The sequence below is a fragment of the Athene noctua genome, chromosome 1, assembly GCF_965140245.1.
Source record: "Athene noctua chromosome 1, bAthNoc1.hap1.1, whole genome shotgun sequence".
In the NCBI taxonomy this organism is placed as follows: Eukaryota; Metazoa; Chordata; class Aves; order Strigiformes; family Strigidae; genus Athene; species Athene noctua.
The window spans coordinates 51,302,340-51,445,962 of NC_134037.1; the positions used below are offsets into that span (position 1 = coordinate 51,302,340).

Here is a 143,623-nt window from a genome sequence, read left to right on the forward strand (position 1 = left end):
GATACCATTTCAGAATGGAGTAGTAGGGGAGTGTCTTCTGACAGCGAGTGGTCAGCAGATTGGAGCAGCAGCAGTGAAACCATTAAAAACTCTGTCTTTGAGAGTAGCTTGAATGTGGAAACCCTGGAAGTGGAGAAGGAGTCCATCACAGATATAAATAATTCCACAACTCCAGATTTCATAAAAAGCTTGAGAAATTTGTCTAGTGAAGACTTAGAAAAGAGTATCTTAAGCCACAAGCAGCTTGTGAACACGTGGGTGTCTGAGGAGCCTGGGCATGCAAAACCAAAGGATTTGCCATACGAGTTGGAATCTGCGGTGAGTGAACACACACATTCTGCTAGAGTGTTAACAGTTGATATCTATCTAAGAAAAACAGACGAACTCCTTAATGAACCCGTGACTGTTACATCAGAAGAAGATTGTAGTTACTTGGACACAATGGATAAAAAATCGGCTAATAAAAGATCTGGAAAAAGGAGAAAATCTCAGTCATCTAATGACATTCCAAATGGAGAGAGAAACCAGACTGAAACTACTGCAAGAGAAGAATCTGTTTTTGAGGATGATGTCCCTTCTGAGGTGTTTTCAGACAAGATAATAAACTCAGAAAGAAAAGCGAAGTCTCCTCAACAGACTCCTGAAAGGAATTCCTCTTCCCCAGGTAATAATCAGGACTTGAAAGTTGGATCAGCTCACAAAGGGGCTTCTAAAACTGAGGCTGACAAAGGCAAGCAGCAGATCTCAAACGCAACCCCTGCAAGGAGAAGATCATATAAAAAGAATCAGTCGGACAGTGTCCCCATCTCTCCTACGGGTTTGAAGGGCCAGGTAAAAGATTACTCCTCAAAAAGGCAACCTGTACCATCATCAGAGAGTAACCCAATGACTAAAAGAACTTCAGTGGAAAAGGGAAGTATACCTGTGGCTTTTGGGGAAGACAGCTTGGAATCTCCCAAAGTTTCTTTGGCTGATAAGACAGAAGACACTGCCTTGGTGTTTGCTGAAGGCAGAAATGAGATCAAGGCAGTAAAGCATGGTAATGGCTCAGATGGAAAAGCTTTCTTGCGTTCTGATGGGATTAAAAATGGAGACCTGTGTATGTCAGCTGAGAGACAGACAAATTCTGATGTAGACATCTCAAAGCTGAAGAGTTTGGATGCTTCCAGAACAGTCATGACAAAGATTAGCCTGTAAGTAACATAAACTAGTGTACCTTATCCCTGTACCTTTTGCCTGTAACTGTGTTTAGGATTCCATAGGAACACTAGCTATGTTTCTGTTATCTATCTAGATAGTTTTCAATTAAGAAGTGCCTTTTTTTTTTAATTTATCATACTTACAGTTACCACTTAACAAGCACTGTAGTTTACATGTGTTAGAATTCTTTTTTCCATTTTTCTTGTGGATAGGGAATTTCTTTGTATGTCAATTCCATTATATGAAATAATATACGTAAAAGCTGCTCTGTTCTCATTGTCAGTGCCCTCATTGTTGCTCAGATTTGGCTGTCATTAACCTTAATGTAGTTTTGCCATCTTGAACCAACTGAGGATGCGATTGAAGATCTATGTGAAAATCTTTGAGTAAGGAATGTATTCAAGTTGTTCTTTGAAACAACTCAGTTTCTGCTGTTATTTTATGAAGAAATGTGGGATGCAATGTAGAACTTGATCCTTCAAATTATATGATAAATCGCACTCCAGAAGTTTGAATATGTATAGTTGCTTTCCTAAGTATGTGTAGGATGAATCATGTACATTTTTATGCATGTGAATAACATCAGGTATTTGCAGAATTATGCATATATTATTGTGCAGGGTTTGGTTTTACACTCAATGTAATTGTCATCTGTCACCAGAGGTGATCAGTGCTTTCCTTAGGATTGTAAAGAAGTGGATGTATTTCTAACTTTCACTGTAATCACTAATTTGAGTCCAGCAATTGATTTCCTGCATTCTCTTATGTTCTCTTCTACAGTGAATCATTTTATTGCATCCATCATTTCTGTTGTTTGATTGTCACAGCTATGTGCTATTGCTTTCCTCATTGTGGTACATTCGTTTATAGGTGTCAGAGTACACTGAATTCTGCAGGTCCACCCGAGGTACACTGAGCGCTCAGAATTGTTCAGTTGTGTTAGAGGGATGTGAAGGTTCAACATTATGGTTTAAGAAACACGTATGTTTCCAATTATGCTTCCCACACCTGAGAAGCATGGGAGCAATTGGAACCATTTCCTTTGCATGATTTGTAATCCCCTACATCTGATTTGTAACTGAATTAAAAACACCTACCACTGAAAGTTAAATTGTAGTATTTTTGTACATGGTGATGCTTTGTCATCTGGCAGTATAGATCACAGATTTTAAACTGAAGTTTTGTATTTTCACAACTTCAGAGGAAAGGTAGCTCTCATATTTTTCTCTTTGTGTCGCTGTCATTAGTGATGATGAAGTTATAAATGCTTGCATAGCTGGATTTCATTTTCCTGGGTATCTCCTTGACTTGTTGTATAGTGAATTATCTTCTGCTGTAGTCATAAAGTAATAGACAAGTATTCTTTCTGACAGATTTAATTTTAATCACTAAACAGCCGGTTCTATTTAACCTGATTTTGTGGGGTGTGTGACACTGTGTCTTGGCCTTATCTGCTGCTGTAGGAACTTTAGTCCTGGGTGGGGACTGCCATGTTGCATGCAAGGTTCCTGATGCATCAGATAGCTGTTATTGCATAGTACCACACAGCTTCTCTAGCCAGGCAGATTGGAATGCTATTGCCTGCTATAGTTTGTAGTCATTCCTTAGAACACATGAACTATAAACTGGATGTGCTGCTGTAAAATGGGAAAGGAGAAGATCATGCTATTACTAGAAACAGGTGTGGGTTTGTTCTCTTGTTATGGCTTTGAACTACAGAATAGATTACTTTTACATTTTCAAAGGTTAAAAAATTACGGTTAGATACTTCACATGAATCCCTTTCACATTGATAAATACTAATCTACAGACTCATTTGCCTCCTATAAGATGGATTTTGTATAACTGAAGTAGTTTTCACTTAAAAATTTGTAATGTCTCTTACTAATGACATTGTGCCAATTCTAGGAATCATGTCTCTTTAGAAACAATTTTAAAAGAATCTTTAAAATGTTTTGCTGGTTCCCTGCAAGTAATGATAACATTTTCTGTCGTCTTTTACGTCTGTGTACTGGGCAATTTGGAAGTCACGGGATAGTTTTTTGAAAGGGAAACCTATCAGATTTGAGACTAAACCGAGGTTGATGGTACATCTTTAATCATCAAATAAAGCCTTAGGCAGCAGTTATGTTGATGGTGCTTAGCAGAAAACTTGGCTTCAGTTGTCATATTTGATGTTCAGACATGGTTTTGTAGTTGCCTTTGCATTTATGCCGCTCGTTGAATTATTCTGCTCTGTTAACATGCCGTTTTTCTTTGCTCACCTCAATCCGATGTTTTGGCATCCGTGATTTTTGGCATCAGATACATGCTTGACATGGTCGCTTGGACAGTGTGCTTCAACTATGTGACTCACCTTCCGTTTATGACTATATTGGGAGAGGTTTAACTGCTTGCTCCCACAGGTTAGCTGCAAGGTGTAGCTGAAGAGAAGGACATCAGTATTTTTCTTGTGCCTGCTTGTTTCTGGTATTGCAAATCAGCAACGGGTAGTAGGGATTAGCCACACTGGGCTGTTGGTAAGAAAGCACTTGCACTGTGAAGTGAATCCATCTTCCAGTGCTCTTCCCCCTTACTAGAGGAGAAGCTTAAAGGATACTCAGACAACATCTCCTTCATTTAAACAAGCTTAGAAACTCAGTTCTTGCAATAAGGCCCATCTTTTGGCTGTATTTAAAACCAGTATTTCTTAATGTGGAAAAAGGTGTAAGGAAAAGATGAGTTGGAGGAGGCCAGTGTTGTGGTTTAACCCTAGACAGCAATTAAGCACCACGCAGCTGCTTGCTCACTCCTCCCCCAGCTCAGTGGGATGGGGAGGAGAATGGGAAAAAAAGTCAAACTCATGGGTTGAGATAAGAAGAGTTTTAAGAACTAAGATAAAATGTGTTAGTAACAATGATATTAAAATATATTAAAAGATATTAAAATAGTAATGAAAAGGAATATAACAAAAAGAGAGAGAAATAAAACCCAAGAAAAGACAAGTGATGCATAATGCACTTTCTTGCCACCCGCTGACTGATGCCCAAGCAGCAATGTGCCCCTCCTGGCCAGGTTCCCCCAGTTTATATACTGAGCATGACATTCTGTGGTACGGAATATCCCTTTGGCTAATTTGGGTCGGGTGTCCTGGACACGCGCCCTCCCAGCTTCTTGTGCGCCTGCTTTCTGGCAGAGCATGGGAAACTTAACTTTGGGTAAGTGCTACTTAACACACTGATGTTTTAGTTGTTGCTATCAACATTATTCTCACACTGAATCCAAAACACAGCACTCTACCAGCTACTAGGAAGAAAATTAACTCTATCCCAGCCGAAAGCAGGACAACCAGATGTAATGGATGGCGCTCCAGGGCTGAGCTTTATATTGCTCTTCAGTCTCAGCTGTTTTGCTCCTGCTGCTACTATACAGAAATACTGCAGAATGTAAAATACAAAGTGCTGAAGTAGTTGTTTCTGTGTAAATTTGCAAAGCTTGAAACTATACATTTGAGGTGTTACCTGTTCATTTAAAACAGGTTTTGGGCATGGCTGATAACTATCAGTGTTAACCATTAAACTTGCTTGTGTCAAGGCATACAAGGAGAGACGGATTTTATTAGGAAGTTACATGTTGTTATGCTGAAATGCGCTTAGTAGTGCAAGTGACAGGCTGACAGCATGGTATGGAAATGAGTCTGTTAAGATAACTGAGCTCTTAGTGATACCTCTTGAAAATACGGGTAGAAGGAGAGATTAAGTACATTTTTCTAATCAGAAAAGGACGTGAAGGGTCCTGGTGAACAGCAAATTCAGCACGTGTCAATAGCACATCCTTGTAGCAGTTGAAGGCTAAGTCTGTACTGGGCTACATTGGCAGGAATGTAGCCAGCAGGTCAAAGGAGAAGATATTTGGTGCTCATGCGGCTGCATTTGTGGCGTTATATCGAGTTGTACCCCTCCCTCCTCTTCCAGCTCTCTTCTCCTGGTACAAGAGAGATCTTCACAAGTTGGAGTGAATCCAGTGGTGAGCCATTAAGAAGGTGATGACACTGGAGCATACTATAAATGACGAGAAGCTGAAGAGCTTGATTTGCTCAACTGAAAGAAGAGAAGGATTGGGGTAGACGTGAGTCATCTCACTACCTAGAGAGACAGTATAGAGAAGGCAGAGCTAAATTCATCTTTGAGGTGTGCAGCAAAGAGACAATGGCCATCATTGCAATTTGCAACAGTGATGTTTCAGTGGGATATAAGGCAAAAATGATTCCCAGTGACAGTGGCTGATCTGCTGTAATGCTCCCCTAGTAAGGCTGTGAAATCTCAACCCTTGGAGATACTCAGAACTTGATCAAAGCCTTCAGCAATTTGATCTAACTTTGAAGCTGTTCCTGTTTTGGGCAGAAAGTTGGACTAGCTGGCCTTTAGAGGTCCCTTGCAACTTACATTCTTCTTCCAAAAAGAAAAATCATAGAATAATTTAACTTTGAAAAGCTTAGGGAAAACAGTCATACTGCAAATCAGGAGGAGTGACTAAATAGATTTAATTTTATGCTGTGTGATAGTTCCCTCCCTGCCTTCCCTCTTTCAGGAATAATTTTTTTCTGTTTCTAGACTTAAATTTTCCAAGTGTGTTTTATTAACACCTATCTGAAGTATGGCCAGTCATTTTTAAGTTTAATATTTTTAAGTTTAATATTTTCTTTTTTATTGATCGTAAGAACCTTCCAGTTGTGAACCAATGTGAGCAGGCTCGTAGTTACAGTGAGCACTGTTGAGAAGTCTTCTCCAAAAAGATATGGTGATTTTTAACAGTTGCTTTCTGTATAGATTCTTAGGCAGCTGATTTTGGGTTCCTTCTGTTATTTCAGTAAGTTTTTTCCCTAATCCTTTTCCCAAGAAAAGAAGCTTGTACAATGGCAAGTCTTCCTTTAGGAGGGTTTACTTCCCTGCTTGGGATGGATTTCTTGAGGAAGAGGAGAAAGGAGTGATCTTAGTTTTTGGGTTGTTCATGTTAACTCACTTGTACCTCATGCTTCTTTCTTGGGCTAAAGAGCTGTCCGAGAGCTCGTCAAACACAGTTTGTGTAGGTAAAAAAGAAGAAAGCACTTAAATACCAAAATTATCCGTTGACTGATGGAGCATTTGAGGCCCCAGAGATTGTTGCTTCAAGCCAGTTTGTTTTGTCTCCCACCATTGTTGGTTTTCATGTAGTGCCTGTTCTCCCACCACTATCTCCAGATTCCCGCCTTTGAGAGGATGGCGGGCTCCTTGACACTCCTTACATCTGACTGATAAATTCTGGAGACATGTGCCCTGCATCTTCACAGCTGTTCATACTATTCCTGCAGTCGCAAGTGACATGCACAAATAATTTCTGCTGGATGTAGGTATTGAGAGGAGGGAGGCTTAAAACCCTCAGCTGCATGTTGTCAGCCTTCTGCTGTAGTATCAGTACTGTTGTGGTATGCACTTGTACATGCTTCTCTATCCACCCTGGAGAAGTTTCTATGTTTCCTAATTCAATTCTTGTAAAATCACCATGGTTAGTTTACACAATTAAAATTGTTAGCTAACTAATGGGAGAGTCCTCACATGTGGTGTTTGCTTAGCCAAGTGGTGATGCAGTGATTAGGGAGAGTTACCTTTTCCACTGGCAGTAATGAGGCCAGAAGAGGTCTTTCACTCGCTTTAAGGTTGCTTCTGCAGTGTAAGGGCTGCAAAGAACCTGGGCAGATGTCTTCAAAACTTGCTGGAGAGGTATATTCAAATGTCAACCAACTCATTATCACCTTAATGAATTGGGATTTGTTTCCTAAACTCTGTAGGGGATTGCATGCCTGTAATTTATTCTGCCTATTCGCTATTAAATTTTCATGTCTGTCAGTCATAAGTAGTTAAATTTTCTGCCTCAATTGCAGATGCTGTAGGCTGCTGTGTTTTTTGTTTTACTGAGCATTAAGGAACTATGTGCATGTTTAAAATGCATTCTTAGTGTCTAATTTTTTTTGTTGTTTGTATAGTTACTGCTGTTTTAGTTAATTCCTTCTGAGATACCAAAATTTAAACTGAATATGACTACGGAAAATTTCATTATAATGCTACATTTTATTGTTTTGAAAATTGTTACAAGTCTTTTCAAGATTAATAGATGTAACTCTGTATCACTTTGCCTCCTGTAGTCCAGCCAAACCGAAGAATGTAGAGCTGAATTTTAAAGCACCTACGAATCAAGACAGTTTGGAAAGCGAGCAGGATACTCTTGAAAAACCAGTTAATAAAACTAACAGCAACATTGCCAACAAAATTTCCTTGTTTGAAAATAAATGCGCTAACCAGAGCCAGAGGCCTACTGACATCCCTTCTTCAAAAAATAGTACTGTACCAAGCACATTTGTTGGCAGAGCAAAGCTGAAATTTGGAAAACTACCTAAGGAAAGCGAACAGCCTGATAAAACGTTAAATAAGCAAAGCAGTCGCCAGAAGTTATTTGAGAATGGCATACCAGAGAAAGAAAGCACTGCAGAATTGAAAGGCAAAAATGAAGAAGGCTCTGCCTCTTATGAGGATATTGGGAAGACAACAGAACTTAAAGTAAAAGCTGCAATATCTCTTTTTAACCAAAGCAGCAAAATTGATGCTAGTGGTAACTCTCTGAAGCAACCCGATCCAGAATTAACCACAGCTAAAAAAGAAAGTTCACCTTTTAAACTGTCCTTGCACTCACCCAGTAAAAGTGAAAATGTTCAAGATACTTCCTACCAGAGAAATAACACAAGCTCAGAATTCCACAGAAATGAAGAAGAGATGCTGCCAAACACTGAGGTTTTATCACCTTGCAATGATGATAAATATCTTCTGCCATCTCATCAGTTTCCTAGATCAGAATTGAAGAATACAGAAAATGGAGATAAAAAGGCAAAAACAGGAGATTTGAGCTTTGCAACACTGCAGTATGATGACAGCAGTCAAGATAGTATACTGATACCAGAGCACAGCATCGATACACTAAAGAGCCCAGGCAAAACCTGTAATGGATCTGCTGAAGATGATAGCATTTTTGATTCCCCATCAGACATGAAGAAGTTTGCTGAAACAATAAAAAACTTGGACAGCTTGGTTTGTTTACCCCAGAAAAAGAAGAGGTCAAAGCTTCCCAAGTCCCCAGCACCCCATTTTGCAATGCCTCCTATTCATGAAGATAACTTAGAGAAGGTATTTGATCCTACTGTATTTACTTTTGGTTTGGGACTGAGGAGAGAAAAAACACAAGATCTGTTACCAGCCCAACAAATTAAAATGCAGAGCCTGGAAACGATAGCAAGAGTCAGGCCTAAGCGTGCATCGACAGAGCAAAGTATCATATTCAAAGCCCTGCAGTCATGTAATAGAGAGGAACCTGCCTTTACTCAGGAAATAAATGGAAAAGAAAACATTGATGGTACAGATGGTGAGGTTAAGAGATCCCGACTTGAAAAAAGTTCCCTCTTCTCAAGCTTGCTGTCTTCTACATCTAAAGAAAAGTTTTTTAATCCTTCTGTTACCTCAGTAAATAACACCACAACTTTTACAACTGACTCCTCAGGGATGCCTCCTTTACAACAGGATGCTTCTGAGCCATTTGGCACGCATCAAAAATCTGAGGTAATAAAGATGGTTCGTGAAATACAATCATGTAAAATTTTGTCTACCTGCTGAATGAGTGTTGATTTTGAATTTGCAATTCAGTCTCTTTCAGATATGAAGTTTCCAAGTTTTGTGGAGAAGTACATGCAAGCAGATAGTGCAAAAAAAGAACTAAGTTTACAAATGCCCCACTATGGGAATCCTGAGAAAAGTTTTTCCAGCTGGTTAGGAACCAGCAGATATGAATCAAATGTCCCCACTGGTTTATTAGATGTGGATGTAAGTATTGTGGAGTTTAAAATCTGCCTGAAAAGTTGTCCAGCCTTTATATTTTCTATACGTAATGTGCATACATTGTTTTGTTTTGTTTTCCCTCCTAGGGACATACATAGATTACAAATACAGAGAGGTGAACATAGATATGGTACAAGTTTCATCTGATGTTTGCTTTGCATGAAAATGAGATAGCATCTATTAATATGATTATATTTCTTCATGGTACTCTTATTTTGAGATTCTTCACAAATATGAATTGAAAGTATATGTTTGAATGTCTTCATTCTTGATTTTGTATTATTTTGAAACAAATCTCATGCTAACTTTATTTTTTTGTTGTAAATTAGTAAATGTTTTCTGTGAACTTCAGAAAACTTGTGTGTGCTTCTTCTGTTGACAGTAATCTCTCTCCTCTTCCACCAAGACATTCAGCCATTGCACTGTTAAATGAGTAACATGGCAAACTTTTTTCCGCCCTCTGTTTTTGTTCCCAGTATTCCCATGCATTTGACAGAAAATATATATTCTTTAAGAACGCTTTAAGAACTGGATAGTAGTGATTATTTAAAGTGCTGCTATAGTGGAGGGCTCTCCATTTGATTATGACCATCTATTCATCATTAGTGAAGGCAGACCTAGGTTTTCCCTTTGAGACAACTTTACCCTAATGTGGGAGAACTTCGTAATTTCTGTTTTCAAAATGCTGAACCAATGTCCTATAGTATATGCTATTTCTGTTTATGTGGGCTCTTACTCAAGAGGAAAATTATAATCAGGAGATCTTAGAATCGTGGAAGAAGTAGGTTCTACAGAGTTTAATAGCTGCATTAATGTGACCTGTGGAATTGAAGCAGCATGTAAGAAGTTTGAGAAGTACTGTTTCAAAGCTACTAGTTATTTGCTGTTACAGTTCTACTAAAAGGAGTAGGGGAGTAGTAGAAATAACTTCTTTCTTCTTCACCTTGCAGAAGGAAATCATCCATGGTACCTCTCAATTTTGGGGATGTAGATTTTTCCCATATGGGAAGTTTTTTAACTACTGCAAGGATGAAAATTAGGGGGGTTATTTGCAGTGATGTAGACTTATGCCGCCAGTTAAAAAGTCTGTTTTACTCTGGATGGCCCTGCTTGTATTTCAAAACCTGGGTTGAAAGCAAAATGACTAGTACTGATTTTCTTTGCTAGTTAAACTGTTGGTTTTGAGTGGGTTTCAATTTTTCAGTAGAGCGTGGGAGGCCTGATATGGCAAGGAGGTATGTATGTGCATAAAACTGCTCTTGAAAGAAGCCTGTTTAGGCTCCAAAGGGTTCCAGGACTTCTGCAGCACTATTTCGGACTCTGAATTCTCTTGCTCAAGTTAGGAACCGAAAATGTTTCTATGATATGTACCTACTGTGCGTCTTCCACTGACTAAGAAAATGGTGATGCAATGGCTAATGGGTAATGTGAAGGAAAAGAGTAAGGGCAGCCCAAAATGATGACTCTGGCATTCCTTAAATGCAGAGCAAGTACTAACTGGAATTGAAGCACTGGCTAAAAAAACCAGTCATGCTTCAACGTGTCTTGATGATGCCTACAAAAATCCGATGGTGGTTAGGAACTCTGTCCGAGACCACTGCTTTCCCTGCATGATGACTAATACGTTCTCATTAGTTCCTTGCACGTGTTGCTGGTTATCTTACGCTGCAGCCTATTTAGGGGTAGGATCTGTTTGGGTTTTTTTGTTTGTATGAGTAGTTCCTAGAGAATGAGACCCTGTCCCAGAAGGAGCGCTCCTTTCCTTACTAGGAAACCAGACACATAATTTCAACACTTCCTTTATTTGTTTTAAGATGACATGATGCAACCACAACTTTCCCATATATTCTATATCATATAGTTTGCCACTGAGTTCAGTATTGTTTGGACTTTTGTATACCTCAGTGTGTTTTGTTTGTTTTCAGCATTTTTACTCTATTGCTTACGCACAGAGTCTCAAGATTTTTGACGAAACCTATCTTGTTATAAGGTGTTCATCACAAAATTTGTTATGTTAGCTAGTTCATACGTGCATATGCCATCATGCCTCCTCAGTCTCTTCCTATATTCCTTCAAAATTATTTAATGCTTTATTGTTACCAGACATTTAAACTTTCATTAATATCTTTAGCATTGTAGAGCATGTACTTTATTAATGCCAAATTTTAAAGTATGAAACTACTGGAATATATAGGAAGCTGATCAGAAAGATTTTAAAGTATTTCAAGACTGGTTGATGTTAGTTGGCTTCAGTGAGATGATAATTCAGAGTTTTTATAAATTAAAAAAAGGGTGTGTAAATTTGTACATTTGTGGCAAGATACTGCTCTTCAGGAGGAAGAAGGAATTGAAGCAGTAAGTAGGTGTAGTTGAAGCGTTCTCACCTTTTTACTATTCAGACTGATTTTTATGAGCTTAATGAATACATTTCTGGCTTGGAGGTTTTTTTGGTGACTTTTCTCTCCTCAATGTCTATTAGGCACTCTCAAGAAATGGACAAAGTAAAATCAATCCCAGACCTGGCAAGGTAAGATCAGTTTTACTATCTTTACTGTTCCTCTCTATATTTAAAGCATAGCAAGATTAAATTATATGTTGTTGGTATTTGTGGGATGTTTTGTTTTGTTTTTAACACAGCTGGTGATACACTGTGAATCAGACTATCAAAAAAATGGTATTGAAGTTTTCCATGATGTTCTGGATTGCAGTTCTTGGGTTCTGTCACCAACAATTTTAGTTAAAGTCATCAGAGGATGGTAAGAGATTAACTTTTACTCTTTATCATTGGTTGATCCAAAAATCTTTTGAAACAGAACCAGCATGTAATTCATAGTAAGTCTGCCTTGCAAATGGCAATGTAACGTAGACACCCGTGAGCAAGAAACATGGCATTTTATCTTAGCAATAGGAAATTCTGGGTTGGAAAACTTACTCTGCTGACAGACTGAGTGTTACCATCAGCTGGGGGACAACATTTCACCAGGCATAGGCATGGGATGAAATGACAGATTCTGTCCAGCTATGCTGCCCTTTGACTTCTCTCCACTTCATAGGTTCTTACATAGTATTTGAATTGGGCTAAAAGACTAACAAATTATTTTAAAGCCAGGTCTGACATGGGTTTTGATGCAGAAGATGTTTCCTGTCCACATCCCATGTCCAAATGTATTAAGGTAATGCTGTAGAGGTAACTGACTGTTAATCCAACAAGTCCAGAGGGAATTTTTCTATAAAAGCTAGATTGCCTAAGAGTAATACAAAACAAGTTCACCTCCTACATTCTTTGTAGCATTAACAGAACAGCCATTATTAGTGTGGATGGCATGGCAAGTTAAGTTGTGGCCAGGCTATAATATAGTCAAATAGCAGGTTCTCAAAAGCGATGATATGATACAAGCGTCAGAAACAAGGGCTAACTTCAGTAGGAGGTACTGAGAAGCACACTGATTGCTCTTTAGCTTCAGAAAACTGGAATTAAAATCTTTTGATCTGTGTGAACCAGGTCTTCTTTGCCAGCATGGTCTAGGGGACTGAGGTGTTTCTTCCACCTTCAACTAAGAGCTCCAGGGAAGGGTTTTGTATTTGCAGATGGATATAGTTTTTATCTAGTTATATATTAAAACCTGCCATTAAAAATGAAGTTGTGCTTGTCTTCTGAACAGTCTTATCATACTTTGGCATATCTAGACCAGTCCTTGTGGATCCAGGCTGCTTTTCACAGGATCCAAGTAGCTTCTCTGTTTATACATGATGCAGCAGTCTGCAGCATCAGCATTTCTGACCTACAAATTGTTTCTGCTTAGTATCTCATGCAAAAGTCTTGTATTCATAGACAGTAGTCTTGCTCCCCCAAATCATCAATTTTTAAAAAGGTGGAGGTGTTCTTGATGAAATTAAAGAGACAGTAGTAGGTATCTTTGTTTTTATCATTGGTTTTAAAAGTATCACAGAGACCAGAAATGGCTTCCATCAGCAGTGTTGGTTGAATAAGCTCTATTGGGGTGGTGGCAAGGGTCTTGAAATAATAACTTCTTATGAAAGACTTTGTTAAATGAGAGCATGATTTTTGCAAATCACACTTGATAAGGCACCATTAAAAATGAGAAATTTTTATTTTAAGCTGGATACTCTATGAGAAACCAAATTTTGAAGGGCCGTCTATTCCCCTGGAAGAAGGAGAGCTGGAACTCCCAGATATTTGGGGTACAAGTACTTCAGAAGACCAAAACGAATGTAAATCTCTAAAGCCTGCAGTGATTGGTTCAATAAGACATGTTGTTAAGGCAAGTAATATAAGTAAAGAAAATTTTATATAGATCATAATGTTTGGTGATGTTTGATACAAAGTGTGATTAGTGTATTAGCACACAAGCGTAACATGAGTTGTAAATGTATGAAACAGTCTTCCATGTTGAATTTCTTGTTTAATCACAAAATAAACATGGGGGCTTTTGCACACTGGGAATTATAGTAACATCCACTGGAACGATAGGGCAGGAAGAAAACTTCGTGGTTTTTATTAGAATAGCCTCCAAAATGCTACGTACAGCATATGCTTTTTAGTCTGGTCAGACTCTCAGGAAAAAAACATCTCAAAAAACCATCAGTATTTCCACAGACTCATAAATACCAAAGATGTATGTGCCTTTTTCTTCTTTTTTTAAATATAAACCAAATTTACGCTCAACACAAACTTCAGTGTCTCAAACACCAAACCTTGTTTGATACTCACAAAATAGCCCTGTATGCACAGACTTACCAGGGAGTTTCACACGTGGTGGAACAGCCTTCCTCCATGCACTTTTAACCTACCATTAAGTAGTTACCTGTGCAGGTTGCCAAAACAAGCATGAGCTATAAAGTTATTTGACTAGGAATGGAAAAAGGAGGAATATATATTGCTTGTAACTACAATTCTTGTTTAAATTCCAGGTCTCTTCAAGAATGGCTTGCTTGGTGTTGTTTAAGGATTTAATTTGCTAGAGGAGATGTTAACTGATGAAAGAAAATGTGTTCCTGCCTAGATGGCAGAAAGTAAACAATGTAAATGCTGCTTAGAGATTGACTGACTGTCTTGGTCCAGACAGACAGGCAAACTGGCCTAGTTATACTTTTATTATAGGCATCTAATAACAGTAGTAATTGACAAGTGGGGAAACAATTTAAAATAAAGAGGTGTTTCCAAACTAATTTAGTTATCCATATTAATTACAGAACTCACAGCACAGATTAAGTTATTATGACAATCTTCGTTTTTTAGGATTACAGGGTTTGCCGAATTGATTTGTATACAGAACCTGAAGGGTTAGGAATCGTGACTTCCTTTTTTGACGACACTGAAGAAACAGGGGTGTTCGGCACTACTCAGAAGACTTGTTCTATCAAAGTACACTGGGGCATGTAAGTGCGTAGTTCTGTATGAACATGTACTGCTATGAAAGGAATTTGTTTTAAACTATTGGTTACATGTATCAGACATGCAAGCAGACTGTTCTGGTCCTATATTTTGGTACTATTTGTTGGCAGTGGCATTAGTACATCATTGTAATGCTTCACCCTTGGAGGGGCTGTCCTCTTCAAATGTGTTGTTAGAGCAAGTTTTTCTTCTTACGTGTAGTAACGACAGAGTAACCCTTGTGTATTTGTAGCAATGGAATGAGTTTGCCTCTCCTGTTCTTTCTCATTCAGGCAAACATCGTGAGAGTGGGGGGATGAACTGTTATGTTAAGGCCACATTTCCTATTTGCTTTCCTCTAAACTTGAAATCATTGTACTAAAAGAAAAAAATTTTCAATCCCTGGTGTTACAGAACAAGACAGTGTCATGTGTAGACTCTGGAAAGTGTTGTATTTCACAGTGCATTTTAATCAGTGGTTTTATGGTAGTGTTTAGGACATGTATGCTATGTCACCTGAAAATATCTAGCCGTGTAGATGTAATCTAGGTGTAAAGTATGTCATAAACTAAGCAAGCTTTTATGAGAAAGGAGACCTCTAAGGAACAATCTAGGATACTGTACCAATGGCAGTTTTAATGATTTAATAAACAAACCTGTAAATCAGCAATGAAAATGTGCCTCAAAGTGGTACTGGGAAAAGGATACAGAAGGAGTCTGCTTTCAGACAAAGTGAGAGAGTGGAACCGTTTTCAGTGATGTTGGGTCCTGCATATCATTTTCTAGGATGCACAGACCTTGGTTGGAACTTGTTGGCCATGTTGTATTTGGGCACTGATAGCATTTGCCTTGCTGGAAATGGTCTATTTAACTATGAAAAACTGTCCAACAAAAGAGAAGTGTTGTATACCATTGAAAAGATGTATTCAAATATGTAACATGATACATGGGGCATTTTAGTTATTACATAAAGGGTATTTTATATGATTAAAATTTTACACCTTGATTTGGGGAAAAAATGAAGCACTTGGACATGTTAACATTTCCCTATATACCCAAGTAGTAGGTTCTCTGACAGGAAGCTATTTCTGTTGAACTGTAAGCTTAATCCAAATTACATGTCTGCCAAGAGCAATTAAATCAGGTATGTTATTTGGAGGTTGATTAATAACTGACTTCATCTACCCTCTCCACTTTATTTCTGTCTCTCACTTAAAAGCTTTCTGTGAATAGTGAAATTACTAAATTTTTGGAAGGGAAGCAGAGACTGTGCACATCTCTCAGACTGGCCCTTATTTTGCATCTGTGTGACAGTGGGTTTGCGCTAAATCTTAATTTCTCTCTGTTGCATTTGAATCCCTTGAGAGAAGGCAGACTAATGTTTGCACCTGGAAGTGGAATAGACAATCTTTCTCAGATGTCAGTTCATTAGTTCAGTGTAAAAAGAAGTTGCTTCTGCCAATTGCTTGTATGAGAAATACAGTAAATTGTTGCTGCTTTTTTGCATGTTGCAAGGTTTTTGCTTTCCTTTAGTTTACAGGTATGGCATAGTTCACTGTACTGGTGGTGGAGAGAGGCTCTGATTCTGAGTCACCTTGCCGTGTGGGTGTGGTTGTATCTTCTTAAAGTTTCCCGGTGTTTGCGCTTAATTGTTGTTTACTAAAAGCTGCCAAAAAAAATGAGTCAATGCCCCTTTTATCTTCTGATTGTATCCCCTCCTTGGTCTTCCATATGTTTAAATTCTTGCAGTGAAGTTAGAATCATAGAATCGTAAAATAGTTTAGGTTGGAAAGACCTTTAAGATCGAGTCCAACCGTTAACTTAACACTGCCAAGTTCACCACTAAACCATGTCCCTAAGCACCACATCTCCACATCTTTTAAATACCTCTGGGGATGGTGACTCAATCTCTTCCCTGGGCAGCCTGTTCCAATGCTTGACAACCCTTTTGGTGAAGAAATTTTTCCTAATACCCAACCTAAACCTCCCCCAGCACAACCCGAGGACATTTCCTCTTGTCCTATCACTCGTTACTTGAGAGACAACCGACACCCACCTCACTACAACCTTCTTTCAGATAGTTGTAGAGAGCAATAAGGTCTCTCCCTTCAGGCTCCTTTTCTCCAGACTAAACAGCCCCAGTTCCCCTCAGTCACTCCTCATAAGTCTTGTGCTCTAAACCCTTCACCAGTTTCATTGTCCATCTTTGGATGTGCTCCAGCACCTTAATGGTACTTTCTTGTGGTGAGGGGCCCAAAACCAAACACGGTATTCCAGGTGCGGCCTCACCAGTGCTGAGTACAGGAGGATGATCGCTCCCCTGTCCCTGCTGGCCATGCTATTTCTGACACAAGCCAGGATACCACTGGCCTTCTTGGCCACCTGGGCACACTGCTGGCTCCTGTTCAGCTGGCTGTTGACCAACACCCCCAGGTCCTTTTCTGCCAGGCAGCTGTTCTGACCCAGGTACAGGACCCAGCACTGAGCCTTACTGAAACTCATACAATGGGCCTCGGCCCATCAGTCCAGCTTGTCCAGATCCCTCTGTAGACCCTCCCTACCATTAAGCAGATGAACACTCCCGCCCAAGTTAGTGTCTTCTGCAAACTTACTGAGGATGCACTCGATCCCCTCATCCATATTGTTGATAAAGATATTAAACAGAACTGGCCCCAGTACTGAGCCTTGGGGAACACCGCTTGTGACTGGCTATAAATTGAGGGCTTACTGGGTGGTGTGACTACAGGACACAGAATATCTAACATTTGGCTAGAGACAGCCATAAAGCTAAAGCTCCTTGTTTGTTTCTTGGAACCATATGTCTGCAGTGAAACTATACCAACTTGTGCCAGTTTACATCAGCTTGAAATCTGCCTTTTAAGCACGATACAGTGATGGATTATTTTAATATCTTTCTGATGTCATGAGATTTATAGATTATGATCCTTACATGATTAAATAGTTGGCTGCATAAAATATTCCTGTTTAATGTGTTTTATACTGCTCCATGCTGTACTTCTGAGGATCAGTAAATTTAACTGAAGGAAATAAATTGCCATCCTTATGCAGAAATCAACAGTATGTTTCCTTGTTTCCAGTAAGTGATTACTACCTAAGATTTTCTTGAAAAATAACTTTGAAAAACTATTGTTGCTGTCCCAATCAGGAATTTTGAAAGTCTTTCAAAGCAGATTTATTAGCAGATAGAAGCCATGAGAAAGTAGACTTCTAAGGAGTTACCTGTTTTTTTCTGTGTATTAGTAAATAACATGTTTAGAATTTTCTGTTGAACAGATTTTGCAACAAATCCAAGTCTAGGTTAGTAGAGATCTTTCAACTTCTTGAAAATTGGTTCGGTATATTTTAAAACTATTCTGAAAATAATAGAGTAAGCTTAAGTCTTGGAACTTTAGTCTAAAACTTGGGTTGCCTTAGGTAAGACAGTCAAATTCTTAACTGTCTGTTCATTGTACTGATGGTTTTTTTTAGTCTGTTCAAACAAAACACATGCATTATTGGTGGTTTCTGCACAGGTACAGAAGTTTCCCAGCATGCCATCTTGTAGCTGGCAATTTTGATGGTAAAGAAACAAAGTTTTATTAAGGGTACAGTGATGTAATTTCTAAAGTAAGTGTATTGTCTCATTCTTTACTGTTCAGAAACATTCTGGGTTTTTTCTCTTTTGCGTTCTTCCCCCCGCCCTCCCACTTTTAGATGGCTAATTTATGAAGAACCTGGTTTCCAGGGAGTCCCTTTAATGTTGGAGCCTGGTGAATATCCTAATTTAGCATTCTGGGAGAAGAAGGAAGCCTATATTAGGTCCATGAGGCCCTTGAAAATGGTAAAGTACTGTTATTACTTGCAAGTTACATGACTTATGTTTATGCATTAGAAATAATGTGTTCAGGTGGCTAGATTTTTCAAAACTCACAAAATGTAACTGTTTAAAATCCGAAATTTTTAGTCTATAAAATTCTTGAACATTCAACTTTTCATTACATCCATTTCTGCCTTTAATCTGCCTTCTTATTTTCACTTGTGTTCTTCAAGTAAGGTTTCATCTTAAATTTTCTGTCTCTTTGTGAAGAGTTGATGACTTATAGTTGCCCATATGTTGTCTAAGTAAGTATAGATAACTTTTTTTTTTTTTTTTGACAGGGTGGTCGCAAAGTTGAATTCAGTGGAGAGCCAAAGGTAAAATTCAATATTTATTTGATTGTCTAGAGGTATTTTAGAACACGTGAACTACACGTGGGTAGATAAACATATCTTGGTTGTGTACCAACTAATGATGGTTTAGTGGCTGGTCCAACTGCATGTGAGCACACCACGAAAATGGAATTTCTGTTACATTTATGCATCCATCACATACATATATGACAGTATTAACAGCTATGTGGATAATGCAGATGGGTAATGAACATGCAAGCCATCACGTTGCATCTCTGAGGGAAAGACCTCTTGAAGAGAATAAAGAAATCCACTAATAGTTTCATAGTCTTGCCTCCCCTTCTATGTATCAATGCAAAAGAAACTGTCAGAATTTGTCATGCTCTCTGAAACTTTTCTTTTTCTTAATTTCTGCTACAGGTAATCATTTATGAGAAGCCTTTCTTTGAAGGGAGACATGTGGAAATGGAGTCAGAGGTCTTTATGCTTGATGACAAGGAATCGGAAGACAAGACAAGACTTCCGCTTCCATCAGTGGGATCCATGAAAGTACTGGGAGGACTGTAAGTGTGGGAATACACCAAACAATATTTCCTCTTCAGCTGAAGCATAACTTTATAGGCTGGAAATTGCGGTGGACAAATTCAGTACCTGTTTATTTTCTCTGTTTTCACAGTTTTTCGGGTTTAGATATGTGCCTGCATTAAATTTGTAAATATTGACAGCAGAAGAACAAATTTCATAATCTGTATCTGCTCCATAACAACATGGAGTGGCAGTTGTCCATTTTCACATGCCAACTGTTTTGTTCTTGTTGTTCAGTTGGGTTGCTTATGAGAAGCCTGGGTTTGAAGGCCATCAGTACTTGCTGGAAGAAGGAGCGTATCGGGATTGGACAGACTGGGGTGGCTATGATGAAGAGTTGCAATCGTTGCGACCGATTGTTGGCGTAAGTTCCAAGAACATGTAGTGGGCATCTCCTGAGTGCACTGACATGTCATGTTGCATTTTCCTTATGATGCTTCTCTTTGCTTTAACAGGACTTCACGAGCTCCCATATGATAATGTACAGTGAAAAAGACTTTGGATCAAAGGGTTCCAATATTAATGTGTTAGGAATTATTGCCAATTTGAAAGACACTGGATATGGGCTGAGGACACAGTCTATAAATGTGCTAAGTGGAGTGTAAGTGATATTTTTAATAACTGTTTAATTTTAAATGTGCTATTCTTTTTAGAATTTTATAGTATTTGCAGATGTTTTTCAGCACTCTGACTTCTAATGTCTATGTGAAGTCTTCAAGTAAAATTTTCTGCCCTTGACAGCAGAATGTGAAAGGGAAAGTTTTTGTGCATCTGTACAGTAAATTGATTTTCTTCTCATAATAAGATTGGGTGCTCCCAGGAAATGTTGACTTACTGATACACAAAGTATGTAAGTATGACATTTCATCAGAGAGGTTAGAAATAGCTTGTGCTCGTGACTGTATTTTTTTAAAAAAGCGTTTCAACAGCAAAATGTTATGGAACTTATTTCCAGTTGTCTTGTGTTTCACCAGAGGCAAATTCCTTGCTCTTTTCTCTCAACTGTGTGTAAAATGGAGATAACTCTTGCCATGCTTACTAATGCATTCTGATATTAAGGAGACTTTAACTAAAAAGTAACATGGCTTTTGCAGTGAATCCTACAGATTAATAGTGTTTTGGTACTGTGGTCGTGGTTTCTATTGAGTTTTTTTCCTAACACAGTGGTTCCCAAAACTTTGCATTGGCATGGCCGTTATACAACTCTTACTGTTTGTGCCACAGGTGTTGTCATATGCAGTTGATAGTTTGATAGACTTTGCTGTTTGATTTGTTCAGTACATCGATTGCAGACTGAGTTTCACAGCCTTGCAGACTGCATCACAGTCTTTTGGAAATACAGACAAGTATGAGCAATCATGTCTCCAAATACACAAAATTGCTTAAAGTAGTAGAAGCGAAAGGGTGTGAGACATGCAGTCTCTCTCATTGCCTGGTATGGAGGTGACTTGCTGAAAGCTCTGCCTTACCCAGCCACACCCTAAATCTTTCTGTGTGTTATCTGTGCGATATCTCTGCAAGTTTGTCTGGATAAAGATTGCAGAATCAAGCTCAGTGCGTTCCAGAGGAATGCTTTTAATTTGTACATGAATATGGTGTGACAGCAGAGTTTTTTCTGCCTGATGACCTTTGAAGCCACTGTGCCCTTCTGTCTTCTGTAATATGCAACAGAGATTCATGGGAAGGAGTCACCTCTGAAGCTTTGAAACAAATTGTGGGTTACCTATCATGCCTTTTGTGTAGTTGTTTTAGTAAATGTCTGTTACAGCTGAGATAAGAATCATACTTGAGTTTGAGTATTCTGGTAATTAAGAGTTACTCTAATACTGTGGTGGTAAAGGCAGCTAGAAGTCCTTACAAACAAAACTCTTGTCCCACAGACTCTGCTATGGTTCCTATAATCTCACCTTGTAGTCTCTTAGGAGGTAATTTGTAGCAATAAGCTTTTTAAAAGTTTACGTGCATTGTTTATAACAGGTGACTATCACCCAATTCTTAACAGTCTTGTATGACCCTTTCGTTTCTGAAGAGGTTGTGAGTGTTTGGGGATTGGTGGTGGTGTTCTTGCTAAGTGTTGATAATAGTAATAGAATATGTGTCAGAAAGGTTGAATAGTTCACTTTGAATGCTTGGTAATAAAATGCTTTATTTTAAAGTGTTAAATAACTATCCAGGTAGAAAATTTTTAAAACTTTCCTTCTAAGAAATCAGTCATAGAACAGTGAATAATCTGTTGAGCAATTTCCTGAGCTGTTCAGACTGTAATATAGATAATGTCATAGTGAACTGTGGGAGATTCAGTAAGGCTTGTCATAATATTTCAAAATAACTTTCCTGGTAACATGTTGAAAATAATTTATTGTAAAAAAAAAAGTAAAAAATGTAAGAAGCCCTGAGACTTTCATAGCAATTTTTTAACTACAGGTGTCTGGGGTAAGCAGTTACAGTAGTAGCAGATAACAAATGATCTGTATTTCCCAGATAATTAATTTGATTGCCCTGTAATTTAAAGGGTATATCAAAGAAAAGAAAGCCTTACGCTGCAGTGCACAGATACTACTGAACAAGTTCTAAGCTAAACTGCATCTCTAAACTGTATGCTGAGGACAGCCTAGCTCTGCATTTGGGGAGTGAATATTACATTTTGGGGTAACTGAGTGCTATCTGCACTAAGATTTACAGCTATTGTGTTTCTGAAGAAGCTTTCCAAGCAATATTTTAACTTCTTTTCTAAATCCATTATAAAGACATCCCTCCAAAAATATCCTAAGGTGATGAGGATTGACTTCTTCAAAAATGAAATGGTCTTGAGCATTCTTTAGAGACTGGCCAAGCATAAAATCCAGGATATTTTATTCTTTTGCCATTAGAGTGGGAGAAAGCAATCCAGAGTACCTGAAAATAGGAGAGGCCTTTCTTTTTTTAAGTAGGGTTTGATCTTTACTTCCAAACTGGCAAAATTTTAAGTGATGGAAAATGGAAGTATTTACTAGCAACAGGTAACACCCTTTACAAGTTTAAGCAAGTACTAAAATCAACTGTTGTACACTTTTTACTTCCTCTCTGCTTAAAAATTCTTCAAGCTTATATTTAGTAATGATCGAAATCACAGGAATTGCATGTTTGAAATGTGCCTTTTCTTTATCCATAAACACATCAAAATTTTGCCAAAAATACTGAAAAAGCCCCTGTCTCCTAGTTGATCCGTTTTGAACCTGGTGGAAGAACTTTTCCATATTAGTTTTTTTATGTAAGTGTTTGTTTTACTGTGATCATGTAATCAGCCTGGTTTTCCCCTAATTTTCAACTAATTAGTTCACAGTGCAGACTTGGCTGCTTCTAGTGTACATATGGATAGTGATGTTAAGGAAATCATTAGGTGATGAGTAGTTCATATATAGGAGCCAGACTGTAGTAGATTTAATCTAGATGCACTCAGGAAGTTAACATGGGTAAAACTAAAGAGACAACAAGGTACAACAATGATCCTCCACTGGAGACTGAAAAGGGCAAGAGCCCTTGGGTACCTTGTGGGAGAACATTTCAAACAAAGCTTCTACATCCCTCCATCTCTGAACAGAGCTGAACTGACAAAAAAACCCTTTCAAGGAGTTACGAAATTTAAATTTGCAGGTCCCTGGGATACTGGGAATCACAATCATGAAGGGGTATGATAAAGAACCTGTTCTCTTTCTTTCCTATAAACGGAATTTTATTACCTCATCTTCTCTGTTAATCATGCTATGAATCTGCAAGTGCCAGTTAACTTCCGGGCCCCTCATGAGGTCTAGCTGATTAGCATGTATAGGCCAATTTAAATCCATTGTCTCCATGTAGTATTTAAGCTTTAAAGATTGTGAATTCTATTTCAGTCCTGAAGGAGTGCTTCTGTGCCTGAAAGAAGGTCCTTCCAGGATTTAGGTAATCTGTCCTATCCTAAAATGAGTCTGAGCAATGCGGAAAGGGGGATTACTCCTCTCTGCTCATATTAGAGCACAGGTGATGAGAAATCGCCAATGTTTTAAAAGATAAAGTGAGGTAAGATGAATCCTGGGCTGACTATGGGCAAAACCAATTTCTGGCAAGTTATCTGTGTCTCGGTTCTTTTCTTGGCTGTTCTTCCAGACTGTTTGGAGCTGTGCTTATTAGACATCATATATAGAAGGCTCTGGGGAAAGATACTGTGTGTGTAATAGTACTATAACATTATAGAAATGACACGTTTCCCTATGTCTCCGGTTCTAGGGGCATGGATGGTGCAGGGGAGTGAAGGTCTCCAGCACCACACCACCAGCAACTTGGGATGAGGCTGTTGCTCAGCCTAACTAAGGCAGTTTGTAGGGCTGGGGGTTACAAAAACTGTTCTGTTAGGAGAACTCGCTCCCTGTGGGGCAGGGTTGTTGTTACCATGCTGCAGAGCAGTTCTTCAGTTTTTATGGTGCCCGGCAGCTGGGATGTGACTCTCTTCCTCAGATATGGAGGCAATGTCTTGCTCTCCAGGCCTTTCTGTGAAGTCAGAAGTTGGATTAAGGCAGTGCTCCTTCCTAGGGATAGTCTTGAGGTCTGACAGGTTTAGCTGGTACTGAATTCAGTTGCCTGTCCTTGATGTTGTTATTACTACTCTCAGCAGCTTGTATGGGCTTCTGAATGATGTGGAAAAGCGCAAGTATTTCACCAGTAAGCCCTGGCTCTGAAAACTCTGTAACCGCATGGGCTGACTTGCATGGGAGCATGGCACTTAGTTAAATTGTATTGATTTCAACATAAACACGTGTAAGTGAGATACATTGGTTACTTCTGTATTCAGGCTTCTTTTTAGATGGGGGAAATGAAATAACTGCTTTTGAGAGATTCTTAGGAGGCATCTGTCATGTTTTATCATTCATTTAATATCAGAAGCACTTGTTTGTGTAGATGTCTATCAAGTTAAACTGTCGTGCACTGTAGTTGTACTTTGGCATTTCTGCATAGAAAAATCTAATGAACGTCTGCAGAAGAAACTGGTTAAGGGAACCTCATTTTCACAGCTTTTGGTATATGTGGCATACGAGTATAGACACACCTGAGACATTTGAACTGCCTGCTCAATTTCTTGTACATACCGATGTCTCTTTGATTACTTGCTGTGAGGTGATTTTAAAATATGCCTTGAAATATGCCTTAAGTAATTAGTGCATAACGAGTTAGAATAATTGATTATATCTGAGGCAAACCGAGAGATGTAAATAGTGATAAATGTGAATCACTGTATGAGGGTTTGCCATGGACAGATACTACCAAGTTCATACTTAGCACATACATGTTGATGCAGCTTTATTTCAGTTTGAAGTTATCCTAGTTCTCGTATCTGTACAGACTCTAACATTTGTTCTTGGAATAAAATTGCAGCTTAAATAGAACCCAGTTGCCCGACACACCTAGATCACTTTATGGAGAATTTAGATGGTGAGAGTTAGCCTCCACTGCAAATCATAAGTTCCATATCATTTTACTGATTTATGATGTGAAATTTTTTGGTTAGTGTTGAAACTGTAAGAAGACTGCACTGAAAGTGGGTTTTGGCATAGCCTAGCATACACTTGTTATGCAATGCGTTGGCTAAAATTAAAAGCTGGTTGACTTGTGAGTAGAAGATGATCTTGTAGAACTAGGAACCAGCCAGATGTCCTGATCTCTGCATAAATATAATGAATGAAGCTCAGCTGTTACTGTGGCCAGTTCTATCACTGACAGTCAGAAAACCAGAAACTAAAAAAAAGAGATGAGTTTAACAAAGAACCAGAATGTAATTATGGGGAAGTTCATCAGTTAAAGGCAACAGAATTTATGCAGGTTATCACAAAACCAAAGGTAGTGCTGATGTGTGAATGCTTTATCTGGGCTTTCAGTATGGAGCCAGGGTTAGGAGAATACTGTAATTGAATGTTTACTGAATGTAGTAGATTATGCATAGCAAGACGAGTTGATAGCAGATACTTAAGACTAGAAATAAAGCGCTGCAGGGGTAATTGAACGTTGGAGAGATATATGTAGGGGTTTTGTTGCTTTTCCAAGTGTGTATCTCAAAAGTTCGATGTCTGTCAAGATGTATTCTGACTGAGACAGAAATTACGGGCTTGATGAAGAAATCTGAGTTTGTGGCCTGTGTCAGGCATGAGATCTGACTATTTATAATAATAGCTTTTAATTTAAAAATACTAATCTGGTCAAACGTGTGATGGTGTTAATGCTTAACTTCCAAGGATGTTCTTCCTGCTGATGTCTGTGATTCCTAGCAGGGAACAGCCTTCTCTCATTAGCATATATGCCTGTGGTTGCAACTCAGCTTTCTGTTGGGGTGTGTGTTTGCTTAAACACAAGTGAACTGTAGATACAGGCAACATTAAAGATTGTTATTCCTATCTTTACTGCCCAGATGACTCTGAAAGTTAGATACGTCCAAACAGTTGTATTCTGATATCTGTCTGGTTTTCTAGAGAAGAATTGGATCTCAATAAAATAATAGAATTGGAACATCTTGAAATATTCTTACTGGAGTCAGCTTTTAGGATATCTAGCAGATGATGCATTTGAACTTGTGTTCTGCTTTAGCTAACTCAGTCTGACTCATATCGACATAGGGTGAACGAAAGTGAAATTTGCATGGGTTTTGGAGTATCAGATAAATGAATTTGTTTAGCATTTTAACAGCATCACAGTTTGGCACTTGAGGGGAGAAACTTTTTAATTTGTTCTTACCTTATGACAGTAATGAATATGTGCATCTCTCTTTTGGAAAAGTAGTGTGACTTCTACCTATCACCACCTTCTTCTGTCTCCCTTAGGTGGGTGGCTTATGAGAATCCTGAGTTTACAGGGGAGCAGTATATACTAGCTAAAGGGCTATATCCCAGCATCGAGGCATGGGGGGGAAAGAATTGCAAAATATCTTCAGTTCAACCCATCATTATGGTAAGGAGTTCATTCTATACTTGTTTTGCAAGTTTTTCTGAAGTATTTGGAACTATACTTTTTCAATCAAATTGAGTTTGTTTATATTCTTTTAAAAATAATTAATAGTAAACTTTTGTATGTTTAAAATATATTTTGTCCTTTTTTTTTCTCCTCCCAAACTTTTCTAGGATATTGTTGGAAGCGAAAGGGCGAAAGTCAAGGTAAGATACTTCTCTAAATGCATGAAACTGTAGTGTCTGCAACATATATAAAGAAAGAAATGGCTTTTTGTCTAGTGTAGCACCCAGGTATTTGCATAGATGGTTTGCTAGTCAGACAAAGAGCGAGAACTGCAGGTGGAGGAAGGTTGCTTTCCAGACCTCTTAAGTAAGTCACATTAAGGCCCAAGGAAGGTGGGATTGAATACACAGCTGCCATCAGAACTTCACAGGGCACAGGCAATGTTTTGATTCAGCAAGTTTGCTGTTCTGGGCTATCAGTGATTGTTCTGAGGAGCTGGAACCTGCAGCCCTCTATGCAGAGGTGCAGGAACCTGGATTCTGTTGCTGAGGTGAGGGCTCTACAAATTAAATTTTGTTGTTCATGGTACAGTTGTGGCTTAATTCCTTTTGAACGTAGTTCTTTGGTTAACAGTTCTGCTAATGGTGGTTGCACTTTAAGGAAATCTCGTTCACTCACAAATACTGCTGAGTTGTGCTTAAAAGTTAATGCCATCTTTGTCAATAACTAAGAGAAGGAAATGACAGGGAGAACTTGTCTGTTCAGTGAGCTAACATATTTTTAGGTTGGACTGTCTCTTACGTGCAAGTACTAATACGTAGTTTTGACAGCGAGACTAATGGGCAGCTTTTTTCATCCTTTCATAATTCTGAACCTTTTCATGTTTCTCCCTGTACAAAGTTACTTTTATTTTCATTTCAGTCAAACTGATGAGTATGTCATGGAACTAAAAACTAGGGAAAAAAGTCTGACTTGTCTTGTTTTGCATTCTTGATTGGTAGGTAGCATGCCTCGCTAGAATCTCCTGCATAGGGATAATGTATAAACTATGGGGAATAAAAATCACAAGACTGCTTATTTTCAGCTATGTGCATGAAAAATTATTTGCATCTGTATATTATGTGCCTTTTAAGACCTTATCCTAAGGAAACAAAGAAGTAATAGCTTGTAGTCAACAGACTGCATCCCTCGTCAGCATGTTCCTCTTTGGAGAATGCTGTACATGCCCACACTCGTATCTCTGTTAAGAGTGAATAAAGCTGGTAGGCATGTGATAATGTGAATGACTTCTGTGTGATCAGGGTTAATTATCCTCTAACCAAATTAGCAGGTTTGCTGCTTAGAATTTTTTTTCTTTTTAACGAGGACAAAAGACTCTGGGTGACGTATCTCCTCCAGTGCTCCAAGCAGAGAAAGAAGAACTGACATGACTAACTAGAGCTGTAACAGGCACATAAAGCCCATCTACCCTGGGAATACATACCATGCCTGTTGGTATGCTGGGTACTTTGCCAAGATTAGGCACCATTTATGTTCTAAGAAACAGATAGTTTTCACTTAGTGGGAAGAATATGTATTTTGGAGGTGAAATGGATTAATAACTTAAACCAAAACTGTTTACAGCGCTTTGCTAAAGATATGCCTAATCTAGCAATTCTGTGGGAATTTCAAAATCCTCTCCAGCAGATAGTCCAAGGAGCTATCTTTGTTAGTGTTATTTTAATTATTTTGTATGTTACTGAGTGATCTACAGCTAGAAGTAATTTTTTATATTGTTACCTTGCTGTCTCCAACAAGGATTGCAACACTGAAGAGGTAACAAAAAACTATGTAACTGAGGAGGTCTGGGTGTTTTAAGTTTGTTTTAATCTAATTATAGAAGTAATGGTAGAGACATGTTGCTGAAGGTTGAATAATTAATTGGTTTTAAATATGTTTATAATTTTTTTTAAGGTCCAGTTATTTTCAGAGCCTGAATTCAAGGGTAAATGCCAAATATTTGAAAAAAACACAAGATGTATTGATTCATTTGCTGTGAAGTCTTCAAAAATTTTAGATGGCAGGTAAGTTATATTGAATGAATATTGCAAAATCACTAAAATGGTAACAATTTTTAAAAAACCGAGCTTTCTAACACCTGAAGTGGTGTCACATATGAGGACTTAGAGAACAATGCTCTGCAGTTTTCACATCAATCTTTAGCTTGTCAGGACAAAACATTGTAAATAATGTTTCTGTCATTAGCTCTTGTTAAAGACTGAGAAACGTGAGCGTGAGCATCGTTTTACTTGCACAGAATTCTTAAGAGGCAATTTCTTCCCCTTCTTCCTACAGCTGCATAGTGTATGACCAGGAAGAATTCACCGGTAACCAGTATGTGTTAGAAGAAGGAATCTATCCTGATCTGACGGCAATGGGTTGTTCACCGCAAGCAGTTCTGAAATCTTTACAGATTATAAATACTGTAAGTAAATCTATTAGAAATATTGTAGAGTAAATATAAGTACACTGATGACTCTGACCTCCCCATTTTTTGCAATAGTAAAAATGCTAGGGATGCACAAACAACAGAGGAGTATTTACTTTTTATTTTCTATGCAGTAGCAGTTAAATGTTCAAGCTACAGTTGGAGTTTTTTGACCTTTGTGCTGTTTTTGCAAAGGAGAGGACACCACAGAAGCAGTTGCCTGGAATTGCTGTTCTTAGTAACAGCTTATAAAAGAACTTCCGTAAAAAGAGTCAAGGATAAACTCGTTATTTCCCAGTAGTAAAGAGCACTTAGAGTGAGTTGAGAAATGTCAGTAGGACAGTGTGAAGAAATGCCTGTACTGCAGACCTTGTTTTTTATGCATATTAAAAAAGCAGACTTAACGAAGCAACTTTACATGAAATACATGTAATTATAAAACACTATTGCTATCATCAGGGAAATGCAATTTGAGTTAATCACGAAATAATGCACCCTTCTAGATAAAGTAAAGCAACACCCAGTGCCATCTGGCTAAATCAGACGGTGTTATGTGTGGTGGATACAAACTAAACAACATTTACATATTTTGTAATTCTTCAGTGGCAAGGAACAAGTTTGCTCAAGCCTATAATCAATCATTATGATGGATCACTTAAGGAATCTGCAAGTATCTCTTAAAGTAATTACTAGCAAAATGTGGTCAAGAATCCAGGAACTTATGGCAATATGAAGAGATGGTACTAATTTTAAAAAAGGAGGAGTACGCTATTGACTCTCTTCTTTGAATTTGGCAACTTTATTGCACTCCACTGTAATTTTGGTGACCCATCAGTGATGTAGCAGGAGAACTAAAATGTGTCATCCTCTTTCATGTCTCTGGAGCATTTTGATGTACAGTGTAAACAAACATCTGCAGCAAGTACGTCTGCCTTCTGAACTCTTTGGCTGTCCAGTAGACAGATCCTATGAAAAACAATAGAAGTGTTTTAAGCCAAGCTTTGTGGGTGATCACCATGAATTAAAATAGGCTCTTTCGTACATGTCAGTATCAAGTTTTTGGGTTTAAAACAAGGGTTTCAAGCTGGAAGGATCAGCTTGCTTTTGGAACGTTTGCTATTTGTTACAGACACTGTTGTGTTAAAACGGCCAAATGCCAGTTCTGTGCCTCCTTACATTATGTAACTTCTGAAACTTGTTCTAGCTCTACCATTTATCACACTTAAGCATGAAGCTGCATCTGTGGACAAGTCGTGCTGTTGCTTCCTTCTTCAGAGGCTTCCTAGCTGCAGAGGAGAGTGGATTGCTTTGCTCAGTAGTTTATTAGCAAACCAAAATACAGAGAATAAGGAGTTAGATGGAAATGATCATATTTTATTGTTCATTTCTCATGAACCGTATTCTAGATAACTGCTTTCACCTGTCACGTTTATTTTGGGACTGTTTTTTCGGCAGTGCTAATCTTAATTCCTCCCCACCATCTGCTGTTCCCATAACTTTCCTCATGATTTTTCTGTGACATTTCTATAGAAGAAACACCTTTGCTATTTTAATATGTCACGTTCCTATACTTACCTAGTTTAACTCCCCTTTGCAGGGAACCATTTCTAAGGGACCATAAAAAAAGAAAATGAAAGAGATATTTGATAAACTTGGAAGTGAAAGTTAAAAGGGCTTTTGTTCATAAACTCAAGGTTTTTGCTTTTTTTAATACCACTGTATCTTTGCTTGATTGTGCTTGCTTTGCGTGCTCCACATGGTTGTGCTACAGATTTTTCCTTCTTGAATTTGCTACATTTTTTGTTCTTGAACATACTGTAAAATATGTGGTTTATGTTTGAAGTCATGCTGAAAATACTTTTTAATCAGCAACTCTGAAATAACTAAATGTAGATACACAGGAGCATACCTTTGTACAGTGCAGTACATGGGAAGTACTGAAAGAAAACTTTTGAGCTGACCTTGTGCTTCTCTCTGTGAAGATCATTTTATATAACAGTGTTGCTGCTGAATCTAAAAAATGCAGAGTGGAAGGTGTGACAGAATCCTGGAGGATTTTTCCTTTTCTGTCAGTGTGGCTTTTTTGTAAGTAGATTATTTCTGAAGCATTACATATGGCTCAAGGGCTGCTGCCTGACCAGTTGCATGTCTCAGAGTGCAGGTCTGTGAAAGGGTGGAGGAGTTGGAGACACCAGGACATCATGTTTGCGTGACTCTTCCTGTTGGGCTCTTTACCCATGATGCCACATGATAATCTAGCTGGTGTTAACTTTTCATGGTGGGGATGAGTATACTCTGATTTTGGAGTAAGCTGAAAGGCCTCTCCCAGCGTTTTCCACAGTGTAGCAGCATTTGTGCAGTCAGAAAGCCCAGCTGCTGTGTGATAGCCCAGACTGCTATGGAGATAATGGTGACACTCATGCAACATTGTCATCTGGGCCCTTAAACATCTAAAAGAAGATTAAAGAGGAATTTAAGCACTGTCTAGAAACTGGTAGACATGATGTCTTGCCTAACAAAGTCACACGGAAGCACAGATATCTACTGCCATGTGTGTACAGAGCCACCTCTGCCTTGGAGGGCCTGTTTCCATGCCTGAGGCCAGATGAGAGTCTCTCGAGACTTTGCATCGTGTTGGGCGTTCCCGATCCAGTTGATGTATTTCAAGCATGCCAAACACATGCCAGCAGGAAGGAGCTCTTCTGGCTATGGCGTTGGTTTTATGCAGTCCTTACTGGAAGACTTGCAAGACAGGGAGTGGCAGGGTCATTTCTGTCTATGAGTGTAAACTGTAACACCAGGACACTTGGGCCTAATTAACTTTGCCTTGAGGGATTTCAAACCCTTACCTCCCAGCTTTCTGGGGAGGGCCTTAATTATGAGAAGTTATTTTCAGTCCACTACAGATACCTTGACACATGGAAAAGAGTCCAAGGTTTGTTACCTAGAAGACATTTAAAATGGATTCAGTGATGCAGGGAGCTTCATGTGGGCAGAATCCCTTTGACATCAGAAGCATTTTGACAGAGAGGGAGAAGAATCATCTCCCCACAGCAGTTTGGAGAATTCAGATGTTAAATATTTTGCTTGAGTCATGAATTTCACCTCAGATATATGAATCTTGGAGCTTTTGTCTAGTCAGAGATTGATGTTGCCATAACCTACTATTAGAGTTAAAAATGAGAGCAATGATAAACAGTGACAAGGCTGTCATCATTTGAAGCTGTAGAAATCAATATTATCTTCTGTGTATTCAGGTCTGAAGATGAAAATTCCTATAATGAGTGGGGTTTAGTGCAATGGAAGAGGGATATGGCATTAATTAAAATGTTTTTTAAAACATACCTAAGGTATTATTCAGGAATCAACCACAGAGGCACTTACGTGTGCTTTAAGATAAGGAAGTTTCATGTTCCGTGCAAGATGATCCCTTGTGTGTTTTGTCTAAGGGGTCTTATTTTTTTTATGTCTTTTAAGTAACCTGTTGCAAGAGTGAAAACATTATTCAGGGTCTTTGATCTTAAACAATCAAAAAGAAACCTGTGAAATAAAAGGGCTGATGTTAACAGTAACCATCTGGAGTTCTAATATCCTATAAAAGTGCTCATCTTCCTTCTGCAGGAGCTGTCTGAGCCATGCATAGCTCTCTTTGAAAAGGTGGGTTTCCAAGGAAAGAAAATCGAATTCAGTACAGAAGTCTTAAATCTCCAGTTCCTGGGATACAGTCCTCAAATAGCTTCAGTTCAAGTCCTTGGTGGCATGTAAGTTTAAAATCACTTTGATTCTTTATAATGATGTACTCAACATAAAAATTACAGGTGCTAGAAACCAAGGACTATAAAATTAGAATATCATAACATGTGCTGTACATTAATGCAGTTTCTTCTTACAGAACCTTTTCACATTCTGTTTCAACAACATGTTATCACTGACTGGTGCCCTGTGCTAGAAGGCAAAATGAATTTGAAAAAGCTCACAAGGAAACTGATGTCTTCGCATGCCATATTATAAAAGCCAGCTTGCATAGCATTCTTGAAACCAACTTCTGTGCTCTTGGTTTAGGTCTCAGTCATAAAAAAAATCATCCAGTTTGTGATCATGTGTCGTAAGATCAAACTGTTTTAGTCAGTCTTCGTGTTCATCCTTTTGCCTGTATGTTACAGACACAGTGGTATGATCAGATCATGATGTTCCCTTTTGACATTGGTAATAATCCCTTGTACTTCATGAATTGGGTCAGGCTCTTGGTTGTAAATCTAGCAGTTAAACTCGTTAGCTGTTTTTAAGCAGCTGTGTTCTCTAAACTTACTTTTGAAAATCATGTAAAAAAATAGTCTGTGATGAAGTTTAAAAACTCTCTGGAAGCATTTTGAAAACTTCTTCCAGTGTTCCAGCAGATCTGTTGAATTTCTCTTTTTGTGTTTTTCCTTTTGTTAACTTCTACTTCCAAGATACTTGACCCAAGTATATGTTAAGGTTTTTTTCTAACTTGAAGAATGTGACTTTTTTAAACGATACATCCATGTTACTGGTGCTTTGCATTTAAACATGTTCTCTCAAAGCCGTATATTTCCAAAGTGTGTGCTAGAGAGATCCCGTTGGATAGCTTAAGACTGCCCTCAAGTGGATAGCTAATACTATATCTGTAGAGCAAGTAATTTTCCCCATCTGGTCCAAGGGTTTCCTTAGCACACCGAACTGAAAATTTGAAACATAAAGGTCATAAGAAAAGGTACATGTTCCGTATTCTTAAGTCTCCTGAGATTTTGGTATCTTCAACCATAACCACAGAAAGTTGATTCTCACTTTCCATAACATGGAATAACATGAAGTCAAACATAAAGTTACTTCTTTGGCAAGAATGTGGTTACCATGATTACAGGTAACGGAGTCATGAATTGAGAATGTTTCCTGTCCAGTGAATATATATGCTTTTTCTGGTTGATCACTAGAAATGTATAGTGTACGATAGGAAAGTTCTAATTTCGTTCTAGCAGTGTCAGCTGCTGAAATGTGTCAAAACACGGGTTTCAGTGTTCTTGCCCCTACTGCCTTCCTTACTGAAGGGTTTTTTGTCTTCTCTTCCTTTGCTAAGAGACATCCGTTTATAATTCTCTTAATTTCAATACCTGGGAATAAGCTGTGAAAAAGCATCAACATTAAGGTGAGTGTGCTACTGGAGAGACATTTACTGAGAAAACTGTCAGAGTAGAGGAGGTAACAGGAAAATGTGCTTATTGAGTGTTCATGTACTTAAAATTTTAACTGTGGCTATTGGACAGTCCCAGGAAATCTGTATGAAAAAACTCAACAAATTGCACTGTTTTGCAGCCTATTTCAAAGTCTAGTTGTAACTCACTGCCTGTGCCAGGAGTAGAAAAGCAGAAGTCAGGTTCTGACAGGTTGCTCTCAGGTGTGATTGTAAGTGTGGTTGGATGTCTGCTAGGGAATGCTAAAGAAAATTCTTCTATATGCTTTCTCTATTTTTTTTTTTTCTCTCCCCCGCCCCCCGGTATTTGAAAAGAAGAAAGGTGTTCTGAAATAAAAACTCTTATCAAAATACCATAGAGAACTTCACCCTGTTGCAGTATTTGCTTGTTGCAATCTGCATCCCTAGTAGTTCTTTCTCATGTAGGTCAGGCCTGTACAAATTAGGCACACGGAAGTACTGGTTGTCCACATGCAGCAATCTAGCATATACAACATATGTAGCATATACATACCTGCTCCTTGAGGAGTCACTGTACCTTCTGAAAACAGATGATATTTAAAAGTGCAGTTCTCCCTTTAAGGCAAGAAAATGCTTTGTTTCATTCAGCTTGTAATTTTTAAATAATATGAATTTAAAATGTGAACTCCAGCATACTCATCTTGATGTGGTTGATCTAAATCAGGACATGATTTTATTATTTTTGAAGACCTGTTAAGAAGAAAGCCATTGGCTTTCCAAAGCTAAACACAACTACTTTGTGGGACAGATTTATGTTAAACCTATTTATTGATTCCAAAGCAGGATTTGGCAGTAAAAGTATTTTTTTTTTTCTTTTCCTTTTTTTTTCCTCATAGATGGATAATTTATGAGCACAGTAATTACAGGGGGCGTCAGATGTTGTTATCACCGACTGAAATTCCAGATTGGTATAAAGTGAGTGGCTACTGTCAGATAGGCTCTCTGAGACCTTTACTGCAGGTGAGAAGGCTCTGACATGAGATTTTCAAGTACTAATTTGTATTTTTTTTTATGTTTATATTTTATAATGGGGTTGGGAGATATTATACATCCAAAAGCAGACAGTCTTGATGCATGTCACAAGCTTCAGCAAAGGCCACTTTGTAAAGAAATCACTCTACAGTTTTGCTGGTAATAAAAGCCATTTGATTATGCTACATGGCTTTGCAGCTCTATTGCTTAAACTGTTCATTAAGTATACTGTAAACCAGAGTATAGAAGACAGCATATAAGGATTGGCCAAATTAATTTAACATATAATGGCCATAACTAATATATAAAAATTTTTTTGTTGTTTTATAATTAGCACCCAAACTGGTCACTGGCGCACTGTCTGTACTACCTGCATTATTTTTGGAACAAGAATATTAGTCAACGAAATCGGATATTTCAATTAGTAGTGATTTTGCATTGATTTAGGGGGAAATGTCCTTCCCTGATTATTACTTAGCAGAATATTGCAAATTTACTGCAAAACTTATTTTTGTGATGTCCTTTTCATTTTGTTCTCTAAATAAGGACTGTGTGATTTGGCCCAATGCTGCAGCAGTTCTGTGAATTTTAACATTTGAGGTTCTTGCTGAGCTATATTTTATTAAGGAGACAACTTTTCTAATCCACAGATTGCTTGTACCTGTAACCAAATACATTTTGCTTGCTGTCATAGCATTGTCTTTATATAGCCTTAAGCAGAATTAGAAATAATGCATTTTGACTGCCCTGGCTGAGAGCTTGTCTAAACAGAAATGTTAATGTGTAACAAGCCACAGCATGAATGTGCAGGGTAATACTTGCTGCCAGTGAAAGAAGCAGCACTGCACAAGTGCACCCCTAATAAAAGCAAAGAGGGTCTATACAGGAAGTTAGCAGAGACAAGTTAGTGTTGCTCTGAATTAATCCTAGCTTTTCACTGTGTGCTGATCTCAGTGCATAGGAAAGCCTAAAACTCTCCATGCAGAATAGCGAGTTCTCAAAGCCTGGCTTGTCCTAGACATTTATGGACTTCGGAATTAAATTCTAAAATAGGTAAGTTAAGCTTTCTGAAAGAAGGAAGGAGGCATGGGGTTCAGCATGCAACAGTAATTGCTCTGAAGTTAACCAGAGCAGGATGTGATCTGCACTGAGACTGTGGTTCTGTTGTTTTCTGCAGAAACGGGTGTACTTCAGGCTTCGAAACAAGGAAACAGGAACATTCATGTCAGCTGATGGAAACTTAGACAATCTGAATCTTCTCAGAATACAGGTTGCAGAAGATGCAGACTCAGATGATCAAATCTGGGTTTATCAGGATGGATTCATAAGGTGCCGGGTGAGGTTCAAGTTCAATGCGAATTTTTGCTTTTCCTCTCCAATAGTGGAGCTTTATGAATTCAATTCCTACTGTATCATCTTAATTTACTTTATAGGCTTATTCCATTTCAGCTGTAATGTAATCTTTTTGTAGGAATTTGGGTTGGCGTTTTTTTTTATTGAACTCTGTGTTTTTTAGATGATACAAACTAGTTGTATGGTACCTTTTCTGATGTAATTGAAATTTTGAGAGATTTTAGTTACGATTTACTTTTCCCCTAAAGCATAGTAGCCTCACAAGTACAGTCAACACCAGATCATTGTCTTGCTCTTCATAAGCTCCTTCCATGTTCATGCTCTCTTTCTCCACAGTGAAAATATTACATAAATATCAAAGCAGAGGAAACCTTTTAAAATGCAGACAGTTCCTGATAATATTTTGAACTATGCATATCTTATGGTAGGTCAATTAGTGTGATGTAGATTATATCCTCTTCTGCACTGAGGCAAGCTTAAGGATAAAATCCTACTCTTTTGGTTTTGGGGGGTTGTTTGTTTGGGTTTTTTTCTGGTTATACCTGTATTTTTCAAATTCATCCCTTTTCCATTCCTCTAAAAAATTTCCAAATACAGTCCAACTTTTCTCACAGTCCATAAAAATAATCATGTGTGAATTGTCATTGAGGTGAGCAGAGGTATGCGCAGTTCATAATGTTTAAGCATGAACAGTCTTAGGTAGGGATGCCAGCCAAAGAAAATTAAGTTACTTTAATACTCTTAAACAGCTTGACTGTAAAGAATCATCTGAACTTTTTCTGTAGGATCATATAACTTCAAAGGAGCCATTTATAACTATGTCATCTATGCTGGAGGGAAGAATCTTACTGTTAATAAGCTAAGGCATTGTTTGGACATGTTTGCAGGACACATGCAGTAGTAAAGGGGATTTATGCAGACAGCAAAATGATGCAAAGTAAGCTAAAAGCTTTAATATCACATACAAAAGACTTCTTTCTTGACAGTGCCTCTCAAACATTTCACTGAAAGTATTCGTATCAAGACAGTGTGGTATTATATGGCTTTGAATAAATGGTCTTGGGTTTTGTCCCCAAGACATGCGTCTCTGTACCTCATAAAGCAGTTTTTCTGTGCACAGAAAATACACAGCTTGTGCTGTGTAGCAAACAGGTAGCTTAGTGCAGACTGCAAGCTGGCAACATTGATCTTAAATGACTGAACCCCTACAGAGCTCTGCCATCTTTCTGTTGAATGGCATTAAATGTGTTTTGCACAAAAAATTGTTTTTCTCCACATTTTAAAACGAAAATTAAGCTCATGGGTGGGTAGGTATATGCATGTAGACAGACATAGGTCACTGGAAGAACTTGTGCCTTTCTTCCTATAAGCTTAGGTCATTTCACTGACTGAGTCACGGTACCTTAAGATATGCCTGAGGTTTTCAAGGGTGAGCTGTTTTCAGTAGGTGGGATAACCAATAAGCAGGATATGAAAGTCATTCTGCTCATTTTGTCAGAAACAGATGTGAATAGGAGATGCTCATGAGTTTCTTGGAGATAGGTGATGTAGTGGCCTAGTGGATCTCGTGTAAGCTTTGAGTCTTCCAAGTCCCACTACAGAACATTTTTAGATACAGATGAGAAGTTCAGAACTGCAGAACTGAATCAACCTACTTCAGTTCTAGGTTATGATAGTAAGAAGTAATACTTTTTCAAAACTATATTTAATTTAGGACATTATATCAACAATGGCAGATGGGTGTTTGTTTAATCTGCCACTGAAGTCTATTCAGAAGTTACAAGGCAGCTTATGGTGATCTACTGAAAATCACTGTTCACACAGAATAATTAACTGTAACTTACTATTAATACAGCCTTATTCTATAAACTTGATTTTTGCCAGGTCTTTTTTTAAACCATAAGGACATTTGCAGAGTTTTGAAATCAAGTAATACAAGTAACTAGGAAAAAAATACAGAACAAAGCAGAAAATATTATTACGATACACTGTGAAATTCATACACTCAACACTGTGTAGTTATGTCCTTTATGTCAAAAGGTTATTGCAGAACTAGAAATTATTAAAGAAAAAAAAAGGATGCACAGAGGAGATGGAGGCCTTCTGTGCAAGGAAGCGATGAAATAGCTAGGACTTTTTAGCCTGCAAAGGGGGCAGTTTGAGAGATGATATGATTGATGTCTCTGCAAACAGTGTGGACAAGACATCCCTTAAAATAAAGGCGGAGAAAGGGGGTGAGGAGAACATAAAATAAAACTAGTAGTTGCCTATCAATCTTTTTTTTTTTACTTTTTTTTTTTTTTTATTACTAGTAGTTAAGATTTGGAACTCCTTGCCCTAGAAGGCTTATGATACAGAAGGTCGTTCATTGGAAGGGTTACATTGATCTCAGTGGGTGGTGACTAACAAATTCATATATGGGACAGGAACGATCTGAGTATTAAAGGTACTAGCTCTGCATGGAAAAGTCTCTGGGCTGGGAATTACTGTAGACTGGGAGAGATTACCAGGAACATACTGCATACGAGAGCAGAGTGAATGTAATCTCCCATGACATGTTATTGGCCCCTGCTAGAACCAGGTGCTAATTGTACTTCTGATCTGATACAGCATGCTTATTTTAATGTTCTTATGTAGTGGAGAGTGTCAGCAGAAACAGGAACAAAAGAAAAATAAGTAGTCTTGACTTTGGGGCAAAAATACATTCCTTTAGGGAAAGTTGTTCCTAGATGCTGTTCTCACCTGCTGACATCTCTCCTATCTGATTAAAAAGCAGGGGATACTAGAAGTAAGGCTGTTCTGAATAATTGCTGTTGCCTTTCTGATGATACAGATGGCAGAGGATTGCTGCTTGACAATTGTTGGAAATCTTATAACTCCTGGCTCTAAACTTGGTCTGTCATTTGAGCGGAATGAAGACAAACAATATTGGCATATTAGTCCCGATGGCAGGATTTATAGCAAGATGAAACCCAAGCTGGTTTTAGATATCAAAGGTAAGCAAATGTGTTATCTCATTACACTGTGTCTTAATTACATGGTATTTACAGTGGGCTAGGCACTAAACGTGCCTATAAATTAAGGATGGTGTTATAGTCATACTTTTAATCTAGAATCAAAAAAGACCCGATTGGCTAGTCTGACCTCATGAATTATACAGGCCCTAGGACTTCATTTCTTTTTTCCTACATGGGGTTTAGTAACTCATAGTACTTGCTTATCTTGTATTCCCAGTGTCCACTCACTGTAGATATCCTCAGCTAATTTTACGTGGCACTGGGTGATGTGAATATAGTTACTTAAAATGCTGAAGGAAGAAAAACCTAGCTTCTTAATAACTTTAATTTGTATAGACAAAATTTTCTTATATAGTAGTTGTAGATGCAGTAGCCAAAGGATATTGGGAAAGCAAAGACAGACTTGTACATTGATGTGATTAGATGCAAAAATATTAAGTTTTTTAATTTGTTCAGTAATGGCTATACCTTTATTGTGAACATGAGGTTCTGCCATAGCAGACTAAAGTCTGTGCACACTTGTGTGTGTTACAGTCACTTTTGTCACAACAATTGGATTCATGAGATACTGTTTCTGAACTTTGCTTTCATAGTTTCATCGAAGGTCTGAAAAAGCAACAAATGGAATAAATAGGAGAATTAACATAATCGGATGTTCTTACATAAGTGTATTTTTGGCTGGGGGGGAGTAATCATTTTCTATAGCTGTTAATTTTGGTTTTGCTGTTTGAAAATCTTGCATTGATGCTGTGACATTAATTACATCAATTACAATAAAATAAAGTATCAGAGTCAACAGTCAGCACTTTAGAACTGAAAAGAACAAGGACCATCAGAACTGTGACAAAAGGGTTATCTAACGTCTGACTGTAATACAACACTGGCAGAAATAATCACAGATTCTCTTTACTACCATAAAAAGCTAGTGATGATTAATTCTAAACTTATTGAAAAGACTCTAGTTCAACAGAGAGTCTTTAGTCACAACTGTACATACCATTTTCTGAAGTCAGCTTTGAGGTGCACCAAACAAGCAGAAACACTATTACGTTGCTTTGTCTTCAGTTAATCATGTTAAAAGCAATTATGTATTCAGCATTTATAATTGAAGAACTTCATAATGGATAGGTCTGGTGATGAAAGTATAGATGCACTCTCAGTTTAAAAAAAAAAAAGTAAATCTGTATGGCGAATATGAAAGAGTAGGTACATTTAGCTGTTATTTGAGAAAGCCTAGTAGGAAGGTTACCTGTTTCTGACAGTTCTGCTGATCCATTCTTGACCACAAATTGAGCATTAAGGACTTCTTCAGCGAATGAATGCAGTGTTGAGCTGTGCAGTTACTAGTGCCACCTTGTGGATATATTGGCATAGCACAGAGCTTTGCTGTATCAAAGTAAAGTGTCTCTTGTTCCACTGAAAAAAACCCCATCTTTTCCCATTATAACATGTTTACACTCTATCAGATACTTCTTACAGAATATTTTTTGCGTTCAGTGAGCTATGTAGCTAATATTTGCTTTTGTAGCTGCTGGTTACAGGTTTTTTTCCTGGGGGAGTATTTGATCTGGAATTCCCTTCTTTTTCCACTCTTTCTGAAGAAGTTTGCAAGTATTTCTGCTGTATGTCTCTACAGCTTTTCAGTAATTGCCTGGTGATGGAAAGGAGAGAAATCATGTTGGTGTTAATCTTCTCAAGAGACCTTTCTGATTTGGGACAGTGGCACCAGAAAGCTGCCTCCTCCCCTCAAATTCCTGAAGTGGAGAACAGCTAAGGTGCTTGAGATGGCATTTCCTTAGTACAGAATAGCTGCTCTTAAATGTGCCTGCCCATGCAGGACTCCAGCTCTCTAGAATATTTCTGAGATCTGCTGGAATCCGTATTTGTTACACTCATGCTCAGCTTGCAGCTGCCAGGCTTGTCTCTTGCTCCTTGGAGGAGGGTGAGGCTATAGGGGCGCAGAATGAAAGACAGCGTCTGTAGGAGTGTCCTTTTGCTCTGTATAAGTGATTAGCTCCTTCCAGTGGGAATACTACCTGCTGTTACAGGTGTGTTGTGCTACGTGGGATGCTCATGTTCTACACTTCTGCAGTATGTACTAGATCTGAAAAAAAAGTCAGTTCTGACTTTCAGCTCTAGTCGAATGTTTCTTTCCGAGTTTCTTAAGTCAAAATACTAATGGTGCGCTTCCATGGGAACATGTTTGGCATTGCATCACATCAGTAAGTTAAGCCCCTCTAAGAAAAGGTGGTATTCTGCATTCAGGTATGTTCAACTGCCAGTGGAAACAGCTGAACATCGGGTAATACTCTGTGTATGGAGACCTGTGATGCAGATGGTCAAAATACAGGATTGTAATGGCAAAGAGTAAATGAGTACCAGACCTTGTCCCTGCTGTGGTCACACTCATATTGTCTGTTAGCAGCAGGACTTATTTCATCTTGTAAACATCATCTTAGAGGGAAGTGACAACTGACAGCTCTTGAGGGGAAACTGAACAGCCAAGTTTGACTTTTGGGAAGTGACAGTCTTAAAGGAGCTACTCCTGACTATTGCGGTGTTTCCTTCCTTTCCCATCTAGGCTGAAAAAGCTGAGGTACTGAATTGCTGAAGGGGTAGAGAGGAGCAGGCAGGCTTCCTTCTTTCAAAATTAATTCTAAAAGCAGGCAGCAATGAAAATTAGTTTGTCTTTTCAGTGCCTTGGGGAGAAGAGAAACTGTTTACACCAGCACTTATTAGAGTTGCCTTGAAACCTAGAGTCCATGTCTCTTGTTTCAAAGATAATCTATACTCTTTGAAATTTTTCTTTACAGGGGGCACACAGTATGATCGTGACCATGTTGTTGTCAACACAGTCAATGAAGAAAAGTTAACACAGTGTTGGGAACCACTAGTTGTATAAACCCAAACAAAGATTACATCTGACTATTCCAGACACTAGAATTGGCATTGCTGTCTCTGAAGGACACAGGATCAACAATTAAGAGTTTTGTCTTTTCTTTGCAGTTTTAAAAAGAATGAGCAACAGAATGATTTCACCTCTCTACTAAGATTATTATCCCTATAAAAGCTTGAGTATGTCTCAACTTTTTTTTTTTTTTTTTTAAATCATCACAACTCAATGTGAGATAGAGAGTGGTAGTATGCCCTGGGCTAGAGTAGAAGAACGAAAGGTGGGAGAGACCCCATGTTATTACAGTTGTGTCAGTGAGTAGTTAATCCAGAATAGTCGAATAAGCTTAATTCTAAATTATTTTAAAATGTGTTCTTTTTTTAACTGAGAGAAGGGCTAAAAAATAATTAAAGCTTATTTTATAATGACAGGAGTGCAGTGTGTATGTGGGTATAGCAACTTGGACCTATGGGCTGTAGTATAGAGAAATATTTACTACTGGAAATTAATATATTTGTGTCATTGGAATAAATTTATATTTACTGAAAGTTTAAAGACTGCTAGCACACAGCATATCCAAAGATTTTTTTTTTAACATGTGGCTTCAAATATAGTTTAGTATGCTAATATAGTAAGTCCTAAATTAAGAAAAAAAATCTAGATTTTCTCATGTAGACATGATGTAAATTAGTAGATGTTTGTTAGAAAAAGAGAAGGCTGGCAAAAGGATGCATCGGAATGTGAAGAACTTGACAATTTTCTAGGCTGCCTAACTTGTTGAATTACAGGTATTTTACTACTTTGCCAAGTCAATATTTATCTTTTAAAACGGTTCCAGTAAGTATAGTCTTCCTGAACTCCCATCATATAGAAAACAAGAATTCTTAGGGAAAGCATCACTAAAGATGACTGCAACAGCACCTAAGGGCTGTGGTTACCAAGTCTGTCAACCACTGTCAACCAACTGCCTGTTGGGCTTACTGTGGAGAATGCGAGACTCCAAAGTATTTCTGTGATGTTGGAGAGCAAGGTCTGTGGTGGGCTGCTGGCTCCCCTCTGCTGCTGGGCAGAAGTGTCAGACTGCCCTAGCAAGGGGCACAGCCAAGCCTGGATACGTGCCCGGTCACAAGGACTGTGCCCATTGAAAGTAAGCGTTACTGATTTGGTAAAGAGCTTGTGACAAGCAATACATGCTAATGACTGCAGGAGGTTCTTCTGTTGCCCTGCTCTTAACCTGATTTTGTTAGTTTTCCTTAATAATGTTGGCAAAAAGGTAAAATACAAACAAAGTCTTGTACTATGCTGCTGTGTTTTGTTCTGGCTTAGACCAGTGTTATTACGAGCTGCTCCCAGGAGCATCCAGGCCTTTGTCTTGCATAGTAAGTCTGTTTAAAATTAACATTTTCATTACTATTGTATTGCCTCAAAGGATACTGGTGCTTTTATTGTTACCACCCTAGAGGAAGTGCCTTACTAATTTTCCTCCTTTTGTACAGATGTACTGAAGTTTTGTTGCTCTGAAACATGCTGCTTTTAGTCCTTCATAGAAAATTTGTTGTTATTGTTTCCAAACAGTGGTACTTTGTCATATTGATGTGCTCTTGCTATATATAATATAGCATTTTACAAATAAATTTAAGTTAGGTAACTTTTTATTGAAATTATTTTTAAAGGTAGAAGGCTGTCTGTCTTCTGCCCTTCTCCGTTCCCAATTCCTCTGTGACAGCTAGCTCCTGGGGAGTGAACATGTGGTGTGGAATAGCTGCAGGCTCTTGGAAATGGATGCTTCTCCTCTACAAGCACGTGTTCAGTGCATTTGTACATGTACAGGGGGCCACAGTTCACATGGCTGCTGCTTCTGTCCCCTGGTGGAAGCACTGCATGATATGGTGTTTTTCATCACCGTAGCTGCACCACAGTAAACGTGCAGCTCTCAATTAAGTGGTTACTACTTTCCTTTGATCTAGCTACATAATTGCAGGGGAAGTTACTCTGTAACCCATCTCTGGCAAAATGGTAAGTTTAAAAACTTACCATTAAGACCAACAGACACATACCCCTCAAGCACTTCACCCCCAGTAGCAGTGACAGAGGGGATATGGCAGGAACAGGGTCTCTTGATTGCTGACAAAATCATGTCTAGCCTACCTGCATAAACACTGTAGTCAGCTGAGTATGTGCCAGGAGTCAGGCAATTAGAATAATTATCAGTTACAGATTGATTTTGTTCCATGCTTCTACTCAGATTAGTTATGCCATGAAGAAATTTGCCATATCTAGATTAAAGTAACAGTTCTGAGACAGCAGTGTGACCACTTAATACAGGAAAAGTTTACAGGTTCTGAGAATGAACTAGATTGAGTAATACATATTAATAAAGGGGAACAGAACTAGAAGAGGGTGAGGAAAAAAGGACAGCACAAGTTTCATATGGACAACTGGATAAAGATCATCAGGACATTGCTAAAACATCTGGAAAATAAAAGCTCTTAAGATCTACAAAATGAAAATGCTGCCAGCTATTCCTCTTATCCCAAGAGTGAGGGGTGTTCTGCAAAAGTCACAACTACATTCTTAACATGGTTTTCATGTAGAAATACCTAAAGGACGTAAGTATTTCTTACCTGCATATTAACAGAGTATGAAGGATCAGAGGCTTTTTTAAAATTACTTTTTTTAAAAATGATGTATCATCTGTGAGCTTTTAAAGAAGAAACAGTTGTTACATACCAATTCATGTTCAAGTTAGAGATACTTTATTTTTTACTAATTACATCAATCACTGTTTTTCCACGGGCGTGTCCTCCTTCCAATTTCAGAAAGGCCTTTGGAACTTCAGAAAAAGGGAAGACTTCATCAATAACTGGTTGAATCTACAGAATAAAGAGAAAATGTCACTATATTAAGAATAAGATAATGTATCACCTTCACACTTCAAAGCTTTATGAAAAAAGGGGGGAGGTTTCTTTGTAGTATTTAGGGCAGAAGTTGCCAAATGATGTAGTCACTAGCTTTTAACTTGCAGGAGAAGGCTTTCTTTTGCTCTTGGCCCGAGTTTTGAAACATCTCCACTAGCACAGTTTGGAGACCTCACCTGAGACTCTTAACAATAAAGAACCCCATGCAAGGCTCTAACTTTTAAGTCCCTTTCAAAGCTGACACTGTGGTTCAGCTTGTCATTGTCCACAGTGATACACTAAGGAAAATGAAGAACATTTTTTTTCTCATACTTATCTACTGTTTTTTCTTGTGAAACCCACGAATTTTAAAAAGATCAGATGCTTTAAAGATATCTGTGAATCTAGTGCCTATCTACATCAGTATATGCCTCAGTCCCCTTAAAAGACTTGGCCACAAATGAAGTCCAAAAAAAAGTCCACAAACATTTATTGCTGAATCGTTTAGATACACAGAGGCTGGGTTTTCAAGCGTATTCCACTAGACATACATCATTAAGCTTTCATCGACTGCTATTTTGGCATAAATTACGTAGAGTGGCCTTCTGGCTTATTTTAGACTCATTTCTAATAATGAAGGTGAAACTAGCCTATTCTCTGTCTCCATTCTTAACTAAGGAGCCCAAAAGCCCTACAAGCATTTTCTTTAGACATCATAGTGTACCAACAGAGGCAGAAGAAATCCCAGCTGCTTCTGAAAAATACCATCACTGCTGTTCCAAGGGAAGAGGCTCTTTCTGTCATCAAGTTCTGAGCTGGCCTTCCAAAGGCCAAAACAAGATCTGTGTACAAAAGTACCAGAGATCCTGTCTACCCTGAGGTCTCTTACCTTGCATCCCCTAACACCAGCCCAATGCATGTTCTTGCATTGAGGAACTGATCCTAATCCTCTTAACCAGCAAGAAACATTAACAGTAGATGAGTCAGCCGCTAGTTTGTGCAGTGATGGAGATTTGAAGTCACAAAGATCCAAACACCCTATCTACTCTGCTAGAAAAAGCCCCTTGTTACTTCGGTCAGTGAAAAAATATATTCAGGCTTTTTCCTCACAGCTACTAGCATGCAGCTATCTTGTTGAATACTCCAGAACTGGTAACTGCCCTCTCCTGGTAGGACATGCATCTTGCTAAAGAGAAACGGAATACAACAGCAATATGGACACAGTCTGGGGCATCAGAACAGTGCCATCTGTCAAAGGGCTTACTTACATTTACCAGAAAGCAAGGGGTGCGTATTCAGACGTGCAACTTAGAATGTGAACATGCAGCGCTACCAAGGAAAGGTTTTCATATGCACAGACCTCCCAAGCGGCAGCACTGACCACCCAGCACCCTCCCCAACTGCACAGCAGATGCAGTCTGGTAGTTGTACTTATGTAGGTCCTTTTCTCAACTCCCTTAATTTTCTCTTTGTTTATACACAGTTCCTTACCTTGAAGTCCATTCCAACCACTAAAATAACTACTGGTTTTGCTTATATGGTAACAGTAATCCAAGACATCAATAATCTGTTACACTGCAGTATCCTAATCTTGTCACTAGATTTTCCTTTTTATTTTGTCAAGGTAAGCTTAGCAGTAGTGTGAAACTTTACATGGCAGAAAAGCAGGAATGAGTGGAACCCCTCCAAACAAAAAGTCAGAATTAGGAGCTAAATCACTATAAGTGCAATTGTGTAAGTAAGTATGTTCACCCAGTGCCTCAAACTTGCCATGCTGCAGGGCACAAAGCTGGGTAATTTCTTCCCTTTATTCGGCCAGGACAATCGCTGTAAACAAACCTCTAGCAAAGTGAGTAGTAACACAGCAGAAGGACCACAAAGATACTGTGTAACACTTTCTGCAGTTCAACTGGGGAAGAAATGTGGGACCTAAATGATCCAATCCAAAATCAAGTTTGGTCAGCATCCAGCATAGAATGGAAATGTCTTGAGCATCAGCAAAGTCAGGGACATGGACCCAGGGCAGCAAAAACACTGAATGACACAATGGCTTTCTGCAGGAGGAACGTGCTGCTGATGATCAATAGCAACTGTTTTGGGGAAGACCTACCCTCGCTTTCATAGCAGAAGCTTGAGAAAAAACAATTCAGGAACCTTGTTGAGCCAAGCACAAGTGCCGCACTTGTACAAGTACTGATTGCTAACGTCAGTTACATACAAAGCTGTGCTTCAGTTAAGAAAAAAAGAAAATACAGCAACTCAGGCTGCTGGAGCGTGGACACAGATGACCCTAGCAGGGCAAGAGGCTGGGAGGAGGGGAAAGGTACTCAGGAAAGAATGAGTGCAGCAGCACAGGGGATGTGAAGCACAGGGGTTTCCAGGGAAAGGCAGAACTTACATTTCAGACATGTGCAGCAACTCAGAAAAAATGAACACAATACTTCAATGTTCTGCTGCCTACAGTCATTTATTATAGGTTGCAGCTCTGCACCCCTGACAGAACGAGGTATGTTACATCCTCAGCCTATTAGGTAAAGTTCAAAGCATCACATTTGAAAAGTGGTGACACAGGGATTCAGAGGAACCCTGAATGCAGCCTCGCAGTTCAAAACACAGTGTGTATTGAGGCCACCACACACTCAAAGCCCATCTGCTACATCGATGTAACCTCTAGCTCCATTTAAACACTGGCTTTAGGCAGTGCTATAGAGAGAGATGAATACTAAATTGATGACACTGACAATCTAGAGCATTAAACATTTTATCTAGCTGGCTGGTCAGTCCCATTGTTTGAATAACCCTGAAAGGGCTGACCGTGTGGCAGCACAGTGATTCACTCAGCCTTTACCATAATCCACTGACTAAGATAAAATTTCTTCCTGTGAACAGACAAACAAGTAGGGGAGCGTCTGCTGTTTGTTGAATGTGTGATAATAAATGGAGATTATCTGGATAATAAAAACACTGCCTATTTACAGCCACGCATCAGTTCCTTGCCAGAGGACACCTATTTGTTCAGGGAAAAGGGATTAAACTAAAGTCTGGGAGAGAAAGGATTACACACACCCGCATTGAAATGTTTATCTGAAAACAGATTGGGCCTGAAAGGTATTTTCTTCCTCTTCATTCTCTCCGATGCAGGACATACTATAGAAATGAATCTCATGTCTCTTGAAATGAACTCATGTGTTTGGAAAAATAAAGAGAGTAATTGCTGATGCTGATTAAGGCTATCCTACATAGAACACAGAAGTGGTATCCCAGCCAATCCAGCGCTGAACGCAGCAGGCAGTGAACAGGCACTGGCAGGAGTTGACTGGTCAGCAGGAACATGCTCCTGCTAATGGCAAAGTCAAGCCCACCCTTGGAGGCCCCATTTCTGTGGTAGCAAGGACACAGCCTGAATTTACCAGGAAGGGACAAGTGAGAAAAGATGAAGAGAATGAAGGCAACTTTGACCTTCCTATTAGCTACAAGTCGCTCCAGTGAGCGTGGAGCTGCTTCCTGCCGCTGGAGGGAGAGCTAGAGCCTTGAAAGGCTCAGGCCCAACCTCGGAGGCCCTCAGAGCAAGGCTAGTTCAAAGCCCAAAAGAAAAAAAGTCCCCTCACTCCAAGGGCAATGACAGTGCATTGGCTCTCCCCCGGGTCTGTAAAGGAGGGCCGTGTCAAAACTGCAGGGCAGCCTTGCTTTGCAGAGTGCCTCCCTCCCAGCTGCTGCCTCCCAGGGCACACGCTCTAGGTACGCCTCGGTGAGTAGCTGTGAGTCTGCTCACAGCTTCTGGACACACTTTGGAAAAGATACTTGCGTATGCACAGAACAAGAGCTGTGATGTGCTCCACCAGACAAAAGCTCTTGACCTGCTTGCCATTCTGACTAGCTGAGTTAGAAGATAACTGCTGTCTTCCTCCAGAAATTAGCACCATACCCAAATGCAGTTTTTGAGCACAAATGCAGAGCTTGATAGCTCGATACTCTTCTTTCACTTCATTGTCAACTTTGTTGAAGAGACTTCAACAGAAATCTTTACAAAGAACACTCCCTGTCTTGTAGCTAAACATTTAGTTATCCATTCAGTAATTTACCGTCATCTCATGGAAAAAATGCTGTTTTGGGACACTGCTGTTTGTGTCATTTCTTCCCTTTAGCTGAACATCTCCTTCTTTGTTGTAATCAAGTTCTGTGTTCTTTGGGTCTTAATCCCACCCCTTTCTTCATCCTTCCTTCCCCTTAAAATGGCATGCAACAATGTATGCTGAGCTTCACATTGCTTGCCAACATTAGGTTCTAGGGTCAACCCTCACTGAAGACAAAGACTGAAGTTCTTACCTTCTGGAACAGCTGGCTCTGGTCACATGTTGTATAGGTAGCTTTGTGACTATGTTTCAGATTAACTTGTATTTCAGAGAATAAGTGCTTTCATCCATTAGCACATTAAAGGACATCAAGTACACGATACTTCTGTCCCAAATGCCAACAGAAGTAAAAATGATCCAGTGATTCAGTCTCATACACCCCTAAGAAGAATGGTGGTGCAGTGGTTAAGAGGAATGGAAGGCATGTGTCCTGGGGGTCTACTCCCACAGTCATCTTGCCGACAACGGTATTACCAGGTTTTGTTTGTTTGTTTTTCAAGCCAAGATACATTTTTCATACCAAGCCACTAACAGCAGCCCACAGGAACTTGAGTATCATCTACAGTTATTAAAATGCTAGAAGATAAATCCCAGTTAAGCAGGCTACCAGGATATTGTTTGGAGTGTAGAAGAGGCTGAAAAAAAACTCTAGTTCATTAATTGGCTCTCACAGAACAGCTTCTACAGAACACTATGAAGAGCAGTAAGAAACTGCAACAGGCTGAGAACTGTAGTGCACCAGCCTAGCCCAAGCTTTAATCAGTTTTAATGAGGAAGATCCTGGGTTAGTTACCTACTGAACCATGCTGACAAACTATTAACCAAAGGAAAGAGCAAGTCTCTCTTCTGGATTACCCCTAGCAGTCACGTTCATGGTAGCTGTCCTGATATTTATGCTTGTAATTAAAGCAATCTTGAGCAATGCTACCATATAATTAAGACAGAACAAAATTTAGTACAGTTTTTTATACATATATGAGTATATATATTTATACATGAAAGCATAATATATATTTTTTATATATATTAGAAGAACAGTCCTGCTGACCTGCATCTCCCCAGGTCTCAGCAAATTAAACTTGCAACAGACAAGAGCTGTCTTGCTGAGCCCACATTTCACTGCTGTGCTGGACATAATTCCCTCTTACACTAGGGGACTAGAGCTCAGAACACGAGGACTGACTTTCAACAGAATATTTACATCATGCTGAGGCAACACACTTGATTAAATACGTGGCATCTGATGAAATTTTTCCAGACCTCATTGTGGTTTATGTGAATTTACATACTCAAGCCCTATCTCTCCAGACTATGCAAAATTTCCATATTTCCATTTGTCGTCTTCACGGACACTTTATGATGTAATCACACAGTACTTTCATGCAAGCTACCATGTCCTGGAAGAAGAGGAGCTGATGTGTTTTAATAAAAATCACAGCGGTTTTTTTGGTGGCCGTGACAAAATGCAGATAGAGGTTTCTTTTGGAAGAGAAAGGACTGAACAGAGCCTTTGGCATCCTCTCCTTGATCAACATCTCTAGGCTCTAGCCAACCAACCTGGCAAGCAAAAGCACTGCAACAAAAAAACGTAAAATAGAAAAAAAAAAAGTAAAAAAAAAAAGTGCAGGCTTTGCTATTTAGCATGGAGAAAGCTGGTTATTGAAATGAGTGTGAGTGGGTAGGAGGATGGATCTCTAGTCAACTTAGACATTTAAGTACAGAATCACTACCCTACTGTCCTTTTTCAGATAGGGAGAGTAAAGCAGGCAACACCCAAGGGCGAGTCACCTCGGGCATCTTAAGATACCTTAGCGCAGCCATAAAGACAAAGACTGGAATTACTGCAGAGAAGGCAACATCTAGAGATGCCAGATTTGGAAAATGTTCAAAGACTCAATATGTTACATTGGGTGTTTTATATTAAGACAGATGAGATAAATATGCAGCAATTGTGAAACAAGAGCCAGAGAAAAAGTTACTTGCAGAACTGTTAACAAGATGAATTGGAAGCAAATCAATATACATGGGTTAGGACACAGAGTCAAGAAGCTGTGATAACCTATGCCAGCAGGAGGAATGTAAACCATCTTAAATCATGGCCATCCAAACAACTCAAAACCCAAGTAATGTCAAAGTGGATGACCATATTAATTTATGTTATTTACCTCCTGAATAGCAAAGACTAGCAATAAAAAACAATTGAATTCCACATTTTAACAGGATAGAGAAAATCACCAAAGGTGGATAAAGGGCATTAGCCCTCATTAGTAGATATGAGAAACTATGGTAGCAAAAGGTTATGTGATCTGTACAGCATTGCACAGGAAGACAGCAGCAGGGCCAAAGAACAGTCAACATCCCGTCCTCCAAACCACAACAACAGGTGCTAAGTCCAGAGCATCCAGTGTCTTCAGCAACATGTATAATCAACACCACACACAAATTACATCAATATAGGCATGCAGTTGTTTTTCTTATGTGTGCCAGTGCCCTAACATTTATCTAGAAAGGCAACAACACAGAGAATGATCTATTCATGATTGGAGACTCTACTTGTCCTTTAGCCTTCCTTCTGCAAAATCAACTTTCACCCAATAGCCCATCTGATGCTAATCTGCTTTGGGAGAAAGAGTATTAAGCCACCAGAAATACTGCACACACACCTGCACTGCATTTAAACGGCACTGAATTAAAACTTAAAATTCCTGTAGGGCTGCTTGTTAACCCACATCCTATCATGGTCCACCAGGAACTTACAACGAACTTAGTGCTCCCCCTTATGACACTAATGAGTCTTTTGAGCCTGCCTTCCTCCATCAGGCTTTATAAAAGGCAAAGTGCTCAATTTTAAGTTAGAGGCTTTCTACAAACTTATGTAGTTATATGAGTTTGCTATATTTTCACCAAGGACTGAATGGCACATCCTTAGAAAGGAGGAAAAAGTTGAGCAAGCAGCAAAAACCAAGACTGTGAATGTTAAATCCACAATGCTGACCACAAGTATGTCAAACTTAATTCCTAACGAGCCTTTCAGTGATGATGCTGGCAGCAGAGACCAGTGACAATGCTTCAGCAAACAGTGTTCCAGCAGATCTGTGTCCTGAACTAAAGGCTCTGTGGATTTCAGTTGTCTTTGGATGAGAACCTTGTAATTCACCAGGAATGTTCTGCCATGGAAAGAGATCCCCAGGCTCTGGCATGTGCTTCATCAACTCATTTGGTGAAGCCCATGTTAAGCCAGTCCTTACTGGCTTGTAATTAACTAGCAGAGTTCAACCCACAACAGGGACTTCTCAGCAGTTTAGAAAGTAGCCAGTATCTCTAAAATTTGACAAGTGAATACTCAATATTCTCTGTGCCCACCACTGTTGCAACAGCCTCCCAGCCCCTCAGTCTCACAATAGTCTCTTTGCAAGATGTCCAGCTGCAAGGCAGAGAAAACAGCTCATAAACTGAAAATGATTTTATAATCCCCAGAACTGTGCAGGTAAATCGCAAAAGGAAAATTATTCTCCTTCCTTGCACTACCAGCTCATCAAATCCTCTCCTTCTCCTTCCCATTAAAAAAGGCTGTTAAAAGAACTCCTCATAGCTCACATTTTGCAAATCTCTATTCCTTGTTGCAAAGATCATCTGTGTGAAAACCAGATAACTTTAAACGAAATGCCCTTTTTGCTTATTCTTCATCCAGTGAAGGATTAAGAATCCTTTTGATTTCACAAAGCAAGATGACAAACTCATCAGAACTTAAAATCTGTGTTGGTGCAAAAGGACTAAAAGAAAAAACACCAACAAATCAGTATGATCTGTAACTGCTTCAGGGGTATGCTCTTCAAAGCTTCGCTTACTGTAACATCACCTCTTTTTAATTTCCTTCATTTAAATCCCCCTCATGATTTATACTTTCCTGAAAAAAACCTCTCGTTTTCAGGAGCTCTCCAATTGCTCTCCTATTCACACTTCACACAATCTCAAAATTAAGATGTCTGTAACAGAAAAGATGATTCACTGAAATTTCAAAATAACTAAATTTGCATTACTCAAAAATATATTCACTCAAAACTAAGAAGTTCAACTACATGAGCTCACATTGCTGGCTTCCCCAAGTCTTCTTGCTACACTTTTATTGCTTTGTGGTTGTTTCTTTTAAATTTTCATTTATTCTCTCCTATTCAAACATAAACTTTTCTTTTCACTTAGTTATGGGAAACTCTGGTACACTTCCTCCAGTAGTTCTCCCCTGCCTTTTTCCAAACACCTACTCTTCTGAATGGATGATCTGTCCATTTAAGAGGACTCTTGTGTCTAGACAATAAAGGTCACAGTCTTAATAACATCTGCCTAAATAGAACATATCTGGGTCTTATAAAATACAGATGATAGCACTGGTGTATACATAATTTGACAAAATAGAGTAAAATGCTGCTAGAATAATGACTATGCGGATAAACAGTCTGACATTACGACCTGTTTTTGCACAGAGAATAAAAGACCAAGCAAACATCTTTGTCCTCATGATCATCTTACAACAAAAAGTACATCAGGACATTCATATATGTATGATGGACATTTTAAATGGCATTACAATTCACCTGTCCAGATTATTAGTCAGAGAACAGCGGTTAAGCCCTATCTCTATTGCATAAACAGGTGTTTCCCGAGAGGCTTTCATGGACATTCTGCATTTGTTTTGCATACAAGGTAGGAGCAGAACACAAAACAATTTGTGACTGGCTGAGAATCAGGACAAATGGTTAAAACAAAGACAAGGGCATTTCTGTTTCTGAGACAATTATCATTTAGTATTGTGATTGGATGCAATCACAGGATGAGGAGCATCTTCTAGGGTTTCTTTCTTGACCATGGGATAATGCCTACAGTACTGGACATTACACAAAGCTGAGTGATGCAAATCTGTAGCCAGGAGCACACTTCACCACATCTTATTTGCTGCTACAGTGTCTGTTTATGAGCAGGTAACTTTTTGGAAACACAGCCTTTCCACTGGTTGTGTCAGCAGCACACTGATCAAGACAGAGGAATAGGAGTGGCTGAATTCGGGAAGATTTTTCAATAGCACTGAGGTGGCAAATAGAAGCAATCAGGCCTTAAGTACGACAGCAATTTATTTACTCTTCTCCAAAGTCTGGGACACAATGCATAGTGAAAAAGGAGATCAACACTCAAACTCTGAGAGATCTAAATTTTACTAATATGCACAAATTCTGAGCACAAGATGGCCTGACAGCTGAAATACAGGAATTACCAGCAGTTATCACAGGCTCTGCTTCCTCTTCTGTTTAGGTACCACATAGAAAGATTAACAGCCGTTGTCCATATTCACTACCCAGAGAATTCTGGTAACATGAAATTATCCAAAAGAGGACATTGCCAGGACCTACAGCACCATGCAATCCAGTAAGCAGGCAATCAACTGCCCACTCTCACACACATTTTGTAACAAGCTCATACACCTGAAAAGATCAGAAAAGCAGAAATCTATCTGCCACTGGACACCTTTCCCTCGAGTCCACTAAGAGATTCCCTAAAAGCTTATGAATCTTACAATATTCCAAGTCCATTGTGCACATAATGTGCACAAACATTATACTCTGAAGCACTGAAATAACAGAAACACAAGATTCTCGTCACCACTCTGCCAATGCAGATTGTCTGTGCCCTGCAATAACCTGAATATTCTAGTTCTGTGCACATTAGGGGCAGGACTCGTGGTCATCCAGGCTAAGCAATTTTTTCATATGCAGATACACACAGTCATGTTAATTCTGACCAACTGAACCAAATGAGGCCTCTTAAAACATAGAATTTTCAACACCAGAATTCATGCTAAATGGCTCTCAGTGGCAAAAATAAACAACCACTAGACGTTCTTTCCTTCCAGAACTTAGTAAGCTTTGTGTTTTTAAGAACAAGTAGCATGGAGAGGGAGATATCAGAACAGTCTTAAGGATTACAAACTCCTAAATTCCATGCAAAGGGCAGAAGTTAGAAACTGGAGAAAGTTAATTCTTAACTAGTTTTCCTCACTGTGACTCTCATAACATTTTATTCCCTAATTGTGAGCTACACCATTTGTGAGTCAAAGCAGCACCTCTTTCAGCACAAATACCCAAATAACCATTACTGACATACCTTTCCAGAATCAACTAGTTCTGCTATTTCATCCAAACTTGGGCCACTTGGCATAAAAAATGCCCACCGATAATGGACTCCTTTAAAGAGATGCTGCAAGAAAATCACAAATATATTAGAAACTCATGAGAGGAAACTAAAAGAGGAACTAAAATTAATGACAGAAGCACTAGAGAGGTAATTTAAGGAAAAGACATGGAAATTATATGCTGGTGTCTGAAAAAAAATGTCACCTAAGCATGTGGATTAAATGTACAGACAGGGATGTTGTATTACCACAATAGGATCAGGGTGAATTTTGTGGCCAAATGCACAAGTCAGCTAGTTGAGAAAAACAACCACCTTGTCTCTGCAGCTAGAAACAGTATTATTTGTTAGGTAAGAGGGAAATGGTGCTATATGTTTACACAGATTCACAATGGGGGTGAAATAAACCCAGCAATGTCATATTTAGAACCTTCCACATCAGTGTCAGTGATTACATTTTCCATCATCACATCTGCCAAAGTCATCACTATCCAGTGACAGATGGCAGTTCACATGAAAAGCACTTTGAGAAGATCTCAAAAGCACAAGTCAAGAGCACCTTCTATGAGTAAGTCATTAGAGGAATAAGAGCCATCATCTGCCAAAGGGAGATGATTTTTAATACACGGTGTACAATGCTCCTCATCATGGAAACATGCACACTGAGAAATAATACTACATTATTTCATCCCAGCCTTTTTATTTTGTTTTTGAACTTTCCTTTTAGAGTATTGGTGCAGGATTTACAATCTCATTCAACCATGCCATCACAGGAATACCATAGCAACTGCTTGAAAAGCATTCGTTTGGAGAGCAAGTACACATGTTGAGAGAAGAAAGAGAAAAGTTCTAAAAAGCCTCACTGATCTGGCCACTGGCAGAATGTTTTAAGATCTACTCATGAAAACCAGAAAAATCAGTATCACCATCCAGACACATGAACATGAAAGAGATGAAAGACTTTCTAGCCACCCTCCACCACTTTTATTACTCTCTGGTGCTGGAATAGGATGAAGAAAATCAGTCATGGAACAATGTTTTGAGAGAAAGCCTGACCAGCCTAAAGCAAATAGCAAAATTACCCTCACTTCAATGAGGCAGGGATTTGCTCTGTTTACTATGAAACACTAGCTGTCAGCAGGACTCACTAGGGAAGCCGTATGGAAAAGGCCACGATGACAAGCACAATAATGAACCAAAACTTCAAAGCACCCAAAACTACCACATACACCAATCAGTACCACCCCAATACATTTTTTTTTTCAGTGCAAGAAGGAAGGAAAGAATAAAAATGCATCTGAAGTACACCTAATGTTAAAGTGAGGAACAGATGCTTCTAGATGAGCCACGACTAGCATCCAAGCCACAAAGGAAGCCACTACATAATACAGGATCTTGTCAAATACCTTTAAAGTTTTGGTACCAACAGTGACTCCTGTTTGTAACATGCCATCAGCCACTCCAAGTTTGTCCATATTGATCAGGAAGGGTGTCACTAAGGTAACATATGTTGCTCCTGACCATTTCTTCAGGAGGTCTAAAGCCCACTTCTCAGTGGATCCACCAACATTATCTAGGATGAAATCAAATCTGCAGACATGTAAAGAACAGGTTTAATATACAATATGGAAAAAATAATTTCATCATAGTTAAGCTAATTCCTATCAGAAATTGGCTATAGTTTACATTTTTATAAGTCACTACAATGCAATAAAATAATCTGCCTGCAAGGTAGTGGCAAGAAAGTCCCAAGACCAGCTAAATCCCAGCTTTACTGTACAATGGGAGTTAAATTTACAAGTTATTGCCCATTCACTGCAAAGCAGACACAGGCTATTTAGATAACTTAAACTGCACTTAGACTCCAAATAAGCAGACTCTTAGATGCACAACTACATTCTTTACTTTCTTAAAGCCTCCTAGAGCCCTAGCTCTTCAGTCCTTCAGACTACTAGAACAGTCTTGAGGTCTGGTCATAGCATTGAACAATACGGTATGTGCATGTAAAAACTAGTCTGGACTCATGCCCTGACTAGGAACATCCCCTGTGCATGCTATATTCATGTGAAAGTCATTTCTAGTGGCCAAAGTTATGTAAACAAATTACTGTTCTAACTTGTATCTTCTCACATCTTTTCTGTGACCCAATTCCCAATTTCACTTCTAAAAGTATTTTTTGACCTTATTTATTTTGGGGCCGTTTTACCTCTACTGGCAGCTATTTTCTTTGCATCTACCTATTTGACGTAGAACCTAACAATGTAAAGGTTCCAAAACCTTCCCTCCTGGAATAGCTACATGTAGCCTCTGGCAACAAGCCACAGTTTCAGCGTTCCTTCTCATTATCTCAGCATGTGAGCCTGTAAAGGCTGAATAGGGCAACACAGCACTATGCATCTATTCTGTTAGAAGTACAGCTCATTCTCATTTTCATCTGTAAATTTCTGGCAATCTCCAGATTGCAATAGATTTGTATACATACATATATCTAATCTAAATTACCTACAAATAAGAGGGAAATTACTTTATGCAAATTAAACAGAAAAGTTCTTAACCCTGGAAAGACAGTTTTCCTGTCTGTCCTCAAGGATGTGATTTCATGTTAAAGTTCAATCAACCTAACAGTTAGCTGCCAACAAGAGAAATTAAAATAATGAAAACTAATGCTCCAAGAAAAACTAGCTCACTGTGGGGTCTGTAGAGTCAGTACAACTGAAAAGGGGAGGGAAGGAGGAACATCCCTCTCGGTATACCTGGCTGATGAGCTTAGCTATATCATAAAACTGCACCCTAGGACAGTGCCATTGATATCTCCTAAAAACGGTCACTTGCTAGAATGGGTGTTTAGCATTTAAGATGCTGAATGGCACAAGGCAAATTTAGCACTGCTTACAAAGTTAGTTGCTGCACATCCTGCTCATACAGACAGTACCAGTACCTTCACAGTTGACCTCAGGTCTGCTGTCAATAACACCATAGTTAAAAGACACAGATAACTGTGCCTCCTTAGCACATTTATCAGTAATCTTCTGTCATAGACTGAACAGCTTCTATTTCCCTTCCCAGAAAGTTAACTCAATCTAGCTAAAAAGAACAATGTAAATACCATATTCAAATACAAGTCACAGCAGACTAAGTTTAAACAGATGGGAAGATTACAAAAGCAAAAAAGACGTCAGTTCTAGAGAAAACCCCCAAGCTCATTTAAACATAACTGCTGTGACAAGATAAGTGTGACTGTTTATCAGAGGCAGCTGTACCCAATGTTACAGAAGAGAAATTTACTCCCAGTTGAGTTGCACAGTGGCTAAAGACCTTCAGGCAAGTAACTTAACTGCCTCATGACATAGTTCTTCCCTCTAGATCAATTTTTCTATTTACTAACCTCACACAGGATTTCTGAGGCTTATTTTAATTTATTCATGCTTTGTAAATGCTCCAAGATCCTTGGATGGAAGCTGACAAAACGGCTCAAATCACAGTCATTGAAGAAAAACATGTGAAAGTGAGCTTGCCTCCACAAGCCCAATTAACTAGCTTAGTCCTACAATGAAATCTGTGCTTTGGATATTCCCTTGGCAAACCGTATTCAAAAAGGGCAGCAATGAATTTGCTATACAAAGTAGTGCTTTAGAAATGGGGAGGGGAAAAAAAAAAAGAGAGAGTTCTGATAGACTGGAGTCAAGCAATCAAAAGGCAGAAGGTCTGACCGCCAACTCCTTCATCTCAGTATTAAGCAACACAAACACGTACAAGGGTAATGTTTTAAGTTCCTCTTCCAGATTTCCAGATCTGTAATCAATCACATCATCTGCTCCAAGCTTTTTCATCAGTGTGCTGGCATCATGAGAACAGACTGCTGTCACGTGAGCACCCCAGGCCTTCACTAGCTAAAAACAAGTATAAAAAAAGAAGTCCAAAGTTTAAAATTTAGTGAAACATCGACAACAAGTTAAAAAGCCAAAGTCTCGTTATATAATAAATGAGCACCTTTAGTGGGGAGTGGGGACACTGTTCCAACACAGGATAACTTGTCACACAATCCCACAAAGAATGGTTAGAATTTATCAATATTTAAGGAAGTTTTGGGAAGGGAGGAGTTGGTGTGGAGGAAGGAGGGTGATTTTTTAATGCCACTGATGGGTATAAGGCCTCAGGATAAATAAGGCTTCAAATAAAATACTCAGTTTGCCATCTGAATCTGCCAGCTAAATGTATACCAAGAAGTACTCTCCGAGGTACCAATCTACAAAACTGTCACAAGATCAACCATTAAATATTTTTAAATATTTAAAATTAAAATATTTTATATTCCTACCTGCTCATTAAGTATTTCATATATCTATCTCACTATAAATAGCTTAAATATTAATAACAAGAAAAAGAAGGAAGTCATCTCTGATTTACCACAGGGAAGATGTCAGGCTATCTTCTACTCCAAAAGGTATAGCAAAGTAAAGGATTTTTGCTAGTTATTTATCTCTTTTGTAATCTAATTTTTCATTCACAGTCACCTTTTTTACATTTATTCCAGATTAATTAATGTAGTTTACTCAGGATTAATCAGGTAAAAATCACAACTAGTCAGTGGTTGGTCAGCCTTTTGTATTAATCTAATTTAGTCACCTGCTTTATCATAGATTGGGCAAATAGTATACGACTAAAAATTCCCCTGTAAGCCTCTTTAAAACCACGGTTTCTAGTCTAGTAACATGAAACGCAGTGATGCAATCACCCAACTTCTCTATTTTTTTCATATTCTCAACATAAGGATGTTTCAGCATGAGATAACACCAATTAGAATCAAAATCCCCAAATTAAATGAGAGCATGATGTTCCACAATTAATGGATCAATAAAAGAGCACATTCACTCTCCAAAGTTTACTGGAATGAAGACAGACAAAAGGGCAGCAGGGTAAGAAAGTGAGGGAAAGCTGATCTAAGCCACTGTGCCTTATATACACTGCACATAAAAGCCTGGTGCCTCTCTTATTATTTGACTTGCAATAGTTATGGTAGATGATACATCCTCCTGCGGTTTTTCAGAGTTCTTTCCATATTTATGGAGCAGAGCTGACATAAAGATAATGAAAACACCTACATGTTTCACGTTACACCAATTAGAGATTTCCTGCACCCAAACTGTGAAATGCCATCTTTCACCACCTACACTCACAACTCCTTTCTTGGAAAGTTCCTGCTTCCTACTTTAAAGTAGTACAACATAACAAGTGGAAAGCAACAAATCTGAAAATACTACATTTTTGGAAATATCAATCAGATCGATCGGATAGATCAATCAAATCAAACAATAGCTTGTTATTTCATTATTCCTTTCCTCAATTCCCTTCCATTAATTTTTTTTTTTCATATTGAATATTTTGAAGATGCATCCTGGGCATGCTGGTTTATATTACCTGTACAGCAAATGTACCAACTCCTCCTGAAGCTCCTAATATTAATACTCTGTAAGAGAAAATTAAAATATATTAAATAGTTCTTTAAATAATCTCTATAGTAACTATGTAATGCCTCTCATACATCTCTGACACCAAATTATTTTAAGCAAAAGATGGTATTTGTCATTCAATGTTAGGTAGTGATTAACTCTTCAGATAGCCAATAACGTGACTTAACACTGCTGATCATGTTTCCTGTGCCAAGAGCATTAACCCAGCACAGCCAAAGAGACTTCCTCATATGTGCTTTCCACTAAATCCAGGCAGTGGAGCTGTCAGGCAGTAACATTTACACCCCAAAACCCAGTCCCTGTCCTCACTTTCACATAGTTGCTTTATTTGGGACAAAATCAATTAAGACTCTTTCTGTCTCCCAGATTCCACTGTTCTATCTCCTGAAGAATACAATCCGATTCACCAACATTTTACACAAACTGCTGTTATCTAAGAGAAAAAGTAGTTTAGTATCACATTATTTAGGGAGACTGAGAACATCAGAATATATGAACCATAATCTTCCCATATTGCATATTTATCTAAAAGAAAGAAAAAAATGCAATGAAGTAGTCTCACCATAAAGAAGTTTAAGTCCTCTTAAATCAGAATATCTGCCTTTTTCTTTAGAAAAAAGGCTACAGAATTTTTCTAGTTCAGTACATCTCAACAAGACCCTGTAAATGCCAGGTGGTAGAAACTGGCACAGAAGCAAGAAAATGAAAGAGTATATTGCCAAATTATTAACAAGCGAGAGTTCATTTTAACTGAATACACTACCCCAAATTTTATAAAAATTAATAAAAGTTTAGTTGTGTCAGAACCTTACTGCTATCAGCCTAATCACTGTTCAAAAATTTCATCCAGATATTTTATTAAATAGCTAAACTTCAGAAAGTGAATTAGTAAGAAAGCCTTGCTGCTGAAGTTACAAACAGTGCTTGGACTTTGGACCCATTTGCTAATTCTAGGACAAAAGGAAGATCCAAGATGAAGTCTTGGCACAGGATTGGGGAACATCATGTTTCTCAGAACTTCCGTTTGCCAGAAAAATTTCAGAAGCCGGTGACGTTCCTGTTTTAAATCTCACTGTGCTGGATGTTGAAGGGAATTGCTTTTTACAGTGCAAAGCTGTACAGCACAATCTGGAGTCTCAGTTTACAAAAATTCTTTGAAGTAACCTAAGAGACTTGGCTTTGGTCACAGTATCCATTTTAAAATGCTTCCTTTTGAAACTGATCAGATTCCATTCCCTCCTATTGCACTGAACCAAGCCGCAAAATTCAGATTAAGAATTTGAAACCACAATGCCTGCAGCTTTTATATCTGCCAAAAAGTACTTATTCTCAGAATCATGATTCTAACAACAAATGCCTGAAGCAACATTAATATTAAGATTATACTTGAAAGGGCTCAGTGATGCTATAGTCAACAAACTGGGTTAAACCCATCCTTATCCTTACAAAAGACAGTCAGAATTAAATCCTTTCAAAATATCCCTGCCTTTCCAGTTTTACTCCTCACTTAAAGGGCATTTCTTCCACTACATATTTTGGAGAAAGCTGTCATTTTAAAATGTACATTTTGCTCAAGGATTTAGTTAACATTTTTGGTTTTGGGGAGCTGCTTGGCTAGGACTTTTTTTATTTTCCCCTTCAATAAAAGCCCCTGAGATTGTCGGTAGAAATACTTCCCAGCTTTGGTTTGCTCCTGTGTTATACAGGCTATTTCTACCAAACTTTCTGTTTATTAAAACTCTGTCCGTGCATTGTGACTTCAGGAACAATCTTCACTTCAGAGACAAACTATGTCTGCACAAGAGATCCATGTGCCACAGCTCAACAGATCAGCATTTTTACAGCACTGAGGACAGCAAGACACATTGTTTGGCACAACACAAGGAAGTGGGGAAGCGTTTGAAGGCGCAGGACCTGTTAGGACAGTACTGAAGGACCACAGATGATAGAAAGTGCCAAAGCAGGCACAGATTTGTTTGCAGTGCCTCAGGAAAACACAGCCAGGAGAAAACATATCAGAGAAACTACCTGTTTTGTGCAAAGGTGAGCTCAGGACTAAACAAACATACAAGCATGTGCACGAGGGAACACACTAATGAATTATTTGACCTGAAGAGAGATCCAAGAGAACCAGTTCTCTCAAAGAACAAAACAAACAATCATACTCTAGGCTTTGCTCCCTTCTGACAGAGGCACATAATTCAAGCCAGCATTCACCAAGCCCCGTATGAGGCTCTAGCAGTTCAAATGATCAGCAGATCTCTGCAGATGAGCATACCATGGGATTTAGGAGTTTAGCCCTTCTCCCTGGGCCCTGCTTGGAACTATGGTGTGGCCAGAAACAAGCATCAGAGAGCCAGGACCTGTTTCAGCTGTATGCACCCCAAAAAGACACAGGGTGTGGGGAGTGGGTATACAGATCAAAGACTAACATTTTCTCCAATTATAAGCAACTAACAATTTTCAGTGACTCAGCTACATGCCAAATAAAAAAATATTTTATTTATTGCATAAATATATAGATTTTAGATATATATTTTAAAAATTCATTTGATTATGCCAACAAAGTGTCTCCAAGAGATTTATTCCTGTATCAAGAAGCATGAACCCTATCAGGAAGTCTTACAACTTACACTCACTTTCTACTTCGCAACAAATAAAATGATGAATTATCACACAGACTTTGAAAAAATATTTTCTTGGGGTATTATACTGGAGACATGGACAGTGGGATTGAACCGTCAGCAAGTTTACCAATAACACCAAGCTGTGTGGTGCAGTCAACACGCTGGAGGGAAGGGAGATGCCATCCAGAGGGACCTGGACAGGATGGAGAGGTGGCCTGTGCAAACCTCATGAAGTTCAGCAAGGCCAAGTGCAAGGTCCTGCATATAGGTTGGGACAACCCCAAGTACAAATACAGGCTGGGAGATGAGTGGATTGAGAGCAGCCCTGAGGAGAAGGACTCGGGGGTATTAGCAGATGGAAAACTATGAGCTAACAATGTGCATTTGCAGCCCAGAAAGCCAACTCTATCCTGAGCTGCATCGAGACGTATGGCCAGCAGGTCGAGGGATGTGATTCTCCCTCTCTACTCTGCTCTTGTGAGACCCCACCTGGAGTCCTGTTCCAGCTCTGGGGACCCCAGATTAAGGACATGGACATGCTCGAGTGGGTCCAGAGGAGGCCATGAAGATGATCAGGGGGCTGGAGAACCTCCCCTATGAGGACAGGCTGAGAGAGTTGAGGTTGTTCAGCCTGGAGAGGAGAAGGCTCCAGGGAGACCTTATAGCAGCCTTCCAGTATTTCAAGAAGGCCTACAGGAAAGATGGAGAGGGACTCTTCATCAGGGAGTTCAGTGATAGGACAAGGAGTAATGGTTTTCAACTGAAAGAGGGTAGATTTAGATTAGATCTAAGGAAGAAATTCTTTACTGTGAGGGTGATAAGACATGGAACAGGTTGCCCAGAGAAGCTGTGGCTGCCCCCTCCCTGGCAGTGTTCAAGGCCAAGTTGGACAGGGCTTTGAGGAACCTGATCTATTGGCAGGTGCCCCTGCCCATGGGAAGGGGGTTGGAACTAGATGATCTTTAAGGTCCCTTCCAACCCAAACCATTCTATGATTCTATTGTATCATTTAAATTCTCATTGTAACAATATAAACCAGGAGTGTACATTTAGTAGCTTACAGTAACAGAATCCAACATCTCTCCCCAGCATACTTAAACATACAAAAATATTGACTCTGTATTTATATAAAAGACCTTTACTTAATATTAACGTAAATGTTTTCAAGAACTTCTCAAATTGTCAGGTTTGGTTTTATCACGCTTTTTGTGAATACAGCAAGCACGATATTTAACAGCTACTGTTGAACAAGCACATCCCCTTTCTACTGAAACAGGACACTGGCAAATATGAGAAGCTCTCCATTTATTATCCACAGAGAACTTCAAAACAACACCCATTCTGAACATTTTGGATAACAAGAACATTCACTCTTAGCTTGTGCAAGAATACTGACATGAATTACAGTGGTATAGGATAAAAGTTATGGAGAAATGACTGGAGTTACAGTGAAGCAGGAGACATCACGAACAATGTGAGCACGCTTCAGGTAACTTGTAAAAACAAAATTTGTGAAAGTGTGTGCAGATGCAGCAGATACTCCTGTCAGATCAACATACAGTCAGATGTTGGACTGTCAGCAAGTATTCCTGGTTAGCCCACCCTTCCACCTTAAAGAGGCAAAGAAAACAATACACACCAATAGAAAAATCTCGCTGTTTCTAAGAAGTCTTAACACTGAAATAAGTATCAGTGAAGTAGCTTTCATCAAGGAATACAGCTGCTGTTTCGAAACAAGACACACTCTTGTGTGCATATACACCCTTCTACATAGCTATTTACATACACCTACAGGAGACAAAAAGACCAGCATAAAATCACATATGTAGGTAACTTCTTACCAAGCATATTAAATTATCTCAAAAAGTTAAGAAACATTATGTAAATTCTTGTCTTTTGAAACTATTGCCTTGAGAAAGTAATGTGAAGTTCATGGAATATACTTTTGCAGAGCCCCATCAATACATTTTATGTATTTTCCTACAAGAAGTTTTTCAGGGGAAAAAAAGCTATCAGCACATAAGTCATTCTCTGCTTTTTTTACAACTCAAAACTTCTAGATGGGAAATATCATAATTTTATAAGTGTTTTTTGCTGACAGAGTAATTAAATATTTTTTTGGAACATAAAAGTAAATATTACGTGTAAAAACACAATATAAATTCAGTTTGAATTTCACTTTTAACAATCTAAACACTTACCTGAAGATTGGAAAGATACATTAAACAAGGCCAGCCTATCTACATAACTTTAGGTTAATTCTATTACATGTTAAAGTTAAGATAATAAAAAAGTCTAAATACTGAAAAATAAAAAGGAAGGCAACATATCTAGAATTTTATCACTAGCTAGAAATTAATTTCAATGACATCTCTGAAGTTGCTTTAAATTCTGCAATTTCATTTTCTCAAAACATTGTTTATCTTTAGAACAAACAATTACTTGATATTTTCATGATGAAATTTACCATGATATATGAACAGCTCAATTATCTTGACTATCTTGATGTGGATGAATAATTTCAATAAATCTAGTGTCTTTAGCAATGTGTTGCACTGCTACGGTAGCATCCAAGATAAGAAGAGGTCAGGCATCTAGACTCCTACTGCCCAGTAATTACTTTATGACCTAAATTTTTAGTGCAGCATAGTAATTTTTACGATTATTTTTCAATTACAGCATTTTTACTTTTGCCCTTCTTGCCATTCTGAACATTTTGCTATCTATTTACACGAACATCCAAAGGCCAAAATAACTGCAAATTCCAATTATCAGGAGAAAAATGTTATCTGCTCCAATCTTCCAATGCATTTTTTCCTTTTCTGTCCTCCATCTGCCATTGTCAGATTAACAGGTTGATAAACAAAGCCAATTTTTCTATTTAATTTGGCTGCTTGTCTTGCACGTTTTCCTCTTCTCTTCTGCGTTCCTGACTTCATCAAAGTTCTGGCCTATAGGTCAAAGGAGACCCAGTCACCTGCTCATTTTTTTCTAAAAAGTTGGAAAACCAGTCTGTTCCAAATGGCCCATGCATGCAGGAAATGAGTGGACCACACCTCTGTGGTTGAGAGGGCTTTTTGTGAGTTTCCAAAACAACTGAAAGGATATTACTTCTGGAAAGCTGTCCTAAGCAGACAGAAAGACAGTCTCTATAAATTCCTAGAGACGCCATCCTTAAATTCTCTATATAGTCCTACACGTAAGATACATATTGGACTATCTGTCTGGTGACTGGTGACTACAGTCACTGTATAGAGGAAGCAAGCAGCAAGTGACTAGGTACACTTCAGGCAGGGTCCTTGTCTCTCTCTAAAGAAGCTTCTCTCCTTGTCTCTCTCTAAAGAAGCTTCTCTCCTTGTCTCTCTCTAAAGAAGCTTCTCTCCTTGTCTCTCTCTAAAGAAGCTTCTCTCCTTGTCTCTCTCTAAAGAAGCTTCTCTCCTTGTCTCTCTCTAAAGAAGCTTCTCTCCTTGTCTCTCTCTAAAGAAGCTTCTCTCCTTGTCTCTCTCTAAAGAAGCTTCTCTCCTTGTCTCTCTCTAAAGAAGCTTCTCTCTCAGCAGTTGTGTAATTGAACCTAGCATCCTCAGGCCAGCTGGTCTTCGCAAATGTCATGGTAGAACAGTCTTCATCACTGTTGGACATGGCTTAGAAGCAGCTAATCAGTATAAAAATGGAACACTAAGTTTTAGCACAAGAACTATTTACTTACCTTTTCCCACTACAATTACTTTTGTTCAGTCCTCCAACTTGGTTAACCGCAGACCAGGCTGTGAGACCTACATACGGTAAGGAGGCAGCTTCTGTGTGACTGAGACACTTTGGCTTAAAAGACACCTGAAAGAAAATCAATTGTATCTAAGTTACACAGCAGATCCTACACAACACTGAAATTCAATTTCAACAAGCTTTACTGAATGGCAGATTGTGTATTCCACATTTCCAACTAACTTCGTAACTAGCTGGAGTCTAAATCAATCCAAGCACCAAGAAATAGACAGTTACTTAAAATACTGAAGGAAAAAAAAAAAAAAGCCAGTCTACAATTTTGGGGTTTTGCCTGTTATCCACATTTTTGAAGGTTTACCTCATTTCCACTAGCTACCACAAACTCTGACAGAGTGCCCTGTTTCCATGGAGGAATTGCTGCCCACACCTAAAACCAAACAGAAAACAACTATCAGTTTTTGTAACTTCGCACATGATTGTACCTACAACAGAGAAGTTTTCTTCATTAGTCTTCTCTTCAATTTGAAGAATATCTTCACTACTGCTCATCAGAAATCAGTTCAGCTTACTCTTTTTCACAAAAAAAACACACCAAAGACCAAGTAAATGAAGGACGACAGATCTATGTAAACAAATTTTACTAGATAGTGTATAAGACAATTTTTTTAAAAAAAACAAACTACTTTCATGCCAGAAAAGCCCAGATTGGAGGGGATGGGGCAAGGAGGAATCAGAATTTGCTACCCTAGAACTGGTGAAATGTGAAAGCAACTGGTGAAGGTGAAAGCAAACAATACCAGTATTTATGTGGGGACTCACAAAATGTTCTTGGGTTATGCCAGAGTTCCTATCCTAACTATGTCACTCAAGGAAAAAAAACAACTAATACCTTCCTGTCAGAATTCTGTCTTCGGTCAAAAACGAAGCAGTATCTCGAGTGTGTACTTACAATTAAATAAATATCTCGAGTGTGCATTTAAATAAATTGCTCTCTTGCTACCACTGAAATGGACCAAAAATTAAAAAACAGAAGGGAAATTAACTTGCAGAAGTAAGTCTGGGAAAGACCATGTTTTTCAGAGAAAAAAAGGTAGAGAACAAAGCATTCTAGGAATTTATTGCCACACGGTCCTTATTCAGAGTGCAACAACATAAAAACATTTTCTCAAGAGGAAAACAAAAGCTGAACATCTCATGGTATATTTTAACTACATATTTCAGAAGAAAAAAAGAGATTGGTGGTATCACCTCATCTCCAGGTTTGAAATAAGACACACTCAGTCCACATTCCATAATAATACCAGAGACATCTCGACCAAGTGTTAGTGGAAATTCAGTGTCCACACTTTTGAGTTTCAGGGGATCCCGCTTCATATTTAATGCGGTTGCACCATAACCACCTGCAAAACATGAAATTAACCATGACATACTGTACTGAGTTTTCATTTATTAAATGGACAATTCCAATTAGAAAGCATTGTCTGTACCTCATATGCCTCATGTGTGTTATAACTTAAGCATGAAAAAAATCTGCAGTATTTTATACTTTTACAGATTTTATAAATAAAAAGCAAATATCATTCTTGCTTATTAGTCCATAAAATGTCTCTCCATTATAAAAATATTTAGTATGTGATAACACTGACAGAAATTCTAAGTCTGCTGGAAATGCTCCATTTTCCAAGTGCATCATGTAGCTACAAATCCAAAAGAGCTCCAAGCTTTCCATTTGTCTTTTCAAATAAAGTATTGTAAAAAGTAACAGGAACATCATTGTAAAAAATATTAGGGCACATATCCTGAGTAACCTGACCTTCTATTCAGTAAGCAATAGCTAAATGTTGTGAACTCTCAGAATTACCCATCTAATAACTGCTCAGCCTAAAAAAGGTCTGGTTTTGGGAATGTATGCCCTTTCAAGCATTTGGACAAGTTTGCTTAGGTGCCCTATTATGCTAGAAAGTGTTTTAGTATTGAAAAGAAACAGACACAAAAGCAGGCACCTTGAAAGCATGAAGAAAATGCAGTTTTTTTCAAATACTTTTACACTGACTCAAAATACTAGTTGCACCCCAGCAGTTCAAGTGGGTCTTTCAACAGGAATCCTCTGACAGCAAAAGTCCCACAATCAAACCCACGACTTTATACGAAGATTTTTAAAAATTCATTTGTTAGAGACCCAAACCACGGATTACAGCTCTGTAGGAACACTTCCTGCAGATATCTCTGCAGGTGCTACTGAATCTGATTTGATATGCAAGATCACTTCTCAACATGAAAATGTAAGGTCTATTACTACTCTAACTTCCTTCTTGTATTTCGAACCTTGAGATTGAGGGGAAAAAACAGTTTCAATGCATCAAATACAAAGAGTTGGTCAGTGACAGATACAGATTTCCTGGCCAAGAGGACAGCAGGTACCTAGATGCCAATTGAGGAAGAAAAGGCGTGACTACAGACAACATGCTTTGGATTGGGTGGCACGTGCTGACTTTGCAGCAACTCTGACCTTCAGCCCCATTCACCTCAAAGGGACAGGAAAATCCAGCACCTCTCAGGGGGATTGCTGCTCCTTGGAAGGGCCAGTCTCTTAGTCAAGAGAGTGCTGCCATCCAGATGGTTGGGGACTGGGGGAGAAGGCCAGGAAATACACCCCACCATAGTTACGCTACTAACAAAAGGAAGCTGATGCGGGAGCTGCAAACCTGCGGAGGACAGCAGCGAGTCACAGATTAAAAGCTCACCCCCTCAACACACACGTCTTCAGAAAGGCAATGGCTTTTTGTACCGTTCTTCCCTAAGAACCTGAGAAAAAAATGAGTTTTGAAGAGGCGGTTTCCCACGGGGTTCAGGGCAGCACGTGCTTTCACACTGCCGAGACCGGGGCCGTCTGTACGGTTTTGGACGCCGGGGGACATGTAGAAGGCGCAGCCCGAGCGCACCCCCTGCCATCGCGCCAGCCTGGCCCCGGCCGCTGGGGCTCGGCACTTACTTCTCATGCTAAGGTCGATGGGGTTCAGGCTTGCGGCGTGAACCTTAATGATGACCTCGTTCGGGAAGTGTATGATGGGGAACACCATGTCCCTGGTGAAGCGCAGCACGTCGTTGCGGCCGTACTGGTCTATGACCCAGGAGGGCATGACGGACCGCGCCCGCGGAGAGGCGCGGAGGCCGCGCACCGGCGGCTGCCCGCCCGCCCGCGCCGCCCCGCGCAGAGCCCGCCCGCTCGCCGCCCCCCGCGCTAGCATGGCCGGGGCAGCTGGGCCGGGCCGGGCCGGGCCGCGTAGTCGGCGCCCGCGGGGTCGGGCTGGGACGCGGCGCTGTCCGCTCGCCTCCGCGCTCAGCCCCGCCGCGACCTGCCCTCCTCCCTCGCCCCGCCGGCACCAGCGGCCAATGGGCGGGCGCCTTCTTGGCGCCCCCGCCAATGGTACTTCTCGGTGTTGCGGCAAGATGGCGGCGCCCAGCCGCCGCGCCGGGAGAAGGGTGGCGGCTGGGCCGGCGGGTGTGAGGTGAGGCGGCGGCGGGAAGCGGGCCGCCATGCTGCGTGCCTCTCTCCGCGAGGTGAGTGGCGCCAGCCCGCCCGGCGAGCCGCGCCGCGGGGAGGGAGCGCCCAGGAGCGGGCGGGCGGCGGCGGCGGCGGGGCTGGTTCGCAAGGTGATCGCGGCGAGCGGGCCCCGCCGCCGTGGCCCCTCGCGTCCCTCCCTCCCTCCCCGGAGCCCGGGGGGAGCAGCCACGGCGGGGCGCGGGGGAGGCCTTCCCGCGGGTCCTTCCCGAAGCGGCAGCGGGGATGGCGCTTTATCCCCTTAACGCCCCGCAGCGGGTTCTGGCACCGAGCTGCCCTGAAGGGGGGATTGCGCTTCCAGGTTTCGGCAGCGCTGAAGGAAGGACGTGTCGCGCCGACGGAGCTCTGCCAGAGGTGCCTTTCCCTCATCAAAAGCACCAAGTTTCTTAATGCTTACATTACTGTAGCGGAAGAAACCGCTTTGAAGCAAGCTGAAGAATCAGAGAAAAGATACAGAAGAGGTATGTTTGCTCCTACTTGATACTAGTCTTTAAAAAGCTGTTGTGGAGGAGCTTTTTGCGGTAGACGATTTTTTTTTTTTTTTTTTTTTAAAGCAGCTGTACGCGTTTGACTATTAGGGGATGAAGACTCTGGTTGAGGCTTCAGTGGGTGTGTGCTCTTGGGTGTGTGCCTGGCACTCGGTAGCGTATTCAATTAAAAAGTCACAAGCAAAACCTGGACCAAACCAGGCAGTCAGTGCAGATTGAATAGGCGCTGTGCATCTTGAACAGCACTGCTGCTGGTTGCTTCTTCCTTCCCTCAGCAGTTGATTTTAAATTGATAGCCAACAGTTACCGAGATCAGGAAGATGCAGTGGTCTTCTGCAGGCCTGTTGACTGAGGCAGACGAACATCCACCTCAGCCTTATCAGGTTTTAAATTAAGAAAGCAAGTGAAAAATAAACAACTTAGTTAATTGGAGTTATGAGTTGCTGAACAGAACAGCATTAAATCCTGCCAACTGCAGCATTTAGAGGATGACCCATCCTCACTTTCCTCCCCATTTCCTGGAAGACAAAAAAGGGGAATTTTCACCTACTAGGGTACTTTTTTTTCCTTCCTGGGTGACACTTGCTGTCCTCTGACATCTCAAGAAAATTGCCAGGTGGAGTGTTTTGCTTCTTGACATAGGCATTTTAAATTACTTTTTTGCTGGATGGTGGATAATCAGTCACATAGGGAAGACTTTCTCTGTTCTCCTATCTACTGTGTATATTAGGTAGGCAGAATTTATGGCTCCTAGCCTAGGGATGGAGTAAATTTAGGCAGCGCCTGTACCTGAAATAGGCATTACATGGTCACATTTGAAGAGGTAAGCGCTCCTTTGGGATGGCTAACCTCTATGAAAGCCACTGCTTGGGAGCTTAGACACATTTGCAGAGCTGTTCTCTGCAGGGTCAAGTCTAGTCTGGGGAGAATGCTCAATGCTAGAGTTAGAATGGAAAATGGTTCTTGAAAATGTAGCAGACAACTGTCAAATGCTAAACGGCTAGTGTTCTTGCTTCCAAAAAAACACCCAAAGAGAAATGTATAATAAACTGCAATCGATAAGAAGACTATCCATATAGCAAGCTTTGCTTTAATCTCTGTTGTTTTTGCAATAATTCCTAATGCAGGTCAGCCGCTGGGTGTTTTAGATGGTGTTCCTGTTGCAGTAAAAGACAACTTTAATACAGCTGGCATTGAGACAACATGTGCATCAAACATGCTAAAAGGTACAGTAAAGCTTTTAAAGTAACATCAGATTTCATTTCAGAGCCCTTGCTCTCTTTTCCTTAGAGGGTCTATGGAGTGGAGTCTTCCAGAAATCTAAATATTTTCAAAAAATGAGCTGAAGTAATTTGAGAAAATTAAGTTTATCTAATTTCTTCTACCAAGCTCATCTGGTATTACATATGCATCTTGTCTAAGTAGATTATCCCCTTTATTCATATTGTTACATGCTTTTAACAATGCAGTGTTTATTATAGCCTATATACTAAAATAGAATTGTTCTGTAGTTCGCATTTTGGTTCACATTACTTTAGGTCTGTAGGAGAGCAGTCAGTGCTGTTCTGTAGCAAAATCCAAAGACAGTCTTTTTTGTTGTTCTGTTGATAATTGTTGACTTAGTAGGTTTTTCATATGGTTGTAGGAAGAGTAGACATTAACAATTCTTTTCTCTATGTTCCTGATGTGCAAACACGTTCTATAAGACTTTGAAATTTCCTAAGCTCGTTGTTTCTGTTAACATGCCATGGACATTTTCAAGATATATATTTCTTATATCTGTTTTATTCTGCACAAAGTAAAACTGAAGAGTTTTGTGGAAGATAGCTCAAGTCAATTAGCAGAACCCTGGTCTGATTATGGTGTTTTTTAATAGCAGAAGCAGCAAAGCATGAGTTGCCATTTTAAAAAGTGATGTTACCTGAGATGCTTTTGCTTAAAGCACATTCTCAGGCCTGTTGTGATTGATTGCAGTGTCATGGCTGAGAGTATTAGGAGTTATGTTGTCCTTGTTCACGCTGAAGGGTGGGGGTGGAGAAACCCCTGCCAATATTTACAAAATGAAATGGTTGCTACCTAGGATGTCATGTAAGTGTCATGGTTCTCATCCTGGTTTATGTAAGGTCTAAGCGGTCAAGGGTGCATGTTTGATCACAGGATAGCTAGTTAGAATTTCAGCTTGTGGTTAACCATATGCTCCTTTCTCCCATTATCTCCCATATCTCATGGTAATGGGAGATAATTCAAGATAGTTTAGCAGTTTTCTGTAAAGGGCTGTTTCTCATTTCTTCTAATTTTAGCCAGTTCCTGCAAATTGGTTGAATGCAGTAATTTGCTACCCTTGTGGTAACTTGTTTATGTGAAGTGTCAACTCCACATTCTAGAAGTAAGTATTATCCAGAATTACTGAATTGTAAGTTGTGGATTAAAAAAAAGACATTGCAGACAAAATGACACTTGGTTTACCTTTCCTAAGTTTTGGAAATTACTAATCTTGAAGCAAAATTTTGGCACTGTGAACTGACAATTCTTATACACAAATAATGATAACTTTGAAGTGTTCAGAGTAGCTGCTTCTAAAAATCGCCTGTAACTCACCAATCACTCTTAATTGTTCTGATTGTTTTCAGGTTATATTTCCCCTTACAATGCTACAGTAGTTCAGAAATTACTGGATCAGGGAGCTGTGCTTTTAGGAAAAACAAACCTAGATGAATTTGCAATGGGGTGAGTGATGTTTATTATTTTTAATGTGCACATTAAATAGAATACACACCATCTGTTCTGATCTACCTGTAATCCTTAACTCCTCTTTCTGTGAGGTTAGTAAATAATAACTATTTACCCATGAAGACTATATAGAGTTGCATGAATTTCTCCCTGAGCATTTATACTGTTGTGTAAATGATATACATGCTGAGTTTTATGAACATAGTCTTTGACCACAGATGTGTTTGCGGGAGCAAAAGCGGTACAGCCTTTGCAGAAGGCCAAGGATGAGCAGACTTCTTCCAGATCCAGTAGTGTGTTAGTAGAATTGGTTACAGCACCAGTTAATTGCTGCCTTTTTCTTTCTCCTTACAGGTGGTTTTTGCCCTTAGCTAATTATTGTCATGCTATCACTGGCAATCACTGCCTCTGCCAGTCAGCCACACTGGAGTAATTTGCATGAATTTTGTGTGAATTTTTGCTGCAAACAAGCTAATCTAGAGTAACACTTTAAATTGTCTAAGATAGCATTGGTGACTTTTTGTCAGGAGCATGTTGGAAAATGCTCTCACAAATTGATTCTCCAGCAAATCAGTAAAGGCAGCCAGGCTATAGCAGGGAACAGCACTGGGCCATTACGGATGAGAGTCTCTGTCACTCCTGGATCTGGAAAGGAGTGTCTGGGACTTTAGTTACCTATGGGAAACAAGTGTGCTTTGGTTTTGTTTTTATTTTACCTAAACTGAAGACAGAGGTTTGATTGGGAAATTCACATGGATGGAAATACTTTGATTGTATTGTTTTGGATAAAGTAATTTCATAGACTCATAGAATGGTTTGGGCTGGAAGGGACCTTAAAAATCATCTAGTTCCAACCCCCTGCCAGGGTCAGGGACACCTTCCACTAGATCAGGTTTTCAAAGCCCCATCCAACCTAGCCTTGAACACTGCCAGGGAGGGGGCAGCCACAGCTTCTCTGGGGGTTCTTCACTGTCTCACCACCCCTCACAGTAAAGAATTTCTATCTTAGATCTAATCTAAATCTACCCTCTTTCAGTTGAAAACCATTATTCTTTGTCCTATCCCATCACTCCCTGATGAAGAGTCCCTCCCCATCTTTCCTGTAGGCCCTCTTGAAGTACTGGAAGGCCGCTATAAGGTCTCCTCTCCAGGCTGAACAACCCCAACTCTCTCAGCCTGTCCTCATAAGGGAGGTGCTCTAGCCCCCGATCATCTTCATGGCCTCCCTCTGGACCTGCTTGAGCAGGTCTGTGTCTTTCTTATGTTGTGGTCCTCAGAGCTGGACACAGGACTCCAGGTGGGGTCTCACAAGAGCAGGGTAGAGGAGGAGGAGGATCACCTCCCTCGACCTGCTGGCCACACTTCTCTTGATGCAGCCCAGGATACGGTTGGCTTTCTGGGCTGTGAGTGCACATTGCTGGCTCATAGTCAGTTTTCCATCCACTAATATATCCCCAAGTCCTTCTCCTCAGGGCAACTCTCAATCTACTTGTCTCCCAGCCTGTGTTTGTGCTTGGGGTTGTCCCAACCAATATGCAAGACCTCATACTTGGCCTTGTTGAACTTCATGAGGTTTGCACAGGCCCATCTCTCCAGCCTGTCTAGGTCCCTCTGGATGGCATCTCCCTTCCCTCCAGCGTGTTGACCGCACCACACAGCTTGGTGTTATTGGCAGACTTGCTGAGGGTGCACTCAATCCCACTGTCCATGTCACCACCAAAGATGTTAAACGGCACCAGTCCCAACATCGACCCCTGAGGAACATCACTTGTCACTGCTCTCCGCTTGGACTTTGAGCTGTTGACCACAGCACTTTGAGTGGGACCATCCAGCCAATTCCTTACGAACCAAGTGATTCATCTGTCAAATCCATGTCTCCAATTTAGAGACAAGGATGTCATGTGGGACAGTGTCGAATGCTTTGCACACTCCAGGTAGATGACATCACTTGCCCTTCCCTTATGCACCACTGCTGTAACCATGTCATAAAAGGCCACCAGATTTGTCAGGCACGATTTGCACTTAGTGAAGCTGTGTTGGCTGTCACCAATCACATCCTTATATTCCATGTGCCCTAGCATTATTTCCAGGAAAATCCACTCCATGATATTGCCAGGCTCAGAGGGGATATTGACTGGCCTGTAGTTCTCCAGGTCTTCCTTTTCCCCTTTTTTAAAAATGGGGTTATGTTTCCCCTTTTCCAGTCAATGGGAACTGAATTTCTGTGTCAAAGCAATGCTTTTCAGAGGAATAGCAGGAAAAAAGCATGTAAAAAACCAGATTATGCAGTGTTGCAACTGATCTGAGCTCATTAAAGCACAAGATTCTCCTAAAAAGGCTTATCCCACCACTGGCTTCTCATCTCTGGTCTGCATGTTTGCATGGTCTCTTACGCTAGCATCAGCATGGCTGCACATGAGCTTTATCAGGGAGCAAATCCAGTTCTAAAGTAATGATGTCTCAGTAATGTTAGTTTTCAACTGCTGTGTCAACTGACTACGCTGATGATTTCACTAATAACACTGGCACCCTGGCATCACGGGGAACACGGGGTGGAGGTTGTGAGGAAGGAGGAAAGTACCCCCCTGCCCCTGCTTCTGTGGCAGCTCACACTTAGGTGACCACAAGCTGACTGAAACCAGTTTCTGAGAAGCCATTCTGGCACTCTGAACCAGAGAACTGTGGCCTCAGAAGAGGGCTACAGGGTGAGTAATAGCGTGTTACTTACAGAGAAATGCTTGTTCCTGCTATTGCGGGGTTTTCTCCCCCCGTCTACCAGCATGCTTTTCCACAAGGCTGTGTGGTCTTTTGCCTTTTCCAAATGCAGGATTAGGAAACCAGAAGACCTTTGTTTTGAAGCAGATGTGAAGCTTTACTGCTATGTAGCTTAAATCAGTTTTATGTTTTTGTGATTACATTCCTTTCAGTGGCATTAGCAGAAGTTAGGGGTACAAGTTCAGGTTCTGTGTTGGAAAGGGACGAAGATCTATAAACTTTACAATTCTGTGTCACATTGAAGTTGACTGCACAAGGATTTACGTACACCAGTCGTTTTGTGTTGAAACTGAGTTTTCTAGGATGAAGGATGAAGAATTGGATAAAGAAAAGAAATTGGTGAATGCAGTGTGTCATCTGTCACTTCTGTCTATATTTGTTCTGTCTGACTCTCTTAGATCTGGGAGTACGGATGGGGTATTTGGACCAGTCAGAAATCCCTGGAGTTACTCAAGACAGTACAAGGAAAAATCTGTCCCAAAATCCCATTCTGAGGACAAAGACTCAAACTGGGTAATAACGGGAGGGAGCTCAGGAGGCAGTGCAGCTGCTGTGTCATCTTTCACATGTTTTGCGTAAGAGGCTTTTTAAAATTGTTTTTTATTAAATTTCTCAAAATATGTTGCAAGGTTTTAATTATATAATTTTCTCATAATTTAGTTTGAAATGGGAGGGTTGTTTGCACTGGCATGCAAGAATTTATTTCAGCATCCCTTGCTTACTTGTGGCATATCATGAAGCCAGAATGAATCCATGTAGGCAAATTCAGGCTTATTCATTCTAAGTGTTGTTCAGCGTACTGATATGGCCACTTTGCACTGCGTGAAATTAAATTATAATGGCAGTAAAGGAGCGACAGTTTTATTGTTATTTCCACATACTCTCTTAAAATTAAAATAGGGTTTGTGGCACATCCTCTTCCTCAGTAAATGCATTACACAAATACATGCTGAAAATACAATTCAGCTGATGAGGAGATCCCTTAATTTGTAACAGTATAGTAATCTTTTCTCCCCTCCTTTGATTTTTATAGCAGGGTTATGTAATAACACATGAAATTTGGGATCTAAAAGTTTTCAAATCCCTGACTTAACAAAAGAATACATAGCTACTTACAATCTTGTCTGGTTTAAAAAGAAGACAGTTTTAGGGTTTTGTGTTTTGGTTTGGCTTTGGGGTTTTTTTTAAAAAAGGGAATTTAAACAAGCCAGAAATTATTTTTTTTTACAAAAGTTATTATCTGCATGGAATAGCAACATGCTGTTTAACAAATCAGTTGTCTGTACTATCTTCCCTATCCAACTGTTAAAAGAAATCTGATCCTTGAAACTTTGCATCTTTCGTTTTATGCAGTTTTTATTGCTGCATAGTGGAGCACACTTTATAGAAGATGATTTTAGTTGTGCTCTTAACTGGAAGCTGTATAAGTTACTGTGTCCTTGTTTACCCATAGACTATATCATAAGTGTCTGTTTTATTGTTAAAGTATTTTTTGCTAATGTTGATTACGGCTTTTTTTTAAAAAATGCTGTGGTTTTATCTCTACAAAGCCCAATTTATTTTATGATTTTTTTATATGATACCTCTCTTCATCTCATTGTCCTTTGCTAGGATGTGGTATGCTCAACATTTTAATACTGTTAAAACTGAACTCAGTGCAACCATTCCTAAAAGCCTGGTCCTTGTCCTGAACCAGAATGGCCTGATCCTAGTATGGTCTGGCACCATCTCTTATGTTTCTGGGTGTGCTGGACACCCATTTTGCACTAGTCAGCACTTTGTCAGAGCAGGGAGATTTTTTTGTCGAGCTATTTTATTGCCTATAACCTATTGTATATCCACTCTGTTAATTTCTTTCAAGCATCAGGAATGCTGCCAGTCTTTGTCTTTTCAGTTTGAGATTTGGACATACAGAAATGCTACGAAATTGAGGATGGTTTATGTCAACACAAAAGCTTTGAAAAAATTCTACTTCAACAATGTCAATTGAATTGGTTCAGCCATCTCAGAAACACATACTTATGGAAAAGTCACACCCACTTCAATAAAAATTGTACCTCCTTCTGAAGTGTAATTTATTTTTGACAAAGATTTGGATGAAAGCTGTCTTATTTTTTAAATGGTGCTTGAGTTAAAATTATTAAAAACAAAAGAAGAGCAAGTTTCATTTCAATGTGAATTTCTAATTCCATTACAATTTTTGAAATAAAAATTTCAGTTTAGAAAGAACAAGGTTTCACCTGTGAAAGAATAAAAAAAAATAAAAAAAGAAAAAATATTACTGCATTCTGAAGATGAACCTCAGCTACACTAAACTGGGAGTTTTTATGCTACACTTTGTAGGTTTGGAAACAGAAAAAACATCCTGAACTTTGAAAAGTATACCCTGATGTTAGGGGAAAAAAAATGTACTGTGTTGCTATTTATTTGTATACTGGAAAATGCTTTTTCATACTACTGAAATAAGATATCAGTGCCTGAAAATTGTACTCTGAATCACATGAGACTTATCTTTTGGATATGGAACAGAGTAACAGGGAGGGTGGAAGTAAATACTCAGTGCTATTTTCGGAGGGCCTGAAGTCTACCTATCTGTCCCTGCTTTGTGGAGAGAATGGGGCTCTCCTGATGGCTAATTCAGAGACCCTAAGAAAAATAAGCAAACACATAAAAACCAGCACACACAGGGAGCAGACCAAAATTTAGGCTGTGTAATTAAGACTTCTAAGTGGAAGAATTCACACATTTTTAAATCCATGCATCTCAAAACCATAAATTTTTATTATTTGAAAATGTTCTGAATTATTTTACTAATGATAATTCTTTTGAAACTATAGAGCTTTAGGGTCAGATACAGGAGGATCAACCCGAAACCCTGCTGCTCACTGTGGTGTAGTAGGTTTAAAGCCAACATATGGACTGATCTCTCGCCATGGTCTCATTCCTCTAGTGAACTCCATGGATGTGCCAGGGATCCTAACCAGATGTGTGGATGACGCAGCAGTTGTGTTAGGTATTGCTGTTTCGTATGTCTTTGTATACAACATATCTTTGTTCACAACATTGACTCAAAACAAATTGAATTCTGGCTACCCAATGTACATTTTCCTGTTCTTCATATATCATATGTCAGGTTCACTTGCTGGACATGATCCTAAAGACTCTACCACAATTCAGGACAACTTTAAGCCATTTGAACTATCCGATTTGACTGATGTCAGCAAGCTCTCAATAGGAATTCCAAAGGTAACATTTAAATCCTGTCAACAGTTGTGGACCTAACAGCAAAATATTCGTGTCTAGCCCACCACCTCCCAGTCTCTCATGAATGAAAACAGTGAAGACAGTACAAGCAGCTTCTGGAAAAGAGTAGTATGTGCTCTGTTGCCTGTGCAGGCAATTTGGAATGAGCATATGTTCATGCTAAAACATTTTGTCATTGCTGTGGGAGGCACTGTTGGGAAATTCCAAGGGAAATGGGGAACTTCAGTTCTTTGTTCTCTCTGTTGCTCTTTCATCAGTCACCTGTTTAGCCTCAAACAATTTGAGTGCCTTATTATACAGTGAGGTTAGCACTGGTTTGTGCAGTGCTTTGAGATACTTTCTAAATGGCACTGTGTTAATATGAAGCAGAATTTTAAAGGCAATTGGGTGGCACAAGAAGCTGTGATTTGCAGAGCTCTAATAGGGATTGCAAGACAACTGTAATCTGGCTTCTGATGCATGTAATTCAATTGTGTTTGTAACTATAAGGATACTTGTAATTTAGGCACAACATTTGAACCTTCAGCCTATTTTTAACTGCCTACTATAATGTAGTAAAGTCTCTGCCTTCGAAGAGACAATCTAAATAACATTTTTTTGTTCGATTCTCAGTATTTGAACCTGTGCTAGAACGGGTACACCAAAAGATTTAATTTGGTAAACAGAGAAGTACATTGACCAATTAATTATTCAGGATCTGTGAAATGCAAAAAATATATGTCTTGAAAATTAATTAGCTGCGTACTGTTTAGATTTTGATAAATCTAAAATAGTGGTATTAGTTAATTATTCACATCCTTTGGGCAGTTGTTTTCTACTGCTATAGATTATCCTAACCAGATACCTGCGTATATTAAACATGGGTCACAGCTACTCAGAAATCAGACAGTATTATGACCCTGACATTGTGGGTTAGAACTAAAGCAAGTATCTTCAGAAGTAGAGCACTTTAATAGAATATCTTTAACCTGACTCTTAAACAGGAATGTAGCTTTTCTAGATCTTCTCCCAACCCCTTTATTGTAGTTCTACTTTGGTGGGTTGTTCTGTTTGTTTCATTACAGTTGCAACTGATACACTGTGGCCATAATTTTTTTTTATCTTTCCTACTCACAGTAGCCCTAATATTAGGGTTTAAACCTGAAGAGTTTCTACCCACAAATTGCAGTGCAGTGCAGTATAGTCTCCATGAATAGACAAATAAGTGGTTAACACTGCAATTTCTCTCTCAGAAGAAACTGCTGAAATTCCATGGTCTGTGGTATGTGGGTTGATCCTACTGAGATGAACATAATATTCTTAAGAAGACTGAATCCTGTTAACTTAATACTTCTTGATTGTCTAATATTTAGTAGATGCCAGAAGCTTTAGTAAGTACTTTAAATCATATAATGCTGAGGTGGTAGTTTCAACGTATTTTTAGTAAGGAATATTTGCATTTTGGTTGCCATTAGAAGTAAACCAGTATGTAAAATCATCTTCCTGTTCAATCCCCTTCTTGTTTTTCTCTAAGGAATACCATGCACCAGGGCTTTCTAGTGAAATTCTGGCTCTCTGGTCAAAGGCTGCTGACCTCTTTAAGAATGCAGGTGCTAAAGTAATTGAAGTGAGTCTACCACACACTCGTTACTCAATTGTCTGCTATCATGTACTGTGCACAGCAGAAGTGGCATCAAATATGGCCAGATTTGATGGACTGGAATATGGTAAGGCCTTTGAAAAAACTTTTTTCTCAGACAGTAGAAACATTTCTGGATGCCATTAAAAATTATTAGTTTTAATAGATACACTTTTCATGATTGAATGTTTGGTGTTATTTCTCCAAGATGGAGTAGAGAAAAAGACCTGTCCAAATAAATATGTGTAAATAAATATTTTAATATATTTCACTTCTAGACATGTAAGTGTCTGGGCTTAAAATCTGTTTAATATTTCTGTAATAAGCCAGGAATATGCTTTGTTGTTTTCCCAGAATAGTAGCATGTCAGACTGCAGCAAGCAGTGGCCTATTGTATTACTATGTATAACATTACTTTATGTTGTTAAATCTAAAGGATTATAAAAAGTATTAATTTCCAAATTGCTTTTTCTTTTCAGGACACCGTTCTGACATGAACAAGTCCACAGAAAGTATGTATGCTGCAACACGACGAGAAGGCTTTAATGATGTTGTAAGAGGAAGAATTCTATCAGGAAACTATTTCTTGTTGAAACAGTAAGTGGAACATCAAATTTACCAAGATAACATTTCTTTAGGCAAATGGTGATTTATTGTTCATCATGATGTGAAAAGAAATTCATCCTTATACTAGGAGCTACTTGTATTATTACTGCTTTAGCTTTTTATAATACCAAGTGAATGAAAATGAATGAAAATGTTTTCCCTTAGTCTTGCCAGTGAGTGTCCCAAATTAAGTAAATAAAACAACTTAGGAGGAAAAAAAAAAAGATCACTATCAGAGTGTTATTGGCACCCATAGTTAAATTAAGCAAAATCTGTCCTATGGTATCACATTGAAATCATACTGAAGCCATTACTGATGTAGTGTTAAACATTCTGTAGCTGTTAATCTCATTAAAACTTCATAGACAAACTGCTGGTACATTTTAGTGAGATCTTCTAGAGAAAGTCAATTAAATTAACTATAGATCTTCACTTCAGTATACACAGAAAGGAAGGCACTAGCAAAAGTACTAAACTGACAGAAGACAGGTTTTTATCCAGCTCGTGTAGAGAAGCTGATCAGTTTGACTCTTCTTAGTTTTCACTCTATCCAACAGTCCCAATTCATGTTAGTAAAACTACTGGTTTTCTCTGTTGCCTTAATTTGTTCAGATACTAACAGAAATATTAGTAATCAGTCCCAAAGCAAGTGCACTACAGAAAGAGCTCTGTCAGCAGTATTAATCAGATGTGGCTTCTAGTTGTTCTCAGAGACAGAAATGTTGTCAGTCAGTATGTAACAAGCAGCTTTTATGGAATGTTGACATTCCTGCCGAGTGTGCTCCTTCTGGTTACAACTGTCCAGATCAGCTTTCCTAAGGCTGCTTTAAAATTCATGTAGTTCACTCTTCTGTGAAGGAATATACAGTTGGCTTCCATCAAGACTGAACAGGAGAGTCCTGTTGCAGTCCGCAGTAAATTACTTTTGAAGACAGAACTCAGGGTTCAGAAAGCATTCTTAGAATAAAGAGTAGAGAATCAACATCTCTGTCTCCTGCAAATATTGCATTTTACACATTATTTTTATCTTGCTTTTGAAATCCGTAAAATAACAGAGTATGTGTTTGATTTAACAGTATTTTTTCACTTTATTTTTTTAAACCCAAAATAATGTTTCCAGGTTAAAATACTGTGTAGGGTCCTTTTTGTTCCTTTTCCACAGCTTTTCTGAAATTAATAGCTAGGATGATTTCAGAAATTATTGTAGAAAAAAGGCTAATTTTCATGACACAACTTCTTTAATATGCTGTCTATTGGACATGGATTTTCATTGCAGTTTTTCAGAAAGAGAAATCTTTAGATTAACAAAGTAGTTTTGGAGCAGTTTCAGTTATTTTATCTAGACACACTCTGGCATGTAGCAGTTCTTAATAGCCCTCCCCCCCCCCCCCCCTTTTTTTTTTTTTTTTTTTTTTTCAGAATAGCTGTGGTTTTAGATGGCAATTGCTTTTGAAACTGAACTTCCCTGAATTTAAGGAGTCCACATTTACCAGTTCTGCATATGAAGTTAAAAGGAACAGTAGACATAAAGTTGACTAATTTGTTTCTGCTTCAGAATTATGTAGAGACAGTTTAAAAATCCATAGACTACATAGAGTCCTCCAAAGATGATGGGACTTTTTCACATGCTTTAAGTATCTTTTAGTATTTTATTGGATTGAATCCTAAATGATTAGTGCCGTTTTCCAGGCCTGCTTGGTTCTGTATTGTTTCTAGGCTTTGCTGTGCTGCTCTGCAGTGAAATTCAATACAGTTTAGTTTCAGAAAGTTCATTAAAGTGTTGTTTTGATTTTCAGTTAACTATTGTAAACTAGGGTTTTGTTTTCCCTTCACCTTTCTTCAGCAGTGTGCCCTAATCTCTTCCTTTTCTGACAGCTTCATTGCTATGAGCACATAAACACCATGTTTGATGACTAAGCTTCTGGTATATAAAAAACTCAAGTACTAGTGTTAGTAGTTGTCTTTTTTACACTAAAAAGTTACATTCTGTATATTTGGAATTAGTGTCAGGCCCTCATGTCCATATTTCTTTCTAGGAACTATGAAAATTACTTTATCAAAGCACAGAAAGTCAGACGTCTTATTGCCAATGACTTTGTGAAGGTTTTTGGGAGTGGTGTTGATATTTTACTCACTCCAACCACTCTGAGTGATGCAGTACCATATATGGAATTCATCAAAGAAGACAACAGAACCCGCAGCGCACAAGATGACATCCTAACACAGGCTGCAAACATGGCTGGTGAGTAGGGACAGGAATTTAATTATGTTTTCCCCTGCCTAATCATTTTTAATTTCCCTTCAGCTGTTTTAACCTGTATAGAATCAAGATATGTCACTTCTGTGCTGTAACCAGTTATTAAGGATAGCTTATTTCTTAAATGCTTTAAAAACATAAGACTAGATTTTAAAAGGAGGCACCTTGGAGCTGGGTAGGAGCTGCAGATAAGATGGTCTCTGAAACTTGAATGGATTCAAAACCTCTTTCTTAGGAGAGTTTATTCTCTTTTCAGAGGATGCTGATTCCTTAAATCACTCTAATTCATTTCTTGTGACCACTTAGCAGCATCCTTAGTTCATTGACTGAAATTATTTTACTAGTCTTTTTCTGCTCCATAGTAGCAATTATAAGAGTAGAATTGTTACCAAATTACTTCAACGGAATTTGTTTCATGGTAAGTGTTTGCCTGTGGAGTTTTGTGGTTTGTTTTTTTTTTCTTTCAGGCCTGCCAGCCATAAATGTTCCTACAGCTCTTTCAGAGAGAGGCTTGCCAGTTGGGCTTCAGTTCATTGGACGTTCATTCCAGGAGAAGCAGCTTCTCACAGTAGCGAAATGGTTTGAAAAACAAGTAAAATTCCCAATGATCCAGCTAGACGAAGTGAGAAGGCATGACCATGCTGTCTTTCAGCATCAGAAATCTGCTTCTTTTTTGGAACACAGGACTTGATAGTCAGCTAAAGCAAGAAGGCTGTGAGGATGGTCTAAAAATGTATCAGTGCAGTTAATTCTCTTTTGCAAAAATAATAATCCATTTTAAGACGACCATATACAGTAATGCAGGATGGAATCATCACGGCTTGTTACTATGTAATTAAGGCAAAGTGAATCATTAGTAAATGTGTGTGATATTAAGAAGCATTTCTAACTGATATTAAAAACACCAGGTTGAAATTATGTATCTTATGCCTGTGGAACTGCTTTTTTCCATCCTCAGAGGGTGTGTAAGGTATCCATCCCATTAAAGAACTAACCTGAACTTTCCTGTGAAAACTGCATTGTTGTCAAAGGGTTGGTTTCCTTCTGGACTGTAAACTTTCATAATGAAAGAACCAGACACGCTCGAATGGAACAAAGAAACATTCACCAACACATAAACACAAAAGGAAACAAGACAATAACATATAGATCTTTTAAAAAAACCAATCCTTTCTAGCACACTTATGCAAGAGGTGAAATAACTTTCAGATTTACATATGGTGCAGACTACTCTGGTTACATTCATTGTAAGAATAATGAATTCCATTTTTCTTCTGGGGAAGGATGCCTCCTAGGCCTTTAGTAATTATTTTCTTCTTCCTTCATCAGTGTTCTTTGTAATCAGCACTTGAAATAAATACTTACTAAGAAAGACATTATCTTCTTCAGTGTAACTCTTTGTAAGAGTAATACCACCTATTCCTTCATGGATGGCCATTCAGCACAATGGTAATTTGAAACAAATTTCCAAACCATAATGTTGATAGACTGGAAGACCTAGTAAACAAGTAACAACCTGTTATGAATGTTGTAGTTTCCATTTTTTGAAAGTTGAAAAAGTATGAAGAATAAGTTGGTAGATGCTTTTGCATCAGATATACTTTTAGTTTACAGTTTGCACAGTTGTCAAAAGTGTAGGGTGGGGAAAACTGTTTAGTCTGATATGGTAACATTCTGATATGGTAATCTTCTGGAATTACATCTTGTCTTAGACCGTACTGTCACATATATGAAAGAATCACCTTGTTTCTAAAAACTGCAAATTAATTGGTGAATTTTCCACACCCTAAAGTGAGCTATTCCAATGCCTTTCTGACACGATTAAAAGGGTACATGATTAAAAATCCCACGTGAGTAAAATTTTAAAAGTAAAATTAATTTTTTTATATTAAAAAACGAGGTATACCTTGTTTCTAGTCTGACGCTATCTTGCTTCCTTTCATAGAACAGTCTTCAGGGAACTTGATTTTTCTCTTAGTGGGCAATGATGAAGTGGGAGTCCCAACAGACTATTCTTGCCATTTTCTTGTTCCATGATTTAGGTATGCTCTAATCATACCATCACTGTGCCCATCTTGTCTTATAGCAGCTTGCTGACCAGAGCTCTCAGTGAGGCTATCCATTATTCAGGTTGGAATACCTGGATATATACTTGAAATACCTGCTCTTTGATTCACAGTCGCGTCCTAAACCCAGACTGACCGCTTGCTGTTTCTAAAAGTAAAGGTCAGTGTCTTTTGCCCAGCATTTGAGATAAAATCTAAACTGTGGAGAGCATTCCTGGAGGGACATGAAGAGCCTTGGATTGTTACTCACAGAAAAGAACAAGCAGAGAATTTTGTTCTCCCTTGGAAATTAATTGTGGACTGACTTCTGGCCCACAGGAAAATCCCTGCTTGTGCCTGGCAATCTTTTTCTTAAAACTTCCCCTGAGGTTAAGAAAAATCTGATGGAAAAACTATATTAAGGCAAAGATCCCTGCTCCATGTTTCCCAAGCAGCTAGAGGAGGGGTAAGTGAAGGGGAACAGTTCTTATACCTGTGCTATTGGGTTTTTTTAAAGCAGGGCTCAGACTCCAGTCTCCAGCATCCTTCAAACAAGCATTCAGATGATCAGAGATGTTGGGTGTTCTGACAGGGGTCCTTTAGAGTTTATTCTGTTGGTAGATTTCGCAGTGTAGAATAACTATGCAGTGAAATACACAGCAGAGAGGGCAAAAATCAGTGAAATACACAGCAGAGAGGGCAAAAAAAACGGACAATCAGGCATCCATTCTGCAACTGAATAGCATGGCTTTTATATCTTTATGTTAGTAGTTGAGACCCATCTTTGAATTAAAGGTTGTAAAGACTTGAAAACAAAACTCCTGCGTAGATACTCAAATTTCTGGACTATTAGATTCAAGGCATCCCCAACAAAAGTTCTGCCCTGCTCCTGCTCCCTGCTCTTTTGCATTTTTGGAGACTATATACCTGATGCTCTGCCCTCCCCCATCTATGGCTGGAATTTCACCAAGCTGGAGGTGAGAGCTTGGGAACCAGCATGGTTGAGCAGCTTCAGGACGTAAGCAAGAGTTTCTCAGGTTTTGCAAGAGGATATCTAAGAGACTTTTGCTGTCTTCATATTAGAAAAACATTTTGAAGTAGTTTACTCTGGGCCTCTCAGCAGTTCCTGAAGTAACTTCTAACACCCCAGCTTACCTGTAGATACAGCGATTGTGAGGGGTATCTCCGAGCAGTGCTTTGTCATGGCCTCAGAGTTACAAACGGTAAAGTTTCTATGGGTGGGTGATTAGACTCTCAAAACCCCCTGTTACAGAAGTAAAGGAATTCCAGGGAGCAGGAAGGGCTGGGGGTAAAAAAAAAATTAAAAACCGTGCCTATACAAACATTTTGTACAGCTGCCTTGAGAAACAATTTGCTGAAATGATAGAGTTGAAAGTTTTATGGCATTGTAGCACAGGCACAGCAGGGGGTAAGTGTAACCTTAGCACACAGTGAGCCCAGATAATTTCAGTGTTTCCTGAAGGAAACAAAAGCTAGAGCTTTTATAAATAAGCAATCTACTTAAATGTTCAGGGGTGCATTTTCTTCAGGTAAAGAGAAATTGTAAGAACATTGTATAGCAGAAAAGTTATTTTTGAGAATAAAGTTTTTAACAGCTTTAGCTGTAAGGTGTTTTTAAGTACAACTCTGATGTTGCAGTTTATGTAGTTTCCATATATATATATATATGTTTTTCCCTCACCTTCCTTAACAGACTCACAGTAAGGAGAAATTCAAAGCAAACTTTAAGTTGATTGCTGCTACTTCTCCTATTACTTCATTTCTCAGTTTTCAGGTGTCAGGTACTTAATAGTTACTGCGACTTCTTGTAGCTTCCCCTCGCATAGTGCTATTCACTTCTCCATCGCTTTTATGATTCACCTAGGAACTAATCTGTCTGGAAAGCTGCATCGGGGAATGACTTTGTAGCCCAGGGCTGCCCCCCTTCAGCTCTGCCCCCCCCCCAGAATACTGAAAGCAGTACCGCTGGACTCAGATACAGGAGATGGGCAACTGAAAAAGGGTGAAGAGGTATGCACAGCCTGTCTAAAAATCACTTGTGAGGTTATACGGCAGTCATACGTCATGTTAAACTGATGCCCGTAATGCCACCAGGGAGGACAAGGAAATAATAAAGTCAGAGGAGAAAAAAAAGGTTTATCTAAGTTTGTTATTTTTCAGTATGTCTGTCAAAGAAGAAGGTATCCAATTACAGGAAGGTTAGAAAGAGGCAGGAAATGAAAAACACTCACCATCATCTTAATTAGCTTCCACACCTTTGCTTGACCAGATGCAATTAAGGGATTCCAAGCTAACTTTTTTTTGTAAAGAGAACAAAGTTTTTCCCACCCAACATGAGCATCCTCCCATGCTCGCCCTTGAACAATAATAAAAGGTGTTTTTAGCTCAGTGGGTCTGGCCATTCAGAGAAATTAGCAGGACCCAGCCAGGCAGCTTTACCTCGTCCTGAGTGCAGTTTCACAGCCTGGGCTATGGTCCAGTACCTGTACAATAAGGGTGTAAGTGCTGTTGAGAGTCGCAAGCAAATGCTGTGGCACGATATGTGATGAAATGAACTTCAAAGAGCTGGGGACTGCATTTTTTTTTAGCTAGAGGGACTGTTCCTGTATGTCACTTTGTTGGTTGGTGAAGAGATTTGTGTGGCCTGCCTTGCCACAGTGCTCATGACATGTAGGGGACAGGTTGCTGTCATGCGTGCCACCTCAGCCATTCGGGGCAGCAACGGAGACTCCGGGGTTAGATGCCCCTCTTCAGGGGAGGGTGCATGGTGATGGGAGAGGAAAAAGGCTTGGAGTTACAGGAAAGACTGTCTGAAAGACTGCTGCAGGCGAGTGTAAAAAATGCAGCAATAAGGGAGCAGGAGCAGAGGTGGTAGGTGGTCAGTAGTGGCTGGCAGCAACTGGGCACCTGCATGCACTGTGCTGTGAAATGGAACAGTTGCTGGATTGCAACTGCTGTTTGCCAGTGCTAATCTCAATGGGGAGACAAGCTCCTGCACTGCAGTGTATGGAGTGAAAGCAATAGGCTCTTCACTGTGCCACCCAAGAGGGGACATTTCAGCTTGGGAAGAGACACAGAGAAGCACAGAAAGGTTGTCTAGGCAGGCTGTGAAACGCCAGGAGGTAGAAAACACACAGAAGAGGGGAAGGATTAAGTGTCATAGAAGCTGGTAACTCATTTGAGAAGCCAGAGACTTAGGAGAGGAAGATTGAAGAGATAAAGGACATGGAGATGAGGAAGCAGAAGTATTCTAGTGAAGGAGGCGCCCCAACTTCACGTTCCTAAATTGAAATCTTGTGGTTACCCTTGTGAATCGTACCTCTCTGAATTAGAGATTCTGCTTCATTTAGACTTGATCCGAGACCAGAGTGTTTAAGACTTGCATTTGCAAGCTTTTAGTCCCAGAGTGCTATTCAGGTACACATAATGCTTGGCACAGATGCACATAATATGTGCTTAACAAAGATCAAAAGGAAAACATGTTATTAACAATATACTTCAGGAAGCCTAGGAACACTGCAAAAGGGACCTTGTGGGCTTGATTTCTCTTCATAGGTAACTATTTCATACAGTCATCTCCATAAATTTATTAAAATCTATCTAAAGAGTATTTTGGTTTCTTTCTTCTATTAGTATTCCAGAACCTTTGTTAGAAACTTTAATCACAGCCGAGCCACACACACCTATTTGCTCAAGGCGATATTGTTCTTTTGTTTAAATATGCCTTCTCACTCCTTGTGTTTAATTCACTCTTGTATTTATAGAGCACAGTTGCATTCTTCCTTAGCCTTTATTCTGCTAGGACTAGTAAGTCAACCTCTTCCAGTTTACTCCTGTATATTACAATGCCCTGTGCTAATCCCTTCAGCCATTCACTGCACCTGCTCCAGCTGAATCCATCTGTCTTCCAACACGGGTGATGAGAATTATAAAGACAATTCCAGGTGCAGTTTTACAAGCGCAACAGCATTAATATTTCCCCACCACTCCTGAAAAATTCCTCCCCAGAACACTCTGGAATCACACTTATCTTTTACTCAGCTACATTACACCACACTGGTAGCTCCAAGCCAATTTATGATTAACCAATGCACCCAGGGCTTTCTCTGTCTCCATTGCTTTCAATGGATAAACATTTCTGGTATGAGCTGAGAGCTCATTATTAAGCCTCTGGGTTCATGACCCTGCAGTCCTTCTCATTATTGCCATTCAAATTATCGGTGTTTTCCAGTTTTTCCAGTAGAGTCCCACTTTCTGCTGTTTTGACAGTAATTCCCAGCTTCACGTCATCAGAAACAAAGTATGCGTCCTGTGAATAACTTTACTTATCACCATAACCTTACCCTCACTGCAAGCTTTTCCAAGCTGTTGTTGCCAAAGGACTTAAAGGACAATAAAATCCAGCTTCTCCCATGTGGCCTCTGTAAGTCTCACCTCTTCCCTGATGAATCCTGACGATGCACTGCCTACTGACAACAGCTAGATACAGGCGGAGGTGCTGCAACCACCCTTAACAAAAACTTGGGGTTTTGCTCCTCACTCTATTCCATAACTAGCTTGCTTTGAAGGCTGCAAGCAAACAGAGCCCCGTTGTGACAAACACAGTGCAAGGATATCAAGAAAAGAACCTGCCCCTCAAAAGAGCTTGCATCTATCCAAAACCCCTCTTAAAAACAATAACAAAAGAAAACACCCCAGGATAATAAGCCATTGTGAACAGAGCTGCCTTTTTGCTTTGTATCCACAGCACTGGAAACATAAGAGCCTGAATGATCTACTCTCAATTGCGAACAATGGAAACACGCTGAATCACTAAACCCAAACCTTCAATAGGCAAAATGCAGCCTTGTCACTAAGACAAACGGCTAATAGCAACCATGAGGCTTGGAACAGCTTGTATGGAGCCAAACTGGCTCTCGTACTTCAGCTGAAGTTCATCCAAAGTTGAACAGGGAAGTCTCCAGATGGTCACTGCAACTGAGGCTAGAAGGAGGGGCCATTATGTTGCTTTCTTGTTCATACACAAAGTGCAGAATTTTGTTTAATGCTTAAAATTAAGACTTACTCCCAGAGGAGTGGACAGGATAAGCCATAAAGGAAAATGGCATCACTTAAACAGGGAACGTGTTACTACTTTAAAAAAATACTGTAGTCATAGAACTTTGGCAGTTACTAACTAAAAAAACAGAGAAAAGCACAACTGTGCTGCAAAATTTGTGCTGTGCTTTTTTCATACAGCATGCAAAACAATACAATTTCCTTTACAGAAGAAAACATCTAACTTTGCAGTATTTAAACAGACAAGCAACAAAATCCTCTATTGCAGCCCTGGTCAGGAATGTGACAGGCAGAGGGATGTCCGTGTTGTTGAACTGAGCTGTAAGCTACACTTTATTCTGGGTCTTCCATTTTGAGTCATATTTGTGTCTGCCCCCTATGCTACACAACCACACTGACAGTGTAGACTTTGCCAATACAGCCTAGCCCAGGGAGAGCATGAAATACCTCAAAAAGACTTTCAGAGAGAGGCATCGGCTCTGAGTCCATCTGCCTGCACCCAGAGACACCAGCTTGCCTGCTGTGCAGATGAGCAGTGGTGGGAAGGTGTTGGGGGCTCCACCAGCCTGATCACACAAAGTCAGAGAACATATTTAGGAGGAAAAGCTGTCCCTGAGAGGGCTGCCCACTACACTAGGGCAAAGGCTGTCTTTGGGGAGACATGAGGGCAGACCGGGTGCCTCTCCAGAAGGCCATAGGAAAGCCTATATTAGGAGAGAGTCATTTCTCAGGACTGTTTTTTAATAGATGTATACTTAAAGTTTTCAGACATAGTGATGATAATAATTATTAGGCATCTTCCAAGGACTCAATGATACATTTGTGTTTCTTCATTTTCCATCCCAGTCTTGAATCTTGAATCAGTCACAAGTTTCAAGGCACCTATAGTAGCATGCACATGGTGAGTATGAGAAACATAAAAGCCATGAGGGCTATGTGGATCACTGATGGTGCAGTCAAGGTGGTAATACATCCCAAGGCATGAGGTCTGCCCTGCAGAACATGCCTAAACACCCTCAGGGAGGAACAAGGACCTAGTTCTGTTCATGCCTGCTTGATTTGGGACTTAAATGACCTAGTTGACAGATCACCCTGAAAACTAAAATATGTTCACTCTGTGTTGTAGCCAACACTGCTGCACACCTTTGCTACAAGACCTTCTCACCTGAGGGCAGCCTAGCAGGACCGCAGCACATCTTGGCAGGAGAGACTTCCTCACACCAGCAAACAAAGAGGCCATACTGATCTTCAGCCAAAGGGAGAGGAGACTACACATCCTGGTATCTCTCCCAGGGGAGGAACTCAGTAAAACACACTATTCTTAGACAAAAATACTTTTTGTTTTGTCCCCAGAATACATATTTAGACATTGGAGGTACCAAGTGTATTTCCTCACCCATCATATTTTTCCTGAAAATCAAATTCCCCTTTTCTAGTACATGCTACAAGACAAAAGGATGGTAGTGAGCAACTTGTAGCATGCCTTAACAAATGAGGGGAGATGAAATAGAAAACCAAAGGAGAAAATTATTTTTGCAAGCAAGTCAGCGAAATATTCTAACACATTTACTCTTCAAGCACTGTTATGTTTGCAAACAGCCTGATGAAAGGGAGGTGTGTTGCTCCAGTTCCGTCATCTCGAGTGAGACCGAACTGGAGTGCCGAAGGATTAGGACTTGACCTAACATGCTTTGAACCTGGTGAAAAACAGACTTCATCTGAACCTGCACTGAACTAACACCCTGACTGAAAATAAAGAAGATAATTATTTCTTTTTCTTCTTTAAAAGTGAGACCCTAAGACAAGTTACGGCATAGAGGAACTTGAGCGAACCACTGCTCTTCTCTGTGCAACTTTTGGACTTTTCATGTAAAGCATCTCCGACTCCTGCTCTTCCAGTCTGACACTTCATTGCCACTAAATTTATTCCATTTAAAAACAAGATTTCCTAATTAATTTGGCCAATAAACATGGAAAGACTGGAGATGATGGAGGAAACCTTTCAAAAATGAGAAAACGGCTTCTACTTGCTGTAAATGGAATGGATGTGCTGTTGTCAAGAAGAGATATCAGTAAACATAGTAACGTGCATGCTTGCCTAACAGCAGTGTCCAAAACTTCCTTCTCCTGCCGTTCTTCACTCTGAAAGCACAGACATTCCCTAAACCATTGCCCGTGCCTTTCATGAGCAAACTGACTAAACAAATGTCACATTTCCATGCAGTCTAGTATTACCAGAGTGCATGTGCTGTTGAATTAACAGCATTTTGAAGTCATTTCAGAACATATTTAAATCTTATTTAAGATAAAAGAATTTAACTCATCTTAAACTCCAGTTCTTACAATCAGAAATTGCTGTCATTGCCTTAAGTATCAGCATACTGGATGAGTGGGGGACAGGAAGACTAAATACCACTTAATTATTCTGTTGATCTATTCCATTTTACAGTCTTTTTTGTAGGACCTGCTGTAAGCACTAACCTTTATCTGTAATTACCATTAAAGAACATTGGCAAGAAACGGTCCTGAAAAATTATGAATTCTCTGAACATGAAGATGAAATCTGAAAATTAGTTTCATTATTCATTAATAGCCTTTGAAGATAATCTGTTTCTATAAGGCTGACATCGTCAGGTCCCTACCCATATGCCACTTTTATAGCATCTGTTATATTTTTCTATTTTTCAATATATAAATCTTTACCAATAGGTAGGAAGCACTGGTTTTCTCTACCGAGGAAGAGCAGCTGCAAAGAGAAACCAAAAATACCATTTTCAAACTAATCTTTTTCAGAAGTGACTTAGCTCTGTACTCATAGTACCCCTTCTGAAAATTTGATCAACCATCACACTTCAGGTTGTCTTCCAGGAGCCTGATGAAACTTTACAAGGACAAGGCCAATACTCAGAGACTGAGCTTGCATCTCTTTGCAATAAATAATTTTTCTTACTCTTCTGCTGAAGCAGGACATTTTACTTTATGCTGATTTTGGATCACTCGCACTTTCTCCACAAGTGTCAAATACCATCCAAGGAAAAAAATATCACTCTACAACTCTAGATATATATGACTGCAACATTTTATTTTTTTTTATCAGCCACCTCTTATAACAACATTACAAAGCTCTCAGGTTAGTTTGACAGGGAGCATTTTTCTATCAGTCTGTTGACACTCATTATAACCTTTTCAAAGCATTATCAGTGCAGTCCCTTCATCATGGTTTCTATTATTTTTCCTGTGACTAAGACCCAACAGAGTTAGGATCAGCTGTGTCCACTGAAATGCTTAGCAGCTCTTACACATTAGCTTCTTCCTCCTTCCTTGGGGCTTCCCTGGTGGCCGCACCAATACTCACAACAGCCTCTCAGCCCCCTCAGATTTTCTGGAGGGAAGTTACACATTTTCAAATGTTTAGCTGCAATTTAGCATTCTCCCAAATTATTACTGCTCGGGAAGATATCATACAGTCATGTGACATGCCTATAACATCCCTGTTTTGTATCTATAAATATCTTTAAGTCCTTTCTCTGCTGTTAGTGACAAAACCTTTGTTTTGCCAGTGGCACCAGTAGGTGAGCACAGCTGGGCTCAGAAGGGAAGGCTGATTTTTATTCTTAAGAAACATTAGGGATCAAGTATTTAATATCTTACCTTATCTCAAGTGTTTAGTATCTTATCCCATGGAAAGAGCTGTATCAGCATTTCCAGTTGGAAGTTTCTGTCTTAAATGTGTTACTCTCAGCTTCCCTGTTCTTCTACTTATTATATATTCATGGAAAGGAGGATTATTGTTTTAACAACTCCCTCTCAGCCAGGATGTTGTTGTTTTTCTTGAAGCTAATGTACCCTTATTTTTCCCCAGTTACGGCTTATTAGGCAACCTGTAAAATATTCTTAGACGTTTTCCAATTATAATTTCATTTTTCCCCCCAACTGACTTAGTTCAGAATTGTTTTCCACTTTGTAAAATTGCATCAGCTAAAGCAACTGATTTGCATTTTGTTTGTCTTCAACGATGTAATCAAGTTATGAACATTTGTATTTATTTATTGTACCACTAATTTTTAGTACTGTGGTGCCTCCCCTCTGCTGAGGCAAAAGTCTAGTTTAGACTAGAGTCCTTTGTATCTGGCACGATCCTTTTTAAGCAAGAAAATTAAGTATGTTATTTAGTGATTCTGAAAATGCAGCATGAGACTGCCAGCATATGTCATTTGGATTAACGTATCCCACAAAAATGCAGCTTTCTTTTTACTCCTATACATTACAGGTAGTAACTGAAGGAGTCAGTCATCTGTTCCTCCATAAAAACAGCTGCTCTCTCACAAACAGCAACTCATACTCCATTTTGCACTTTTCATGATGGGAAATCAATCCAGGAGATCATTTCTTTGTCATTTGTCACTCATAAATAAATCATGCTTTTTTTTTTTTGCTTTTTTTTTTTTTTATTTTGGTCATAGTGTGCCATTTCTCATACCCTTCTGTCCACTAAACCTTTCTTAAGAGATTATAACCAGTGATTTAAAGATTTCAGTCACCAGAAGTTTCCCATCAAGTTCCAGCAATGCCATCTCTATTGAATTTATGCTCATAAATGAGCAATTCCAGTTCCTCTGTTTATTATCTAGGACCCTTGCATTGGTTTAAGCAGCTAAATAATTTCTCTTTATTGTGTCCTTGAGCATTTGGGTTGGTTCTATTCACCACGGCAAGGCTTGGGGTTAAATGGGTGCTCATTTGTTTCCCCTTTTCACTTTTTCCTCTTGTCACGCTCTCTGCTGTTGGTTCCTTTCTCACAAAGGGGCAAAAGCAGTGAAGTTTCCCCCCAGCCCTCTCAGGGGATGCCTGCTCACCAGAAGCCTTCCAAGAAGATGAGAGTCCCTTCTCCCCTGCAGCCAAAGGCAGGACACATTAAACAAATTTATACCCGCAGCCTTCCTTCGGCATACACAAGCAGTTTCTATCATTACTCCAGTTAATACATGACCATGCATTGTTTTGCCTCTCCCTTTCTGCTTAAAAAAACCCCAAAACATTGCCCCATGAGTAGTTTTGCACCTCAGAGGAGACTAGACAGTTATGAACCTTTAAAGCAAAAATCATTCTTTGTATGCACCCAAATCCTTGCTCTTAGCTTTCACTGTTTTATAGGAAATGTGGCATTAAAAATATCAGAGGTCAGTTAAAGGTTAAAGTTGTTTTATTGTGCATAAATTCAGGCATTAAAGATGCAGTCCTGTCTTTTGATTTCTAGTATGATACAAGATTTCATCAGGATGGTTATCCTGCACAAATAATCGAAACTGCAGAAACCCATTCTTGAAATCGGTGCTGTGCTGCGTCATATCAGAGGTGTATTGGATGCTGAATGAGAATGGCTTTAGCAACCTCCTGTCAATGCCTTGTAAAATGGTCCTTTTACAGGATGTGCTTTAAAACAGGACCAATTATTCTTACAGATTGTAATACAAATAGTAGTGTAATTAGTGCTTAACAGCAATAATGAAAGTGAGAAAAAATAGTGAAAGAAAAAGAGAGAAAAGCAATTTATTCAAAGTAATTGCACTTCCACCTATTTATTTAATGTTTGCCACTTTCAAATCTTGTCATCTTGCCAAAACAGCAGGACCATGTTCTGCTGCTAGCCCTTTATATGTCTTTGTGGAATAAAAATCTGAGCTGCAGTTTTCTCTTACTCTCAGAACAGAAATGATGCCTTCCTAATCTAAATCTCCTAATGGCTCAGCATTTTGTGCTGAGAGATCTTACATCTTCTTGGGAGATCAAATAAGCAACTTTTCAGTTGAGTGTCCTAAAGGAACTATTGTCTATACAGCCGTTTTAAAAGCCAGGACTTTTTTTCCTCCCACATCTAACGTGTTTTCTTACTTAGTTGTTTATGCATTCTCTGTAACCACTTCTTACTCAGTTTGCTTAGCTCAATGCAAAACTCACATTTAATGACCTCCTTATTATTTCAAATGCCTAGAGAAACGTGATTCAATTCAAAGCCAATACCACTGCAAGGCTATTGTAGGTCTAAGAGATTTCCTTGCGAGTCTGTTGGAAGAAAGAAAAAGAAATAAATTTAAAAAAACATCTAGAAAAAAAGCACCAAGAACAAAGGTATGGGCTGCGTTAACAAGCATGCCTGAATGACATCCAGGATTTTATACTCTTTCATCAATACTCCATGGAGCTCAGGATCCCTCAGTCCTTCAAAATTTAAGGGCTTGGTTTTGTTTTTGGATCTATGTCTCCAGATCTATGGCTACGAAAACATGAAACAAGTGCAAATAGCTACAGCATTAATTCCCAAAGTTGGCAGCCAGACTAAATCAATGGTGTTCAGAAAGCGTGAATCGCCTCACGCATTTCAATGGGTTGCCTGGTCACCAAGCTGAGGACAACCATTTGGATAATGAGTTTTTTAGCTGTTTCATCATTGACTGTGCTACCAAAACCTCGAGAGAAAACATATTCCTCTCCATATGCCAGCTGCTTTCTAGTCAGTGTTCAAAACCCTCCAGATTCTTCCTTTGCAACTCTGATGTCAATGAATTGGCAATATGCACCTTTTAGATAGCATGAAACCCAGACATGGCATGAAACACTAAGAACACAAGGAGCATCAGGACAGCAAATGTATGAACATATTGTTCACGACTGTGCAGAAATTCATCAGTTTTCAGAGTGGCTGCTTGGACTTTCCAGCCCGCCCTGACCTCATGTCACAGCAGCTGGGAGCCTTGAAGCAACCTTCAGAGCCTGCTTGTCACCAAGCATCCAGGTGTACCTGCCTCGTGTAAATTGATCTGTCAGCAAAATAAATGATCAGCTTTACATTTCAATGAAAAAGCTTATGCTTTTGTCCACTCTGCAGGAGTGGAGATTGAGAACCTGGAAATGTTTGCAAAGTCACATGTTGGTAATACGTGGCAGGATGAACTTGAAAGTTTTAAAGCCTGATGTAAAGCCAAACTGAGTTGGGAAGGGTTCTATTGTTTTTCTTAGTGTCTTTTTTTTTAGTACAAAACCCCACTGCAGGGCTTGTTACCTGTTGTACGTAAGTTTGTGTCTATTTTCTTTTCCGCATGGGAACACTATATATTACAGAGCACCTATATCGTGTTGTAGTAACCATGTTGGTATCTGGGGTTGTGTAAGGAGCAGACAATCTGGAAAAAGGCCCGAATACCTGAAATCTTCTCTGTTTTTTCCAGTGCATTGGTTGCTCTAACAACTGCTATTACTTTTCTTTGCAGACCTTGCTTGCTTTACACTGTACCCACATTCATGAGCTCATACCACTTTATCTACCCTGGCAGGCTATAGCAAGATAAGCCATGCTCTGTAGCCATGTCCCAAGGATCATGAAAGGTGAAGCTAGAACAAGTTCCTGCCTTTGAGAGCTGCATTTGAAACAACAGTTACTCCCTGCCTCCTCCATGGCCAGCTCACAGACAGGGCAATTTCTTTCCTAAGGCTTTTAATGGTTTCCAAAGAGCTGTTCTGATCAGCTTGCCTTACCCCCATCCTTTACCAAAGTTACCAGGGACTACTCACATGAGGAAACCTGTTGGCACAGGTAGTGAGGATGCACCTAGTTCCTGGCAGCCCCCATGGACACCATTCCTGAACTGGGATTGTGGTTACTTGGAATGAATTACTCCATTTGGCAAGCGAAGACCTCATCACTTAGCAAGTACCACGTGCCTTGTAAGGAAGTTTTTTCTCCAAATCTGACACCAAATCCCCCAGGCCTGCTCAGCTCCATGTTCAGAGAGAAGACCTGCCCGATGACTGCAGCTCTGTACTTCTCTTCCCATACCGCCCGTACCCCCAGAAGCAGCACGGTGTCACAGTCTCTCTTTGCCCCACTGCAGCATCGCTAATCACTGAGCCCCAGGTCCTTCCCTGGGGGCACAGGGGTACAGACATACCAGCCTGTGTGTCCTTGTGCCTGGGCAGTCCTCATCAGATTCTCCCACAGGTGATCAGTTTTGCAAGCATTTTACCCTTACAGATCAAATAACCTGACCTAAGGTGTCTCACATGATGGGACACAGGGAAATTGAGAAGTCTGAATTGCTGTGGTTTCACCTTTCTAAAGTGAAACACCTGAACCAACGACATTTTTACGCTTCTGAAGCCTGGGGACCTGCATTTTTTGATTATCCCTCTGAAAAAAATGCAGTAGAACTGTTCTTCACAGAAACAAACTGCAAACAAAAAAGGCTGACACCAAAACAGAAATATTAGAAATATTGAGAGCATACATGTATGATTTGTTTGAAGGAACAGAAGGAGAATGTGTGACTGAAAATACCGTGCAGATATCTTCTGATTATCTCCAGACTAAAGTCCCAAAGCCACACTGCTGTGCCAAACATCCCATCCCATCCCACCAGCGAATGGAAAAGCATCCCTAAGCGCCCACTGCATGCTGCAAGCTAAGCAAAACTGAGCTGCTGACTTTGTGAACATGCACTTGATGTAATGTAATTATCATATCGTTTTGCAGTGCACCGTCAAGAATTTGATCAGGAAGAGCTTCATCTTCTCTGCTGTGCAACTGCAAAGCCAACAAAATACATCATTCACCTTCTCTGAGTAGCACTGCCACTGTGAGCTTTAAAGTGACAATGACTAAAGGGATTAATGTTTATTTATTCTTAAATCAATGCTGCACATTTCCCTGGGTTCAGGGAAGAAGTAAAGCCTTTAATCTTCCAGCAGTTCACCCAACTAAAAAATATAAATACACCGGAATTTTTTTTTGAGAGTGTAAAACTGAAATATGCTTTCTTGCCACCTCTGATTCTGTTTTCAGATATAAACTGAAGAATCAGAATATTATGGCTATGGCTATGGTATTTTTATCCAGGGCAGGTGATAAAGTCCCTTGCTCCCATCGCCCTACTGTATTGCTGACATTTTTGATACCTGAGTAGCTGTGACGTTGCTAATTTTAAAACAGCAGCTGGATGTTTATATCTCATGAACATATGTAGTTTTCTCTCTGAAAATGCATCTTCTGAAAGTCCAGGATAGTCAATAAAGTCAATCCTGGTCTGGCAGTGGTTTTCAAAGAAGATATTCTGCAGTTCCCAGTACTTCCTTCCCATCACAGTCTCAAGGATAAGAGATGTAACAAGAACGGACTCTTTTTCGGGAACACCAGCAGGTACTTAAAGGTGACAGCATAGATACAGAAAAGTGAGAAATGAGTAATTAAATAAATTCATTAGGACCTACTAACTACTCAATGTTACCTAAAAATTCAGCCAGGTTCCTTTTCACATGTCAAAGCTTGGATTTAAGACCTCAGGTTTAGGCTCCTGAACTGAAAGTTTTGACATTTTTTTTGGGCAAGAGAGATACTGTCTTGAACCCGTTACTGCACTGTAAGACTTTCCTCTCATCCCAAGACCTGTCCAGATTTGGGTTTCACTGCACAACCTAGAGTGCTTCTGACAGCTCTTCTGCAGGTGCTGAAGCAGCTTTGACTCTCCATGATATGGATAGCAAGTTCACCAAGCAATTGTCAAGCAGATCTTAATTTCATTTGAATTAGCACACTGTTGGTAATTATTAGCTGCTGCAGCAAGTTCAACAGTCACCATTTGCTGCTTTCTTGCATTCCTCCATACCACTCATCATCACACTTGTCACTGTACCACTGGCAGAAAGGGGCTGTTTTCACGGGAGCACTGCCTCTGCCTGTGTCCCGCATGCAGGCTGCTCTCTCCATCACCAGCCTTTACTGTTTCAACCTTCAAAATCTTTGCTTGCCTGTCTAGTGCCTCGAGTCCAGGCTGGCGCACACAGATGTGCTATTTGTGGGAAGCCATACCTCCACAGTGAACAACGGGGCTGCTCTGCAAGGTGAGACATGATAAAGCTGCCACAGCAAAGGCTGGAAATGTGCAGAGGTACCTACCGCTGAAAGCAGCTTGTGTAGCCCCGTTTCTTCCTCACTGCTGTTACTGTCATTTCTTATGAAGGCAAAAAATGCCAGGACTGAGCCCTCTTTGGGCTGGAGCTTCCTCTCAGAGGACTCCCGAACAATCCCTGCACTCAGAGCCCTGCTGAAGGACAAACACCCTCATGGCACCTTGGGTTACCAGCCCCTTCTTTGCAACGTGATGCCCACACACACGTACGCAGGCAATGTGTCACAGATGTGTGTACATTTGTCAGGAGACACAACCGTTAGCTGTTGCTGTCCCTACCATGAGATCCCAGTATGCTTAGAGAGTTGAAAACATTTTGACTTCCACTTAAACTAGTTGCTGTGGCAAAAAGGGCATTTGTGACACACGGGAAAGGAGGAACATATATACATTGGTCTTGTGACCACTGCCACTAAATAGGTTGGCAGGCTGGACTTTGTTGCCGTGCTGTGCTGCCAACAAGACGATACCTTGCTGGTCGGAGTGTTTTCAGTCCTTGCCCAGACTGCAGCAGTGACATCTTAATAGCCTTTGTCTTCTCTGAGCATGCAATGCAGGTTTACAAGAGCTCCTGTTGGTGCACTGCAGTTTTACCAGCCCATTATTGCAACGGGACATGTTCCTGGAAGGCAAATTCAGCCATGACTCATACAAAGGTGGTGACCTTGGTTTGGGGCCACCTGGGGCAATGCTGACCTCTCAGTATGGCTGTTCTTACAGGCTTACATTTACAACGCACACAGTTCAAGTTTCTTTTGCACCTCTCCCCACACTGGCCACCACCCGAGCTGTTCCCAATTTGCTACCGACTTGTAGAGGTCCCTCTGCAGTCTTCTCTGGCTGCAACCCATCTTGGCCAGCATAGCCAGCCTGTGCCCTGACAGCTGGCTTGCACCAGCACCCCACCACCCCTTAGTTGTCCCAGCCAAGCTGCCAGGGTGCTGTGGGACCAGCGCAGACCCTAGGTTAGGTGGCCCTGGGGAGAGAGGTGCCTCCCTGGCACGTGCACTGTGGCACACACAGCCACCAATGTCCGGACAGGGCACAAGCTCCCGCAGAGAGCCCGTCTCCCCCCCGAAGCTGCAGCGCTGCCAATGTCACCTTACCCCTTGTTTCTTTTTCCAGATCATTAACTGTTAAACAGGGAGAGAAAGCAGAAGCAGGTACTGCTGCCCAGAAAACAGCGTAACATCAAAAAGGGATTGCTACATATCATCAATCCTCTGCTACAGTGAGCGTAGGGCCTATCTTTGCCAAAAATAAGCAAGAAGGGTGAGAGTACTTTTGCAGGAAAAAACTCTCCCCAGGCCTTTTTGGCTTTCTTCTGCTGGCACATGCCTGTGTGAATTGGGCTTCGGCAGCAAGTCCCCTGATGTTGTCTGACCCAGTGCTGCTGCCACTGTCCCCTGCATGCTGGTGGCTGCCTGGAGGCAGCAGGGCAGTGGGCACAGCTGGTGGGACTGGGGTGCATGAAAGGGAGAGCAGCTGCTGCCTGAAGGAGCCTGGAGGGAGGCACAGGCAGCGTGGCAGAGTAACACTGTCAAGAGCTGGCTCCAACTCAAGGTTTTCTGTGGACTGCAGTGAAGTCTCAAGATCTTTGCTGTTTCACCTTCATCTCAAAATCTGATTTTCCGCCTTCTTGAAACCCTCTCGAGAACATGGGAGTTTCCCTGCTGTAGAGGATGGCTGCATCCCCCTACGCCCCGCTGTTTTCAGTGCAAAACCTTTTCCAATTTAATGTCCCGAGTGGGAATTTCCAGCCCTAGCTTGGCTGCACTTTTAGTGCGGCGAGCAAGCAGGCTGACTTGCAGCCACATGATTTGCTTTTGACATTGAACTGTTTGTTCTTTTCACATCCTGGCCACTTCTACCGTGCCTAAGCATCACTCATAAAAAGCAAGGGCTTGAAAACGTAACCTCCAAAAAGCTGCAGAGCTAAATCAACAGTAGGATGCTTTTCAACACTATTAGTCGTTGTTTCTAAGGGTTTGTATATCCCAAACACACCGTGCTGTTGTATTCTGGTCACACAGCTCATTTAGATGCGTGAGTGTGTGCTGTACTACACCCAGCTCCCTAGCTCCAGGCACCAGCAGCCTCTGATGCAATTGTATTGATCAAAAAAAGATGAAACCAGGGGCATACCCAGCTATCAATCTTACCTGACCTGCAAGGACTGCTGATGAGGATTTTAGAAAGTCCTAGGCAGGCTTTTCAGCAGTTCTCTTTGATTTTAAGGATATCAAAGGATACAGGTACACCTGCAGGAGAAGCTGGGCTTTGCCATCTGCTTCAGTAATACTTTATTCCCTCCCTTGAAGGCCAGCCAACACTCTGCATTAATGCTGAGGGAGACAATGCCACCTCAGCTCCACCTCTCCCCTGCACCTTTGGGATGGTATGCCCTCCTGGAGGCACCAGGAAGAAGCAGGCTCTATACTCTCCAGTGCAAGGGCTGCAGTCACAAGAAGCTATCCAGTCATGGCAAAAAAAAAAGTTTTTTGGAAGTTTTTCTTTTGCACTGGGCAAGAGTCAGACATTGCCTCCTGAAATGACCATGGTACAATTCTTCTGGCACTATTCCAGGCTTAAATAAAGATGAATTATAACACCAAGCTTTGTGAAAAGCATTGCAAAAAATGCTGATCAGGAAGTTTTATGTAACTTCTTGGCAAAACTCAAGAAGAGAAGGATAGTTTAATCTTTACAGATTTATGGTTGCCTATAAGAAAGGAAAAGGCTTGATGTGGCTGTTGTTCAAATAACTAATTTTCAGCGAATTGTTTCTGCATCCTGTATTTTATCTGATTGATCCCTATAGGTACCTTGAGTCCTTCAGACAGAGTCTGTCCTCTCAGACACAGTGCCAGATTCCAGTATGAATGTTCAGGAGGGAGAGAAAATACAATATAAATCCAAACTGAATTGAATTTCTGCTTCAGTATAGCCTCCCATTAAGACGGCACTGGCAGCTGTTGCTGAAGACCTTGTGTTACCCACACTACAGCCTGCAGCCAGTCTGAAGGCAAAAGCAACTTCTTTCCTCATCTCTGTAAGCACTCCCCTGCAGGCATTAAAAGTCCTACAGGTGTAACATTCTTATTTTGTTATTAGTTTTGAGCAAATGGCTAAAAAAGCTAGACTGGTCGACCAAGAAATCCCTAAACATCTGTACTCAATTTTTAACATTTTATATTAATACGCATGTTTGTTTTCATTAGAAGGTTAGTGCCTACATTCAGTTAGAGATTAAATAAACCAGTATAAATTAACTTTAATTTCCCCATTTATAAATCAATCAATAAACTTCCGTTCATTCTCACTTATTCTAGGTTTTTCAAAGAATGTTCTTTTTCTGTCTTTGCAAGACAGCTATTATTATAATAGCTAACAGCTATTATTATAAGCAGTCTTGTTGGGAATTAACTTACTCTGTGAAGGAGCAAAGACAACCTTGCAGTTTTCACTGGTTAAACACAACATAAATTGCACCAAGCAGTAAAACAAAGTCTGAGGAACATCAAGATATCATTGTTTTAAAAAGAACAATGCAGTCTCAAAACCTTTAGAAAATGCATCGTAAACAAGTGAATTACCTGATTGCCAAAGAAAGTTACTGAGGATAACCTGAGAAAATTAGAGGCCACTCAGTATAATTTCAAAATCTGAAGTGCCCAGCCATTCACAAGATAACTAGAATTTGACAGAACACTATCCATAAAGCCAGATACCACGTGGTGAAATGTGGGTGGAGCACAGGACCTCTTACTAATGAACAACATAAAAATGTTTTAGAATGTATTTTAAAATGGATGTGCTTACCCTGTTTACCCCATCTTTTTTGCATGCTCTTTGGAAAAGAAATAAATGTATTAAAACCTGATCCTAAGGTGGAAGGCTATGACTAAGAATGACATCTTGCCAAAGACGGTGAACATCTCAACATGAACACTACTCTGCCTGAAGTGAAAACCAAGGGAAGACAAGTTGTTTTAAGAAGAGCATGTCAGACTCCACATAACTCTGTGGCATATGCATTTCTGTTGATATTTAAGAGGTAGATGAGTTCATCTTGGTTAGTCTGGCCCATCTCTAATCCAGATGGCCATTAAAGGCTGTTTTTATGAATCTACTTTCCTTAGGAATAAGCCATCAGTGATTGCCCAATTTGCCTTCAGAGGGGCTGCAGGCAAAAGCCCACACTTGGGGATTTCCATGCTCAGTCTGAGAGCAGAGGAAAGCATGTGCACAAAACAAAGGCCTTGACAAGCACCAGCTCTGTGAGGTGCCTCAGCTCATGGTTTAACAGTTAACTCATTGCTAGAGATACAGAAACCTCAGGGCTATAACCCAAGTGGCACAGATTTTTCAGGGATGTCTATGAAGGCTTGCTGCTTTTTTGAAAAGGACTAAAGACCAACATATGGGGGGGTGGGGTGGGGGTGCAGAGAGGGGAAAGGACAAAAAAGAGAAGAATGCTAAAAGGATCCGAGGAAATAATTTTCCAGCTCTCCATCAGAGTTAAACTCAGTACATGCATTTAATTCGTGACACTTGTCTAATCTACTCTACACAACTGAAAGTCTAGAAACTTTGATGGGCTTCTCAGGTAATCTGCTCCACTACTTCATGAGTTTCACCATTGGAAAGCTTTTCCCATTGCCTAGTCTTGCTGTAAGGTGAGATGTCTTTCCTGCCATATCCACCCCCAGACAGAATAAATTATTCATTCATACTTGCAAAAGTCTTTTTCATTGACAAAGTTTAATTTAAGAGGGATTTTAGGAAAGTATTTCTCAACAGGTCAGGTACTTTTCTGGCAAGTGCACATTTTATGCACTCAAATACAATTATGTATTACTTGAAGTAACATTTATACATTTTAGATTTAAAAAAAATCTATTTCTTATAATGTAATATAAATTAGTTCAAAGTTAGCCTCAGTACAATCATTATTTATCAGTTTTCCACAGTATGTCCAAGTCAGTTTACCCAAAGGAAATATTATTTCAGCTATTACATCAGGAGTAGATATGAATGTAGTATTTATAGACTTTATTGAGTAACCAAGAAAATGAGCTTTTACAGACTGATAGAAAATTATATCATTTCCGAAATCAATACTCTCACAGCATGTAAATATGTGCTCCTTGGTGTCTCAGTACATAAAACCTCTCACACAAACGCAGTGTCCAGACTTCTGTCAAGGCTGTAAGCACTAGTAAACAGAAGAATTGCCTGAACACTACACTATTTTTCCAGAGAAAGTGATTGAATTAAACTGACAATTGTTTTCTGAAATCAGAAGGAAGTCAGGTACTTCAGAGCTAGTACAGACTATCCCATGAAACGTGCTTGTATCTTACCGAGCAATGATGTGTTTTTGCATGGCTACACTTATAACCAAAATATTTATAATCTGTTTTATCATGGTCTAACGTATTTATAGCAGTTCTTCTAACATATCACAGTCAAGATGTGACTGGTTTGATTTTAAGGCTATCAGAAAACATTTGGTATGCTGTTAAAGAGGAGCATTATGCGGTTACTGAAAGAGTCTCTTCATCATCCTTAATAAACAAGGTTTAATTATTGTAGCCTTACCTAATGTGCAGAAATAAATTACAAGAGCTGTAAAATATTTTCAGATCCTGTTCACTGTAGGTTGGAGAGATAAACATCTTACTAAGGTGTACCTCAATGTTTCCATGCTTTAAGAGCTGACAGAATGATTCCCAAATTTTTTCTTAGGATCTGCAGAAAAGCAACCAAAAAGTTTTGTCATTATCAACTTCAGGAATACATTTGTCCCCTGACTTAAGCTGCCTATGATCTAGAAGAGTAGCTGGAAGCAAGTGTGGCTTCTTATTGTCTACTAATCTGCAGACAAAACAGCATTTTCTTAATAGTAACATTAGCTGTAACAGCTTCAAGCAGAGGTACATCAGCAAAGCCCAAATCATCTGTCATGCATTTGATAAATTTTTAGATATTCATAATGCTGTTTCATTGAGGTCTTCAAAATACTCATTTAGAGAGCACACTATTCTTTTCTACCTACCCAACAATAAACATTGGAAACATTTGGATATTTCCAGGGTTTTGAGGCATCAGTAGCCACAATTTTTAATTGTTTTCTAAATTGATGGAGGATCGTGTTATTCACAGTAAATGAACCTCTCACTCTAAAAAGCTAGGCTGCTTCAGAAATGGGTAGAAAATATTATTGAATTTGCTGTCATAGCCAAGAGATTTATGTGAATGACTGCAGAGAGTACTATTGCTGTTTGCTGCTTTTACAACGTTAATTTTTGTTGTTCTCTCTAAAAACCTATTGAGTTTTTATTGTAGATGTTATATTAGAATTATTTTTTCTAATCTATTCCATTTTCCTGCTCCCTTACATCTGACAGTACCCCATCCATCATAAAGAAATGTTTTCTGCATGTGCTGATAAGCTTTATGTCCATGTACCTAAATTGATCCATTCAAAGTGATTCCTCCACTCAGGAAGGCAATGCAGAGCATTTCTTCCAACACAGGCAGGAGTGGACATGTTGGGGGAAGCACTACTGTTGTACTCATGCTCAGGATACATGGAGATCAGTCAAACCAATGACACATATCTAGTATTTCAAACTGATCTTGCTTCACAATCAGTCTGCAGTCCGTGGATGTACTCTATTTAGTCAATATGTAAGCCATGAAAGATGGGATTAAAGTCCCCCTAGATCCCGGAAGCTTGAGCATTTAAGCATAATCACAGGTTCTAGTCTTTCATGATGGTTATAGCTATTTTAGAGATGAAAGTAAATTTAAAGCATATTTCACTGTGGAATTAATGACGTTTCAGATCCCTTGCAATGTAAACTGTTGTTTGATCAAATTCAAAAGACTTGGTGTCTCAACAAGTAGTGAGCACTGTCTGTGACAGAAAGTCAGAGAACCTTTCTGAAGAAGTAAACCCCTTCTCTGTCTTTCACCCAGTCAGGATCTTCAGCCTTCAAGCACAAACCTTTGGACAAGAACCCTGGAGCCTCCACTCCAGGTCGTCTGAAGACATCCTCCTCCTCATGTATTTTCTGAACTCTAGCTCAGTTCTTCTCCCCAGCTCTGAAAAAAATATTCTTCTCTTTCCAGTTCCATGACCAAGCCATGAAACCCTAATTTTACAATTTCCCTCCATGCTCAGAAAGTGCCAGTAATGTAGTAACTCTTTACAGGCTAGGGGCCTCACCTATTTATAGGCTGCGAGATGAACATTTCCAGAGGGTCTTGTTATGACTTCTGTGCAGAAGTTTCCATGCCATGCCTGAGTGATTTGGCATACCATCACACTCTAGCGCAACACACTTCATGAAATTTTGAACTGACTTTTGCAATAAAGCATTTTATATTTACCTAGTCACTAATATGAACTTTTCAGAAGTTCTCCTTGCAAATTTATTTACTTGGGGTACAGGTACAACATTTAATGCATAGTGTAATATAGTAATTTAATGGGTAAAAATTTCTGCCATCCTCAGCTATGATTTAATAGCTTTGTCTTTAGAAGACAGGTTTTCTTGGTTTTATCCGAAGACTGGCTCTCCTCATACTAAAGAAAAGTGCCTTCAGAGAAGACAGATAACACTGAAGACAGACACTTAACCTGTAACTACCACTCTCACACCACAAGGAAGTGAAGCAAGGGATGCTTCTGAAAATAAGCAGTGACTGATCACCCACCCTCAGTACATGGGCATACTGTCTCCCACTGAGTTCAGATCAGCCCTAGAAGACTCGGCAAGACTTTCTGCCATGCAGCACTGTCTTTTGTTCAGCTGTGTGTATGTGTGTTGGTCTACCCGCTTGCCTATGAGGCGCATATATAGATAGCCTCTCTCAAGATCAGTCACCTGCCATCCATGTGTGAGGGACCTTCCCCATGCCTGCTGTGCTGAGGGCCTGCTGTGGTTCATTATGCAGGACAATCACATTGGCAGTTAGCACTTGTGCTGGTTTTGGCTGGGAATGTGTTAATTTTCTTCACAGTAGCTAGTATGGGGCTATGCTTTTGACTTGTGCTGAAAACAGTGTTGATAATAAGGGATATTTTCCTTATTACTGAGCAGTGCTTACACAGATTCAAGGCCTTTGCTGCTTCTCACCCCATACCACCAGTGAGTAGAATGGGGGTGCACAAGAGGTTGGGAGGGGACACAGCTGGGACAGCTCACCCCAACTGGTCAAAGGGATATTCCAGACCATGTGACATCACGCTCAGCATATGAATCTGTAGGAAGAAGAAGGAAACAGGGGAGGTTTGGAGTGATGGTGTTTGCCTTCCCAAGTAATTTACTTGTGATGGAGCCCAGCTTTCCTGGAGATGGGTGAATACCTGCCTGTCAATGGGAAGTAGTGTACAAATTTTTTCATTTGCTTTGTTTGCGTGTGTGGCTTTTGCTTTACCTATTAAACTGTCTTTATCTCAGCCCATCAGTTTTTTCACTTTTACTCTTCCAATTCTCTTCCCCACCCCACTGGAGGGGAGTGAGTGAGTGGCTGTGTGGCGCTTAGTTGCTGGCTGAGGTTAAACCATGACAGCACCACAATCTCTTTTTGTACAAGGTTTGCCTTTCACTCTCTCTGTGCTACAGAGGAAGCGCCATGTACTCATAAAGCCTGGCTGGCAGTGGCGGCCCTCCATCCCTGGGTATGTCTGAGCCCTTCCAGCCAGGTTCTCCTGCTCTGCTCTGCTACCCATGCACCGCAACTGCTGTCACTGTCCTGAGCTAAAGACACACAAATACCCTGCACCCATCTTTGCACAGCATCATTGATTCTGAGAGCGAGGAGGGAATGATGAAACAAGAAGACAGGAAAAGCCAAAAGAAGAAAAACTAATCCATTTTTCAGAGGTCATGAGAAAGTGAAACTCCAGATTATTTCTGTCTTCCAAAATGCATCATTAATTTTCAACATTTTAAAATTATTTCTTTAGTGCTTTTCTGGAAGAACATAGCTGACCTCTTATAAGAGTCACATAGATTCTAAAGCATGTATTGGATTGCCTTAATCCAACAAAGTATTAATCTAAAACTTAATTTCTCAGGATATTATGGACATTTGAATGTAGAAGAAACTGGATTTTAAGACCTGTTATTAGGAACATTAAGCCAATATACATCAGGCCTTATGAGTTGAGGTCAGTAACATTTACTGCAAGTAATTATTCACAAGTATTTTTAATAGATTTCAAATCCCAGAGCAATCTTCATATGAATTCCAGCCTTTCCTTAACAGCAGATACTTTACTAAATTAAAGGCTTTTTGTAACTGAATAACCATTCACGCTTATGTAAGCATTTTCAATGACCTTATGCGTTTTATTTCTGGTATAATTCTTCTAGTTTTAGCACTAAACTTTCTTATGACCACCTTTTAGGCTGATGAACTCTATTATAACAACCCTTGTCTCCACGAGGTAATGGAAGTTTCTAGACAGCACACTTGTTAAAACCAGTGTGACAGGTGCAATGCCACCAGTACTGTAGACAGTAGTCTACAATTACTGAGTTTTGACTAAATTTATTAAAATTATCTTCTAGTTTGTCCCATTCTCCCAAGAGTACTGATCCCAAGGACCTTGGCCCTTGTGTTAGAATGGATACAAAAGTGTCCCCACGCAGTATCTCCTGATGGAAGGAGCTACTGCAGAAGACCCCATGGAGATCCCTTCTTGTTGCCTGAAGGACAACCTCCTCTTCCAAGAAGGATGAGGAGATATTGCTCAGTTTCCAGCACAACACCAAGATGAGGTTCTCCAGAGTTTCCTTGTCCTTGGTTTAGTAGCAAGTGTCTGTGACAGAATTCTGCCTGCACACAACAGCAGTAGCCCTTGGAGGTCATCACAAGGGAGTCATAGAAATTGACTCTGGGCTTTTGGCTTCTATGTCATGCCTAATAAGAGAACTGCATACCAATTTTTCCTCTCATTCAAGCTCATATATTAATTTTAACTTATGTGAAGCTGCAGCTGAGGAAAGAATTTTTCTTCTGGTGCCCCAAATTTAACAATGCACCCCATAAATATACCAGTTTATAAACCCAGTATATCTATCCAGAGATCTTCAGATTCTAGTAATTAAAAAAGCCCACAAAAAACAGAAACCAAAACACACACACATGTAGATGTATCTTTATTTCTTATAACTTTTGACCAAGAAACCCTGGATTTCAGTGACACTAAGCAGTCAGTTCAGTGGTTCTCCTGTTACACACTGGAGTCTGTGACTATTCCTGTCTTTTGAGAAACAAAGTACTGAATATACACAAAAAGCAGCTCCGCAGATGAGTAGAATGGTCTAATACTTGCAGAGCAATCTTCAAAATGTTTGTGCATGTGAACTACTGAACACCTACTCCTATACTAGAGACAAATAACAAGGTTAAAAGTATAATGCACCAGTGTATCCTGGAGGTATGAAAAGACCTAACCTTCTATGGAAGTCCTCAGTTACTGAGAAGGTATATAAAAAAGTTAAGATAGATCTGGTATTACTTATTCATCTCCTTTTCTAGGCTTAAAATAAGATTTATAACTACTATACAAACATCTTCCTGACATCTTGACACATAAGACAAACTATTCTAAGAGAAAAATACATTATAAACAAAGAGAAAAAATACAGATATAATCAATCATAGTTATATTTAATTCTCTAACACTCCGTCTTCTTCTCCCCCTCTCCCCCAGTGTAGGGATGATTATAAAAATCTCTAGCACATTCAAAATCAACAGGAGATACTTTGGGTTGTATCTCTATGTAGGATTTGCCAGGAAACAAAAACCAATGCAAAGGAACACTGTTGTTGAAATTCTAATCACAAAGCAAAATCCCCTGCATAATCCAGCAGACAAATTTCTTCTCCATTAAAAAACCTTACATTTCTTGTGATTCCTTGCTCTCCCTGGCCAACTAATTTGAAATCAACAGACATCATTTTAGAAAGTATATAAACCCCTTTTCAATAGGAACATAAATCAAGAATTGGAAAGAGAATTTAATGAAAACAAAACATACTAACTAAGACCACTATTTTACTGAAAATATACAATCATGAGACTAATGTGTTTTCTTAGGTGACAGCATTTAATGGTTTTAAACACAGATTGAAAGCACGGTCTTAAGTAAAGACTCAGTTGCAAAGTTCTTTCTGCAATTCTTTACAAGATCCAAATTTTCCAATCAGTTAAACCTGAATTTCAGAATTTGAATATTTAATCTTCTGAAGTAGTACCACCAATAAAAGACTTGAGGATAAAATAATTTTCTGTTGGCCTTGTTGTTTTTCTGAGAAAAGTTTAAGACCTAGAAAATACCTAATTTGTGTTATACTGCTGTCTTCATATAGAAACCATATCCTTCACAGACAAACAAGAAACTGGGCAGCTTTCCTGAGCAGCATCTCCATCCTATATGACCACAGTGTGGGAGACTCATTGTGTTGTCATAATACAGGAAGGACATTGTCATAATATGCGGACTCTTCAGTAAGAAAGCAATTCAGAGAAGTAACATAATTATATTTCCAGTCATTTTGTGGCAAACTAGTTTTCTATTGCTTCCATTCCATTCTTTGCTGTGAAGTACATTCTTCATGCAGGTTTTGTGAAAACTACTGCATATTGAATGTTCTGCTATCCTATTATTTCTACTTCAGAGACATAACAAGGGAAGAAAGGGGGTGATAGAGGCTACTCTCAATGTCCATAAAATTTTCAAAAGCCTGCTGAAATTATTTCTCCCTGAAGAGAGTTATCAAACTTATTTCACCATCCTTTCAGTTTCTTGCAACCCCATGTCAGCTAGTAGAACTGCCCATTTTGCACAGGAACCACTTTACATCTCAGTCCTCAGGACTTTTTGAGCCTGCCTTCTCACGTACTATCAGTCAAAAGATCGTTTTAATTCTAAAGCAGAGACATCTTAAGAGATTAAACTCTTCTGTGCAGAAGACTTCAGACTTTTAAAACAGCTTTGTCTCCAGTGGAATTCAAAATTCTCTGTCAGTATAAAAATACTTAATGTCTCCACCAAACACCACCAAAGAGCTTCTGCTTGGCCAAGTGCCCCAGAGCTGTGGGGCTTGGAAACCCCCAAGCCCTACCACTAGGCACCTGCCAGGAACCCGGAAAACAAGCTCTCTGGAGTCAAAAGAGGGATGAGAGGAAACCTGGTTCATGGGGACCCAAGTGTCACAGGAACTAAGGCTTCTGAATGTTTTCTCCAGACCAAGTCATACAACTGGAAAAGGTTACTGTTTCCCAGGATTTTCCCACCCGAGCACTCCCTCATTCATTCAAACCAAATTTAAACAAGTTCATTATTCTCCATCCACCACTTTGATTTGCCAGGATTGATTTTGCAGGGCGGGTATTAGGGAGCCCTTAGTCAGGAGCTCACATGGGGAGGCAGCCCATGTCAGAGGAGCTGCAACAACCCCTTTCATCAAGCACTGTGGTCCTGGGACAAAATATCTGTTTGTGTTTTCCACTGAATCAGAACCGTCTCCACATAACATTTTAATTTTTACAAAAATCAATAAATTCTGCTGAGTAGGTGTTCTATTGATTTTTTTTTTTCCTAACCAGCTGTACAATTGCTGAGAAACTTATGCACTGTCAGACATTTTGGTGACTAAGTAATGAATAATTGGCACTTAATCCAACCAACTGTCACATTAGACAGTCTCTGAAAGTCTGTTCACAGTAAATACTGGTTTTGAGTGGGAAGTTGCAGGTACAAATATTCCCAGTGTGAGTTGCTTAATTCTTCTTCAACTATAGCTTCCAGATAAGTTCATCTCTTCTTTACGTACAATGCAACATTTTAGTTCTGTGACATTTTCATCCTGTGAGGTTTTCAGCCTAAAATATTAAATCCCACAATACTTGCCTGCAGAGGTTTTTATAATCATTCATCATTCATAGGTCTTTATAATCATACCGAAGTGTTTGATTCTGCCCAGAGAAACATCTAGGAATAAGATTATTGTGTGATAAATGACTACCTGTCAACTTCCCTCAAATCAGGTTGCCTATGCTATATAACCAGTGACATATTTCACAGCTAGTGTACATAACCACACTTGTGGCATCATTTGAAACTTCCCGAGAAGAGCAAATAGACACAGACTTTCAGTTTTGGATCTTCGGAAGCTTCAAATTTACTTTCCCAGGATACATTTGTTTTAATATTCCCTTCCTTAGGTACACTAGAAAAATTGTTTAATGACAAAAAATTTAGTACTGAGTTGGAATATGAGTCCAAATGATTATCTGAAGTGAATTACCTCTCCATTTATGCCTTGTACAGAAGAGGATATTGAATGCTAAAAAAAAAAAAAAAAAAAAAAAAAAAAAGACCTATATCTGATGGCTTGAATGATCAATAGTTCACATTCATGTAAAATATTTAGGAGAATTAAATCTTCCATGTATGGAACAGAGCAGCCTTGGCAAAGAAGAATATTCTCTGTCTCCAAGTATCTTACCCTGAGATGTCGGTCACATATATCTAATGTATATTTAGCTTAGGGCATAAAACTTTCCTCCCTCCAGTTTCTGTAAGAATGAACAAACCCTGCTACTTAGAGCGAAACACAAATCTCACTTCACGCACACCTCCTCACGTCCATTACTTTTAGTGCAAATGTTTGAAGCAGTTCATTGAAGAAAAAGCTATTAAGGAACAACAAGCCCTCATTTCCTTTCAGCTTGCAAGGTAATTAGACTGGCAAAGTAGTTACAGTGTTAATTTATTCCTGGCAGATAAATTAACAGCTTCTTTGGAGACACTGGAGGAATGACTCACATCATTAACACAGGTTTATGAACTGCAGTCTTTCCCCCTTCCCCGCCTCCCACCTTCTTCTCCTTTGGGCATAGGACTAAGGCTGGAAGGTCAGCTGCTTTGTGTTTCAGGGATTATCTCTGTCTTCTGTCCCTCAGTCCTAGGGTTCAGCCTTGCTGACATTTGGGAGCTTCTTCTGCTCCTGGTGCAAACCATCTGCTCCACCAGGAGCGTGTCCAGGGCCTTAATCCATTCATTGTTTTTCATGGTCATACCAGTCAGCCAAATATCAGCAATACCTTCTACACCACAACAGCAAGTCTGCCAGGAATGTTATTAGGATCTGATTTTTAGGTGTTTTTACACAAAACACAGCTAGGAAACTTTCCTACAGACTGAAATTAGAGGGCTGGGTCCTTGAAGCAGTCATTCACACAAGCAACCCTTACCTGCAAGCTTCATCAATGGCACTATTCACGTGAGATTTTATGGTTTACAGGATTAGACACTGTATGTAATGTCTCAGGCTGAGACACAGCCACACACCCGTGCATGGCTGAAACCCAGCCACACAGCACAGCCCTTCTACCCTCTCTCCATCAGCAGCTGAGAGATTCAGAAATACAAATATTTAAAAAAAAAAAAAAAAGAAAAGAAAAAGAAAGTTGACTTTTAAATCTTGATTTCATCATCACTCAGAAAAATCCAACTGCTCATGAGATGTATGCAGTCTCCCTTTAAGCCCACCCTGATGAATTCAGCCTTCACACAGGCCTGCACTGTAAATTGCGGTAAATAAATTGCTGGTATCCCTACATAACCGGTGAATTCATTTTCTAGGCTTGCCAGTACGACATGTTTCAACAAGACTTACATTCAGCTTTTAATGGTATCGTGTTAATATGTTTGTATAATTTTTTTTCTTATACAAACTCCAGCAGAGACGGACCATTTTTAAGGACCTTTGTCATTGCAAATGACACGTTATCTTTGTCGCGGGACCTCTGATTATCCATAGGCCTTTTGGCTCAGCAGAATTAGCCTCTTGCTACATCAAGAAAATTTCAGGTTCTGTTGTGTTTTAGGTTAAACAAGACACTACAGCAACTCTGAGTAGGACCTGTTATGCTGGCTCAGGTTTGCGGGCATGGTGTGCAAGTTTCAGATACTCACTTAAATTAACAGGGATGATGAAGCAAGCACTTGTACCTTAACTCTCTCCAGCCCTTGTGGGAATAAGACTATTAGAGCCTACATTTTGCTGGTGACACTACCATGGCATAAACATTAATTCTCTATGAGTTAAAATCTTGGTTACCCTGTCACTTGAAGGAGGTATTCACCTCATCTGCTCCCAGACAAGCTCCTGCAATAAAAACACTGCAGTGGGATTTGAGGTGGGTTCTCAATCCATTTGCTGTTCACTGCCACCAGTCCCAACAGCCCACCCCAGTGTCCCGGGGTATGCCAGGCACAGCAGGTCTCTGACCAAACTGCCCCCCAAGCTAGACCAAAGGAAGGAAACACAAGGTCCTTTCATTACTCACAGGAGAGCACTGGGTGCTGGTGTGGGCAGTGCCTATACAGGGGGAGGCCTTTCTGGACCACCCGTGCAGACTCTGTGGGATTCAGCAGCAAACCAATCTCTTCATCACATAACAGCCTAACTCCAAATCTGAACTTCCCAATACCCTCAGCACTGCCCAGAAACACCTGTACAACCAATGTTAAAGAAAAAACTTTACACCCTACTTTGACACCTAATTCCACCCCCAAGTTCTAGTTCTGTTGGCCTTTAATAATAAAACACCCCAATCGTTAGTCCCTGCCCTGCCCTTAACCTGACTGCTAGCCCAGAGTACATGTGCTTGTTATTTGCTTGTTAGCATCTACAGGAGAATTGCCAACAAACAAGATACAGTGCACTTTCAGAAAAAATTAAGCACCAGGCTCCAAAAAGATTCACAGTCATTTGGCGTAAAGCCAGCACCAGATCCTGCTGGGGTAAAAGGATTACTGCTTGCAGTGGGATTAGGGCTAGGTTAAGATTTAGTATTTAGGAAAGCAGAGAGTGAAGAGTTTGATTTATGGTAATAAGAAAGCGATACAAATAGCGTGTGGAGTGGAAGGTTTAACTTTAGCTTTTAGGTTGAGCAGGGTTTTGGGTTACTGAGAGTAGGGTCCAAAGTTTGCAGCCAGATCTGAAAATTGCAAGGATTAGAGTAAAACCTGTGTTTGAGGATTAAATTTGAGGTCAGTTGTGAGCCTGGCTCTTTTGCCTGAGTTGGTTGAGGTAACAGGAGCTGGACAGCAGGGACACAGACAGGATGGGAACCAGGACAAAACTGTTGCTGTTCACAGGAGGGATGAGGAGACGGCTGCTGCTCCACTCTTGCTAATGCATTAGGGAAGGTTCAAAATGTGGTTTGTGGAAGATGGAGGAGGTAGGTGTATTGCCTGCTGCCCTAAAGGAGCAGCACTATCAGCATGGAGAATGACTTATATTTGTGTTGGTCCAGATAGTACTTACTGGAGTAGGTCTAAGGATATTACTGTGTGAGTCTACAGTAGCTTTATAAATCAGAGCTACAACATGCTTTTAAAGCTAATCTTCTAATCATTCCCACTTACTATGCACTGGGCTGTACCACATGCAGCTTTGGTGCATGTAAATTAGATTCCTTGCAGACAAAACAAACCTGAAAGGCCTCCTCCAAGCATATTCCAACCATTAAAGCAGACATGTGGGTCTGTAATTCTGCTTTGCTAATACATCAGTCTGCAGGACAGTCTATTCTTAGAGATTCCTAAACAGATTTTAGCAGCACATCCCAAGCTGCAATGGGGGGCATTGTTATTCAGATAGTACTGTGGGTCCCAAAACAAGCTGGCCAGATAAACTGCTATGGAAGGACCTGAGAAAAAACTGACCTTGTAACAGAAGAGGTCTTGTTTGTTTTTAACCAAGCTCAGTAAAGAACATAAACTGGATAGAGGCAGTTCATAGACTGTAGGAAGGTAAAAGAAACATCGAGTCAGATATCCATAGTAGATGCGATGAAACCTCTGACTGGATGTAAGAAACAGTTTTGCATAGCACGCAGAAGCTTGTAAAGAGTGACTGATGAGGACAGATGAGTGTAAAAGAAAACTGAAGAGAGAAGATCAGGATCCAACATCAAGGAGAATTGCCAGGACCTGAGAAACAAAAGAAGAACCCGGGTTGTTCTATGGCGATGTGTAAAATCTAATCAGCTCTCATTTCGTGAGTTTTGCTTGTTTGTAACAGATGCAAAATTAATCTAACATGTCCCATAGCTGTAGATAATAAAGTTACACTGTAGCTGACTGATGACTGTGTGTCATTGTATTTGCACTTGGAAGTGTGATGGTAGGTCACAACAGCTATTCCTCCACTGTAGGAATTCACTTGTCCCATCCCCGAAGAGCTGACCTCTCTCTCCTCATCTAGCTGGCCCAGCTGGTCAGCCGTGGAGGCTGCAGCACACGTGGAGGCAAATGCAGCTCTGCCTGCCCTTAGCTGGGCACTGGTTCGACTGGATCCCATGAAAAACACCAGTATTTTCCAAGAACTCAAGGAAAGCAAACACTTGGATGGTTCATGCTAATTTCCCACTCTCATTATCCAGAAGTAGAGAGTTTGGAAAACAGCTTCAGAGATCTTTAACAGAAAGAATCCCAAGAACTCATTGTCCATGTCTTCTTCCTGAAACAAAAGGATGACCAGGACGTCTACAAGCAGTTAACCTGGGGTGTTTTCCTTGAACAGCTGCTGTATTTGTAAGATCAAGCCCACCATTCTCCCAGTGTCTTTGACCGAAGACCAAACTCGAAGGCAGGACAGTAACTGTGGTGTCACTTGTAGGGCAGGAAAAGAATGAGCCGGAACAGAGATAAGGCATGAACATACGCAGGAGTGGAAGCAAGGCTCATTTCTGCATGATCCACTGATACGGAAAGCAAATATGGTTAAGAGAAGGACAGAATACCTTATACTTTTTTTTTTTTTTTTCTTGTCCAGGTAGATATTTCTGGGTTATTGTTAGGTTTACAGCTAGAACTGGTCCTGGAGATTACAAAGAGCAGGCAACTGAAGGTCAAAGTAAAATACAAGGCACTCTGAGCCAGAATAATGACCATGCTGAAATTAAGTTGTTCTTGCTGTAACAGGGTTCTCCCCAGCCCGAGGCAAGTCTAAATTCAGGATGGGCTTAGATGTGAGAATCTGGACTGAAAGGATCAAATTACTATGACATTTTCTGGGTCCTGCTTGGTTTTCCTTTAGTTTCAAACTTCTGGAACACTGTGAAGAAAGGTTAGAGTAGTCCTTATGGTACTCCCACTCCAGAGGAGTGGGATGAAGATTCATGCTGAAAAGAGAAACTGGCTTAAAGTTAGTCATGACAAGTGCATCTCAGTAGCTAAACTGATTTTTGTGTCTCTTGAGCTATTATTTACACCTAACAGAAAGACTGAAGAGGAGATGACAGTTATGGAAAAGGGGCTGAAGGTCTCAATTTAGTGGTGCAAGGTTCAAGGACAGAGGATGCGATGTGGAGCCATGTGTGAGAATGGTTTCTTTGGTTACTGTAAATTCAAGGGAGAACTGAAGAGAAGCAGCAGCCCTGGGCTATATAATTACGCCAAGATTCTAGTTTGAATTACGGGTGCTGAAATGCCTGTGGACTGAACTGCTACCAATAGGAAAGTATGATTCTTCTTGTTTGGATAAGTTGTTTATTATTATTAAGCCTGTGGCTAGGGTTGCGGTTATGTTTATGGTTAAGGTTGGGTCATAGAATGCAGAGACTGAAGGACTTGGGTAGAATAAGAATGGTTTGCGTTGGAAGGGACCTTAAAGATCATCTAGTTCCAACTCCCCTCCCATGGGCAAGGACACCTTCCACTATATCAGGTTGCTCAAAGCCTCATCCAATCTGTCCTTGAACACATTTCCATTGAGGGGGCAGCCACAGCTTCTCTGGGCAACCTGTTCCAGTGTCTCACCACCCTCACAGGAAAGAAGATCTCACCTAAATCTACCATCTTTCAGTTTAAAACCATTACCCCTTGTCCTGTCACTACACCCCCTGATATAGAGTCCCTCCCCATCTTTCCTGTAGACCCCCGTAGAGAATACATCTGCTACTGGGACACATCTCTTGGTACAACTAGCATTAGGAGTGTGGTTAGCATGTGGCTACTGGACAACAGCAGTAGGGGAACAATTCCTCTATACTGTTCATTCTAAGTCTGAGTGTCTTACAAGACTCATTGACAAGACTTTAGCTTAGAATAGTCCTATATGAATATATGTATATAGTAGTTCTACATACTGAAACTTTAACTTTATTCCCACCCCTAAAGTTAAGCTTCAGTCTCAATACAAGAGAGGCCTAGCTGGAAAAGACTAAACTGTAAGCTATTCTTCCCTTCTAGCAATGGTTCTCATTGTAAGAGATCAAGCCTTGTAGACCATAGCCATGAATATATGTCTTCAGGTGCTGCTGTTAATAACTCTACCAGTCCTAGACACATAAAATAAATAAAGTACACACACACACACACATCATTTTTGTAAGTATGTATAGCCTTCTGGAGGAGGCTGAAGTAATATGAAGTCCATTCTCCACCTCTTGCACAGCCCTTTGTCCTAGACGGAGTCTGCATGTTCTTGGATTAAGCCAAGCTTGTGAGGACCTGGTATTCAAAAATCCAAACCCCAGTTGGTATAGCTATAGACTGTATTTTGAGTCTACAAGATTTACACCTGCCTGATTCCTAGACATGGCACCTTTAAGGATCCAAATAGTCAAACTAGTATTTCAGGCTCTGCTGTTTCCAACCTTAAAATTGATTGTATCTTTGAAACCCTTATGCAAGCTGTAGAGAAACACACAATACTCTTGCCTTCTGGCACAAGCCCGTATCTTAGTCCATGAAGCCTTCTGTATTGCAACTTTAAATCGCTCTTCTGGCCCTGCTGTCTGTTACACTAACCTGATGTCTGCACATAGTTAGAGTCCCAGGATGCTTATCAGAGCTTGAAAAAAGAATGAGCTCTTCCCCTCTGGCTACCAGTCTGTCCTGGTTCAGCTAGGATAGGGTTAAGTTTCCCCAGCAGAGAGGGGGAAGGGATCTCCAGCCGGATTATTCATACCATGTTGATGTCAGGTCCGGTGGGGCAGATGGGAAGTTTTTTTCCTTTGTGGCTTTGGGTCACGGGGAGCACGGGGCTGTCTGTAACCATTGCGGTATTTCTCTGTATATCTTTTGTCTTGTTCACTGTTATTGCTGTTTATTGTTGTCATCATTGCTACTGTTGTTGTTCAGATTGTTTATCACACTGTTGTATTAAAATTCTTCTTATTTTAACCCGGGGTTTGTGCCTCACTTCCAGCCTGACCGGCTGAGGGTAGGGGAGGGGCAACAGCAACATGGTCTCCGGTCCCGGCAGGGCTTAAACCAACACACAGTCCTGACCCTAAACTGCCACATAGATACCCATTTTCCATCAGACCCTGCTAACCATAACCTCTGCCTTAGCTGCAGGCCACAGAAAGACACAAAATAGTCTTCTCTTATGAAGCTCATAGTCTAGTCCAGAGTGATATTCCTTCTACAGCTAAAAGCCTAGTTGTCCAACCCAGCTGTCCATCACTTTAACGAGAGGCCAATCCCTGACCCAAACTTAACTATAACCCCAGAAAATGCTGTGGAGCCCCACCCCAGCCTCCCTCCAGATGTAATTTTTGTCATCCAGAAATATCCAACATTTGTACCTCTGACTCATCTGACCAGTAAACGAAGCCAAAGCATAGCCTTAACTAGATCTCAAGTGAACTCTACTCCATAGAACACTCAACATTATTAATCTGACTTTTCAGGCACCATTCCTCAGTTCTATACATGAGTATCTGGACAGATAATGATAAAATTACCCCTTCAGCACTTATCTTCCAAATCCAGATCCTTCTTTCGGTTCTGACCCTAGCACCAAATAAAACTCAGTGAATGCTAATGTTTTTGGAAGAGTTTTTAATATCTGTTGCCTCTGAGTACCAGCCCTAGGTGCATCACTGTAAGCCTCATGAAGTCTACCAGTAGAAAAAAACTATTCCATCCCAGACATCCGGAGCCATAGACTGACTGTATCTTTGGATTATGAAGATGGTATAAAATAGATGATGGAAGTCAGCAGATTCCAGCCTGCACCAAAACAAAGCATAGATCTGTGGTCCTGTCTCAGCATTGCCTTCAGCAATAGGCCAGGGAGTTTTGGGTTAGCAATTAAGCTGAGTATTTGGTATTTCTTATTTAAAAAACTAGACCCAATACTAACATTAACATAGTCAGAGACCCCTCACAAAAGGCATGCTCCAAATGAGGATTCTTGGGAAATAACTTAGGCTTTCTGTCAAGGAAAATGGATGTCCATGCCAACAAAATGCAACACAGCTGCCTACTAGAGGGGTCTCCTGTGCTTACATATGATTGATGTTGACTTGGTGTTTGAGGAAAAGGGATGTTGCAGGGTTTCACAAACTGGTTTTGCTTCTCTTGAGTTTGCAGTGTAAATATAGACAGTATCACAGGGCACCTCAGCAATATCACAGTTTAGGTAGTTTTGGTATTTGCACCCATATGGATTTCCAAACATTTTTGTTACTGTGATTGCAGGCAAAAACTTGAAGTCATTGATGATGGAGGACATTTCACTTGGGGTCAGATGTAGATATTTATACTGCAGATGTCTAGACACCCTGAAACTGGAGAGAAATAAGGTACTTTGAAGAAGCGATTCTGAGTTAAATTTAGAAATCTACTCTCTGATGCCATAAATCTTATTCATCATGAGTCTTTTCCACCTTCAACCATATCTCTATCACTATGAAGAGAAGAGAGTTGAAGGTGAGTATCTCAGATGTTGACATCTACATTTAGTCAGATAAATCTTTTAAATTTGCTTACTAACATGCAAGATCAGGATCTTGAATAATCAGCAAATTTCCATACATGCTGCCTTTATGGTATTATGATTTATAGCTTTATGAAAAGGACTTTCAAGGGTATAATATAATGTGGGATTTTTTGTATTTATTCTAAGGATTTATGACATGACGCTTAGGGATATGGTGTAGTTGGGAACTGTCAGTGCTAAGTTAATGGTTGGACTAGATGATCTTCAAGGTCCTTTCCAACCTAGTTGATTCAGTGATTTTTTTTTTTATTATCTCCACTTCAGATCTGAATCCATCTATGAAACGGGAGAATCTAGTCTAATTAAAGGTTTGTAATAATTACAAAATTAATTTAGGTCTTCTGGTTGGATGGCAAAGACTGGCCTAACAAGGCTGAGACTCAACAGAGCTGTGGCAATTTATAGCATAAAAGCATCTGGCCTGGGATCTCTTTTCTCCCACCTCACAAGAACCGGAGGAAGGAAATGAGAAGATCACCACTACCATGAGCAGCTACATTTCATAAAGTCACCTTTGGGGAATGTTTCAAAGCAAACAGTCCTGCCTCTGGGAATTGTAAAATGTTCCTCTACTCTTTACTAGGGTTTAGTCAACAGCTGCGTATATAATACCTACTTCTTACATATTATACTTAATTACTTAGCTGAAAAGAGCCATCTGCAACACTATGATGAAGGCTTCTCAGTGGATACTTAGAAAGAAATTTCTTTAATGTTCATCCTTTCCCAGCCACAGTTGATTAAATGATGGGATTCAACGTAATGTGTGTGGGGAGCACTGGCTGCCCCTCCTTCCACATGTCTGATTACAGGATATGCAGCTGTGAGATTGAATGGTTTCTAACTATAAACTTTGTGCCTATTCATTTTCCATGGGCCAGTCAGGAGGCTGATTCACAGTAATAAGTATATTTCAATTCTGTCATACTACTGAAGGCATGTAGTTTCTCTGTGAATGACAACTAAGCTAGCCACCTGTATTTTTACTTAGTCTTTAGTGCCCTACCACAGGCTTGCTACCAGTTAAAAATTCACACCCCCTCCAAATATTATATTAAAATTGTCATATACAGTACTCCAAGTCACACTATCTTACTGAATATTCAAAGATGGGTGAGTGACTGTCTGTCATTGGAGCTGGGAGTCACACTCCATTTATTTTCCAGGAAGCAGAATTAGCTTCATATGAATATTCAAAACTCTACCCATTAAATGAGTGCTACGACTATGTGAGTTGCTAGAGTGCAGCTTGAGTAGATGTGCCTAAGCTGCCTGGCTCAGGTGCTACATGTAAAGTACCTGAAATCAAACTGAGCACAGCACAGGCTGCAAACCCTCCTTAGACCCGGGGTAAATGATCTTAGTTCAATACTGTGCTGACGCAGCTCTACTATCAGCTGTGCCCAATTAGCTAGCCTAATTTATCTCATTTGTTTAACTCATTTCTGCCTTCATATCAGAGCCTTCTCATCTCTTTCTTTTCTAGTTTAAATAGATTAAATGAAGAAAAAATGAACTAAAAGAATGGAATTGTTCATGCACTTTTAAATTATGGCCAATACTTATTGAGGAACTGTTGTCCTCTATTCAAAACACACATGATGTTCCCTTCAGGAGAGGAATCAATCTAGTAAGGAGAAATTCAAAGTGCCCTTGGAGATGAAGTGTGCTTCTCCTTGTTTGCTACATACAAGAGATCTTTCCTGGCTGACAGTGGTAAGTGGGAAACATTTCTTCTTCCTAAACCCTTTTTAACCAACTCTCAAACTATCTCCCGTAGACAGGTAGAGACACAGCCTCTCTGAATTTAGATAACTTGTGGAATATAGTACAGAGCTTTCAAACCTGAAAAGCAGACAGTGTCTTATTTTTTTAAGATCGCCAGAGGGATTGTAAGAGCTCAGATAATTACTTTGAAATCACTTTAAGGCAAGCAAGATTAAAGGAAAAGCAAATAAAAGCATCTGTTTACAAAATCCAAACAAACAATACAGGTGAACAGTTTGTAGGCGCAAATATACAGGAACAATAAAGAAGAAAATATATGTATATTCCCACCTAGAATTTGGGTGATGCTTAAGGATACCAGGCCCTCCTAGAGTTGCATGGCAGCAATCAACAATGGGTGAGGCGAGGATCTTCTTCTACGGGCCAGTGAATGGTAAAGTGGAAGTGAGGAGAGGAAAAAACCTTGAACACAAGTGACTGACAAAGGTCTGGGCTGCAGAGGGAAATCCTACTTGCCTTCTATAAATGGAGACTGAACACCATAGGGGAAGTAGTCCTCAGATGGAGCTAACTTGAAGCATCCTCCAGATCGCCTACCATATTATATAGATTGTGAGATATCTTTAGAGTTAGGTCTAAGTACACTAAGGTGTTACACTAGTTATTTAGACTGGGATTTTTCTTTGTGCCCAAGAGCCATTAGCAAATCACTTGTCTGTTTTATTCTGTGCACGATGGAAATTAAATTACCATAATCAGGTCATGATAACAAACATTCTGATTTAGAGCAAGTACTGAGGTAGCAGATTATTACTTTCTCCAAGATGGTATTTCCCAAACATTTATTTACCACATATTGATTGTAATTTTCAATACAAGTCCTGATTACAGATTTGCCTGGGGTTCAGGAGGTTATCTTTGTCTCATGTTGCCATCTGAAGAGACACCTTTTACTAAAACTCCACGCAACAAACTTTCAAACAGGCTTGGCAACATCTTCAGTGGATGCACCCCAATTCAGTTTCCCTGCTTTGGGAAAAAGCACTGAAGTACCAGGGTCCTTCTGTGGTTCAGAGGTTATCACGATAACCATGGAATAACTCAATGTTAACTAGTATCTCCGAATCACTCTTAGCACAAGGCAGGATAAATACTTTCATTTGCTTTTATTTGCAGAAACCAAAAGCAGTAAGGCAGTTCAAAGGCTTTTTAAGGACAGAAATGAAAGAACACATCTAACCTGCTTAACTAATTCCTATGTATCTATCAGACCAACTGTACCCAAGTATTTGTAATTTTCTTGCATCCTTCAAGGTACAAGCTCAGGAGAGGGTCTCAATTTCTCGAGCCTCCCTTCCCTTCCCTTCCCTTCCCTTCCCTTCCCTTCCCTTCCCTTCCCTTCCCTTCCCTTCCCTTCCCTTCCCTTCCCTTCCCTTCCCTTCCCTTCCCTTCCCTTCCCTTCCCTTCCCTTCCCTTCCCTTCCCTTCCCTTCCCTTCCCTTCCCTTCCCTTCCCTTCCCTTCCCTTCCCTTCCCTTCCCTTCCCTTCCCTTCCCTTCCCTTCCCTTCCCTTCCCTTCCCTTCCCTTCCCTTCCCTTCCCTTCCCTTCCCTTCCCTTCCCTTCCCTTCCCTTCCCTTCCCTTCCCTTCCCTTCCCCTGGATGACAATCAATGAAACAGCCATCTACAGCCTTTTTTAAGATATATTGTGGCAGTCATACTGGGGGACATCTTTACTGGATGGTTTCCTAACCACTTACTCTGCAATGTCTCTACTGACAGATGTTTGGATAAGCACAACAGCTGGTCTTTTTGCATCAGTGGGGACCATTTCTGCAGAGCCATGCTTTGGGTCCCTTATCCATATTTTTCTTTGGCCTATGTGGTCATGTCAGGATGTTCTTTCATGTAAAAGTATTTCCCCAACCTCACTATGAGCTTTATCATAGCTATTCATCTAGGTCTTTTTTAAGTCTTGTTTTAATAAAAAACCCAACTTAGTAAGTAGTGTAATTTTCAAATTCAAGAAAGTCTTATCAACTTTTATCCATGGACCCAAGGGCAATTCATGATTAGAAAGCAGAGCTCTGATTGCAGAGACAGTTTCTCCATTTCTTCTTTCTTACCAAAGTCTTTTGGGTTTTGATAGAGAAAAAGCAGTCCTTAAAGGCAAAATGCCAAAATGCCATCAAAAGTTAGAATTCACATTCACTTTCAAGCAAATATAGTTTTTAAACTGTATAGTTTTGGATCCTACTTTAAAATTACTTCAAAATTTGTTGCTGTTATTTTAATTAGCTCTGTGCTCCACTCTCTTACTTGAAGTATAAAACCTGAAACTATTTAAATTTGTGGAAATGCTAACAATATACATTAGTTTCCTTTTTTTTTCCCCCATGTGCTACTACATTCACATTTAAATATGAGCTTTAAACAAAATACATTGGAAGTGAAACACAGCTGAGCATTCACTCTTGAAAACCAAACAGAACTGCTTATAGATAATTTAAAAGTGCTTTTATATTATGTTTGGCTTCCTCAGGAGTTACCAGCTAGCACCAACTATTTCAACGTCATTTAATACATAATGCATATAAAAATATTATACAGTGTGTGGGAAAGCTGGCTTTTCTGGAGTCAGTTACTATTTAATTGAGGAGCAAAAAAAGTTATGACAACTGCTTGTCAGGATATTTATGCCAGTGACATCTGCCATTGGTGAACTGAAGAAAGAGCAGCATCAGTCATGTGTTCTTAGGTTGTGATTTAGAATGTAGGAAGTGATGGTAAGTGGTGGAAGCAATTTGCTTCCACTAATATTACTAATAATTTTTTTAAGACCCATGAAGTATTGAATTTTTCAGGTTTAGCTTGAGCATATTTTATTGAAAAAAAGACTTCTGCAGCCATGGGAGGGCATAGAGTGAGGCATGTAGAGTAGCAGTGCTATGAACAGAAGGGAGTCAAATCATAGGAAAATATTTCTGTGCTCAGTTTGTGACATTTTTCACTAGAATGGATAGGCGAATAAAGGGAGAGGAGGCATCATAAGGGATTTTCAGTGATGCATACTGCACACCAGGCTATCCTTCTGACCAGCTGCAGCATGGGTCATGATCCCTAAGTAAGCATTTACTGTTACTCCAAAGAGATTGCTTGATAGGAATTTTCCAACATAGAGCAAAAATATATCCTAAGTGTTTTGGCACTGTTAAGGAAAAAGACACAGTCCCGCAGTATCTCCTGCCCTGTCCCTGTCTGGTGTCCTTGCTGGTCCTGAAGATGGCAATGGCAATGAAGAAGACTTCTTCACTCTATCTGAACAGGTATCTAGAAAGTGACTGGAATAAACCGTGAATATACAATTGTGAAAGTAAATAACAAAGCGAGTATGTCAGCCTTTGTATGGCAAACACAAGAACTGACCTCTGGAAAATGACAGATAAGTAAGAGCTTTGAATGAAGTGGCTAGTGGGTATGAAGACCACAGCAGTCCATGGTAAGCCTTGATGCACAGAGCTAAATTTGGCATTAGCTATGCTGTATGAGAGTGAAGGCAAGTCAGCAGATAAGGTGCCAAGGTAGGGGGAAGTGGGCAAAACCGGACCTGTTCCTATTTCTTCCTGTGTGCAAGTTCATCAACCTTTGTGCCACAACTTCTTTTTTTTTAGGGGGTGGTGGGGTGGGTGGGGGTGGGGGTAGAAAACCACCAACCAAAAAATCTTCCCTTATGCTCCTTTGTAAAAGAATGAGATCTATATAGGATCTTAGCAGGAGTCCCAGGGTAACAACAATATCATATAAAACACTGAAAAAGAAGAAAGCAGCACAGGAAAAATGTCAGAAGAGGATCTGTAACACAAGCTGCTGTTCCAGCACAGCCTGCAACTATCATTTGCAGATCACAGCTCTGTATCAAGCTTCAAAACCCCCATTCTCAGCTGTTTTCTACAATCTTCCTGGATTGCTGGAAGTTATTGAAACATTTGTAGTGAAAACCCTTTTGCTTTTACAAGGAAAACCAGACTTAATGCCTAGCCAGGGCTACATTTTTTTTTTGGTCACTCCAACAGGAAGATGAGCACCTGTTCAAGCCCCACTCATGCCGTACAGCATGTAGCATCCTTCTCTTTCCCTCTGCAGCAATGGTCTATATAATACATCTGATCCATCTGTCACAGCCACTGAAAACTGAGGCCCTACCCATGAACCAGGATTTTAATCCCAGGATTTTAACTCCTGCAGCAAAGTTTGGCTGTGTATGAGGACACTAAAGGAGAAAGTCTGCAGTTTTCCCTAGGGTATGGCTTTCTTTCCCAGTTATGTTTTTCTCAATTGACATTACACCTATGTTTAAGGCTTCCAAGAAACAGAGATGCCCAAGGAGACTTTAAATGACCTGGTTTACATATCAGAAGTACTATGGGTATAGAGTTTTAGTTGGTGTAGCTTGTGTGTACAGGGAGTCACCGGCAAGCACAGGCTACAATCAGTGCAGGCTGACTTGATGCTGCTGCATTCAGAGAGCATCTGCTGCGAAGGAAATACACATTCAGGACTGAAACTTGGAAATAATTACCTCAGCTGTAGCAGGCTGCTCTGCAGGAAGCACTCAGACATGTAATATAGTGGCACATAAATAATAAGTCTAGCTCAAGTATTGGTTGAGGTAGTTCAAAATTGGTTTAGTGTAAAACACAGGTCTGAGGACTGAAGGACTAAAGGACTGAATTTTTTATTCTTCCACACCCAAAGATATAAACAGGCAACTCACCACAGGTTTGTAAGAGGAAAAACAAAAGCCATTTAAAACTTTGTTTTCTTATTCAGCTTCACGTCTTACCTTCTCATACGCTTTCCCAGAAGCTACTTATCATCAGACTATCGGCAATAGCCTCTTAGCTTTAGCAGGGAGAAAAACAAAAGTGCTGAGCTTTCTCAGGCTCAGCCTGTGAAAACTGATAGATATTGAAAGTAAATATATTAAAATTTCAGTGCCAGAGATATGCTGCACAGTACTTGCCAAATAGAAGACCATGGCAATCACGGGGAAATGATCTTTTTAATAGTGTACTGTATAAAGACTGCTTGGGTGACTCCAGTCCCAGCAAGTCATAACTAGAGGTCACATGGTCTGGATGCACTCCTGTGTCCAAAGTTTGTTTTCCATCAGGTCTAACCTCCAGTGAGAACCAGAGGTAAAACGCATTCATTGTTTTTGCATTTTTTCATTATCTGAAGAGCAGAAGAATGTTGATATAAGAGCAGAAGCACAGTCATACTTGGGGAGCTCACAGATTCATATTCCCCATTGCTCCATCTCCATTGCTGGCCCACATTGATGCCCAAGAGCAGCTGTATTTGTACCTGGATGTTTCCTTGGTACATGCCCCAATCCCCCACTCAAGGGCCTCTGGGGTCAAAGCTGGCATCTTTGCATATTTTTTTGACATAGTTTATCCAGTTGCATTTTGAACAAATATAATGTCTGACTTCCACAATGTCCAGTGTCATAAATTCCCCAGTTTATTTGCATGTTTCATAAAAATTATTTGTTTGGTTTGTTTGGAACATGCCACATACAAGTTTTGTTTGAGGACTCCTAGCTATTGCGCTGCAAGATACAACTAGTAGTTTTTCCTCAGCCTTTTTCCTCATACCCACTAGCAATATTATAGATATCTGCCAGACCCTCCCTCAGTCATCTAGCTTCCAGACTAAAAAGTCCATGACTTTTCAGTCATTCCTTTTTTTCTTTTAGCCCTTCATTCCCTCTTCTCTGACTTTCCCAGTTGTAGTATACTTCGTCTGGGGGCTGGAACATCGTTGCTGGAACACAGCAGGAGTATGCAACAATAATGACAAAAAAAAAACCTGTTTAGTTTTCTACCTATGTCTGCAATAAACCCAATGTCTCATTTCTGCATGAAAAAGGGTAGCTCAGATTCCAACACTATAAAATTAGAAGTTGTTTTAGCCCTCCCTTTATATTTATCCATGTCAAATTTCACTTGCTTTTTTACTGCACGGTGTTAAGATATCCTTCACATTTAGCCCTTACCTTTACTATCCTGAATATCTTACTGCTAGTTTGGTCCCTTTGCCTCTTCAGACTCTTCACTGACCTTGAACCCCACTCCACCCCAACATAAAGCTATATAAACCTCCACTGGTTGGCATTCAGTGTGAAAATTATTGAAGACTCCTATCATCTCTTCCCTCTTCATTTAGCTAGTTATATTTCTGCAAAGATGAACGTCCACAGAAGCCTGGTTTAAAGCCTGGCTGCATGTCTTTTAGTAGTCTACACAGCTGTATCTCCTATATCAGTGTCCCTGTTGACCTCTTCAGGAAAAAAAACAAAACTCTGATACGTTTCTGAGGAATAAGCTTTTGCGGTGTTTGCTTTTTGCCTATATCTCATATTTACCCATGTGTAAACCAACTGCTTTCTCTAGCGCAGTTCCTAGTGATTTGCCTGGTACAGACGTGGGTGATGTATTTATCCACAGTTTCCCAGATCTCCTCTGCAACACCTTCAAAAAGGTGTCAGTTAAAACCTGCACTTCTTTAAATATATAAAAAGAGGTCATGCATCACAGTTAATTCATTTCTGAGTTCCTTTAGAAAACACAATATGTTATTACTAAAAGTAAACTCTCAAGATTCTGACCCTTGGACATTTTGTAGCAATTTGAAGTTTCTTTTTTGTGCCTTACCAAATATCATTTCTATCACCTTTCATTAGGTGATCTTCACCTTCTCCCACTTCCACATTGGATTATTTCAAGCTCTTATTTGACCAGAGTATTTTTTCTAAGAAATTCATCTGCATTAGGGGAATCTGAATACTGGTACTTCTGTCTGGCGCTGTCTCATGCTTCTAGTTTCTTTTCCACTTTCTTTTTTTGTTGGCTAAAATCAGTTAAAACATTAAGAACTATTCAGTGCTTGTGAAAACTGCCAGGCTAAGAACACTCATAATATTTATCCACAAACAAATACTGCATGGGCAGCACCAGTAAAACACAACTTTGCCTTGACATGAAGGAACCTGGAGTGGAATGGGACATCCATCAAGAGATTTTTAAAGCCAGCATTATAAGGTTCAAGACAAGTTTCTAGCATAGCTTAGGTCAACCAAGGTTCTGATTCACTGCAATCTTTTAATCTTTGTTGCTGCATTTGAATGCCACTTTGCAATGCCAGGATAATGCCAATCAATCTGACCTTCCTATTTTGTGTATTACTTCCTCCGGTTCAGCAGTCACACTCACCAGTGGGACTGCGTATTTCCCCATGTAAAGGACAGACAGTGCAGCATGGTTTTCTAAAGAACTCTTTCTCAGTCCTATTTCTCATTTCCTAATATCCAGGGAATATCTGGTATTCAGGGTTTGTGACTGGGTTGTTGCAACCTTAGAATCAAGTGGAAGATGCAACTCTAGTAAGACTGGTGGAGCTGACAATCCTACAGAGCAGTAGGAAGTGTACACAAACTACTTTGCCCAAATTAGAGCCACACTTCTTATTCCATGAAATTCTGTGATCTCCATCTTCCAAGGTTCAAACTGGCTAGCTACTCTTGTAAACTCTGCACACTACTCCACATCAATGTGTCTGGATTCTGAAAATCCCATTAGAGAAAAACAAATGTCAACAACAGTATTAGGGCCCTTTAATTTCTCCACAGAAAATAGAAAACAAACATCGTAAATTGCCCATCAATTACTCAAATGCAAATGCTTGAAGTTCTTTTCCCCTCTGCAATTATGGAAGTTGTTTCATGCAATAAAAGGTTATTAAGGCAATACTTAATGGCCTTATTCATAATTCTAAGCCAGCTTCATTTAAAATTTAAACCTACCAGGCTGTTTGAATGTAAATCGTGATACTCTAGAGTATAAAAAAAAAAATGTGAGAACACCATAAATTTCAAGTATTTTCAGACATGTCTATTCCCATCATTTCTGTTACATCAGCTTTACCGCTCTCTCTCTCTCTCTCTCTCTCAATTAGATCATTCAGTATTCTTCTAGCAATGCTCTCAGTGTGTTTTTCCCATTCTTGGTGGAATAACTCTCCAAATACTACTGTGGTGGGGGAGGAGGGGTTGCCTTTCCTGGAACCTGCTTATTTATCAGGACGGACATCTAAATGGTTTCAAAGCAAAAATTGATGCTATCAGGCCATTACAAGACAGCCCTCTGAGATCATTAGGCAAAACCTGACCACAGTTCTGCATGCGCAGAAGTAGTCATCGGTACAACCATTCTCAGTACAAGGACCTTTAATCCTTTCCTGTTAAAACTTTGGTCTGAATTACAAAAGAGAATGGGATTTTTTGCTGTTTGTTTTGGGTTTTTTTAATGGTATTGTGAAAGGCAGAAACCAACCCATTAGAACTCAGTTTATGATTAACTTAAACCAGACTATGCAGACCTTATCTCAGCCCATAATTAGCATAGTTATTTTTTTGGAATACTGCCTGGTAGCAAACCTGCACACACAAGTAAATAATTTCTTCCACTCTGAAGCCTTTGCCAACTTCACTTGAGAAGCATCTAAATTATTTGAGCTAAGACATACCAGCATATGAAAAGGACAGGAAAATAATAAAACACTTAAAATTTTCTTTTGATCTCAGGAGCAGAAAGGTTTCCAGGAACAGAGCATGATACAGTTCACCAGTTTCAGTCTCACAGACAGCACATCTACAGTTGAAAAAGGTCTTTTGATAGGTTCCATTACAAATCAATAAGAATTGCTCCACAGGGGGTTCAGCAAGTACTGGAATAAATCCAGTTAGTTGCTAGGTAAATGCATTTATTTTTGTCTTTTAAATCATTTTTTTCTTTCCTGGATCATCTTCTGTAGAAGGAGAAACAAGAATGAACAAATGAATGCTATCACAGCCAGGACAACCTTTTATTCAGGTAAGTATGGGCTCATCTCTGCTGCCACAGACTGATGAGGTGACCTGTGCTTTAAATTTCAGTATCTCTTCTGTCCATCTCATATGAAATACAGAAGTTGAAGACAGACTGTGGACTATCTCTAGTGCCTATGCGAAGAAAATTACAATTAAGCTTCTTTTCTAAGGGATACTAGGACCCCACGTTCAGGGCTGAGCCTCTAAGAGAAAGGCCTCAAAGATCAGAAGTGTGATTCTTCCTTCCCTATTTATTAACCAGCTGAAATAGCCAGACATGCAGAGGGCAAAGCTACATCCAGCAAAGAAAAAAAGAATTGGTAAGAAGAGGGACCGCATTATTTTTACTAGTTAGAGTAGTTATTATGCTGTAACAGAAAAATACTATTTTTAAAAGACAGCTGAGAAGTACCATGTAGGACTAAGATGAATATCTTAAAGAAGACTAAGAAAGTTTTTCTAATGCCCAAAGCAAGTACCATAGGGTCAGATTTGGGTGCAGTGGTAAATATCTTCTCGTCTGCTCCTAATCATTCTACAGTGAACAACAAAAGGGATATGGATTGCATGTTTCCTTTTACCTGCCATAGTACCGCTGCTGCAATCACATTATTGCTTTTGGAAAACCAAAAACTTAATTCAGTCTGTATGAGGAAGTACAACTGGAAGTAAAGACTGTACCACACTTTGCTCAGGATTTTATTTTTTTCCTTAATGGTCCCTAAGATCCATACCCAAGTCCAAATCACTTTGAATATTAACGGAAATGAGTGAAATCCTTCAGAAAATTCTGAGGAAATGCCCTATGGAAGAGGGACAGAACCCACAGGATGCTACAGCCACTGTGCTACAAACCATATATGTCTGACCTTTAAAAAGCTGTTTTTCAGAAGCAAAATGAATGTATATCAAATTCTGTAGGGAGATTAGGAATGTTACAGGGAGTGCTTTTCTGTTAAGTAATATGATTACATATTACTCTAAGCGCTCTGTTCAGTTTGCTGGTGGAAAGGCAGCCCCAGCAATGTGTGAGGCATTGTTCAGCTCATCACCTCGCGTTGGTGTAGCCTCACTTCTCCCAGTTCTTCTTAAGATCTGGCCAGATTCCAGGGCTCTGTGACACACTGTCCTCAGAGAGACATGTTTATGTCATCTCACTCTCTGACTCCTTCGAAGGAGCATGGGCATTTGTTTCAAAGCTTTCATTTTCAAACGCTTCCATACCTATGAGATGATAGTGTTATAAAAAGCAGAGCCAGCAGAGAGAAAATGGTGTGACTTTTCCTTCCCACAACACTCTCTTTTCTAACTGCTATGTACCATAGGCAAACCCAAGAGACCTGCACAGTGCAAGCGTGCGGATGACAAACATTTCTGGGAAGGCAATGTTCTTCTAAGGTGCCAGAACTGGTTTTTACTTTATTACATACAGCTGGAAGATGTTACAAATGAAACACCCTAGACATGAGTTTTAAAACATGCTTTATATTGGACATGACAGCAAAGCTGAAGATTAAGGCATCTTTCACACCTGACATATTAGGTGACCTGCGACAGTGAGAGAGGAGGAAGAGGGCTCCAGGACACAATAGGAAACCTACCACATACCAGGCTGTTTCAGTATGGATTTTCTTCTTGGTTGTAATGAAAATCCTCCCATTAACTTGTCAGAGACACATGATATCTGTGTGGGGGTGGTCAGAGCAGAGTTTTCCTCCTCTGCTTGCACCAGAAGCAGCTTTGATATTTAGCAATAACGGTATCCTCTCTGTTGTTTATTCCAATTACAGGACTACCAGCCCAACGGGTAGCATGTCTGGCAAGCTAGGCAATGGTCTCACTACCATCATCACCGTGGGCTGCACCTCAGAAAGAGTGCTGTACTACATTATGTGTGACTAGTTGGAGGTCTGGTTACTGGTGGGCTCACTACACAGCCCAAGACAGAGGAAAGCAATACAAGTGACTTCTCCTCCACCTCTGTGTCCCTGGACGTGGGTGGGTAAGTCCTGGAAGTTCCCCTGTTTGCAGAAGAAATCTTACCAGAACTTGCCTCCAACCATTACTTACGCCACAGCTTTAATTACTCAGTTTTGCCATTAAACCATGGGCCATCAAGTTTTAATGCAATCTTACACTGTTGATTAAAACATTGTGTTACTTCCTGAATGTCAAACAACATATGACAATAAAGTAGGCATAAAAGATTAGCAAAACAAATGTTCAGCTACTTCTGTACTGAATGCAAAGCATAAACGGCTCATTTTGAATGCTTTTGCATTTGCTTGAAGCTTTATAACATTAAAATTGACGATGGTAATTAGCTTGCCTTTCAGAAGAATGAAATTTGAATATTCCTGAATCCTCCTGGGCTCAACAGCCTCCAGCTAAAGCGTATTAACTTGCTTTCTATGGCTCTTCTGTTAGTGCTGGTACTGTATTTTTCTAAATCGAAGACTGAAATAACCCAAAACCTCTTAGTATTTCTTAAACCAAGTTCAGGACGCTCGAGTAACGGTTGTCTTATCATCTAGCATGGACATCTTGAAGTTATCCATGTCATCCTGGGCTCCACTTACACTCAATACAGAGCTACAGGTGCCCAAGAGAATGACTCATAAAGAGATGTAAATAAAGTAGGTGTGATGAATTACCTTCTAAAGGGGCCTACGTCTCTCCACTGGTGTAAATAAGGTGACTAGCTTAGACTTTTCAATGTGATGTTCAGATACACACATTAGGTGACACCTATTTTCTGCTTTTTCTGAAAATACATAGGATATATATATTAGAGCACTTTGGATTAAGAAAAGATCTTCAGAAGCATAGGAGAGCTAGCTAGCTTCAAATTTTCTTATTACCTCAGTCTCTTTAAATATTTTAAGTATATTACAATCTTCCCTCCTAATACTCTTGCAGTCATGTCTGCCCTGAGCTGAATCCCTAGGTCTGGGAGGAATCAGAGGCCCAGAGGGAACAGAAATGCCATCAATTTCCCTGACTTTGATGAATTTCTGGACATTATCTGTAACCAGGACTGAGAAAATAACCCCATGAAGAACAGAGAGATTCAGGATCCTCCAAAATGAAAACTCTCTGGATAAGAAGGTTTAAGTCATGCTTCTCATTTTGTGCCTGCAAACAGCAGTTAGGAAAAAGGAAGACCTTCAGAAAGATGTACCTTCTCACAACAGCAGGTTTCTTAAACAATTTTCCTATATACTGTGCTACAGTCAGCTTGTCAAAAGCACTGCTGTCATTAAGAGGCCTGATTGTCCCCTCCCCATTTCTCACATCCATCTGCCCGAGGTTATTTCTCACCTACAACTGCATTTGCTCTAAGCAGTCACTGACCTTCCCAGAGCTGGGGAAGACCTGGCAATTGTTGAAACTCTCATGAGACTCTGCCTGAGACATCACCCAGCCCTTCCCCAGGTGTGTGGGTGTGCATGAGTGTATTTCATTATAATATGCCATGCCAACAAAACATTCAAGTCACTACCAAATATTTTTCAATACTATGTGGAAGAGGGGAGAGGTCTGCAGAAGGCAAATTTGATAGGAAGAAGGATGTGGGAATTACAGAACAGACTGACCAGGGTCCCAGGTAAAAAAGGGAACAATCAGTCTACATGTAGCCAAAAGATGACAATGGGATTAAGCCAACAGCCCGGATAGTTTGGTTTTGTCAAAAACTTATGCCAAATGAATCTGGTGTCCTTTTCTGACAAGGTAACCAGCCTTGTGGACTAAGGGGGAAGTTATATACATGATTTACAATCGCCTCACTTGACATCCTCATAAACAAGCTTTAGCAACACAATCTAGCTGTAACCAGCCTTAGGTATCGGCACAAGGAGTTGAAACTTGCTTTTAGCTCAGGGGTTATTGATGAGTCACTGTCAGATGGGGAGAGAGACTGTCAGGCAGAGACCTGCTGGTATCCGTGGTCCTTTGCTCAGTATTTTCATTAATAACTAAATGATGGTACACAGAGTGGATGACACCAAACTATACGTTGTAAATGCTTTGGAGGACAGGATTAGAGCTAAAAGTGATCTATAATAACTTGGAGGGAGGCTCTGAAATCACTATGAAGAAATTCAGCAAAGACGAGCACTAACGCTGCACTATAGGAGAAAAAAATCAAGTACAAAACGAGGAACACCTGACTGGCAAGAGACCTGGAGGGTAAAATGGGTCCAAACTTTCTTATGTATCAGTAGCATGAAGATGTGTAAGCCTGGGGCACACTAGGAGGGATACAATTCCTGAGAGACAGGAGACACAATTTCACTCTTTTCAGCCCTAAAGTACTATGTTAAGTCCCTTCTGAAGTGTTGCACTTGAATACAAAGGAGAGGCCAATCCAGATTTAAGAGGAGAATAACTACTGTTGAGAAAATCTGACCCATGAGGAAGGTGCATGGTGCAGCCCCTTCGCCGTGGGAGAGCACTGACCCAGGCTGCTGTGGCTGCTGGTCCCCTTGGGTACTGTCTCCTTCCAACACTCCAAGGCTTTTTCTTTACATTTCACCTTGCCACGCTGTTCCTGACTTTTAGATTGTTCCTTTTTCTCATTTGATGAGGAAGGGCACACTATATCTTCCTCCTAATGAAGGGTTTCTAACCTCATTTGATGTCCTCTCCTCTGGGCTTCCTACTGGCCTTCCCTTGGTCTTCTCACCCTTTTCTGGAGCACTTCACCGCCCAGTGAGCTCAGGTCACCTTTTGCCAGGATCTTGCACCTCTACTTCTAGGTTGTCCGTCGCCTCTTGTGTTTCAGTGCCTCCCTTCTTCTATCTTAGGCATCAGACTACACCTGGTATATGAAAAAAGGGTCAAGCCTGTGTCAAAAGACAGGTGACTGGCTCAAAGACTGAAGACTTAAACTGGACTAAAAAAATGTTTCAAATATTTATGTGGGCATGGCTTCAACAGCGGCTATGAGCTCTTAGGAGAAGGGATGAATTTCTGACTCCAGAGGTTGGACAGAGGGCTTCTGCCTCTCAAGTGACATATGTGCTTTTGGATATTACATCTGGTCAACTTCATAAATATTTGCGTGTGTCTAAGTTGTGCAGCATGGATATTGCTCATGGACTGTGCTGTGGATCTGTAGATCATTGACACTGCTTCCTGCACCATGTCTCTCTGCACCTCAGGAGGGATCACCCCGTGCAATGGCTAGCTCACAGCCACGTTCCTCCCTCAGCAGCAAGATGGTGACATGTAGGGGTCAGTTGTCCTTAATAGACACCATTGTTTTCTTTTTGCCAGTTCGTACTTGGAGAAACTCACAGAGTTTCCACATTTCCAAGGCCACTTTATCTTGGGGCCAGGACAGAAATGAAAACAGACTCACGTGTTTATCACTAAAAGGCACCTTTACACAATGTTCCTCATACTTAGTGCATGCGTCAAGGGTTTATTTCTTGGTTTGAGCCTAAACGTATTGTTCACGCACTCAAGCAGGATAATGGCATTCGAGTCGGGAAGGAAAGAATGAATCATTATTTGTTACAGAAGTCCTGACCCCACCATTTCCCTGGCAGATGAATGCGATGCTTTCCAGGGCTCTTACACTGATACGTTTGTGAGCCATCAATTATTTACATACCTGGTCAATAATTTAAATGTCCTGGAATGTACATATTACAAAATAACTGCCTTTGTTCTTTAAATTTTCAAGGATACCCTGCTGGCAGTAGCACAATTAATGACTTAATCAAGCCTTAACAGGAAAATTGAAATACTGGATTCTACTGCTTTGATGGTAACTAAGCTGACTTCTACACTTTGAAAAAGTTATCCTTGAAAAAATATGTTAGGCATACACAGAAGTTTTAGTAAATTGGAAGCAATGTACCCGAGGGTTTAAGCGAAACTGTTACATCAAAATAAAAAGAAATGTCACTTTCCCTTAAATAAGTTATGCAGAGAGTAGGAAAATACTTTTAATAGGGTTCTTGCTTAACTAACTTATCCACTCGCATATGAACTTCAGTAGTGCTCGAGATGAGATGAATGTGGTGTGACTGAAGACGATGCTATTCCAGCTCGGCAGTGTCTGTGGCAGGCACAGGATTGCAGGGGGCTTGAGCTCAGCTCTGAGAGGGGCACAGCTCCTATGGAGGGCCCCTTCAACCCCCTTTTTTCTCCTCTCATGTCCACAGCTGGAGAGAGAAGGTGTGCATGCGATATCAGTAGTTGACACCAATTCACTGCCTCTAAAATGTGTCCAGGCAATCCTACTGTCGTTTTAAAAATGCACCTGGACAAAGGGTGGCTTGTGTTTGCTCACAGGACTTCAGTAACTGCTTCATTGAGATGTATTACAAAGCAGAGTTTCAAGTAATTGAAGAAATAAACCTAGATAAATATTTTTCCTGGAAAACAAACTGAATCAGCTTGTCTTTATGAGGCTGTTTGGAACTGCAGTTCATGTGATCTGAACTCCTTTTTCTTTTCATCTTTTTGGGGATGCAAATAGGTCCTAATAAAGAGGAGTAACAGATTTGTAACACTGCAGAACAGCATTTTTTTCCTGAAATCTTGCTGATGGTAGATTAGATTTTGAGTGGTAAAACCACCCCTCCCACACACTTCATCCCAGAAAGGGTTACTGATGGAGCATGAGTGACCGACCTACCTCATCAAGAGCATTCCAGGATAAAGTTCTATAGCATAAACATCAGCAAGCACCAAAACTGTTTACAGCAAACTGAGCTACACACTTCCAGGAATCTGCATCAATAAAAAGCTCTGCTTTAGTGAAAAAGGGTCAGTGCAGGTTTATTTTCTGGTCCAAGTAATGATATAAATAAAGGTACAAACAGGAAATCATTCCATCATTAATGTTTTTGATTAAGAATTACAGGGATGTGGAATAAACAAACAAAGCAACAGACAGCATTCTGTGAGCTACATGGAAACTTGATGTCCTGTGGTTCACAACTTGAAGGTAAGCAACAATGTGGACTCTCTGATGGCTAACAAGGGTTGAACACGTGCTGCAGCTTCCATCAAACCGGGGGGTGGTTCTTCACCACCCTGCAGTATCTCTTTTGGCAAAGTCAGTAGAAGGCTAATACCTCATATCTTTCTGTCAGGCAAGGGTGGAATTGGTAAATATGTTCAGAAGTTATCTGGGGCAAGAGGAGGAAAAGGCTGATTGACAGGATAAGTCTGATTTCCTGATTTCTGAATTTCTCTGTAAAATCATTTTTATTACAAAAGCAAATTTACCTTAGTGTGCTGTTACTAGGTAGAAAACACAATACTACTCCAGAAAACAAGGCTCTTAGTAAATTCTCTCCTTTGTTGCCTGGTCTGGGTGAAGAAGGTGAGGAAATGCCATATGGAGAAGAGAGCGAGCCGTAAAGGATGTTGTCTCTCATCCCTCTACACTACACACCTGACTTGCAAGAAGCACATCTGAGGGCTTGTGAAAGAGGCACACAGCGTGAAGTGATTCCGTTCCAAGTGCTGCTCCAAGTGATATAATTTTTAGATATTGCTCCTTCACCACCATGGCTAGGCAGCAGCAATACAGTTCCCACCCTGCTGAACTGCAGGCTGCAATGCACCCTGAGGGCTTCTCGGTGCTCACTTTAACGTCATTCACATTTATTTGCAAGCCTGGCTGTTCATATCACGTGCTTCTCGGTGGGAAGTCAGCCACAATATTGGAGTATTTCCTAAGCTCCTCTCATGCCTGCCCATTGTTGCTGGAAAGGGACCTCGGGAGTCCTCTCCCTCCCAGGCAGGCCACACTGCAGCTGCTACACTCAAGTGAAACCTCTCCCACGTTTTCCTCCTGCTGGCACCTCTCTCTCTCTCACTCACTGGAAATGTTGTCTCAGAGCAAATAATTTCTCTGCCTTAATCCACATTTGTCATTAAGCAAGTTGGTATTTTGTATTTCCACTAACCTGATGAAGACATTTCTGAAATACAAGACCACATTTAAGACTTTTCAAGGATACACAAGAAGGTTTCAACCAAATGACTTTGAGAGTACAGGATTTATGGACAATCATTATCCTTCAGTGGGATTATCCAAATATTCTGTTTATATCTTCTAATTAAATAATTTTATTTGATTTACAGCTCCATTTTCTAACTTGGTTTTTAGAATATTTTTACATCTTTTATTTAGGAAGTTATAGTTCAAAAGTTCCTCGCGGAGTTTCACTTTGCAAAAAAGCCAGATGGTACAGTTAAATCAGAGGCTGGTAAGAAGCTTTTTATTTGATCTGTAACTGAGAAGGATGATGAACAGTTAAATCTAAACAAAATAAAAATATTTTTAAAAAATTCTAATCCTGAAAAATTATAGCCAAATATCAAAAAGAGTTGGTCAAGGAGTTACACAAATCAGACAATTTGTCAGTATTCAATAACTCAATATTAGAGAAGTTCCAAAAGTTGGAAAGACACCTAATGTTGTGCCAAGACTTTCTAAAAGAAGTTAAAATAAATAAAAATTGGATCATCAGTTGGGCAACAATCCTAATCAATGTAACAGAATACCTGAAAGGAGATACAATTAATGGGATTTAAAAGTAGATTAGACCACTAACGCCAGTAATCCAGATTTACAGAAAAACAGTTTTGCCTAATAAATTTGATTACCATCTTGTGATATTACAAGTTTGGTTGTGAAAGTAATAGCACTGATATAATAACTTAGGTACATATGAAGTATTTTAATATAGTTTAAAAATAAGAGGAAAGAAGAATCAACACTGAACACCAGATTCAACATTACAAGCACAGGTCCTATAAGCAAGAATTCATAACTGAAGAGGTGGGTTTCTAACAGGTTAATGCAACATTCTTACCCTTGAAATGAAGGTATAAAAACCAATGCTGACCCAAGTATGCGAGTAATCTGAAGAATGGAGAAGGGGAGAAATTGGGAGGACAGGGCACAACACTAGAGATATTTGGAAAACTGAAGATACAAAAAACATGAAATCAAACATCTAGAAACAAAGTCTGCAGGCCAGACTCACAGCCCCTCTCTTTTAGAAAAGAGCGACTTTGATAAGAAATTTGGCATTGTTGGGGACCATCAGCTGAGCTGAACCTCCAGTGCAACCAGTTGAAAGAGAAACACGATCCCATGCTGAGCCACAGAGGAGTACAGAACGGCATCAAAGATGTTATTTTGCCTCTCTATTTCTAATGGGACATGAGTGCTATTAGAGAACTTCGACTAATTCTAGTGCCTGCAGTTGTGGAAAGAGGTTAATAGAGGTTAATAGACAAGACAAGATTCAGAGGAAAGCCATAAGAACAACTGAATGACTGGAAAATATTCTTTAAACACAGATACCCAGAGTTGTCTATCTTGATCAAGTCCCAGCTCACTACCTATCTATACAATGTATATTTGCCTATAAATACCAGCCATGCAGAACAAGACTGACTAGAGATACAGAGTCATTTGGTGTAACAGGCAGGAACCCAAAGGTAGACAAAATAAAAAGGTCCAAGGTTTTGATTGTATGTGCTGTCAGACACTGGAGTAGGCTCTCAGGTTTTCTGGTAGCTTCTCTATTATTCAAAGT

General features: G+C 39.9%; 3 protein-coding genes across 3 annotated transcripts; 2 read left to right on the plus strand and 1 right to left on the minus strand.

Moving 5' to 3' along the window:
* Positions 1 to 426: 426 nt before the first annotated feature.
* On the plus strand, positions 427 to 43,675 carry CRYBG1 (crystallin beta-gamma domain containing 1). The gene is made up of 22 exons (XM_074923273.1): positions 427 to 1,193; positions 6,888 to 6,938; positions 7,361 to 8,822; positions 8,907 to 9,083; positions 11,578 to 11,625; positions 11,736 to 11,854; positions 13,219 to 13,381; positions 14,359 to 14,498; positions 18,208 to 18,334; positions 18,652 to 18,687; positions 19,084 to 19,226; positions 19,486 to 19,612; positions 19,704 to 19,849; positions 26,073 to 26,199; positions 26,370 to 26,402; positions 28,156 to 28,265; positions 28,537 to 28,666; positions 32,291 to 32,430; positions 34,736 to 34,859; positions 36,049 to 36,207; positions 39,058 to 39,220; positions 42,055 to 43,675. The coding sequence occupies exons 1-22, from the start codon at positions 442 to 444 to the stop codon at positions 42,141 to 42,143; spliced, it is 4,566 nt and encodes a 1,521-aa protein (XP_074779374.1). The 5' UTR covers positions 427 to 441; the 3' UTR covers positions 42,144 to 43,675.
* A 1,192-nt stretch (positions 43,676 to 44,867) lies between these two features.
* On the minus strand, positions 44,868 to 70,423 carry RTN4IP1 (reticulon 4 interacting protein 1). The gene is made up of 9 exons (XM_074896110.1): positions 70,158 to 70,423; positions 68,414 to 68,565; positions 67,524 to 67,592; positions 67,149 to 67,273; positions 60,763 to 60,811; positions 59,098 to 59,234; positions 56,751 to 56,934; positions 55,318 to 55,410; positions 44,868 to 45,007 (listed from the first exon to the last, which is right to left on the minus strand). Exons 1-9 carry the CDS (start codon positions 70,411 to 70,413, stop codon positions 44,891 to 44,893), a joined length of 1,182 nt encoding a protein of 393 aa, XP_074752211.1. The 5' UTR covers positions 70,414 to 70,423; the 3' UTR covers positions 44,868 to 44,890.
* Positions 70,424 to 70,597: 174 nt separating this feature from the next.
* Positions 70,598 to 85,806, plus strand: QRSL1 (glutaminyl-tRNA amidotransferase subunit QRSL1). Its single transcript, XM_074896109.1, has 11 exons — positions 70,598 to 70,726; positions 71,029 to 71,188; positions 72,343 to 72,441; positions 73,846 to 73,942; positions 77,119 to 77,295; positions 79,558 to 79,733; positions 79,854 to 79,966; positions 81,498 to 81,690; positions 82,082 to 82,199; positions 84,245 to 84,450; positions 84,933 to 85,806. Exons 1-11 carry the CDS (start codon positions 70,703 to 70,705, stop codon positions 85,154 to 85,156), a joined length of 1,587 nt encoding a protein of 528 aa, XP_074752210.1. The 5' UTR covers positions 70,598 to 70,702; the 3' UTR covers positions 85,157 to 85,806.
* The last annotated feature ends 57,817 nt before the right edge of the window (positions 85,807 to 143,623 follow it).

Coding starts and splice junctions, on each gene's coding strand:
- RTN4IP1 (XM_074896110.1), bottom strand. CDS start 70,413: ATGCTAGCGCGGGGGGCGGCGAGCGGGCGGGCTCTGCGCGGGGCGGCG. Junction 68,566..70,157: donor CATCGACCTTAGCATGAGAA/GTAAGTGCCGAG, acceptor CATGTTTTGCAG/GTGGTTATGGTGCAACCGCA. Junction 67,274..67,523: donor TGGTAGCTAGTGGAAATGAG/GTAAACCTTCAA, acceptor ATTTTCTTTCAG/GTGTCTTTTAAGCCAAAGTG.
- CRYBG1 (XM_074923273.1), top strand. CDS start 442: ATGGATAAAAAATCGGCTAATAAAAGATCTGGAAAAAGGAGAAAATCT. Junction 11,626..11,735: donor TCAATCCCAGACCTGGCAAG/GTAAGATCAGTT, acceptor TTTTTAACACAG/CTGGTGATACACTGTGAATC. Junction 32,431..34,735: donor GTTCAAGTCCTTGGTGGCAT/GTAAGTTTAAAA, acceptor TTTTCCTCATAG/ATGGATAATTTATGAGCACA.
- QRSL1 (XM_074896109.1), top strand. CDS start 70,703: ATGCTGCGTGCCTCTCTCCGCGAG. Junction 79,734..79,853: donor TGACGCAGCAGTTGTGTTAG/GTATTGCTGTTT, acceptor ATCATATGTCAG/GTTCACTTGCTGGACATGAT. Junction 81,691..82,081: donor ATTTGATGGACTGGAATATG/GTAAGGCCTTTG, acceptor TTTTCTTTTCAG/GACACCGTTCTGACATGAAC.